The sequence below is a fragment of the Cervus canadensis genome, chromosome X, assembly GCF_019320065.1.
Source record: "Cervus canadensis isolate Bull #8, Minnesota chromosome X, ASM1932006v1, whole genome shotgun sequence".
Classification (NCBI taxonomy): Eukaryota; Metazoa; Chordata; class Mammalia; order Artiodactyla; family Cervidae; genus Cervus; species Cervus canadensis.
Window position 1 is genome coordinate 51,037,199 of NC_057419.1, and position 106,193 is coordinate 51,143,391.

The 106,193-nt window shown below is 45.8% G+C and overlaps 6 protein-coding genes, 1 long non-coding RNA gene and 1 other non-coding gene across 24 annotated transcripts in view; 6 read left to right on the plus strand and 2 right to left on the minus strand.

Annotated features, from left to right (window-relative positions):
* The window catches only part of FTSJ1 (FtsJ RNA 2'-O-methyltransferase 1), an 11,637-nt gene extending 11,554 nt beyond the window's left edge, over positions 1 to 83 (plus strand). For both annotated transcript variants that reach the window (XM_043458979.1, XM_043458980.1), the window contains exon 13: positions 1 to 83. This exon is cut by the window's left edge. The gene's annotated coding sequence lies outside the window, so the exon portion shown is untranslated.
* A 30,945-nt stretch (positions 84 to 31,028) lies between these two features.
* PORCN (porcupine O-acyltransferase) lies at positions 31,029 to 41,422 on the plus strand. Of its 4 annotated transcripts, XM_043457930.1 has the most exons (15): positions 31,029 to 31,181; positions 31,819 to 31,991; positions 33,154 to 33,346; positions 33,681 to 33,724; positions 34,126 to 34,307; positions 34,388 to 34,518; positions 34,634 to 34,651; positions 35,874 to 35,888; positions 35,986 to 36,111; positions 36,274 to 36,374; positions 37,398 to 37,474; positions 37,567 to 37,630; positions 37,756 to 37,841; positions 38,868 to 38,978; positions 40,999 to 41,422. In XM_043457930.1, exons 2-15 carry the CDS (start codon positions 31,856 to 31,858, stop codon positions 41,098 to 41,100), a joined length of 1,386 nt encoding a protein of 461 aa, XP_043313865.1. In that variant the 5' UTR covers positions 31,029 to 31,181; positions 31,819 to 31,855; the 3' UTR covers positions 41,101 to 41,422. The 4 variants fall into 4 exon arrangements, with proteins under 4 accessions (XP_043313865.1, XP_043313866.1, XP_043313867.1 ...); XM_043457931.1 differs by lacking the exon at positions 35,874 to 35,888; XM_043457932.1 differs by lacking the exon at positions 34,634 to 34,651.
* A 1,073-nt stretch (positions 41,423 to 42,495) lies between these two features.
* Positions 42,496 to 46,533, plus strand: LOC122434507 (EBP cholestenol delta-isomerase). 2 transcript variants are annotated; one of them, XM_043457935.1, is made up of 5 exons: positions 42,496 to 42,647; positions 43,664 to 43,975; positions 45,329 to 45,365; positions 45,487 to 45,617; positions 46,239 to 46,533. In XM_043457935.1, the coding sequence occupies exons 2-5, from the start codon at positions 43,675 to 43,677 to the stop codon at positions 46,460 to 46,462; spliced, it is 693 nt and encodes a 230-aa protein (XP_043313870.1). In that variant the 5' UTR covers positions 42,496 to 42,647; positions 43,664 to 43,674; the 3' UTR covers positions 46,463 to 46,533. The 2 variants fall into 2 exon arrangements, with proteins under 2 accessions (XP_043313870.1, XP_043313869.1); XM_043457934.1 differs by having other exon boundaries at positions 42,539 to 42,648; positions 43,616 to 43,975.
* Positions 46,534 to 49,007: 2,474 nt separating this feature from the next.
* TBC1D25 (TBC1 domain family member 25) lies at positions 49,008 to 62,059 on the plus strand. Its single transcript, XM_043457929.1, has 6 exons — positions 49,008 to 49,302; positions 51,153 to 51,262; positions 52,366 to 52,520; positions 59,762 to 59,889; positions 60,030 to 60,218; positions 60,461 to 62,059. The coding sequence occupies exons 1-6, from the start codon at positions 49,183 to 49,185 to the stop codon at positions 61,820 to 61,822; spliced, it is 2,064 nt and encodes a 687-aa protein (XP_043313864.1). The 5' UTR covers positions 49,008 to 49,182; the 3' UTR covers positions 61,823 to 62,059.
* A 760-nt stretch (positions 62,060 to 62,819) lies between these two features.
* On the minus strand, positions 62,820 to 71,590 carry LOC122434509. Its single transcript, XR_006267388.1, has 3 exons — positions 71,470 to 71,590; positions 70,879 to 71,047; positions 62,820 to 62,956 (listed from the first exon to the last, which is right to left on the minus strand). It is a non-coding gene; the product is annotated as an uncharacterized LOC122434509 (long non-coding RNA).
* Positions 71,548 to 75,083, plus strand: RBM3 (RNA binding motif protein 3). Of its 4 annotated transcripts, none has more exons than XM_043457939.1 (7): positions 71,548 to 71,702; positions 72,320 to 72,439; positions 72,676 to 72,782; positions 73,424 to 73,529; positions 73,632 to 73,737; positions 74,363 to 74,429; positions 74,912 to 75,083. In XM_043457939.1, the coding sequence occupies exons 2-6, from the start codon at positions 72,337 to 72,339 to the stop codon at positions 74,421 to 74,423; spliced, it is 483 nt and encodes a 160-aa protein (XP_043313874.1). In that variant the 5' UTR covers positions 71,548 to 71,702; positions 72,320 to 72,336; the 3' UTR covers positions 74,424 to 74,429; positions 74,912 to 75,083. The 4 variants fall into 4 exon arrangements, with proteins under 4 accessions (XP_043313874.1, XP_043313875.1, XP_043313872.1 ...); XM_043457940.1 differs by having other exon boundaries at positions 71,568 to 71,702; positions 72,290 to 72,439; XM_043457937.1 differs by having other exon boundaries at positions 71,573 to 71,702; positions 72,265 to 72,439; positions 74,366 to 74,429.
* Positions 75,084 to 87,620: 12,537 nt separating this feature from the next.
* WDR13 (WD repeat domain 13) lies at positions 87,621 to 94,444 on the plus strand. Of its 9 annotated transcripts, none has more exons than XM_043459007.1 (10): positions 87,621 to 87,738; positions 88,180 to 88,259; positions 88,872 to 89,168; positions 89,928 to 90,037; positions 90,156 to 90,286; positions 90,877 to 91,184; positions 91,858 to 92,038; positions 92,362 to 92,503; positions 93,630 to 93,748; positions 94,171 to 94,444. In XM_043459007.1, the coding sequence occupies exons 1-10, from the start codon at positions 87,636 to 87,638 to the stop codon at positions 94,353 to 94,355; spliced, it is 1,656 nt and encodes a 551-aa protein (XP_043314942.1). In that variant the 5' UTR covers positions 87,621 to 87,635; the 3' UTR covers positions 94,356 to 94,444. The 9 variants fall into 9 exon arrangements, with proteins under 9 accessions (XP_043314942.1, XP_043314944.1, XP_043314948.1 ...); XM_043459009.1 differs by having other exon boundaries at positions 88,962 to 89,168; XM_043459011.1 differs by having other exon boundaries at positions 87,645 to 87,738; positions 88,928 to 89,168.
* Positions 94,445 to 104,237: 9,793 nt separating this feature from the next.
* Positions 104,238 to 104,344, minus strand: LOC122436036. The gene has a single exon (XR_006267809.1). It is a non-coding gene; the product is annotated as a U6 spliceosomal RNA (small nuclear RNA).
* Between the last annotated feature and the right edge of the window lie 1,849 nt (positions 104,345 to 106,193).

The window sequence follows — 106,193 nt, forward strand, 5'->3', positions numbered from 1 at the left end:
AGTCTGCCTTTGGACAGATGTCTGCTACCCTCCCCCCCCCACCTCATTTGTTGGCATCTGAAATAAAACATACTTTCCACCAACCTGTCCTGTTCACTGACTATTGAGCGGCGAGCAGCCAGATCCCCGCACACACACTCTCAGTAACACCAATGTGTGTCCTGAGGGAAGCACACCCCTAGTCTGCATTACAGCAATGTTCACACCCCAGGTCTGTCACTGTTGACTTTTCACCTGCCAGTCAGTATCCCCTTGCTGGTGTTCAGTCAGTTGCGTCCGACTCTGCGACCCCATGGATTGCAGCATGCCAAGCCTCCCTGTCCTTCACTATGTCCTGGAGTTTGCTCAGATTCATATCCATCAAGTCAGTGATGCTATCTATAACCATCTCATCCTCTGTTGTCCCCTTCTGCCTTCAATCTTTCCCAGCATCAGGGTCTTTTCCAAGGAGTCAGCTCTTCCCATCAGGTGGCCAAAATATTGGTGCTTCAGCTTCAGTATCAGTCCTTCCAATGAATGGTCAGGACTGATTTCCTTTAGGGTTGATTGGTTTGATCTCCTTGCTATCCAAGGGACTCCCAGGAATCTTCTCCAGCACCAGAGCTCAAAGGCATCAATTCTTCAGCACTAAGCCTTCTTTATGGTCCAACTCTCACATCCATACATGACTACTTCAAAAACCATATTTCTGACTAGAAGGACCTTTGTCAGCAAAGTGATGTCTCTGCTTTTTAATACACTGTCTAGGTTTGTCGTAGCTTTTCTTCCAAGGAGCAAGCTGTCGTTTAATTACAGGACTGCAGTCACTGTCTGCAGTGATTTCGGAGCCCAAGAAAATAAAATCTGTCACTGCTGCTACTTTTTCCCCTTCTGTTTGCCATGAAATGATGGGACCAGGTGCCATGGTCTTAGCTTTTTTGAATGTTGAGTTTTAAGCCAGCTTTTTCATTCCTCTTTCAACTTCTTCAAGAGGCTCTTTAGTTTCTCTTTGCTTTCTGCCATAAGGGTGGTGTCATCTGCATATCTGAGGTTATTGGTATTTCTCCCAGCAATCTTGATTCCAGCTTGAACTTCATCCAGCCTGGCATTTCATATAGTGTGCTCTGAATATAAATTAGATTAAAAGGGTGGCAATATACAACATTGTCTTACCCTTTTCCCAATTTTGAACCAGTCAGCTGTTCCATGTATGGTTCTAACTGTTGAAAACCCCATGAGCAGTATGAAAAAGCACTGTTCCCTAGGAGTAATGACACCACCCTTATGGCAGAAAGTGAGGAAGAACTAAAGAGCCTCTTGATGAAAGTGAAAGAGGAGAGTGAAAAAGTTGGCTTAAAGCTCAACATTCAGAAAACTAAGATCATGGCAACCGGTCCCATCACTTCATGGCAGACAGATGGGGAAACAGTGGAAACAGGGGCTGACTTTATTTTTCTGGGCTCCAAAATCACTGCAGATGGTGATTGTAGCAATGAAATTTAAAGACACTTACTCCTTGGAAGGAAAGTTATGACCAACCTAGACAGCATATTTTAAAAAGTAGAGACATTACTTTGCCTACAAAGGTCCGTCTAATCAAGGCTATGGTTTTTCCAGTGGTCATGTATGGATGTGAGAGTTGGACTATAAAGAAAGCTGAGCACCAAATAACTGATGCTTTTGAACTGTGGTGTTGGAGAAGACTCTTGAGAGTCCCTTGGACTGCAAGGAGATCCAACCAGTCCATCCTAAAGATCAGTCCTGGGTGTTCATTAGAAGGACTGATGTTGAAGCTGCAACTCCAATACTTTGGCCACCTGATGCAAAGAGCTGACTCATTTGAAAAGACCCTGATTCTGGGAAAGATTGAGGGCAGGAGGAGAAGGGGACGACAGAGGATGAGATGGTTGGATGGCATCGCCGACTCAAAGGACATGGCTTTGGGTGGACCCCGGGAGTTGGTGATGGACAGGGAGGCCTGGCGTGCTGCGGTTCATGGGGTCGCAAAGAGTCGGACACGACTGAGCGACTAAACTGAACTAGGAGTGATCATTCCTCAGACTGAAACGCCAGGAGTATCTACACCCCAGGGTATGTAACCCCAGGAGGACCCACAGTCAGCCTGTGTTTCTCCAAAATTGTACACATAATAATATGCATGACCCCAAGATGATCAACTTTGTGTGACCACAAGAGTGGCCACCACCCAGTCTGCATGTCTCCAGGATGGTACGCACTTGACTGTGTGATCAACAAAGTCTCCGTGCCCCAGGATCTGTGACCACTGCGGTGTCATTCCAAAGCCTGCAATTCCAGAACTTTCCACCCAATGTGGGAACAAGGAGTGTCTCCACCTCAATTTCTCTTGCCCCAAGCTCATTCACTACATCGTCCATGTCACCCTAGGAGTAGCTGAACTCCAGTCTGCATGATGCCATGTGTGCCCACATCCCAAACAATGTGAGCAAAGGGGTGTCCACATGCTAGTCTGTGTGACCACAAAAACATCCTCCCATTGTCTGTGGCCCTACATGGAGCCAGTGGGTTTTACCATGGCTGTGTCATCATCCCAATGTTTGACTACAGAAACATCCACAGCCAAGCCTTTGTGACCTCCAGCAGTGTTCACCCCACAGTCAAGAGTCCAGAAGTGGCAATAGCTTAGTCTGTGTGATCTTGGAAGTTTTTGCAGTGCAGTCTGAGTGGCACCATAAGTGTGCTCATCTCAAACTCTGTGATCACAGAGGTGTCCACACCCCAGCCTCCATGGCCCAGGAGTGTCCACACCTGGTTTTGTGGCAGAGGCAGCCAGTCTTGAGTGTATGTGACCCTAGTGTTGTTCAAACCCCCCAGTCTCTCTGTCTGTGGCCTCAATAGAATTTGCTCCTGTCAGTGTAACTACAGGAGTATGAACCTCTCGTGCCTGTGACTGCTGGCCGGTCTCCACTCAGGTCTGGGTGACCCAGGGGGAGATAACCCCCCATCTGTGTGACAAAGGTGTCTACATGCTCCAGTGTCTGTGACTACAGGGGCACTGGTCCCCCATTCAGTGTGATTAGAGGAATGTGTGTTTGTGCTGTGCTTAGTCACTCAGTTGTGTCCGACTCTCTGTGACCCCATGGACTGTAGCTTGCCAGGCTCCTCTGGCCATGGGGATTCTCTGGGCAAAAACACTGGAGTGAGTTGTCATGCCCTCCTCCAGGGGATCTTCCCAACCCAGGGATTGAACCCAGGTCTCCCACATTGCAGGCAGATTCTTTACCAGAATGAGCCACCAGGGAAGCCCAAGTAGAGGAATGACCACACCAAAATTGGTGTGACCACACCTGTGTCCACCCCTGTCTGTCTGTCCTGAGAGGCATCCCTGCTTTAGTTGCTGTGATCCCAGCACAGGCTACACTGCAAGCAGCGTGACTACAGAGGTGTTGCCAGCAGAGTAAATGATATTCCAGTAGTGGCCATACCACAAGCATTTGACCACAGTGCCCCCCCCAGTGAATGTGTCCTCACTCAAGTCCTTGTCCCAGTCTGTGTGACCCCAGTAGTGTCCAGATCCCGGAGGGTGACTCCGAGGGTGTCCAAAGTTGAGCCTGGGTGAAACCAGGAGGTACCTGATCATAGTCCATGTGATTCCAGAAGTGTCCACACACCAATCTTGAAAGACTCTAGGAGAACATATCCCAGCCCAGGAACTTCAGAAGTGGTCACGCCCCATCCTGCATGACCTCAATCATGTTCACATTGCAGGCAGTGTGACCACCTAGAGCCCTCACACCCAAGTATGTGACCCCAGGAGGTCCACATCCCAATCAGTGTGACCCCAGGATTGCTGGCACCCAAATCTAGCGACCACATGAATGTGTCTATACCCTCATCTGTTTGATCCCAAGAGCATCCACACTCCAGGCTATGCAATCCTGGGAGGGTCCATACACAAGTCAGTGTGACCCCAGGAAGGGTTACACGTACAGGAAAAGTGAACCAGACAAAAGGGGAAAGCCTGTGCAAAGGCCCTGAGGCAGGAGCATACCTGGCATATTTGATATACAGTGAGGAGACCAGTAGAGCCGGAGTAGAGTGAGCAAGGGGGTGAGTGACAGGAGGTGAGGTCCAAGAGGTGATGGAGCCTGGTCCTGTAGGGCCTCCTTGACTACAGGGAGGACTTTGGCTTTTTCTCTGAGAGAAGTGGAGCAGAGGTCTGAGCAGAGGAGGGCCGTGGGCTGCCTTTGGTTGTAATAGAATCCTCTGGCTACTGTGAGGACAGGCTGAAGTCCTTAAGTCAGATCAGAGATCAGGCTGGGCCATGGAAGGTGGGGGCCCAAGGGGCCAGGACCATGGCCACTTGACAGGCCTCCCCAGGAGGCTCTACATTCTCTCTGGGGCATATGGCAGCCCTCCTCCTGTGCACCAGAAACACAGGATATACTGAGGAGAAGCAATGGGGATTGAGTGGAAATGACCTCACTGTGAGACCTCAGGCCAGCCCCTCCCCTTTCCCTGGGCCCTGGGTTCCCACCTTTGGCAGATGAGTATAATAATTCTTGTCCTGCCAATCTCTCCAGCGTCCCTACTCACCTCTTCTCTCCATCAACATCAGCCTCCTTGATAGTTCCTCAAACACACCAAAGCATTATTCCCACTTCAGGGCCTTTGGTGCCTGCTGTTTCCCCTCTGCTTGAACTCTCTTCCCAAGACATGTGCATCGCTCACAGTTATATGGCTGCCCCTTCGCTTTCTTCTTATCTCTGCTTAAAGATCTCCTCAGGAAACCTTCCCTGGCTATCCAAAATAGTGCCCCTGTATCCGTGCATCCTTCTTAGTTTTTCTTCATAGAACTTCCTAGTACATTACATATTTACTTGTTGAGTCAGCCAGAGCCCTGCAGTGTGGGTGAGGACAAACAAAGCATGCACAGGTGGAATTTTGAAGAGACCTAAATGAGAAGACCATTACAGAGGTGCAGAGAGGGTTCAGTAAACCCATAAGGTTGCCAGCTTATCCAAGGACTGGCATCAGAGGGGTTCCGCCACCATTCCTAGGCCTGAATGGGCAGGAAAGGGAACCCCGAAACCCAGAAAGGAAGAGCTGGAACTCAGCCCCAGCCAATGAACACCCAGCTTTCTCTGTCCTTGCATTCTCCAGTCACCTATCAGGGTCTCTCATTGGCCAACCCAACTAGAAGCCAGAAGGGGCAGGGCATGGCTGATGAAGTCACAGGGACACAGGGAAGGTAGGAGAATGGATTGGGGGCAGGGGACAAATAGAATACCAAACATGTTAATATAGTATTTTTCATTACCTATTGAATAATACTGAGCATGGGAGGTTGCTAAAGACAGGTGTTTATGCTTGCTGGGTTTCCTGTGTTTTTGGTATCTAGAGCAGTGTGTGGCACATTTAATAAATATTTGTTGAAAGTATAAATGAAAGAACGGACTGATGCTGAAGCTGAAGTTCCAATACTTTGACCACTTGATGTGAAGAGCTGACTCAGAAAAGACCCTGTGCTGGGAAAGATTGAGGGCAGGAGGAGAAGGGGGCAGTAGAGGATGAGATGGTTAGATAGCATCACTGACTCAGTCGACATGGGTTTGAGCAAACTCCAGGAGATAGTGAAAGACAGGGAAACCTGGCATGCTGCTGTCCATGGGGTCACAAATAGACACAACTTAGTGATTGAACAACAACAACAAATAAATGAAACAAAGTAATAGGTATAAAATAATGCAAAAGTGAAAGCATGACTTCAATAAGTGGTGCTGGGAAAACTGGGCAGCTACATGTAAAAGAATGAAATTATAACACTCCCTAATAGCATACACAAGGAAAACCTCAAAATGAGTTAGAGACCTAAATATAAGACTGGACATTATATGATAACCCTATATGCAAAACAGAAAAAAAGAGACACAGATGTACAGAACAGACTTCTGGACTCTGTGGGAGAAGGCGAGGGTGGGATGTTTTGAGAGAACAGCATCAAAACATGTATATTATCTAGGGTGAAACAGATCACCAGCCCAGGTTGGATGCATGAGACAAGTGCTCGGGCCTGGTGCACTGGGAAGACCCAGAGGGATCGGGTAGAGAGGGAGGTGGGAGGGGGGATCGGGATGGGGAATACATGTAAAGCCATGGCTAATTCATGTCAATGTATGACAAAAACCACTACAATATTGTAAAGTAATTAGCCTCCAACTAATAAAAATAAATGGAAAAAAAGATAAAAAAAAAGACTGGACATTATAAAACTCTTGGAGTAAAACATACACAGAACACTCTTTGACATAAATCATAGCAAGATCTTTTTTGATCCACGTCATAGAGTAATGAAAATAGAAACAAAATAAACAAGTGGGATCTAATTAAACTTAAAAGCTTTTACACAGCAAAGGAAACTATAAACAAAACCAAAGACTACCCTCAGAATAGGATAAAATATTTGCAAGGGATTAACCTCCAAAATATACAAACAGCTCATGCAGCTCAATATAAAAACAAAACCCAATCAAAAAAATGTGCAGAAGATCTAAATAGACATTTCTCCAAAGAAGATACACAGATGGCCAAAAAGCACATGAAAAGATGCTCAGTATCACTAATTATTAGAGAAATGCAAATCAAAACTACAATGAGGTATCACCTCACACCGGTCAGAATGGCCAGCCTCAAAAAATCTACAGGACTTCCCTGGTGGTCCAGTGGGTAAGAATCTACCTGCCAATGCAGGGGACACAGGTTTGATCCCTGTTCCAGGAAGATTCCATGTGCAGCAGGGCAGCTAAGCCCATGCAGCACATCTATGAAGGCCATGTGACCTAGAGCCCATGCTCTGCAAGAAGGAAAGCCACCCAATGAGAAGCCCATGCACTGCAACTAAAGAGCAGCCCCTGCTTGCTGTAACTAGAGAAAGCCCATACAAAGACCCAGGGCAGCCAAAAATAAATAAAATTTTTTTTTAAGTTTTAAAAAAATCTGCAAACAATAAATGCTGGCTAGAGTGTGGGGAAAAGAAAACTCTCCTACACTGTTGGGGGAATGTAAATTGATATAGCAACTATGGAGAACAGTATGTAGGTTCCTTTAAAAACGAAAAATAGAACTACCATATGACCCAGCAATCCCACCCCTGGGCATATACCTAGAGAAAATCATAATTCAAAAAGATATATTCACCCCAATTTTAATTGCAGCACTATTTACAATAGCCAGGACATGGAAGCAACCTAAATGTCCACCAACAGAGAAATGGATAAAGAAGACGTGGTACATATATACAATGGAATGTTAGTTAGCAATTAAAAAGAACAAAATAATGCCATTTGCAGCAACGTGGATGGACCTAAATATTATCATACTGAGTGAATTAAGTCAGACACAGAAGGACAAATACCATATGATATCATTTATATGTGGAATCTAAAAAAGAAGAGAGGGTACAAACGAACTTATTTACAAAACAGAAGTAGAGTCATGGCTATAGAAAACAAACTTATGATTACCAGGAGATAAGTGAAGTGAAAGTTGCTCAGTCGTGTCCGACTCTTTGAGATGCCATGGACTGTAGCCTGCAAGGCTCCTCTGTCCATGGAATTCTCCAGGCCAGAATACTGCAGTGGGTAGCCTTTCCCTTCTCCAGGGGATCTTCCCAACCCAGGGATCAAACCCAGGTCTCCCACATTGCAGGTGAATTCTTTACTATCCAAGCCACCAGGGAAGCCCAAGAATACTAGAATGGGTAGCCTATCTCTTCTCCATCAGATCTTTCCAGCACAGGACTCTAACCGGGGTCTCCTGCATTGCAAGCGGATTCTTTACCAGCTGAGTTATGAGGAAATGGGGTGGGGGGATAAACTGGGACATTGGGAATGACATATGCACATACTACATGTAAAATCACTTCTCAGGTGATGCTAGTGGTAAAGAATCTGCCTGCCAATGCAGGAGATGCAAGAGACACGTGTTTGATTCCTGAATTGGGAAGATTCCCTGGAGTAGGAAATAGCAGCTCACTCCAGTATTCTTGCCTGGAGAATTCCATGGACAGAGGAGCCTTGTGGGCTACAGTCCACAGAGCCACAAAGAGTTGAACATAAATGAGCAACTGAACACACACATATATAAAATAGATAACTTATTTATACCTCTATATAGCACAGAGATGGAGAAGGCAATGTCAACCCACTCCAGTACTCTTGCCTGGAAAATCCCATGGGCAGAGGAGCCTGGTGGGCTGCAGTCCATGGGATTGCAAAGAGTCGGATACAACTGAGCGACTTCACTTTCACTTTTCATTTTCATGCATTGGAGAAGGAAATGGCATCCCACTCCAGTGTTCTTGCCTGGAGAATCCCAGGGACTGGGGAGCCTGGTGGGCAGCCGTCTATGGGGTCGCACAGAGTCAGACACGACTGAAGCGATTTAGCAGCAGCAGCAGCAGCATAGCACAGAGAACTCTGCTCAATATTTTGTAATGGCCTATATGGAAAAAGAATCTAAAAAAGAGTGGATATAGAGATTTCTCTGGTGGTCCAGTAGCTAAGTCTCCAACGTTTTAATGCAGGGGACCTGGGTTTGACCCTCATCAGAGAACTAGATACCACATGCCGAAACCAAGAGTTCACATGCTGCAACTAAAGATCTGCATGCTGCAATGAAGATCAAGAGATCCCCCGGGCATCCCTGGTGGCTCAGTGGTAAAGAATCTGCCTGCCAATTCAGGAGACATGGGTTTGTTCCCTGGTCTGCGAAAATCCCGCATGCCATGGAGCAACTAAGCCCATGCATCTCAACTACTGAGCCTGTGCTCTAGAGCCCAGGCACCACAACTACTGAAGCCCATGCACGCCCTAGAGCACATGCTCCATAAGAAAAGCCACCACAGTAAGAAGCCGGTGAACCACAACTAGAGGATAGACCACCCAGCAATGAAGATACAGCACAGCCAAAAATAAATACATAAAATTATTTTAAGATCAGAGATGCCATGTGCCACAGCAATGATCCAGTCCAGCCAAATAAATATTTTTTTAAAAGAGTGGATATATGTATATGTATAATAGATCCACTTTGCTGTACACCTGAAACTAACATGACATCATAAATCAACAACACTCCAATGAATTATAATTCTTTTTTAAAGTAAAAGGATGAGCCATAGACTTGGAGAAAATATTTTCAAAATGAGTTATCTGACAAAGGAGCAGTATGCAGAATATAAAAAGAATTTCCACAATTCAATAATAAGAAAACCAGCAACCCAATTTCAAAATGGGCAAAAGACTTGAACAGACACTGCACCAAAGAGGATATACAGATGGCAAATAAACATGTGAAACAACACTCAACATCATTAATCACTAGAAAAATGCAAATTAAAACCACAGTGAGATATTATACACACTTAATAGAAAGGCAAAACTTAAAAAGACTGACTATACTAAGTGTCGGTGAGACTGAAACTCTCCCATGGTGCTAGTGGGAATGTTAAATGGTTAAGTCACTTTGGAAAGCAGTTTGGCAGTTTCTTATAAAGTGAAATATACACCTACCACACAACCCAGCAATCCCACTCATAGGTATTTATCTAAGAAAAATGAAAAGTTATGTTTATACACACACAAAAAAATGAAAACTAATGTTTATACAAAAACCTATATGCAAATATCCATAACAACTTTATTCGCAATCACCCCAACCTGGAAACAACCCAAATGTCTTTCAACTGCTGGCAAATAAAGAAGCTAATACATCCTTACTTACTACTCAGCAATGAATAGCAAACTACTGATGTATCCAACATAGATGACCCTCAAATGCACTAGACTGAGTGAAAGAAGCCTGAATAACAAGACTACATAATGTCCAATTCTGCCTATATGGCATTCTGGAAAAAGCACAATTATAGGGCTTCCCTGGTTGGCTCAGTGGTAAAGAATCTGCCTGCAATGCAGGACATGTGGGTTTAATCCCTGAGATATGAAGATCCCCTGCAAGAGGAAATGGCAACCCACTCCAGTATTCTTGCCTGGAAAATTCCATGGACAGAAGAGCCCGACAGGCAACAGTCCACAGGGTCACAAAGAGTCAGACACGACTGAGCACGCGCAAAGTGGAATGCCTAGGAATAGCAGACAGATCAGTGGTCACCAGCGGGTGGTTAGGAGTGGAGGGAGAGGCTGACTTCAGCATGGCCACACAAAGAACTATTTAGAGTGAGAGAATTTCTTTCCTACTAGTGGCAGTTAACCAATTAGCTTTTGTTTATCAAGTCTCAGAGAACTGGTATGGTACAAAGGAGACATTTTACTGTATGTAAATAAATATACCTCAGTAAATGTGACTTTTTTTAAGTGCACTACTTCACAAGCAATAAAGAATTCTCTGTCTACAAAAAGGGCTGTGATCATGCCTGTTGGTACTCCTCCTCTCCTTCTGGTTTCTGCACAGACACATCTCAGGAATGCATCAGAGGAAAAGGAGGAGCTGTAGCCATCCTGCTGCACTTCAAAGTAGCACTTTGTTGACTGTTAGGACCTGAATTGTGTCGTCCCACAAATTCATAGGGCTTCCCTGGTGGCTCAGCTGGTAAAGAATCTGCCTGCAGTGCGAGAGACCTGGGTTCCATCCCTGGGTCAGGAAGATCCCCTGGAGAAGGGAATGGCAACCTATTCCAGTATTCTTACCTGGAGAACTCCATGTACAGAGGAGCCTGGTGGGCTACAGTCCATGAGGTCGCAAAGAGTTGGACACAACTGAGCAACTAACAGACACACAAATTCATATGTTGAAGCCCTCATCCCTCGTGTGACTATTTCTGAAGATAGGTTAAAGAAAGTCATTTTAAAATGAGGTCATAAGGGTTGATCTTAATCCAATAGGACTGGGGGCCTTATAAGAACAGAAAGAGACACCAGCGAGTTCTTTCCATGTGCATGTGCACAGAGGAAGGACCATGTGAGGACACGGTGAGGGGGTGGCCATCTACAAATCAGAAAGAGATGCCTCACAAGAAACCAACTCAGATGGCACCCTGATCTTGGACTTCCAGCCTCTAGAACTTTGAGGAAATAGTGTCTATTGTTTAAGCCACCCTGTCTGTGGTATTTTGTTATGGCAGAGCAAACTAATATATTGCCTCTCGGTTTCAGATTTGACTCCAGGAGACTCATTTTGGCCATTGAGGAGGGCGGCAGGCATTTCAAATGAAAGAAGGGAAATTTGGCCCATCTTCCTTGTCTAGTTGAAGGGAACTCTGAAGCTCAGAGAAGAGAGGGGTAGCCCAGAGAAACGCAGGCTGAAATCTGCAGCACTCCCATGGATCAGATTCTGGGGGCTGTATCCACAAGACTATGAGGGCTACTCCATTTCTTCTAAGGGATTCTTGCCCACAGTAGTAGATATATGGTCATCTGAATTAAATTAACCAATTCCAGCCCATTTTAGTTTACTAATTCCTAAAATGTCAATGTTCACTCTTGCCATCTCCTGTTTGACCACTTCCAATTTACCTTGATTCATGGACCTAACATTCCAGGTTCCTATGCAATATTGCTCTTTATAGCATTGAACTTTACTTCCATCACTAGTCACATCCACAACTGGGCATTGTTTTTGCTTTGGCTCTGTCTCTTTATTCTTTCTGGAGTTATTTCTCCACTCTTCTCCAGTAGCATATTGGGCACCTACCAACCTGGGGAATTCATCTCTCAGTGTCATGTCTTTTTGCCTTTTCATACTGTTCATGGGGTTCTCAAGGCAAGAATACTGAAGTGGTTTGCCATTTCCTTCTCGAGAGGACAACATTTTGTCAGAACTCTCCACCATGACCTGTCCGTCTTGGGTGGCCCTACATGGCATGGCTCATAGTTTCATTGAGTTAGACAAGGCTGTGGTCCATGTGATCAGTTTGATTAGTTTTCTGTCACTGTGGTTTTCATTCTGTCTTCCCTCTGAGAGATAAGGATAAGAGGCTTATGGAAGCTTCCTTAACCAGAGGTATTCTAAGAAGAGATGACAAGAATACACAGAAGAACAGAAGAACTATACAAAAAAGATCTTCATGACCCACATAACCACGATGACGTGATCACTCACCTAGAGCCAGACATTCTGGAATGCGAAGTCAAGTGGGCCTTAGGAAGCATCACAACCAGAAAAGCTAGTGGAGGTGATGAAATTCCAGTTGAGCTAATTCAAATCCTAAAAGATGATGCTGTGAAAGTGCTGTGCTCAATATGCCAGCAAATTTGGAAAACTCAGCAGTGGCCACGGGACTGGAAAAGGTCAGTTTTCAATCCAATCACAAAAGAAAGGCACTGCCAAAGAATGTTCAAACTACCACACAATTGCACTCATCTCACATGCTAGCAAAGTAATACTCAAGATTCTCCAAGCCAGATTTCAACAGTACATGAACTGTGAACTTCCAGATGTTCAAGCTGGATTTAGAAAATGCAGAGGAATCATAGATCAAATTGCCAACATCCATTGGATCATCGAAAAAGCAAGAGAGTTCCAGAAAAACAACTACTTTTGCTTTATTGATTATGCCAAAGGCTTTGACTGTGTAGATCACAATAAACTCTGGAAAATTCTTCAAGAGATGGAAATACCAGACCACCTTACCTGCCTCCTGAGAAATCTGTATGCAGGTCAAGAAGCAACAGTTAGAACCGGACATAGGACAACAGACTGGTTCCCAATTGGGAAAGGAGTATGTCAAGGCTGTATATTGTCACCCTGGTTATTTAACTCCCATGCATAGTACATTATACGAAATGCTGGACTGGATAAAGCACAAGCTGGAATCAAGATTTCCAGGAGAAATATCAATAACCTTAGAAATGCAGATGACACCAACTTTATGGCAGAAAGCAAAGAATTAAAGAGCCTCTTGATGAAAGTGAAAGAGGAGAGTGAAAAAGCTGGCTTAAAACTCAACTTTCAGAAAACTAAGATCATGGCATCTGGTCCCATTACTTCATGGGAAATAGATGGGGAAACAATGGAAACAGTGGCTGATTTTATTTTTTTGGGCCCCAAAAATCACTGCAGGTGGTGACTGCAGCCATGAAATTAAAAGACACTTGCTCCTTGGAAGGAAAGTTATGACCAACCTAGACAGCATATTAAAAAGCAGAGACATTACTTTGCCAACAAAGGTCCGTCTAGTCAAAGCTATGGTTTTTCCAGTAGTCATGTATGGATGTGAGAGTTGGACTATAAAGAAAGCTGAGCACTGAGAAATTGATGCTTTTGAACTGTGGTGTTGGAGAAAACTCTTGAGAGTCCCTTGGGCTGCAAGGAGATCAAACCATTCAATCCTAAAGGAAATCAGTCCTGAATATTCATTGGAAGGACTGATGCTGAAGCCGAAACTCCAGTACTTTGGCCGCCTGATGCGAAAAACTGATTCCTTGGAAAAGACCCTGATGCTGGGAGGGATTGGGGGCAGGAGGAAAAGGGGATGACAGAGGATGAGATGGTTGGATGGCATCACCGATTCAATGGGCATGAGTCTGAGCGAGCTCCGGGAGTTGGTGATGGACAGAGAAGCCTGGTGTGCTGCAGTCCATGGGGTCACAAAGAGTCGGACACAACTGAGCAACTGAACTGAACTGAATCCACAAGACACCCACAGCCACACTGCAAGATGGGTAAGAATTATTTGGGGAGGTTTTAGAACTGCTGTACGTTTCCTTCTAAAGCCCCACCCACACCTGGTTCATTCCAGGCTGTTCTCCCAGGGAATACATATGCAGTTTAGAGCCACTGGTGCTGTGGTTTGGGGGAGTAGCTGTAATGGTGTTATCTCAGGCTGGGTGGCAGCCTGAGGTTAAGGACAAATGTCTGAATCCCTCTAGAAGGCAGGAGCTGATGAAAGCTGAGGTGGATCATCAGTCATAGCCCTCATCTCATGAGAAAGTTCTGCCAGACCCAGGAGCTGAAAGTAATTACCTGCCAGACAGGAGGTGGTGAATGAAAGCTTCTGTGGGTAATTGGGTGCATGTGCCTTCATGTATGTGTGTGTGCACACGTGTGCATTCCAGCATATATAAAGTTATATGCAAATGTGCCGGGTGTGCCTATGCCTTGAAGTGCACATTTATAGTGCTCACACAGGCACACATACGTGGTATGCAGTGCACTCAGGATTTGCTGGTTTGGGTGTCGGTGTGCATGTGCATTACACAGGTGCAAGTGTGCATTTTCATGGAGGTGCTAGGGTACTGATGAGCCCAGTAGGGACACAGGGGCCTGTACCCTGCCCAGGATGCTTGTGAAAAGCAATTGTGTACATGGATGAGGATGTGCTTATGACTGAGAGTCTGAGTTCAAACCCCTACTGCCACAGGTGCAAGCCTGAGTGTTTCTATGTCTGTGTGTAAGTGTATACCCCAGGGTGCACACGCGTGGCTGTGTGTAAGTATACAGGTGCAGGGGACCCCGTTGGCCCAGGCTTGTGTGTCCAGCATCTGTGTTTATATACCCCAGGTGCTTGGTATTTGCCAGTGTGATTGACCAAGTGCACACATGGGGCTGATCCTGGGTGTCAGGACACACGTATCCCTGGGAGCCTGAGCTGGGCATGTCTGTGGGCATGGATGCAGGTATTTCCATCAACCTGGGCATGGCTGGCTGTACTTATGTCCTCTGGGGGACTCATGAATGCACATGTGGGTGTGGATGGATGCACAAGTGCACAGGAGCCTGGACTGTGGTGTCTGTGCACATGGACCTCCGGGCACCCATGAATGTGTGTGTGCATGGAGGCATATTGGTCCACAGGCCCTGTATGAATGTGCTTGTGTGTGTGTGTGTGGCTACAGGTGTGCCCATGGTCCTGGGCCTCATTATCTGTGCCTGTGCAACTCTGGGGGCCCATGCACATGTGTGTGCATGGTTTCATGTGTGGATGTGGGCCTGGGTCAGGGAATGTCTGTACGTGTACCCCTAGGGGCCCAGGCACAGCATATACTCAAGTGTTCAGATATGCTCCTGAGCTTGGATCTTGGTGTTCGTGCACATGTCTCTTTGGGGGCACACATATGTCATCTGTGTGGGGGATGGACACGCTGCTTCCCTTCCCCTCCACTTGGCTGGGGATTATAAGAGAAACCAAGAAAGGTGCTTCCTCTATGAATCCAGGTTTTGGCAGAGCTGGGCGAGCGGAATTCATGACCATCTTGCTATTCTCCACCCTTGTTACCTGGGACAAAGCTGAAGCTGGGAAATCGCCCCTTCCTTCATTCAGCTGAGCAGGCTGTGCCCTAACTGGGGACACCTGGCCAAGGAGGAAAGCGGGGCCAGAAATGCCCTAGGTGAGCTAGTGGCACCCCTCAGCATCCAGATCTTGAAAGCAAACAAGTGAAGGGATAGATGAGTCAGAAAGCAGATATAACCCCAGGGGCTGGAGTTGCCTCAACCCAGGAATGCTTCTGAGCTGGAAAAAGTCTCAGCCAATGTCTAGTTCAGCCCTATACATTTTCAGGAAAAATTGTGAAAGGCTTTTAAAGGGGCAGAACTATTCTTAGGTGTTGTTTCCATGGAACACTGGTGTGTCTAGGGGGCCTTTATGGCTTATCTGATCCATAGGGGCAGCACCCTTGTCCCTGACAGCACCATTTTGAAACTCTATAGAGACAGGAGTTAACATGCACAGACCTGCAGAGTTCCATTATTAAACATGCAAGTGAGTTTTGTCGTGTTGAGATACAACTGATTTCTGCCCTGTAGAAAGTATGATTCCAAATATCCTAGCACATCGATTGGCAAATTTATCTATATATGTCTATTCTGCAGATTCTCCTTTGAGCTGATTGTAACATCTTACCCATTCTCTCATTAATAAAAGTCCTAAGTAAAATCTTTGACATGTGTTCACTCTTTATGTGTATGAGTCATGATATTACCATTATGGAAATTTCCCTTAAACTGCATCTACCAGCTCATAGTACAGATGAGGTCACCGAGGTGGGAGGGGAAGGGACTCATGTGAAATGAGTGTCAAGGGCTGAAGTGTGGAAACAGAGTTGAATCCAGGCCATCCTGGGTTCTGCCCTGCTCCTGGAGGGAGGGGCTATACTTCACACAGGGTGTGGAATAGTGGGGGTGGGGGTTGCTGTGATACTCCCCCACCCTGAGGATGTGGAATGACCCTCTGGGGTGAGGGACCCGCCTCCATTGATACCACCTTCAGTGCTGTGCTCTGATTCAGATCTAAGACACAGCAAGCTTCCCATTCCCATCTCGGACAGTGGCTATCGAGGTGGGCTTATTCAGGACATGAAGATGTTTGGCAGCCTGTTGCCATCCTGGGCCACTGGGCTGTTGACACCAGTAGGAATGGCTTTATTCTTAGGCAGATTATTTCAACTACTGAGCCTCAGCTGCCTTATCAATGAAACCCAGGTAATATGGTTCCTGCCTTACAGTGGTTTGGAGCAGATTAACCAAGATAATGGATAAGAAGCTCTCTAAATAGTCCAGCACAGAGCAAGCACTCAATAAATGTCAGCTACCAGTCATTAGGTCTGTCTGCTTGGCAGAATTTACAATGGCAGACATCTTACAAAGGATGCTTGGGCCCCCTTCCTAGCAGGACCCAGCTGCTCCATCCCGGGCTAAGACACCCAGTAAGTGCTCCCTGCATGATGGATCGGTGAGTCAGATCCTTGTCCTATGAAGACGTGTCTGGCTTGCAGTCTCTGGCACTCCCCTGGCTGCCACCAGGGGATCCTGGGGCCCAGAGGACAAAGGGGAAAGGAGCACAAAGAAAGATGAATTTCCATCAGGTGACTGTGGGGCACCCTGGGAGAAGTTACCACTTAGGGCCTTGGTTTCTCCATCTGCACAATGGGCATTTTGGAGCTGAGAATTGCTGAGGACCTTTGTAGCCACCTTTTAGAGAAGAATAGATGGTCTCTGAGATCATAACATCCAGGAGCTGAAGCTCTCCCTCACCCCAGGCCCTGCTTTCAGAGATAAAGCACTGCAGACCAGAGGGGGTAAGGCACATCCCTCCACAACAAAGAAGTTGCCCAACAGGATAAGAGACAGAACTGGCCAAGAGCCCAGGTGCCCAGATGCTCAAGTCTCATATGGAGGAGATTTTGGTCCAGGTCACTCCCGAGGCCTGCCTGGGGAACTTGTAGGGCTGAGGGGATGGACTCAGTGGCCAGTTCTTGGACCTGAATCCTGGCTGTGGCATGCTCTGACCTCAAGCATCCATCCTGAAAATGAGCAGAGAATCTCACTGGGGCAGGCGAGTGCAGAAAGGTGGGTGTATTCTTCAGAGATCTGTGGGTTGTAAGTGACAGAAAGCCAAGTCAAAGCAGCTGAAGGAAAAGGGACTTACTTGGGTAACTGAAGAGACCTGGCTTGGGCAGAGCTAGTGTTGGGCCTGTACCCCACATCTGAGGACTCCTCCTCTCACCAGGAGTGGGCTCTGCTTCTTCTTTGACAGCTTTACTCTCAGTTGGCCACTCCTGGGGTCACCACCTCACCTCCACCTGAATAGGTAGGGGCCCCAAGGGGGAAAGAGAAGTCTTTTCCCCTGTAGTCACAGCTTTAGGTCATGTTGCCTAGCTTGGGTCACATGCTCATTCCTAACCCTGTCGTCAGGATGACAGATTGCTCTGAACAGCCAGGCTCGTCACAGGTCCACTTTTGGAGCTCTGGGCAGGGTTGGGAGTTATTAGCCCCATTAGAACTAAACATGCTGTGGTGGAGTGAGGTGTCTTGTCAAAAAGAAAATGGAGGGTAGTGTTTAATAGAAGAGGGGAAGGCTGCTGAGTTGACAAAAGGAATGCCTGCCTACTACAATTGGCCATGACTGAATTCTTAAATAAAATCACTGGCAGACTTAGTCCCCTCTCTGCCCACTGTTTGGAGGGCCTCAGGCTTACACAGTAAACTTACCTCGTCCCTCTCAGCCATCAGAAATTCTGCCTCTTGTGACAGAATAAAAGGTTGTTATTTGTTGTTTTAGCTGTTCAGTCTTGTCTGACACTCTTGTGATCCTATAGACCACAGCCCACCAGGCTCCTCTGTCCATGGGATTTCCCAGGCAAGAATACTGCTCTGAGTTGCCATTTCTTTCTCTGATTAAAAGGTATTTTATACTAAAATATCAATGTGCGGACTTCCCTGGCAGTCCAGTGGTTAGGACTCCATGCTTTCACCACAAAGGACCTGGGTTTGATCCCCGGGGAACTAAGTTGGGGAACTAAGATCCCACAACCCACATAAGTGTGGCCAAAAAATAATATTAAAAAAATAAAATGTCAATGTCTTCAAGAAGCAGCGAGAATGTTTATGGCAGAGGCAAAGCTTCATTGGAAATGACTTGATCCAGTGGTGGAATTTAGGGCAGTGTGGCAATAGGAAGGGGAGATCTCTGGGGAGACTTCCAAGTACACAGTGGATCTAGAAGCCCCAAGGCAGTGCAAGAGGAAAAAGAAATTTCTTTCCTATCTTAGGTCTCCATGCAAGGCAGATGGCCCTCCCAGGCACTTCTCTTCCCTTCCTCTGAGGGCTCTGTCTGCCCAGCTGTCAACCTGTCACTTCAGTTCTGCTCCAAAGTTATTAGGTTGATGTGTATTCATCAAGCACTAATTTCTAATGCTGAGGAAGTGAAAGTCTCTGAGTCATGACCAGCTCTTTGTGACCCCATGGACTAGGCAGTCCATGGAACTCTCCAGGCCAGAATACTGGAGTGCGTAGCCTTTCCCTTCTCCAGGGGATCTTCCCAACCCAGGGATCAAACCCAGGTCTCCCTCATTGCGGGCGGATTTTTTACCAGCTGAGCCATTAAGGAAGCCCAAGAATACCGGAGTGGGTAGCCTATCCCTTCTCCAGCAGATCTTCCCAACCCAGGAATTGAACCAGGATCTCCTGCATTGCGGGCGGATTCTTTACCAGCTGAGCCACAAGGGAAGCCCTAGTTAGCATAAGCCCACAGCTTTAACAGATCGACATGAGATCAGTGCATTCAGATCTTGGGGCACCAGGGGGCCCTGGGGTAGGGGACAGTGTGCTAGGAGGCCCTGGGGTGCCAGGAGCTATGGAGAAGCCCACATGGACTCTGGAAGGAACAGAGGCAGCAGCCAGCAGGTGGAGTGGAGCAGGAAGCTGAGGGCAACAGGACTGGACAGGGAGCCTCAGTACCCCCATAAATCCAGAAGGTCCTCTTGGCAGCCCTATCCCAAGCACATTCTGGGCAGACAGAGGCCGCAGCACCTCCCTCCTTCACCCACACTAGTTGGCTGCTCGATAGAGTCCTGTAGTCAGTCCTTGCTGGGCACCCCCTGGAAGCCCAGAGCAGCCCAGCACAGGCACCGGGGGCCCCAGACAGAACAGATGTGCAGGCCCTGCCTAGTGGGGAGACAGGCACTCCTGTATGATAAGGCTTATGAAGGGAGTGTCTGCCCAGGGTGTGGGAGTGCCAAAAGCAGGAGGTGGGAACGATTACCCCCACACCTCACAGGTGATAGCAAGCTGGATCTTGAAGGGAAATCAGGAGAGCTCAAGGATGACAAGTAGAGGAACAGCATTCCAGGCAGAGGGCATGGCATGGGCAAAGGCAGGGAGGTATGAGAAGGGAAACAGATGGGAATAAGGTATGCTTCGGTGACTGTGAGGGACCAGGCTCTGCGACTCAGAGCAGCTGGACCAGGGAAGATGAAACCCTTTGGGCTGATACCTCACAGCCTGAAATTCCTCGAGGGCAGTCCAGGGGTGGGGGTTCCTTTATCCCTCGCCTCAACCTTGAATCTTACTGTTCCAATATGCAGAGAGAAAGCTGGGTCAGGGAGGGCAAGAAGCCATCCTTCAGACACAATCACACGGGAGTGCTGCTGGGAGTTCGGTGGCCTGTGCTGGGGGCAGGGGGCGCTGTTGACCTCCTCTTGGGGCCTGGCTGGGCCGGAATGGGCCTGGGGACAGGTCCCATATCTACTGGACATATATCTCTTCCTGGGCCCAGCCACCATGGTTTCCAGTTGCCACCCAGCTACCAGCTCAGAGGAGTACTTGGGGAAGTCCGTTCATCTGTCTAGACCTCACTTTCTTCAACTATTTAATGACATGACCAATACTGTAGCCACAAGGCCATTTAATTAAGAGTCCATGGACTAGAGGTTCCAAAGAGTCCTTGAATTTGCTGTGAAATCTCTAAGTGCAGTCAAAGCCCTCCAGTCAAAGGACCCCACACCTGTGCTTGAACAAGTTGAGTGCTCCTTGCAACAAGGGACAGCTCACACTGTGGGGTGTCTAAGTAAAAGGGTACTAGAGAGGATTTCCTGTAGGATTTGGGCTGCTGTTAGGTGACTTGGAGGAGGGTTTAAGGAAGCAGGGTTTTGCTTTGGATTAGAGGTGGAGTTATTCTATGATTGGGTGTCAGTAAATCTTATCTTGAAAGAGGGAAGACTAAAATGAGTTGTAATTGGTAAAGAACAGCATATTAGCCAGGTTAGGGGATCACTTGGTCATTTTTACGACTTGGACAATGCACATGCTCTGTGTTCAGATGTGATTATGACATGGTCTTGTTTGTGTCCCGATCTAGGGCGGCTGCAGAGTGGCCTTGTCTAAGGCAGATATGCTACAAAACTGATCACATTCAACAGGAGAACACCAGGTTCTGGTTGTGAGTTTGAGGCCAGGCCAGCTCCTGGGTGTGGGGGGCTGCTTTTCTCTTTCTCAGTGTGTTCCTAAGGAGAGGGCTTTAATTAGATTTTCTAGAAGATCTTGGATCTCACAAAGAAACAAATACTTAATCTCTAAAACCACCTAGAGGTCTTCCCTGGAGGTCCAGTGGTTGAGACTCCGCCTTCCAAAGTATGGGGGCACAGGTTCGATCCCTGGTCAAAGAACTAAGAGTCCACATGCTGCATGGTGTAACCAATAAGCAAATAAATAATTTTTTTTTAATCACCTAGAGCCCAGACAGGTTTTAAATCACCTTTCAAGATGGCCCTGCATATGACTTGTCATGTGTGACCTCAGTTGCTGCCTCTGGAAAATGAAATTGACATGAAAGTGAAAGTAGCTCAGTCGTGTCCGACTTTGCAACGCCATCGACTATATAGTCCATGGAATTCTCCAGGCCAGAATAGTGGAGTGGGTAGCCTTTCCCTTCTCCAGGGAATCTTCCCGACCTGGGGATCGAACCCAGATCTCCCACACTGCAGGCAGATTCTTTACCAGCTGAGCCACAAGGGAAGCCCAAAGTGAAAGTGTTAGTCACTTAGTCATGTCCGACTCTTTGCAACTCCGTGGACCTTAGCCCACCAGGTTCTTCTGACCACGGAATTCTCCTGATAAGAATACTGGAGTGGGTAACCATTCCCTTCTTCAGGGGATCTTCTTTACCCAGGGATCAAACCCGGGTCTCCTGCATTACGGGCAGATTCTTTACCATCTGAGTCACCAGGGAAAGAAGCTTCTATAGCAGCATCAGGTTGTGTGGGGGAGGGTGCACCCACCTGCAGAGGCCCTGACAATATCAGCGAAATTCAATGACTGTTAAAACCAGTCTTTGGGTAATTAAATCCCTCAAATCTTAAAACCAATATGGACTATTGAATGGCTGCAAGAAAGATGATTTGGTTTCTTTTGTGAATAGCAGCTTTTCTTCTTTGTGCTTTTTAAACAACCTTTTTACAACCCCAGTGCAGGGGAACATGACATCTAACAAAAATGCACTCGTTTCTCTTTCACCCTAGCAATCCCACTTCCAGCATTTGGCCCTAAAGATACACCTCCAACAGTGTGAAAATACATATGCACAAGGTTATTCCCTGCAGCATGATTGATAATTGCAAAATCTTGGCAACAGTATGATTTTCTATACGTAGACTGGTTGAACAAACTGTGGTATAGTCATATAATGGAGTCCTAGGTAGCTGCAAAAAGATAGAGAAAGAAAGTTATGGATGGATGAGGAATGATTTCTAGGACATACCATTAAGTGGAAAAAAAGCAAAGTACCCAAAAGGATCTATAGCATGCAACCCTTTGTGTAATAAGAAGATGATATACGAAAACACATGTAAACTTGCTTACCTTTACCAAAAAGAAACACACGGAGGCTAAACCATCAAGCATTGAAACTGGTTGCCTAGAGGGGTGGGTGGGTGCCAGCTGGAAGGAATGGGACAGAGAAATGACATTTCTTGTTGTCACAACACACTTGTTGATATAGTTCTGACTTTTGAAACCATGTTAATATTTCACATACTTTAAAAAATAAATGGAAGTTAACCAGGGTGGGGGAAAATCCTAAAACAGACAGAAACAAATGAACCTTAATCACATTTCAAACACAGCTTCACTGAAGGGGACCAGGAAGAACAAACCCAAGTAATTTTTTTTTAACATCTTAGTTCCCCAAAGTGAAAGTGAAAAATGTTAGTCACTCAGTCATGTCTGACTCTTTTCGACCCCGTGGACTGTAGCCCACCAGGCTCCTCTGTCCATGGAATTCTCTGGGCAAGAATACTGGAGTGGGTTGCCATTTCCTTCTCCAGGGGATCTCCCATGCCTTCTGCAGTGACAGTGCCGAGTCCTAATCACTGGACCACCAGGGAAGTCCCAAACCCAAGCAACTTTTAAACAGGTATCCATCAGGCTACAGAAAAAAAGGACTATTTAAAAAATACTGACCTCTAGTTGGTAGACTTCTCTTCCACAGTGAATCAGGTTAGTAAATCTGAAACTACTGAATGTGTATTTTAGGGCTGAGCAAATAAGTAAAATTCTTGTGGCTAATGAGAATCAGGTTTCTTACTATTGGAGAAGGGAGTTACAAACAGAAAAGGGAAAGGCTCGGATAAACACTCTGGTGTGTTGGATTGGTATTGTAGATGTCAGTAGGAACTCAAGGATTTGAATACATAAGGAGAAAGATAGATGTGTGTATGGATTTACAAACATATGTATATATGTATTCATAACTCACACGTGTCTATATTTATATCCTAATTCTGTCCACTGAGAGGGCCTAGAGTCAGCAAACTTAAAGAAGAAATGAGCACTTTTAGTACCCAGATCTTGGTGTCATAAGTGCCATTATCCACTAAAAAGAAATGAAGCTTCTTGGGAGAAATGACTGACTCCAGAGCCAGGACTTGGAAAGTACAAGATGAGCCTGAAACCTTTTGATGTGATCTAAAGAAAAGATGTGCTAAAAAAATGATGGAGATGTGTCAAAAGGACACAGGCGCCAGCTTGAAGAGAACCCCACTGGCCAAAACTAGAAAAATCTGAGCATTAAAATAAAAAATAATAATTGTTTTAAACAAATGATGTTGGGAAAACTGGATATCCACATGCAAAAGAATGAAGTTGGATCATATTGTATAAAAAAATTAACTCACAATGGATCAAACATATAAATGTATGGCCTAAAACTATAAAACTCTTGCAAGGAAACAGAGGAGAAAGCTTCATGGCATTGGATTTGGTAATGATTTCTTGGATATGACACCAAAACCACAGGCAACAAAAGAAAAAATAGGTAAATTGGTTATGTCAAAATTAAGAGCTGTGCATCAAAGAACACAATCAACAGAATGAAAAGGCAATCCATGGAATGGGAAAGAATATCTATGAATCATATATCTCTGATAAGGGGCTAGTATCCAGAACATACAAAGAACCCTTACAACTCAACAACAACAACCATTTCAAAATGAGCAAAGGGCTTGAATAGACATTTCACCAAAGAATATATATAAATGGGGTCAATAATCACATGAAAAGATTATAAACATCACTAATCAGTAGGGAACTACAAGGCAAAACCACAGTGAGATACTACCTCATACTCATTAGGGTGACTACTATAACAATAAATAAATAAAATAGCAAAAAATGACAAGGGTTGGTGAGGATAACCTTGTTGGAACTCCTGTGCACTGTTGGTGGAAATATAAAATGATACAGTTACTGTGGGAAACAATATGATGGTTCTTCAGAAAACTAAAAATAGAATTACCAAATGATACAGCAATTCCATGTCTGGACATACAATATGAAAAGAATTGAAAGCAGGGACTTGGAGAGGTGTTTATACACCTGTGTGTGTTCATAGCAGCCAAAATTTGGTGGACGCAACTCAAGCATTCACTGATGGATGAATGGATAAACAAAATGTGGCATATATATACAACAGAATATTATTCAGTCTGAAGAAGGAAGGAGATTCTGACACATGCTACAATATGGATGAATCTTGAGGACATTATACTAAGTGAAATAAGCCAGTCACAAAAGGGCAAATACTGCATGATTCCATTTACATGAGGTACTTAGAGTAACCAAATTCATAGAAAGAGAAAGTAAAATGGTGGTTGCCAGGGGTTGGGGGAAGAAGGAAGGAGGAGTTGGTGTTTAATAGGTATAGAGATTAAGTTTGGAAAGATGAAAAAAGTTCTGGAGATGGATAGTGGTGTTGACATTGTACAACAATGTGAATATATTTGATCACTGAACTGTACACTTAAAATGGTTAAGATGCTAAATTCTATGTTATGTGTATTTTATCACAGTTTTCAAAATTATGCTCAGTGAAAGAAACAAGACACAAAAGATTTGTGATTGTATGACTTCATTTATGTGAAATGTCCAGAATAAGCAAATCTAGAAAGAGATTAGTGGTTGCCTAGGGCTCAGGGACAGAAGGAGTGAATGCTAACAGTCATAAGGTTTCTTTTGGGGTGATCACCATGTCCTAAAATTAGATTTTGGTGATTTTTGCTTAAACCTATATAAATATACTAATTACCACTGCATTGTACAACTAACTTGGGTGAATTTTATGGTATGCAAATTTTACCTCAAGCTACTTTTATAACTACATAATAATAATAACTTTTAACTATTTTAAAATTTTCACCTGTAAATTATGAGTCCTATACTGAAACAAATAAACAAACAAATAAATACATGGAGAAGAAGACAAAGCTCTTTTTCCCAGTAAAATTCCAGCTTGTTCAGTCACTAAGTTGTGTCCAACTCTTTATGACCCCATGAACTGCAGCATGCCAGGCTTCCATGTCCTTCACTTTCTCCTGGAGTTTGCTCAAACTCATGTCCACTGAGTCAGTGATGGCATCCAACTATCTCATCCTCTGTTGCCCCTTTCTCCTCTTACTCTCAATCTTTCCCAGCATCAGAGTTTTTTTCCATTGAGTCAGCTCTTTGCATCAGGTAGCCAAAGTATTGGAGCTTCAGCTTCAGCATGAGTCCTTCCAATGAATATTCAGGGTTGATTTCCTTTAGGATTGACTGGTTTGATCCCCCTGCTGTCCAAGGAACTCTCAAGAGTCTTCTCCATAAGTCTATTCTTTACATCTGTGTCTCCTTTGGTGCCCTGCATGTAGGATCATCAGTACCATCTTTTTAAATTCCATATATATGCATTAATATGCAGCATTTGTCTTTCTCTTTCTGACTTATTTCACTCTGTATAATAGGCTCCAGCTTCATCCACCTCATTAGAACTGACTCAAATGCATTCTTTTTTATAGCTTAGTAATGTTCCATTGTGTATATATACCACAACTTCCTTATCCATTCATTTAATGATGGACATCTAGGTGGCTTCCACGTCCTAGCTATCATAAATAGTGCTGCAATGATCATTGGAGTACATGTGTCTCTTTCCATTCTGGTTTCCTCGGGGTGTATGCCCAGCAGTGGGATTGCTGAAAAGAACAGACTTTTGGACTCAGTGGGAGAAGGTGAGCGTAGGGTGATTTGAGAGAATAGCATTGAAACATGTATATTATCATATGTAAAACAGATGACCAATGAAAGTTCGATGCATGAAGCAGGGCACCCAAAGCTGGTACTCTTGGACAACCCAAAGGAATAGGGTGGGGAGGGAGGTGGGAGGGGGGGGACATGTAGCTGATTCATGTTGATGTATGGCAAAAAACCATCACAATATTGTAAAGTAATTATCCTCCAATTAAAATAAATTAATTGAAAAAAAAAAGAAAATGCAAAGGAAAAAAAAAAGTCTTCTCAAGTACCACAGTTCAAAAGCCTCAATTCTTCAGCTCTCAGCCTTCTTTATGGTCCAACTCTCACATCCATACATGACTACTGGAAAAACCATAGCTTTGACTATATGGACCTTTGTCAGCAAAGTGATGTCTCTGCTTTTTAATACACTGTCTAGGTTTGTCATAGCTTTGTCTAGGTTGGTCATTGACCCATCTTTCAAGGGGCAAGCGTCTTTTAATTTCATCGCTGCAGTCACCGTCTGCAGTGATTTTGGAGCCCAAGAAAATAAAATCTGCCACCATTTCTACTTTTTCCCCATCTATTTGCCATGAAGAGATGGGATCGGATGACATGATCTTAGTTTTTTTTTTTAATGCTGAGTTTCAAGCCAGCTTTTTCACTCTCCCCTTTCACCCTCATCAAGAGGCTCTTTAGTTCCTCTTCACTTTCTGCCATTAGAGTGGTATCATCTGCATATCTGAGGTTGTTTATATTTCTCCCAGAAATCTTGATTCTGTGAACCATGAACTTCAGATGTTCAAGCTGGTTTTAGAAAAGGCAGAGGAACCAGAGATCAAATTGCCAACATCCGTTGAATCATTGAAAAAGCAAGAGAGTTCCAGAAAAACATCTATTTCTGCTTTATTGACTATGCCAAAGCCTTTGACTGTGTGGATCACAATAAACTGTGGAAAATTCTGAAAGAGATGGGAATACCAGACCACCTGACCTGCCTCTTGAGAAATCTGTATGCAGGTCAGGAAGCAACAGTTAGAACTGGACACGGAAAAACAGACTGATTCCAAATAGGAAAAGGAGTATGTCAAGGCTGTATATTGTCACCCTGTTTATTTAACTTATATGCAGAGTACATTATGAGAAATGCTGGGCTGGAGGAGGCACAAGCTGGAATCAAGATTGTCGGGAGAAATATCAATAACCTCAGATATGCAGATGACACCACCCTTATGGCAGAAAGTGAAGAAGAACTAAAGAGCCTCTTGATGAAAGTGAAAGAGGATAGTGAAAAAGTTGGCTTAAAGCTCAACATTCAGAAAACTGAGATCATGGCATCCGGTCCCATTACTTCATGGCAGACAGATGGGGAAACAGTGGAAACAGGGGCTGACTTTATTTTTCTGGGCTCCAAAATCACTGCAGATGGTGATTGTAGCAATGAAATTTAAAGACGCTTACTCCTTGGAAGGAAAGTTATGACCAACCTAGACAGCATATTAAAAAGCAGAGACATTAGTTTGCCAACAAAGGTCCATCTAATCAAGGCTATGGTTTTTCCAGTGGTCATGAATGGATGTGAGAGTTGGACTTTAAAGAAAGCTGAGTGCCGAATAACTGATGCTTTTGAACTGTGGTGTTGGAGAAGACTCTTGAGAGTCCCTTGGACTGCAAGGAGATCCAACCAGTCCATCCTAAAGGAAATCAGTCCTGGGTGTTCATTGGAAGGACTAATGTTGAAGCTGAAACTCCAATACGTTGACCACCTTATTCGAAGAGTTGACTCATTGGAAAAGACCCTGATGCTGGAAGGGATTGGGGGCAGGAGGAGAAGGGGACGACAGAGGATGGATGGCATCATCGACTCGATGGACATGGGTTTGGGTGGACTCTGGGAGGTGGTGATGGACAGGGAAGCCTGGCGTGCTGCGGTTCATTGGTTTGCAAAGAGTCGGATACAACTCAGCAACTGGACTGAACTGAACTGTGATTCATTAGCCTGGCATTTGCATGATGTACTCTGCATATAAGTTAAATAAGCAGGGTGAAAATACACAGCCTTGACATACTCCTTTGCCAATTTTGAACCAGTCTGCTGTTCTGTGTCTGGTTCTAACTGCTGCTTCTTGACCTGCACACAGGTTTCTCAGTAGACAGGTAAGGTGGTCTGGTACTCCCATCTCATTAAGAATTTTCGACAGTTTGTTGTGATCTACACAATCAAAGGTTTTAGCATAGTCAATGAAGCAGAAGTAGATGTTTTTCTGGAATTCCCTTGCTTTTGCTATGATCCAGTGAATATTGGCAATTTGATCTCTGGTTCCTCTGCCTTTTCTAAATCCAACTTTTACATCTGGGAGTTTTCGGTTCACGTACTGTTGAAGCCTAGCCTGAAGGATTTTGAGCATTACCTTGCTGGTATGTGAAATGAGCACAATTGTGCAGTAGTTTGAACATTCTTTGGCATTGCCTTTCTTTGGGACTGGCTATACATGTATTAATAAAAGAAAATCATCATATAGTCACCATCATAATACTAATTGCTTCAGGCAAGAATCACCAATGGATGCTAAATTGGTGAGTGGAAGTTCGGAGGAAAAATAGGAGAGATACATAATCTCAAAGTATGTCCCTACAAGATACTTCTTAATGTTATTTACAAAGGAGAAAGGGCACATTTTGGTGGAGAAACCTGGAAGACAGCACCTTAATTGAATGATCAAAACTAATACCAACATGTCTGAGTTGGTATTAATTAAATGAGTTAACAAATACTTTGTGATTCTGGAGACACTGAGGAGAACACAACGTCACTGCTGTGGAATTCCTGCCAAAAATGCAAAATCCAAATCTAATCTTGAAATAACAGCAGATAAACCCAAATTTAAGGACATTCTTCCAAAGCAGTGACCTATGCTCTTCAAAAACATCAAGATCATGTCAGTTAATGGAAGAGCGAGATGTTGTTCCAGATTGGAAGAAATCCAAAAGACCTGATAAAGGAAGGTAGCTCGTGACCCAGGATTTCCTTTTCCTATAAAACAACAGTATCAGCACACCCACTAGGATGGCTAGACCCAAAAGAGTCAGATAACACAGTGCTTGAGAAGATGTGGAGAAATCGAAACCCTCATGCTCTGCTGGTAAGAATGTAAGAAAATGTCCTTGTTTTTAGAAAATTCATACTGAATTTAATTGAAGGGGCATCACATCTGCAACTATGATCAAATACTTTAGAAAAAATTATATAGATAGATACAGAGAGAAAAAGAGAAGGAGAGAGAGAGAAAAAAATGGTATTATTCTGAGGCTTGGCAATTTTTTTGCTTTTGCCAATCTAATAAGCTAAGGTTATGAGAACTGGACTGCAAAGAAGACGGAGCATTGAAGAATTGATGCCTTTGGACGCCTTCCCCCCGCCCAAAGAGGTGACTGGCTTGAGAGGACAATTAATTAAAAGAAAAAATTACCCACTTACGGACCTTTATAGTCAAAGCTATGGTTTTTCTAGTAGTTATGTACAGATGTGAGAGTTGGACCATAAAGAAGACTGAGCACCGAAGAATTGATACTTTTGAACTGTGGTGCTGGAGAAGACTCCTAAGAGCCCCTTAGACAGCAAGGAGATCAAACCAGTCAATCTCAAGGGAAATCAACCCTGAATACTCATTGGAAGGACTGATGCTGAAGTTGAAACTCCAGTATTTTGGTCATCTGATGTGAACATCTGACTCATTGGAAAAGTCCATGCTGCTGGGGCAGAAGGAGAAGAGGGCGTCAGAGGATGAGACGAATGGCTGGATTGCATCAAGAATGCAATGGACATGAACTTGGGCAAACTTCGAGAGATGGTGAGGGACAGAAAGGCCTGGCGTGCTGCAGTCCATGGGGTCACAAAGAGTCAGATATGACTGGTTGACTAACAACAACAATAATAAATACTTTATTAAATATTATTATGTATAGTATTATTTTAAATACTTTTTATTTGTAATATATGTTGTGTGTTTAACCTCTATTTAACTTTATGTTAACATTTTTTAAAGAGAGGAGACCTACTTTTTTTTTCAATTGCCATTGGTATTTCCCACTATTTTGTGCTAATCCCACTATTTTGTTTAACAGAAAGGGACATTGAAGCCTGGGGAATGGGTATGGCTTGCCCAGCTCCATACAGGCAAGCATTAATCTGATTAGAACCTGTTTGATTTAGCTCCTCAGGCCAGGGTGGGGTCCAGCTTGACTTTAGCTTTCTTCTTTCTTCCACTTGATAGCTAAATTTGCAATCCATGCCCAGTAAATGCTCCTTTGGAAAAAGTCCCTTCATCAGCCTAGGGGAAAGGAGAGGCAAATACCAAGTGCTGCGTAAATCCTCAGAGTTGGTGCAGATAAAGCCCAAATTCAAACCATTGTTGGCATTGTTGGGGACACTAAGTTAGTCACCAAGTCATGTCTGACTCTTTAGGAGCCCATGGACTGTAGCCCGCCAGGCTCGTCTGTCCATGGGATTCTCCAGGCAAGAACACTGGAGTGGGTTGCCATTTCCTTCTCCAGGTGATCTTCCCCACTCAGGGATTGAACGCACGTCTCTTCTGTCTCCTGCATTGCAGGCGGATTCTTTACCGCTGAGCCACCGGGAAATTGGTGCTCTGCACTGGCCTCCTGGTTCATAGGAAACACTCAGTAGTTGCTGGGGTCACCCTCAATGCAGGAGTGAGTCTGGTGGGGAAGTCAACCTGCAAATCAGTTCTCAATGATAAGCTAAGTGCTCACCGGGAGTCCCTAGGGGGACGCCTAGGCGCCTAATTCGTGCTCCCAGGTGACAGTCTGTACTTGTGTTTCTGGCTGGTCTTTGATGGTGGGGATGGTTGGAAATTCCCATAGTTCCCTCAAAGGATGGGTAAGGAGAGACCTCGGTTTATTTTCCCATCTGTGAAACTGGGGCATAACAGTGTCACGAAGACGTGCGCGGGTGGGCAGTTTCAGGGCGAGGCGGATGAGTGGAGGAGCGGGCTTTCTCTCCTCCCTCCCCCATCTTTCCCATCTTGGCTTCCACGGTTTAGGAATTTGGTGATTGGACGGTTTGTTCTTGGATGGTCAGAAGACCTCCCGACACGACCCTTCAGGGACTGGCACACTAAAAGGTCGGAAAGTTGCGGGAGCCAATGTTCCGCGAGCCGACGTCCTCCGCGCCCGGCTCCACTCAACCTCCAGCTCCTTCCCTCAATCCTCCCGCTCCCCTCCTCCTTCGTCCCCGCCCCGCTCCCGTTCTCTTATTGGCCGACAGGACCGGCCTGGGATTTAAAGGGCCCGCTCACCGCGCCGCCCTGAGAGCTGCAGCTGGTCCCGGCCTTGTGGCCTGCGGGGGAGGCTGCCGGGAGGAGGCAGCGACGACGGCGGCGGCGGCGGCACTTCCCCAGCCCCTTGGACCGCAGCTTCCTTACTGCCAGGTAGGTCGCCGGTGGTGCACGCTCGGCTCTCCCGCTTGCATCCTGAGCCGGCCTCCCCTTGTGGGTCTGCAGTGCGTGTGCTAGGGCCCCCTCTCCATCACCTTTCCAACTCCCCCTTCTGCCGTGTCCCTTACCGCCATCTCCACCTCCCTGCAGCCCCCGGGCCTGGGAAGGGCTTTGTTGGCGGCCGGGTGGGGGTGGGATGGGGCACGCGGGGGATACAGGACACCCCCAACCTCCGTTCAAGGAGAGATGCACACGGTCCCCGAGTGTCACAGGATCTCCCTCTCTGCCCTCCACGCAGCGTGACTCTACCTTGCAAACCAGGGAGCCCCTCAATTTGATATACAGGCCTAGAATGTACACCATTCAATCACTGTCGGACCCGGACTGTTCCCAGTGTACAAGAACACAGATCCTTCATTCACCTCAGGTCACAGGCTGTGTATGGGCACCCGGGACACCCCCCCACACACACACATACACACACAGGGGCGGCTCAGTCTGATGTACCTGACACTCGCACCCTCCCCCCGCCATACCCTAAGCTGAAATCTGGGTGCTCAAATCCATCCCTTGAGCATCATCTGCCCCATGGACATCCCAGCTAGCCTCCTCTGTGTCCCTCCTTTGGCAGGTCTATCCATCTGTCCATCCATCCGTGGGGGTCCGCAATGGCTACCTTCAGCCGCCAGGAATTTTTCCAGCAGCTGCTACAGGGCTGTCTCCTGCCTACTGCCCAGCAGGGCCTTGACCAGATCTGGTTGCTCCTTGCCATCTGCCTCGCCTGCCGCCTCCTCTGGAGGCTTGGTAAGTTCCTGCCCCACCATGGGCCACCATGCCAAGCCATATCACACCTGCCACATTTATCCATACCAAGGCCCACTTTATTCTGCCACATCTTGCCAAGCCAGGCTCCTATATGTCCAGCCTACCACATCCCACCAGGCTAAGCCCCACTCTACCACCCCACATCCTACTAACCTGGCCACCCCAGCACCAAGTCTCATCCTGCCATGCCAAACCATGCCTTTCAGTATCCCTGGGTTCTGGGACTCTTGAAAGCTAAGGTTCTTGAATCTTGGGATCTTGAAAGGCCTACATCCCAAGGTTATAAAATTCTGAAATGCACATGCCACAGGGCTATGAAAAGTACCATGTATCCCAAAGTACCATGTTACAGGGTTTGGGGATTCTGACACATTGAAATTCTCACACACTATGTTTCCAAAATGCTGGCATTCTGGATTTTTAGAATCATAATACGATTTCTGGATTCTAAGATTCTGAAATGTTTCCACAAACCAGGGCATGCCTTTATCTAAAAGATAAGATTCCAAGTCCCCAAGGTTCCTATAGGATGCTGAGAATTTTGGAAATCTGAGACTTAGAAGTTCTACACTTTCTTTTTTCTTGTTCTTTTATCTTAAATGGATGTTTTATTTTTCCCCAGGTTTATCATTTTGAAAAATTTCAAAGTTACTGCAAAGCTAAGTTGAAAGAATAGTACAATGAACACTCATATACGCATCACCTGATTCTCCAACTGTCAACATCCTGCCACATTAGCTCGCTCTGTTGATTGCTCGATCATCTTCCTGAATCACTTGAATAACCTGCTGCACTTCACCCCAAATCCTCTTGCACGTGTCCCCCAAGAATAAGGACATCTTTCCCCCACAGCCATAGCCTCAGCCATCACCCCTCAGGAAATTTAATCTCAACGCTATAGTGTTATCCAATATAAGTTATTCAGATTTCCTCCAGGGGTCCCAAAATAACCTTTATAGATGTCTCTTTTCTTTAAACCCAAGCCGCCTCCCCAGCTCCCCAAAACCTGCTTTGTGTCACCTGCAATCCCACCACATTCCAACCTCTAAGCCTTTGCCTGAGCTGTGAACTCTGCCCAGGTTGCCCTTCTACCAACCCTCCTCTAATTCCCTATCATGTTCTCTCTTTCTTTCACCCAAAGGGTTGCCATCCTACCTGAAGCATGCAAGCACCGTGGCAGGCGGCTTCTTCAGCCTCTACCACTTCTTCCAGCTGCACATGGTTTGGGTCGTGCTGCTCAGCCTCCTGTGCTACCTCGTCCTGTTCCTCTGCCGACATTCTTCCCATCGGGGTGTCTTCCTCTCCGTCACCATCCTCATCTACCTGCTTATGGGGTATGGGCGTGAGTCCTCATCCCTGTACCATCAGCAGAAGAGTGGGTGGGGGTGGGTGGGTCCCCAGGCCACCCCTCATGAGACTGTCCAGGACAGAGAGGGCATAGGATGTTTCTGGAGGCGGTGGAAATCTGGGAGACTTGTTCTTTCCAAAGGGCTACACTGGACAGGTGGGACTTGAGCTCCCCCTGGAGGAGGCAGCCCTGGAGAACTCTTCCTCCATGAGGTTGTGCAGGGCAGGGAAAATATGCCCTCTCTGCACCTCGGTTTCCCCCCTTTGCCGTGTCTGAGGCCAGGGGAGTCATAGGGCCAAGATCACCACCTTTTTCCTCAGTGAAATGCACATGGTGGATACCGTGACATGGCACAAGATGCGAGGTAGGCAGCCCTGGCTCTGTCCCCTGCCCCAGCCCTCCAGCCCCCCTCCACCTCTCCTAAATCCCCCCGCCCTGTCTCTTTCCTTCCCCATGCTTCTCCCTCATCTGCCTAGCTCACTGGCCACACAGCCCTCAGACTCCCCTCACGTCTGTGTTTCTCTCTACCATGCCTCTTCCCCCACCCCATCTGTCTGTCCCATCTCATGTCCGTGCCTGACTCTCTATAGAGTCAGAACGTCTGCCGGTCCTGGGCCCACCTGCTCCATTGCCTGTCTGACCCTGTGCCCACCTCTCCACCCTTGCACTCTTCTTTCCTACCGCCTTTCACCTGGTGATCCCCACATCCCCCCTCATGGCTACCTGCTCTCTTCTCATCCACTTGACCATGGGCACCACATGTAGGGGCCCAGATGATCGTGGCCATGAAGGCGGTGTCTCTGGGCTTCGACCTGGACAGGGGCGAGGTGGGCGCAGTGCCCTCGCCTGTGGAGTTCATGGGCTACCTCTACTTCGTGGGCACCATCGTGTTCGGGCCCTGGATATCCTTCCACAGCTACCTACAGGCCGTCCAAGGTCGCCCGCTGGTGAGGCCCCGGGTGGACAGGTGGGCAGGGACCGTGGGAGCCACCCTGAGGCAGTATTCACGGAGCCTTGATCCCCACAGAGCCGCCGATGGCTGCAGAAGGCGGCGCGGAGCCTGGCGCTGGCCCTGCTGTGCCTTGTGCTGTCCACCTGTGTGGGGCCCTACCTCTTCCCGTACTTTATTCCCCTCGATGGTGACCGCCTCCTTCGCAAGTGAGCACAGCCTTCGAGGCCTCTGCCCGGCAGTGAGGGGGTTGGGGAGGGACCTGGGGTCTCCCCAGCTCTGAGCTTGTCTCTTAATGCTTTTGTCTGTCTTCTGTTACTACAGCAAGAAACGCAAAGTCAGGTAAATGAGGGCAGGTGCTGAGGGCGCGTGGGGCTGACTGGGGCGTGGGGGCATAGTCTGTAACTGACTGGTTCTGTAAGTCTGATACTGTCCGACCATCTACCCAGTGAGTGAGTGTTTGTCTGAGGCTCTGGTTTGACCATGACTGGCCCTATAACTCCATGTACAGTAGATCCTCCATTACATACTGTGTCTGTCTGTCCATCTGTTCTGCTATTCCACCATTAGAAGCAAGTTATATGAGTGCAATAGACAGCAACAGATACGTGTTGGTTAGCGATGCTGACCTGTCTGTGACACTAGCTAGAAGTGTGTGTGGGTTTTTGCCTTCAGCCAGGGACTCCTTGTGTGGGACTGGAGTTCTGGCTGGCTGGCTGGCTGTACGGTTGTCTGTGATGGGAGCATGTGGCTGTCACTAGATAGGATAAACCTGGCTTGTCTCTAACTGTGGCTGGGAATGGATCTGTGGCATGTTATGTGTGTGTCTGTGATGATTCTGCCAATGGATCTGCCTTCTCTGGCTCCTCAGTATTGTCCAATGGAGGGGCAGGACTGACCATCCACCCCTGGTGTGACTAGGATTTCATCCAGCTCTTTGATTACATGAACTTCTCCCCTCCTCACTGGCCGCTGATTGTGTCTGATGCTGAATGAGGCTCTGAAAGGTGGAATGACTTGCCCACTGTCACCCAACTACAGCCAGACGTTAATCCCAGGCCTGAATCCAGAACCTACACTTTTTCCAGTGGAAGATGTTGCCTGTCTTTGACCATGTCTGATTATACAACTGACAGGATGACTGTCTTAAGTGTAGAATTGTGTATGTGTACATAACTGGGTGCTTGATGATCTCTGAGCCTAACTAAAGGACTTCCATGTGTCTTATGGTCACTGAATCTGGTCAGAGAGCTGGGAGTCTGATAGTATGTGTGTCTGCCCATGTAGCTGTGAGGTCAGCCTCTAATAGTGGCTGGGTCTGGATGTCTGGCCAGGTGAGGCTGTGGGACCATGTCATATCATTGAGCAGCTCACACATCAATTTGAGCCACCTGAAACTGACCAACAGGGCATGGAAGGATGGATGTGTGTGACTATCGTAGCATGACTCTCACCTCTTTTGCCGCCACGTTTCTGTTTGTATTGTTGATGAACAACTCAGCCCAGCTTCCAGGGCCTCTCTGACTCTCTTTCCTTTCTTCTCTGCTGCCTTCCTGACCCCTAGGGGCACCATGGTAAGGTGAGTCTACGGAGTGGGGCCAGGGATGCTGGCAACTGGGGTGTGTCACACCTGGACCTGAGCACGATGCCTCTCTCTCTGGCTCGTTTTCCCCCAGGTGGCTGCGAGCCTACGAGAGTGCTGTCTCCTTCCACTTCAGCAACTACTTTGTGGGCTTTCTGTCCGAAGCCACGGCCACGTTGGCAGGGGCTGGCTTCACCGAGGAGAAGGATCACCTGGAATGGTGGGGAGGGCTGGGGGGGGCTCCATCTCCCACAGGGTGCTGCCTAGAGGAGCGTCAGGGAGGAGGGGGGATGCTCCCAGGGGAGGGAACAGCTAAGAACAAAAGTGTGACTCTCAGGTGGGTTAAATCCCAAATGAGTTTGTGTGTCTCTTTTTCCCACAGGGACCTGACAGTCTCTAAGCCACTGAATGTGGAGCTGCCCCGGTCCATGGTGGAAGTTGTCACAAGCTGGAACCTGCCCATGTCTTATTGGCTAAATAACTGTGAGTCACAAAGTCATCACTCCAAGAGGGCTGGCAGTCATCAACCCACACCCCTTCTCACATTCATACAAGTTGAAGATAGTAGGAACCAAAAAACCTCCCAAACAACTCCTGTCCTTGTAGAGTTGACATTTTTGTTGGGGGAGCAGTATAATTTTAAAAAATACACAGTACAGCAGTTCAGGTGGTGATATGTGCTGTGGTAAGAAAAATAAAGAGAGAAGGTGAGGATGATCTGGGAGTGTTAGGAATGTGTGGGTGGGAGTGGATGCAATTTTAAATAAATCAACCAGAGAAGGTCTCACTGAGGAGCTAGTCTGAGCAAAGACTTAGAGGTGAGAAAGCAATCAATGCAAATATATATGGGAGAAATGTAACAGATGGCAGGAACAGCAGTGCACAGGCCCTGAGGCAGGTGTATACCTGGCACATTTGAGGTACAGTGAGGAGACCAGTAGAGACGATGCAGAGTGCGCAAGGGGATGAGTGGCAGGAGGTGAAGTCCAAGAGGTGACAGAGCCTGGTCCTATAGGGTCTCTCTGGCCATGGGGAGGACTTTGGCTTTTTCTCTGAGAGAGACAGAGCAGGGGTATGAGCAGAGGAGAGCCACAGGCTGCCTTGGGTTGTAACAGGATCCTCTGGCTATTGTGAGGAAAGACAGGGTGTTGGGGAGGGCAGCAGTGATAAACTCCAAAGCTGAAACTGGCAGGATATGCTAGGAGTTTGGTTATAGGAGTCAGGGGAGGAGCAGATCAAAGGTGATAGTGAGGCTTTTGGTCCTGATGAATTGGAAGGGTTTAGTTGACATTGGTTACACTTGGAAAGACTACAGGAGGAACAGGTTGGGAGGGACAATCAGGAGCTAAGTTTAGATAATGCGAAATTGGAGGCCATTATAGAGAGACTTCATCCTGGGGGCCCTGAGAGGTTGCGGGTATCCTCACCCTGCCCTAATGGCCCCCTAGGAAGGGCAGGGGAAAAGCTCAGGAGACTGTTGCCCCACCTCTCCCCCCCTCCCCATAGATGTTTTCAAGAATGCTCTCCACCTGGGGACCTTCTCAGCCGTGCTAGTCACCTATGCAGCCAGCGCCCTCCTGCACGTGAGCAGAGCAGAGTGGGATCAGGATGGTAGCTGGGTGGGGGTGGCGGGGCCTCCTGCTCACTCACCTCACTGCCCGCAACCCCACCCCAGGGCTTCAGCTTCCACCTGGCTGCAGTACTGCTGTCCCTGGCATTTATCACTTACGTGGAGCATGGTGAGTGCAGAACCCAACCCAGCAGATGGGACGGGTGGCTGGTGTTGGCTGGTAGTGGGCTGGAACCACTGTTACCTGAGGCTAACCTGACAGTCTTACCTTCCCCTCCCCCTCATCTGTCCTAGTTCTGCGAAAGCGCCTGGCTCGGATTCTCAGTGCCTGTGTCTTATCAAAACGGTGCCCACCAGACTGTTCACACCAGCATCGCTTGGTGAGGATTCAGCCTAGGTAGCCGTGTGGTCAACTCCCCCCCCCCTCAAAAAAAATTACTTCTCTTTCCATCTTATATCTGTCTCAGGGTGCCCAGCTTTCTCTTCCAGTCCTAAACCATGTTCATAACCTCACCTCTATTCACTGGCGTCCATCTCTCTAATAAGAATGTATCAAGCAACTGCTGTATACCCACCTAGCGTTTATTTTCCCAATGAACATGTGTTGAGCACCTCCTGGCACCAGGCACTGTTCTAGGTGCTGGAGACACAGTGATGAACAAAATAAACCAAAATCTCAGCCCTCTGGGACAAACATTTTAACAGGGAAGACAGTAAATAAAAAATAAGTCAGTAAAGTATAGTAGCTTGTTAGGTTGTGATGAGTGCCAAGGAAAAAATACATAAGGGAAGGGGAGAGGGAAGTATCAGGGGTGAGTTGTTTCAAGTTTAAGTGAGGAAGTGACTTTTGAGTTCTTTAACTGAAGGAGGTAAGGAAGGGGAGCATTTCAGGCAAAGGGAACAACCAGAGTAAAGACCCTGAGATGGGAGAGTGCTTGAAATATTTGAGGAATAGTGAGGAGGCCAGGATGGCTTGAGCAGTGAGTCAGAGGGGGAGAGGTGGGCCATGTAGGTCATAGTAGTGATTTCCTTTGGTTTGTGTCTTTTTTTCTCATTCTTTTGGCAACAAGAAGTACGGAGAATTTCAGATTTGCCTCTAACCAGACAGCCAATGTTTATTACCATAAACCCCCAACTCAAAGCCCCACCCACCATTCTTCTTCCTCTGCCTGAACGCTTGAATCTCCCCCAATTTGGACGTTCTCAAGCTAACAGTATCCTCATCCTTGGATACCCCTTGAGCTCCCACAGGAGGATCAGAACCATCTCTTTCGTACTCTGGTGGGGACTGCCCTGGACATCCTTATTCCTGTGCCTAGAGTGTTACCCTGGGAGCACCTGCCCAGATGGGATTGGAGGACAGTGATTAGGTCCAGCTGCCAGGCTTATCCATCTGTCTTCCACAGGGCCTGGGGGTACGAGCCTTAAACCTGTTCTTTGGGGCCCTGGCCATCTTTCACCTAGCCTACCTGGGCTCCCTGTTTGATGTTGATGTGGATGACACCACAGAGGAACAGGTAAGGTGGGGGGGGGGCCTGGGCTGGGGGTCACCCAGGGATGTGCTACCTGCTCATCGGAACCATAAGAACAAAGGTGTGGAGGACAAGACATGGGGACCTTGTATCTAGTGTCTCCAGCTTGTCCTTCTTTGTCCTTCTCTCCCATTGTCCCTCTGGTTGATTGATACTGTTGGGTCTTTTACTTGGATGAAGTGTGCAAAATATGTTTATTTTATTTATAAAATTTATTTTCTCTAGATAGAATACAAAATCTGAGTTTTCCTTTGTTAAAAGTTAATTATTTCATCATATTGTTACTTAGGTAGAACTCGCAAGTTTTGTTTATTTAATTTGTTAAAAATAGTTTTACTTATATTGATTGTACAAATCCTGGATTCTACTTTAAAAGTGTATGTTAAAATGTATATACTATTTTTATTCAGGTAGAGTGTGCACATTCCAGGTTTTACTCCTCTTTAAATGAAAAACAATTTGAAAGTAATGTTTATTCATATGGCACTAACAGGATCCAGCTTTTGCTTCTCTCTCTTTTTTTTTTTTTTTGGCCATGCCAGGCATCTTGTGGGATCTTAGTTCCCTGACCAGGAATTGAACCTGGGCCACCACAGTGAAAGCACCTAGTCCTAACCACTGGACCACCAGGAATTCCCTTAGTTCAATTTTTAATTGAAAATAAAACTTTTATATTTTGTCATTAAAAACAATTTTTGATTTTTCATTCAGGTTGAATATATAAAATCTGGGTTTTGCTTCTTTTTAAATAAAATTTTTGGTTTTTTATTAAAACTTTAAAAAACAGTTAATGCAGGAAATTCCCTGGCAGTCCAGTGGTTAGCACATGCACTTTCACTGTTGGGGTCCAGGTTCAATCCCTGGTCAGGGTACTAAGGTCCTGCAATCCTCGAGGCACAGCAAAAAAAAAAAAAAATAGTTAATGCATATTGCATGGTTCAAACACCAAACAGTGTACAAGATATTCAGAGGAAAGTCTTATTCCTACCATCTTACTTCCGTCCTCTTATGGGTACCCACTCTTGTTCATTTTATTGAACTATTATTCTAAAATATAAGCATAATAAGCAGATATAAAAATATTTTTAATTCCATCCCCCTGGTTTTTACCCTAAAGGTAACACATGAATGACACTGTGCTGCATGTTGCTTTTTTTCCACATAATTCCTGAAAACTTCCCACATTAAGACATAGAGTAGGGACTTCCTTGGTGGTCCAGTGGCTAAGACCCTGTGCTTCCAATGCAGGGGGCCTCGGTTTGATCCCCAGTCAGGGAACTAGATAATGCATACTCCTACTAACACCTGGCACAGCCAAATAAATAATTTTTTAAAAAAAGACACAGAGTATCCTCATTCATTTTTTCCATTGTGACATAATATAGTTTGTCCCTTATCAGTGGACACCCAGGTGATTTTCCACTCCTTTTCTATTGTAAGTAATGCTACAGCACGTAATAATATCACATCTATGGATTCACAGACAGAACTATAGGATCTAGTCTTGATAGCAATGGAGAAGTTACCTTTTCACCCTTCCACCAGCAGTGTGTGATCCTGTTTGTCACAACAATAACAGAGTGCCTCTCAGACTTCACAGATACATTTGTCAGTTTGAGTGGAGGGAGGTGATACATGAGGCTGAGTATCTTTTGATATGTTTAAGAGTAATTTCATTTTTTTTCCTTTTCTGAAAATGGCCTACTCACCTCCTTTGCTAATGTTTGTCTTTTTAAAAACTCAATTTCTAGGAACTCTTTATATATAAGGGAGAGTACAGGTCAGAAAGTGGGATTTCCTTGCCTCGTATTTAAATTTTTTAAAGAGGAGAAAACACAAAAGAAAAAAGACTAAGTCTGCTTACCTTTCATATATACTCAATCTCTTCTCTGGGGCCTCACTCAGGGTTGCAGTGGAGTCACAGAAACATCCTTGAGCAAAGGATGGGTTTTCCTGAGATCTTTATTCTTGCTGAGTGGGACCAACCGTCACCTCTTTCCCACAGGGCTACGGCATGGCATACACTGTCCACAAATGGTCAGAGCTCAGCTGGGCCAGTCACTGGGTCACTTTTGGATGCTGGATCTTCTACCGTCTCATAGGCTGAGACACATCTGTGGACCATCAAAAGCTCCCTCAAGACCCCTCCTCAGGGTGCCAGCTCTGATGGGTGATGAGGGAAGGCCCTCTAATTCTTGACCCTCTCTCCATCCTTGACCCCCCTCAACACCCATACACAAACACACACACACACCATTTCCATGCCTGTCAATCCCCACCCCACCACAAGGCGGGGAGGGAGTGGTCCCTCCTGGGGCCTAGGGGTGGGGGATGCTTGGGGAAGCAGAGAGGGGGAGATCCAGGGCCTCCCCGCCTTCCTTTTCCCTTTTTATACAGTTTGTTATTATCAAATAAAAGTAGGAAATATACAAAAGCCTCTTTCTTCACTGCTCAGTGGGGAATAGAAATTAATTAGGAAGGGGACACAGCATGGATAAAGGTTTGGAAGCTAGAAACCATGAAGAGGGAGGTTGTGATTGGTTTGTAGTTCATTTATTACCATTCATGATTGAATGATGAGCCTGAGGATAGCACTGCTAGGTCTGAGTGGGACCAGGACAGATTGGATACCTGGATGTGGGGGAGGTCTGATTCTAATTGTTCTAATTGGCTGAAAAACAGGAATTCCCATTCTAACTGGTTGCCCTGACAGGGACAGTGGAGGAAAAGCAAGACTGATGAAGAGTTGATGCCTATTGGTCCTTAGGACTGAGGGGTGTGGATTCTAATTGGATAGAAGGCCTGGGTTGGGTCTGGAGACTGACTGAATAGTCTGGGTGCCCACTGGGTTAGGGTTATAGAGTTTCAATTCACTCTTAAGTGTTGGCACAGGGGGTTTGAGGGCCTCCGTGTCAGTTGGTCAGCAACGCTGAGGGGCTTGGGTTTTGATTGGTTCTTTTAACTTGAAGTCAGGATGGCGATGGCCTGAGGGAGAGGCGGAGGCAGCAGTAAGATTTGATCTGTCTGTTAGTCGTGTCCAACTCTCTGCAACCCCATGGACCGCAGGTTCCTCTGTCCATGGGATTTCCCAGGCAAGAATACTGGAGTGGATTGTCATTCCCTTCTCCAGGGGATCTTCCCGACCCAGGGATCAAACCCGCGTCTCCTGCATTGCAGGTGGATGCTTTACTGCTGAGCCACCAGGACTTATTTGTATTGTTTCCTTGCCCATTTGGGGGGTTAGGATTGAAGGTTGATCTGGGGAAAGTTTTGGTTGCTCTGCTTTTACAAATGAGGGCAACGCAATGCTGATTCAACAGCAGGTAAACACCCGATTTCTGATGGGATGGATAAGGGGTTAGGGAAACTGAAGCCAAGTCTTGCCACAGATTGGCTTCTGGCTGAAAACGCCCACCAACCGTGGCTTCTCCGCAGCAAAAATGGTACCACGCGTGAGGGCGGGGTCGGCGGCACACAGACAATAACTATTGGTTGAGAGCAGCACTGGCCTCCTTTCCAGCTCCTCCATTGGCCAGTTCCATAAGGCGGAACCTGTGAGGGGTTGGATTTGAAGTATTGATATTTCGGAGCCGGCGACCGATCTTAGTGAGACCCGGGAACCTGTGGGAGAGGCCGCTGCAAACGCGCTGTTGAGTGAGTGCCCTCCGCCTGAACTGCCTTTCCATCCCTTAGCTCGCAATTGCTAAATGGCCAGCCCTTGGCGCGCCTGCGCGAGACCCTTCCCCCGCCCCCACTTCTCCCGCCGCTTTGCCACCCTCACCACCCCCACGCGCCTGCGCAGGGCGGTCGGCTACTGCGCGGTTGTCGGGACTGCAAAAGATCTGCCTTCTCGTCGGGCAGCTGAACCAGAGGGTTCTAGTTCGGATTGGTGGTCTCTGTATTTGTCCCTCCTCTTTAGCTCCCTTTAGCTCTTTAGCTCCTCTTTAGCTCCCGGCGCAAGGCCCCTGCCCTCCACTTTCCTCTTTCTTGCGGGTTGGCTGCAGGGTGAGCAATTTCGGGAGGGGTCGGATAATCCCATACACTGAACCTGAAGGTGTAGTTCTGATTAGTCATCTTTTTTGTCTGTCCTGCAGTTTCCAGGACTACGGGGAGGGTAATAGCTTTACGTTGCAGGATGCAAGACAGTGACTCCTGCAAATCTCCCCTAGCAGACCTGTGAGGCACGGCACCGGGCCTGGCTCCTGTGTCTCCCCCAGCGGACTGTAACCCCTGAGGGCAGGGATCAGGCCTGGTTACTGTGTCTCCTTCACCAGAGCATGACCAATGAGGGCTGGGACCTAGTCTGATTCTTGTGTCTGACCACCAGACTGTGACCAATGAGAGCAGAGACTAGGCCTGGTTCCTGTCTTACCCAATGAGATCAATGAGAGCTGGGACCTGTTCTGGTTCCTGTGTCTACCTTATATGGCTCCCAGAGGGCAGGAACAAGCTTTCAGTTTTTCTGTGGCCTTATGTTCATGTTTTTAAAATAGTATATAATTAGATTTTTTTAGTTGAGTCAGTCTTAATCGGTTAATTGAGCCCACTTACATTTCTTGTCATAATAAACTATTTGGATATGATTTTATGATCTCATTCTATGCCTTTGTATTTGTTCAGGTTTTTTTTTTTTAATTCTCTTTTCTACATATCCACACACCCACCATCAGCCTACAAAGACATGACCACCAACGCCAGCCCCACGCACCCCTACTGGCCTCAGCACCTGAGACTAGACAACTTTGTGCCTAATGACTGCCCCACCTGGCATATCCTGGCTGGCCTCTTCTCCATCTCTGGAGTCTTAGTTGTGACCACATGGCTATTGTCAGGGCGTGCTGCGGTCGTCCCACTTGGGACTTGGCGGAGACTGTCCCTGTGCTGGTTTGCAGTATGTGGGTTCATTCACTTGGTGATTGAGGGCTGGTTCAGCCTCTACCACGCGGACCTTCTCGGAGACCAAGCCATCTTATCTCAACTCTGTGAGTCCTGGGTTCTTCAATATGCTGTGGAAGGGAATTTCCTGGGCAGGGATTGGCTTAGATGTTTACCTACCCACCAACTCTTATTCCATTTGTTTAAAATAAATTTTTAAAATTTATTTAACTTTTGTTGCATGTATATTCACATGGGTCCAAAATGAAGCCATTTAGAGGTATGCAGTAAAAATCTACCTTCTATCCTCCAAGTTTCCCCAAATAATTGCTTATGTTTCTTTTCAGGGTTTTACACATAAATTACACACATAAGCCTCAGTTTGCTCAACTGTAGAAGAGGGATAATAGTCATACCCAAATACATGTAAGACACTTAGAACAATGTTTGGCAGACAATACATGCCATATAACTTTATTATCATCATCATCATCATTTTAATGTTTCCTTTTGTATAAATGGTAGCATGCTTTTTTTAAAATGAACTTTGCTTCTGAACTTTGCTTTTTTTTGATGAGGACACTCATCATAAGTTTATGAAGAGTTTGAAAGCATAAATGTTACAGAATTATTTGACTTTTCCAGTATTAATAGGTATTTCCCCTAATCTTTTGCTGTTACGAACAGTATTCCTTTTTGGCCTCATGAATAAATCTGCTAGAACATTCTTCTGCAAGTCTCTGTGTGGAGATGTGCTTTCATTTCTCTTGGGTAGATGTGGAGGAGTAGAATATCTGGGTCCTGTGGTAGATGTGTGTTTAATGTTATGAAAAACTGCCAAACTTTTCAAGAATGGCTGCACCATTTTATATTCCCACCAGCAGTATATTAGAGTTAGTTTTTCCACATCCTCATCAATACTTGATATGACCGGGTGTTTATTAAATTTTAGTCCTTCGAGTGGATGTGAGTGATATCTCATTATGGTTTTAATTTGCTTTCCCTTAGTGATTAATAAGTACCTTTCATGTGTTTATTGACCATTTAGAATCCTGTTTTGTGAAAAACCTATTTCAGTCTCCTGTCTATTTTTATATTGGGTAATCTATCTTTTCCTTAGTGATCTCTGCTTACTCTTTCATTTACTTATCTGTTCACCTTCGAGCTCTCTCTCTTTCTCTCATTGGCTACTTTCCTCACTCCATCATTTACACCTGCCTGGTTTTATTCCACAAACATTTATTGAATACAAGACAATCACAGCAACACTTAATGTTCTGTGTCAGGTTTGCACACATTATCTTGTATACATATAAAAACAGCTGCCCCATTTCACAGATGAGGAAACTGAGGCATGGGGAGGTTATAAAGCCTGCCTTCTTACATGAGCCCTCGGCTCTCACAAGTCTGACTTCCTTTTCCTGCTGATGTTCTTCATATAAGTTTCTTGTCTTCTTCAGGGAAAGAGTATGCCAAGGGAGACAGCCGATACATCCTGTAAGTGTTTGTCAAGGGAGACCTGCATTGTTTTGGGGGGAGGTAAGTCAGGGAGCATTAAGGGGTGCCTTGTAGGTAGAGCACAGTTATGCCAGTGCCCCCTCCATCCTTTCTCTTGCAGGGATGATAACTTCATGATATGCATGGAGACCATCACGGCTTACCTGTGGGGACCACTCAGCCTGTGGGTGGTGATCGCTTTTCTCCGCCAGCAACCCCTCCGCTTTGTCCTACAGCTTGTGGTCTCTGTGGGTGAGGAAAAGGCCCACAATGGGTGCTTGAGGGCTTGATGGGGGATCTACAGACATGGGGGGCATTCCTGCGGGTGGGACTTCTCAATTGTGCCCATCCAGGGCTGAGTCAGACTGAATGACAAACTCCCTGAGGTTTTGGAACAGCCATGCCCCTCCAGGCCTGTGTTCTCAATCCAGGAGAGTTCATTTCTCCTCCCACTCCATCACAAAGTCTCTCATGAGGGTTACAGTTACATGAGGTGGCCCATGATGGTGGGAAACCCCTGCATTCTTCTGAATCAAGATTCTGAGATTCCTTCATCTGAAATTCAGTCCTGTTATGTTCTTATGTTGTTAGCTTTCTGGAAATGTGAGTTCTCTTTAGTCCTAGAATCCTGAGCTGTCTTGAATGAAAGGATTTTGAGCTTAAATTCTGGAGACATGAACTCTCTTGAGTTCAGAAAGTCTCAGCTTCTGATTTCTGGAATTCTCACATTTCTGATTTCTCAAATCTTCAGTCATGTGATTTCAGAACTTTTATGTCTCTGAATTTGGGAATTCTGAGCTCTAATAACTTGGAAAATGGCTTGGAATTGTTCCTCCTCCTTACAGAGTTTCCTTCTCCTTCTACCTCCCACAGGTCAGGTATATGGAGATGTGCTCTATTTCCTGACAGAGTACCGTGATGGATTCCAGCACGGAGAGCTGGGCCACCCGCTCTACTTCTGGTTTTACTTTGTCTTCTTGAACGCCCTGTGGCTGGTGCTGCCCGGACTCCTCATACTGGATTCTATAAAGCAACTTGCTCATGCCCAGAGCATACTGGATGCCAAAGCCCCAAAAGCCAAGAGCAAGCAGAACTAAAGAGTGATGAACTAGGCTTAAACACCGGCTATTGAGGAACTCTTAATCAGGAAATAAAGATCTTGACCCTATACTGAGAGATCTTTAATTATTAACCCCAGAGATGCCCCATGACTGACACTATAGATCCTTCCAGCACTCATTCCACAGACCACCATCCTTTCAGCCATAGACCAGCATCATCATCCCATAGACCTCGAACCTATGACCTCACAACTTTCCATCACTAACCCTACAGATTCCCCTGATGGTTAATTAGATCCATGAATCACATCTGTAAAGTCTTTTAAGGCATGATCGTCCATCCACACCCTTGGCATTCTCTCCAGAATATACCCTTTCTTGTTTTGAAATATGGTCAGGCTGAGAATTTTCCAAATCCAAGTTCTTCGGTTTACTCAGCCTCTTATCTCCTGATCAGGTATCCCACAAATACCCCATTACTAACTCCATATATCCCCTATTACTCACTCCAAAGAACCCCATCACTACCTTAAAGATTCCCATCGCTCACACCAGAGACCCCCACAAAAGTCACTCCACTACCCCACATACTCCATCATTAACTCCTAAGATACCCATCACTCTCCCCACAAACAGCCTTTCATTTGCTCCATTGACGGAGAGAATCATTCACTTCACAGACCTCCATCACACCACAGACCCCATCACTTGCCCCAAGAGACCTTCCATCACGTACAACTCTATGACTCATTCATAGATCCCCCATCATGTGTTGCACAGACCTTATCACTCTTCTACAAAATGCCCTATCATTTACCCCATAGGTCTCTTATCACTCACCATAGATCCCTCAATCACTCACTCTGTAAACTCCCCATAATGATTTTGAAGAATCTTATTTACCTTACATTCCCCATCACTCACCCTATAGATCCCCAATTACCCCACAGATCTTTCATCACTTACACCATATCCTATCACTCATCCCACAGACATCCCTTCACTCACCCCACAGACCACTTATCATGTATCCACAGATACCCCTCACCCTACAGACCCCTATTGCTTATCCAGCAGTCTCTGTCTTTAACCTCAAAGACCTTCAGTCATAAAACAAATCGGTACTTGAGGAATTTTGTGGAGGTGGCCATATTAAACTGCAGATACCTGTAGATGGGCTCCAGGTGACCTGTGCAGGGCAGGACTTCAGTTTAAATCTTGGTTCTGCTTGAGCCTACAGTGTCACTTTTTGAGAAGTGCCTCACTGTTAACCCAAAGCCCTGCATTAATTTCTCACCTCAGATCCATCACTTACCTCATTGTTTACTTAAGGCTCTCCCTCAAGCACAGCAGGCACCACCCCACCTTCTGTCCATTGCACTCTCTTCTCTCTGTCCTATTTACTATCTCTTTGATCTTGAGCATGTTTTCCCATGGCCTTCATTCAGTGCTTTCATATGTAAAATGCTGATAATGATAGTACCTACCTCAGGATTTTTATGCAGATTAGGTGAATTAATATATTTACACTATCTGGTATACACTTTGTTGAATGGAAGAATGAACAAATGAAAGAGAAAATTCTCCCCTGCACTATGGCAAGGACCTCTTTTTTGCTCTTCTTGCTTCCAGTATATTTCCTTCCAGAGGTTTCGCCACAACCAAGACAGGGGCATCTGAACACATCATAAGCCTGTGCTCCAGGGCCCTCAGGATAAATTCCAAGTTCTAGGCTAATGTTTTGCTCATTCCACTCTGTGATAATTTTAATGAAAAGCAACTTTCAAACTCCTTGTTTCCATCAGAAAACCTGGCAGTGCCACAAGAAGTGTTTTAGAAAAGGAGACTTCTCTTAAAAGGTAACATTAAAGGTACATCCTACAATACTGCAACAACAGCTGAAGTCCAGGTACCTTACAGGACTCCTTGGTTACAAATTACATTTTTAAGAGCAGCATGTATTTTGTCCAAACCATAGAGACGTTGTACAGTAAAATGAGAATGGCTTTTTGCATTTTGTGGTACATAAACTTTCTCAAAGGAGTCTAAAATATGTCCAGTATGGGCACACACTGTTTAATAACAGGACTGACTTCAACGTGTTGTAAAGATTCAATAAAAACAGAGGCAAACTTGTCCACAGAGCATACAAACGGCTTTTATGGGTAAATTATTTATTAAAGTATAACATGCAGGCAGAAACAGCAAAAGTCTAAATGTACAGGTCCGTGAATTTTCATAACGTGTAAGCTATTTTTTAAGATTGTGGGAAAAGGATTATTCTTCCATTCAGTAGATTCGTTTGAAATGATTTTAAATAGATGACGTCATCTCTAAGCAGAGACACAAGGCGACTTGGGGCAGACGTGGGGCGTTGACGTTATCGCGCAGCAGCTTCCTTTCCCCGCCCACTTTTCTCGCCCCAATAGGTCGCCGCGTTAACACACACCTAGGTGAATCCGGAAGCAAAGTGACCAAATCAAGGACGAGGGAGGCGGGGCCTCAGTAAGCGCCTGCACACTGGCTAAAGTGACGCAAAATGCTCGGCTTTGGGGGGCGGGGCTCTTGGCAACAGCACACTGCGCAAGCGCAGAGGTGACCGCCTCCCTGTGCCAAGCGGGGGGTGGGTAGGGTCGCGTGGCGCCCTCTGCGCCTGCGCCAGGGCACAAGGTGGGGCCGCGGGCTCCCGCATTCTGGCGTGCGCACAAGGGTAGGGGGCAACGGTCAACTGTCACCCCTAGGTGGGTGGCGGCAGGATGGCGACGGCCTCTGGGTCCTCGGACTTGGCTGGCTCCGGAGCGCCCCCGCCTGGTGGGGGAGCCCAGGCGGCGGCAGCTGAGGAGGAGGAGCGAGAGGTGGTGCGGGTCCGAGTCAAGGTGAGGCTGGTGGCCGGTCGTTCAGCCCGCCCAGAGCTCTCGGGAGAGGGGAAGGTGGTGGCTGTCCTAGGATGGAGGGCGGGACTTGAGAATTGGGGTGTTACGTGAGGGGAGAGGCTTGAGGGCAGAATATTGGTGGTTTGGGTGGGGGCTAGGGGAAGGCTGGACCTGGGAATGCGGGGGCAGAGGGTGGGGCTTGGGGATTGCAAATTGAAGGGTAGGGCCCTCTGGAATAGATAGGAGGAGATTGTGGGTAGAGAGGAGGGGCTATAGGGTTGGAGGAGGGAACTTAATGGAGTGGAGCCCTGAGAAATGAGGGAGGTTGTTGCTGTCTGAAAAGGAGGCGCTGACATCGGTTTAACATTGTGTTGAGAGTGCACTTTTGTGTAAATCCCCACACTGGATGAGCAGACACACTCGTCGGGGAGAGAAACAGCTAAATAAAGGAAATGCTTCAGACACTGGTGAATGTCATGGGGAGATAACGAAAAAGATTCCGAACTAGGGAGTTGCTTTAGCCAAGGTCGTGCAGGGAAATATCCAGAAAGGTATTGAGGGAACAGAGACTCAAATAAAAAGGAGTCACCAGTGTGCATATCATGGGGGGAAGAGTGTTTTAGACCGAGAGAACAGCAAGGGCAAAAGCTGGGAGGTGGGGATGAGCTTGGCATGTTCCCTTAGGTTTCCATATTGCTGGAGCCCAGAGAGTGAGGAGAATAGTGGTAGGGGGTGGATGGGAGAGGTCAGAGAGGGGCAGATTGTGAAGGGCCTTTGACATGTATTCTATTCTTGAGTAAGAAAGCTGTTGCAGTAGTTCCAGCAAGTGGTTACTGGCTCAGACTAGGGTGGTGGCACTGGTGGTGATAAGAGGTTAGATTCTCGAGAGAAGTAAACAGATCACTTCAGTGTAATAGAGCAAACTCAAAGGTAGACGTTTGGGTGTTCAAAGAAAAGATGCTTAAGTTGTGAGTGAGCCAGTTAAAGAGTGGCAAGGACCTTCCAGACTGGGGGATGTCCACAAGCACAGGCCTGGAGCCCGAATGTGTTCAGAGTAACTTCTGGGAGTTTGGTAGTACCAGAGTGTAAAGTTCAAAAAAGCTCCCTTTGGGAATCCTGGGGTTCCTTTTGAAGAGATTTAAGCAAGAGAGTGTTGTAGATAGACATGCTAGATTTGGTTGCAGCGTGGAAGACCGGTTTAATAAGGGCCAGGCTGGACATGTCTTTTTGCCTTTTCATACTGTTCATGGGGTTCTCAAGGCTCATTGGGAAAGACCCTGATGCTGGGGGAGATTGAGGGCAGGAGAAGAAGGGGGCATCCAAGGATGAGGTGGTTGGATGGCGTCACGAACTCAATGGACGTGAGTTTGAGCAAACTCCGGGAGATAGTGAAGGACAGGGAAGCCTGGCATGCTGCAGTCCATGGGGTCACAAAGAGTCGAACACAACTGAGCGACTGAACAACAAAAGATTGCTCATGGTGGTCTTGGCAACCATCCTTGAGGGGATGTAGAAGAAGGATTGGGTACCTGGACTATTGCAGTAGCCTCCTCCTCACTGGACCACTGCTTTCTCCTTTGTCCCCCACAGACTGTTCATAGAGCAGCCAGAAGGGTCCTGTTAAATCCTGAATCAAACCACATCCCTCCTCTACTCGAACCCTCCCAAGCCTCCCCCCTCACTCAGAGAAATTTTATGGGCTGGAGATTTTATGGGTCCCAGTTCTCTCCATGGCCCAGAACCCCTGCCTTGATCTGGCCCCTGCCACATCTCTACCCTTACCTTCTGCCATATCATCCATGTCAGTGTGTGATGTGACCCCTGATGGCCTACCCCATGTCTTCTCTCCACAGAAATGTGAGAGCTTCTTGCCACTTGAGTTTCGCTCTTTTGCTGTGGACCCCCAAATCACTTCGCTCGATGTGTTACAACACATCCTCATCCGAGCCTTTGACTTGAATGGGTGAGTAATGGGGTGTGGGGCAAAACCAGTGGGCCACCCACCTTGACAGCAGTTGTTTGGCATTTTTATTGTTGTTGTTTTGTAGGGAGGGTTGTTTGTTTTGTTATTATTAGTATAAATAGTCCCACAGTAAACAAATAGCCACGTACATATCTGGGAAATGTTTTGGAAAATCTAGTCATAGGATAAATTCCTAGCAGTGATATTGCTGAATTAAAGGGTGTATACTTTTTAAAGTTTCAACAGATGTTTCCAAAATGTTCTCCAGGTAGGTGTTACCAATTTACCATCTCAGCAGCAGCCCATAAAATTTCTGTTTTCCTCACACCCTCACAAACACTAGTTACTAAAAAACATTAGAAAATTTGCCAACCTGATAGATGAAAAATAGTGTCTCCTGGGGGCAAATGTGATGGTTATTTTGGTATCATTGTTATTTTGGAGGAATATATGCACATGGTAACAAACTCAAAGGGTACAAAAATGATGGGTATTTGGGGGGGTTTCCATGGTGACAGTTGGTTCTGGCAATGGCTCAGCAGGTAAAGAATCCACCTGCAATGCAGGGGACACGGGAAATGAGGATTTGATTCCTGGGTTGGAAAGATTCCCCTGGAGAAGGAAATGGCAACCCACTCCAGTATTCTTACCTGGAAAATTATATGGACAGAGGAGCCTGTCAGACTATAGTCCCTGGGGTCACAAAGAGTTGAACACAACTGAGTGACTAAACACGTTCATGGTGACAGTAGTTATCACACAACATGCTTTGCATAGAGTTGCACTGGTGTACCTAAGGAACAAGTTGTTAGTTGTTATTTGACTTTTTTACATAAACATTTTCTGTTGTGGAAAATAACAACCATACAGCTTGCTTTATTTTTTATGCACAAGGCTACTTTCTTCCCACTTCCATCCCTCAACTACTCGGTTACCCTCCCTAGAGGAGACCCCAGTACCAGTTTAGTGTGTTCTCCAGATACAAGCAGATGTGCATCTGTTTCTGCGTTTGTGAAACAAACTTCCCAGGCTTCTTTTGGAAATGGTCCCTGAGGCTTCCCAGGCACAGGGGCCCTGAAAGCTGCCGTGTTTCCTCTGTCCAGGAAGAAGAACTTTGGTATCAGCTACCTGGGCCGAGATCGGCTGGGGCAGGAAGCTTACCTCTCACTCTTGTCTGACTGGGACCTCAGCACAGCCTTCGCCACTGCCTCCAAACCTTACCTGCACCTTCGTGTAGATATCCGGCCCACTGAGGACAGTGAGTACCCGGTGCTCTGGGGGCACTGCCCTGTGATACCCCCCTTTCCCCATAGGATTACTCCACTCCTCACAACACATTCCTTCACAGTGAGCTAAGGAGCAAGGAATCCTAGGTCCAAATCCTGGCTTGGCCACTGGCCCTCAATTTCTTTATCAATAAAGTAGAGATATGGTATCTTAGGGCCATCATGAAGATTAAACAGGGAAATTCATGTAAAAATGCCTGAAAAGGTACATGGCTGCCTAGTGAATGCTCAAAAAGTATTAGCTCTAATGACAATAATTATCATATTTATTATAGCATATAATCTAGTGATAATTACAGAATGCAGTATAACAATAGAGCTATAGTATTATATGTTTCAGTTATAATATCATAAATATAATAATGCTGATTATAGTCATGGTAATTGTATTTATTCATTCACTCATCCTGTACTCATTTTCATTGATTTGTTCCTTTGATCTCTCAGCCACTTTCAGTCTTCTCATATTTGTTCCCCTGTAGTCATATTTGTTTTGACTGTACTGGTCCCAGGGAGCCCACAGATAAATTAAGACATGGTCCTGAAAATTTGATTATGAAGCATACATTAGATAATAATAGTGTCAGTGTAAAATTTCCAGGGTATGGTTATGGTATCATGGTTATTGAAGGAAAATATCCTTGTTCTTGGGAAAAACACAAGTATTAAGGGGTAAGGTGTTATGATATCTGCAAATAACTTGGCAAAATAATAAATGTATGTATATATATATATATATATATATATGGAGATAATGAGATGAAGCAAATGCAGCAAAAAATGTGAACAGTTAGGGGAGTAGATGAAAGATGTATGGATGGTCAATGTATTCATCTTTTTAACTTTGTCATAGATTTGAAATTTTTTTTTAAAGTAAAAAGTTGTAGAGTAGAAGATATGGTTTCCAGTCTCAGGAAATTCACAGTGCCTATTTGAGATGCCTGAATAGGCATTTTACTGATGTCATAATAACATAAAATAACTAACATGTGTCAAACACTTGAGGCCATTGTACACACATAGTATTTATTCACTGAATTGTCAAAACAATCCTACAGAGTAGGGATGACCGTTATCCCCATGTTACAGATGAGGAAACTGAGGCTCAGAGAGGGGACAGGACCTGTCCCTGTCACAGAGACAGTCAGTGAAGGAGTGTGATTTGAAAGCAGGTGGTGGCTGAACTGGCTTCAAGAGTCCTTGCTCTTAAACATTTGACTATAAAATATGGGGCTTATTTAAAAAAAGAGATTAGAGAAAAAGAGAATCAGAGAGAGAGAGAGACAAACAAGAGTCAGAGGGAAAGACAGTGACTGAGACAGGCAGAGAGACAAATGGAAAAAGACTGGTAGCCAGAGACACAGGAACCTCTGCACAAGCAGCCCAGTGTGCTACTCTGTGTCAGTCACTTAGCTAATTCCCCAAGCCTCCATTTCCTTACCTATAAAATAGACACAGGAGCACTATTTCAGTAAAAAAAATAAAATCTGCTCTGCCAATAAGCATGTGAAGAAAACCCCAACTACACACAAACTGAGAGGAATGCAAATTACACCGAGATAGACACCCAGTAGTTTGGCAAAAGGACATTTAAAAGTTACCTTTATAAATAGAATCAACTTTCCCGTTATTTCCATTCTATTTGTACCATTGTCTTATTTGCAAAACTCCTGCAAATACACGAGTTTGTTTTCGAATTCCTAATTCTCTTACATTGATCTCTTTGTTAAATCCTAAGCCAGTTCCATGTTGTTTTAATCACATAGTTTTGATATATGTTTTCCTTTTTAAAATTATTCCTGAATATTCCTGTGCACTTACTGTTCTTTTCATTTAATAGAATTAGCTTATCATTTCATTAAGATACTGATGGGAATTTGACTGGAGTTGTTTTTTTTTCCATACCACAGTTTGCAGGATCTTAGTTCCCTGACCAGGGATTGAACCCAGGCCTTAGCAGTGAAATCTTGGAGTCCTAACCACTGGACTGCCAGGGAAATTCCTTAATGAAACTAATCTTTAATTATCCAGTAAATACATTGTCCATATTAGAAATAATGATGAAGTCTCTCTCTTGGAATCACTGTGCCTAATCTTGATCCCCTTCCTTAGGCTTCACAGGTGGCCCTAGTGGTAAAGAACCCTCCTGCCAATGCAGGAGACATAAGAGGCATGAGTTCGATCCCTGGGTTGGGAAGATCCCCTGGAGGAGGGCATGGCAACCCACTCCAGTATTCCTGCCTGGAGATTCCCATGGATAGAGGAGCCTGGTGGGCTATGGTCCATCAGGTCACAAAGACATGACTGAAGTAACTCAGCATGCAATACAGACCTATCTTTTTGCCCTGCCGGAACTACTTTGATCAGTTTGATGTGTAATCTTACAGGTCCTTTATTCACACACACACACACACACATTAATCCACATATAGACAGATGTAAGTATATTTGTATTTGTATATGTACACAAATGGTATGTGTTTAACATAAATCATACTATACATTAATAGGTAAGTGTCCAATTGATGGAACTGTTATAAATATTAATGGAATTCTTGGGATTGTGTTCATGAATGTGAAAGCAACAGGCATGTTGTGATCACTTAGATGGCCCAGTCCTTCTTTCTGGGAAGAACTCAGTTTCTGTCACCTCTTCAGTTGGAAAATTCCCAAGCCTAGACGGAATCAATCTGTGCATTCGTGATATGAATTCCCTTTCTGTCATATGTATTGCAGATTTTTTTCCTCAAGCTTATCTTTTTGTTTTATGGCCTTGTTTGTGGTGCTGTTTTGGTCCTATCAAAAACTGTTTGCATGCAGTCTTGTACATATATCTTTTTCTGTATGATTTCTGAATTTCTCCTCTTTAGACCATCTTCCCCATCCACATGCTTATATTCTTCTATTTTATACAAATATTCTCCTATATTTTCTTCTAACACACTTATTATTTTCTTTTACATATAAATGTCTACTCAGTCAACATTGTGATTAGTGGACCTAGTTTTTTTTTTATTTATTTTTATTTATTTGGCTGCATCAGGTCTTGGTTGCATCATAGAGGATCTTTTGTTGTGGTGCCCAGACTCAGTAGTTGTGGCCCACAGGCTTAGTTGCCCTGTGACATGTGGAATCTTCCCAGACCAGAGTACATGTACTTGGATTTATTTCTGGGCTTTCTATATTATATTCTACCAAGACAAGCATTGCATTCCTCCCACAATTTGGGGGGGGGGGACTCTTCTTTTTCTTAACTATTCTTAAATGTGAATCCTTTCATAGAAACATTAAAATAATTTTACCCGGTTTCAGAAAAAAACCTATTACATTGCTGATTGGCAGAATATATAACTTAGCATTTGGGAGATTTGACAATTTTATCATAAGGAGGTGTAGTACCTGTAGCACATATTGTGTAATACTGCAAGCAGGGCCTGAGACAGCACCCTACAATGAAACTTGAATGTTTCTTCAGGGAAATGTGTGTATATTCATACTTACTGGGTTACATAAAGACTAGATATAGTCTGATATCAGTTCAGATCCAGTTTTGCCACTAGATGAATTTGTGCTTGTGGAAATCCTTTGCCCATTTTATTAATGGGTTCTTTCTTTTTAAAAAATCAACATGGAATGTCTCTCTTTCTTGTCATGTTTTGGTCTTGAGCAGTGCTTTTCCTGACATTCACATAGCTGCTCTTGCTCTCTGTGTTTGCCAGGTATACCTTCAGATTTCTTCAATTTTTAACCTTTCTTTGTCACCTAGTTTTACTGTGTCTCTCACAAAAACTCCATAGCTGGATTTATGCTGTTTTACACAATTGACAGTGAAATCTTTTGACCACTTTTCCCCTCCAGTCTCCCCCACCCCCACTCACCCTAGCCCTTGAAACAGAAGCTTTGGAACACTTTTCATTCTCATTCTTCTGGTCCCTAACCCTTAACTTCTGGGCTTTGCTTAGGCAATATTGTTTTTTTCTTTTTCAATTCTAGGTTGTCATTATCTTTTCTTTAGAGTTAGTCGCTTATGTTTCAGGAATTCTAATGTAACAATATTACACTCCCAATGACAGTCTGTCATTTTATGTCTAACTATATATTAATATTAAAAACTTGTGGCTTGGCACCATGTACCTTCCCTTTTGCCTTCCTCCACCCACTTTGAGCCCTTGTAGTCATTCATAGTCATTTCTTAGACAACTTCTTTGTTCCCTTCCGGTAAGGTGCATGGGTGGTTGTTGTTCGGTTGCTCAATCGTGTCCGACTCTTTGCGACCCCATGGACTGCAGCATGCCAGGCTTCCCTGACCTTCACTATCTCCTGGAGTTTGCTCAGACTCAGTCCATTGAGTCAATGATGTGATCCAGCCATCTCATCCTCTGTCGCCCCCTTCTCTTCCTGCCCTCAATCAGGCTCTTTTCAAGTGAGTCAGCTCTTTGCATCAGGTGGCCAAAGTATTAGAGCTTCAGCTTCAGTGTCAGTCCTTCCACTGAATATTCAGGGTTGATTTCCTTTAGGATTGACTGGTTTGATCTCCTTGTTGTCCGAGGGACTCGCGAGTCTTCTCCAGCACCAGAGACAAAGCAGCAATTCTTTGGCACTCAGCCTTCTTTATGGTTCAACTCTCACATCTGTACATGACTACTGGGAAAACCATAGCTTTGATTATACAGCAGACCTTTGTCAACAAAGTGATGTCTCTGCTTTTTAATACACTGTCTAGGTTTATCATAACTTTTCTTCCAAGGAGCAAGCATCTTTTAATTTTGTGGCTGCAGTCACCATCTGTAGTGATTTTGGACCCCAAGAAAATAGTCTGTCACTGTTTCAATTGTTTCCCCATCTATTTGTCATGAAGTGATGGGACCAGATGCCATGATCTTAGTTTTTTGAATGTTGAATTTTAAGCCAGCTTTTTCACTCTCCTCTTTCACCTTCATCTAGAGGCTCTTTAATTCCTCTTTAGTGCTTGGGTAACATATATGCTAATAATCAGAAACTTCTTTCTTTGGTTGTGGTGGATATGTACTGACGTGGCTGGATGGGGGCCCTTGGATCTCAGGCCTGTCATGTCAGTGCTCTGTGGATACTGAAAGTCGCCATCTTGCTTTCAGAGTTGTGGAACAGAAGCCCTTTGGCAGTCTGACCTTCTTCCAGTTGTAAGCAGCCTGTTCTTTATCTTTGGAAGCTGGCAAGAGTTTGTCTTCATTCTTAGAATGTGGGCATTTTGCTAGCAGATTAATAAGAGTTGGGAGAGGCCCATGGTCTATGCTATTCATTGATTGATCCTATCTGAGACTTGCCAATCCACTTCTTCATCTCAGGGACACTTTCCTTCATATCTTGGTAATTCTGTCTCTGCCTGACCTCTTTTCTCCTCCTGCATTTCCTACTTTTTGCCTCTCAGGTCTCCTGGACTCACCCTTCAGGTCTCTCTGCTTTCCTCTCATCATTAAGCTTTAGCTCTGTGCCTTGAAAAGGGTTTTTCTCTTTGGTCTTTCAGACTACTGGTGTGACCTTCTTCATTTTACCTGTTGAGTAGTGTGATCTTCTTCATTTTAAGTGTTTTCATGTTTTAGAAATACCATTCTGGCATCTGTTGGGAGAGAGTGGAGAAGGAGGGGCAAAGGGGAAGCAAGGACTGGTTGGATGAGAGGCGTGGTATGAGCTGAGAGAAGAAGTGGAATTGAAGTATGTTCTGCATGCAGAAGCCATGGGTCTTGGCAACAGTTAGGCCCTGGGAGTTGAGAGATGTTTGTTCAGGTTTGGGGCTTAAGCAATTGAAGAGACAGAGACACTGTTCAGACTTGAGGAGCAGGTCATGTCTTGAATGGATCTTGGGCTCCCCTTGTGGACCCATTAGGTTTGCAGTGCCCAGTGGGACATCCAGGGAGAGGCAGTAACTTGTGGCTCAGGGTTTGCTTCCCCCTCAGCTCTGTGGGAGAAAGTACAGTGGACTTCATGGAAATGTTGCTTAGGGATGGCATTTGCCTGCAAATGACAGTGGCTTGAACAAATCCCAGTTGATTTGTTTCATATAATAGAGTTGGAAAGCCACTGCTCTTTGCTGTTGTCAGCTTAGCAGTTCTGTGGTGCCAGGGTGGACATCTCTTGAGTCTCTCAAACTTACTCAAGTGGCCATTGATGCTTCAAGCCACATGACATTTGAGGTGGGCAGAAAAGATGCAAGGGGGAGTAAAGAAGAGAGAGAAGGGAGAGAACAAGGACCAGAATTGGATAAAATTAAGCATTAAGTCTCTTCTGTGTAACATGCATGACGTACCTGCTCCACAGATACTTTTGCTAAAATTTACCCAGGCCCTGGAGTAAGGTGAATGAGATAAAGATCCTAGCCCTACCATGTCCTTGGCCACTTACTAATTTTTCCAACCTTTTTGTCATGGTCTGTAAGGTGAGAGTAATGGTAGTCTATACCAATTGTGGAAGGAGGACTAGTGGGAAGGTAAGATTCAGGGTTTGGGTTCTTGAGCTTTGGGCCTGACTTTCAAATTTCAGTTCTTTCACCCACTCGCTATGGGACCTTAGGCAACTATTAATACTAATCCTGTCTGTGCCTGTTTCCTCTTAGAAAGATTGGTGATAATAATAGTGCTCAATTTAGAGAGTGCATGTGTGTATGTACTTCATACACAGTTGTTTCAGTTGTGTCCATCTCTGCAATCCCATGGACTGTAGTCTACCTGGCTCCTCTGTCCATGGAATTCTTTCTCCAGGAAGAATACTGGAGTGGGTTGCCATTTTCTTCTCCAGGGAATCTTCCCCACCCAAGGGTCCAACCCACTTTTCTTGCATCTCTTGCACTGGCAGGCAGATGTTTTTACCTGTATGAATAGTAAATGAGTTAACATTTGCAAAGAGCTCACAACACTTCCTGTCACTCAGCCCTATGGAAGTGTTGTCTAGTGTTCTTGTTGTTTATATTGATGTTAAGCCCTGGCACGGTGCCTGGCACATAGTGCTCTCAATAAACATTGCTTTATATTGTTAAAATATTACTATTAGAGTCTACCAGCCATTCTGTGAGACTGTTTCCACCAGAAGATTATTCATGGTTTTATTTTTTGTGTGATTAGGATGACATAGGAAGGGCGAGTGAAGTGGCTCATTACCTTGTGGGTGGCCTGGCTTCAGAGGGAGAGGAACCTGGTCCTGAGCTCTGGGGTTCTCATACCATGTCATTCTGTGTGCCCAGGCCCGCTGCTGGAAGACTGGGACATAATCAGCCCCAAGGATGTCATTGGCTCCGATGTGCTATTGGCTGAGAAGCGGTCATCTCTGACGACAGCTGCCCTGCCCTTCACACAGTCCATCATCTCTCAGGTGCTTTCAGGGAGCCCCAGGGCCCAGCTGTTATTGGAGGGCAGTGCCTCCCTGGCACCCCCAATTCCGAGCCTACCGGTTGGCACTTGCCCCTGGCCTACCCAGCTAAACGGTGCCCCCCTCCACCCCTCCTTTCACAGGTGGGCCGCACCTTGTCTAAGGTCCAGCAGGTGCTGAGCTGGTCATATGGGGAAGATGTCAAGCCCTTCAAGCCACCCCTGAGCGATGCAGAGTTTCATACCTACCTGAACCATGAGGGCCAGCTTTCCCGCCCCGAGGAATTGCGCCTGCGGATCTATCATGGTGGTGTTGAGCCCTCCCTGCGAAAGGTGAGCCTTCTCCATCACTCATTAGGTCCAGCACGCCCGCACACAAGAATAGCTCAAGAGATGCATGCTCTGGGCCACACTCTCGGGATGGTATGGAAGTGTTCCAGTGCATGCAGCTGTAGGAAGGCAGGCTTTTCCAAAGGAGAGCAGAGGCCTAGGGTGGCTGGGTGTTGATAGGTACACACAAGGGCATGGCAGCTCATCTGTAGACCCGCCGCCTCATCCCTTTCATCCCTGGCCAGGTGGTGTGGCGGTACCTGCTGAATGTATACCCAGACGGGCTGACAGGCCGAGAGCGGATGGACTACATGAAACGCAAGAGCCGGGAGTATGAGCAGCTCAAGAGCGAGTGGGCCCAGCGAGCAAGCCCTGAGGACCTGGAGTTCATCCGCAGCACAGTCCTCAAGGATGTGCTGCGTACTGACCGGGCCCACCCCTATTACGCAGGGCCCGAGGACGGCCCACACTTGCGGGCTCTGCACGACCTGCTCACCACCTATGCCGTTACCCACCCGCAGGTGTCCTACTGCCAGGGCATGAGTGACCTGGCCTCGCCCATCCTTGCTGTCATGGACCACGAGGGCCACGCCTTCGTCTGCTTTTGTGGCATCATGAAGCGCCTGGCTGCGAACTTCCACCCTGATGGTCGTGCCATGGCCACCAAATTTGCTCACCTCAAGCTGCTGCTGCGACACGCGGACCCTGACTTCTACCAGTACCTGCAGGAAGCCGGTGCTGATGACCTCTTTTTCTGTTACCGCTGGCTGCTGCTTGAGCTCAAGCGCGAGTTTGCCTTTGACGATGCTCTGCGCATGCTGGAGGTCACCTGGAGCTCACTACCCCCCGACCCTCCTGAGCACGAGGTAGAGCTCGTGGGCCCCCCCAGCCTAGTGGTGGACATGGGCTTCGGGGGCCACCGGGGACGGCCCATGCGGCAGAGACACATGCTGAGGCCCGCCGGTGGAGGAGGCGGTACCTTTGAAGATGCTGTTGACCACTTGACCACCAGCAGCCAGGGGCCTGGTGGCGGGGGGCGTCTTCTGAGGCAAGCCAGTCTGGATGACCTCCAGCAACTCAGGGGTAGAATGGGCCCCAAGAGGGACCCCCTGATCCAGCTGCCCTACCCAGCTGCCCTCATTGGTTCCAAGTCTCTCTCTGAGCCCTTGCTGAACTCCTCAGACCCACTGCTTTCCCCCTCTTCCCACCCTGATTCCCCATCCTCCTCATCTCCACCATCTACCCAGGATGCCTCTCCTGCTGGTGACGTGGCTGCTGGATCCCCCTTGATGCCAGAGGTGGGCTCCCCACAAGACCCTGGGAAGTCCTTGCCACCCCCACCCCCATTGGGCCTGCCCCCACCCCAGGAGTTTGGCCGAGGGAACCCATTCATGCTCTTCCTGTGCCTCGCCATCCTGCTGGAGCACCGTGACCACATCATGCGCAATGGGCTGGATTACAATGAGCTGGCCATGCACTTTGACCGCCTCGTGCGAAAACACCACCTGGGGCGCGTCCTACGCCGGGCCAAGGCTCTCTTCGCTGACTACCTGCAGTCAGAGATGTGGGACTCAGAGGAGGGAGCCGAGGCCACAGCCCCATCTTGATCAGACTCCCTTCAGCCCTCCATCAGCCCCATCAGATCTCCATTCTTTGCCAAGAGGGCCTACACATGAGACCCCACATCCCCGCCTGCCAGCCCTAGACCTGTGGGAGCATAGTACCCTCTCTCCCCAGGTCCGAGAGTATGGGGCTTTGCTTTGACAGTGCCCCATGGAGGCCACGGCCTCCTTTCTCCATTTTTCTTGTTTTGATTTTAACAACTGTACTTTGCACACACAAAAGTCACTGTGGTCTGTGTATTTCTCTGCCTTCTCCCTGGTTTTTGTTGTAAATGGAACCCCCAGGGCCTCTTTACCTGCTGGAGCTGAAACACTGCCCATTTCAAGTGAAGGGTGGCTCCCACTTCCCTGGTGACAGGAGAATGGGTACTGATAAATCAATTCTAGAAGGTGAGCCCAGGTCAAACACCACTTGAGGCGGCCTGAAGGTATTTTGTGGTACATCTGTCTGCCTGTGAGGGTCTGGATGATGTCTGTAAATATACGTTTTTAGGACAGTCCCCTGAATGAGGGATGGGGGAGAGAGTTCCTGACTCAGAAAGGGCAAGATTCGTTACAAAGACTGGGAAGTATGGGCTACTTAGAAACATTGGATGAACTACCTCTAGCATTGCACATGTCACCATTTCTAAGATCCAGACCCTTCCCTGTAAGTCTTATGCATGAATGCTAGTGGTCCTGGGCAGGGGTCTAAGGTTCCTATTCTTGTCACATGCTTTGGGGACAGCCTTGCCATGCCTAGGGCTCTAAGCACTAAACTGGGTTTCCAGCTCATGGATACCTTAACCATTTCAGCAATGGAAACCATATATTTGTCTTCTCTATCCCATTACTGTGGACAAAAACATCAAGCTCTAATAAAGCTGAGGCCCTAAAAGAAGTCACCTACATATGTGGAGGATAATGATCCAAAAAAGGGCCTTTTTTCCCCACTTACCTTCTCAGAAGGCTGAGTGCCGTCCCTCCACAGAGGACATGGCAAGTGAAATAACTGGGGTCCTTCAAGTTGTAGCCTCACTGTGCCAGATTCTGGCCAGAAGTTGCTGTGCTAGGCAATGCAGGCAGGTGGGCATCAGGGCAGCCATCCTCTCATCTCTCTCACAACAATGCCATATAAAGCTAGGGATAATTTAAAAGGCTCCTGTCACCCCCCTGCCCCCAGTATTGGAGAGTAAGCTAACCACCCTTCTCAGATGAGAGCTCAGTCACTGGAGGCACAGGGTCAAAACCATTCTGTGCCTAGGGTCTCCAAGACTGTAGATCTAACAAGTGAAAATAAGGGGCTCAGGCACCCTGGCCCCAGGGGCCATCCAAGATATGGGGGAATCTGGCCTTCTTTGTCAGTAACTGGCTGACACCCTCTGGGTGTATTCCATGATCAATGAGCTTAGCTATTTGAAAGGTCAACCAAGTCAATTCTGTATATGGCAGCTTGGGACCTCTGAAGACCAGAGGAGTCCTTTCTGTGAACATGAGGCTCAGATACCCTAAAGGACAGAAATCTCTATTAGTTTCCAAAGTTATTTGGGACTCCTGATTCCTGCCAAGGTGGCAGACAGCACAAGACACTGATCCCCTTGCCCAGAAACTTCTCTGAAGAAACTACAGAGAGAAATATGAGTTCCAGAAAACTAGCACAGTGATGAAGACCCATGGGGAGTTGGAAGATGGTCGTTAACTGGCCTGAGTTTTGAGTGGTGGATGGCTGGAGGCAGCAAATACAGGAGAGGTTGGAGATTTAAGTTCTGGCTGTTACCTCTCCCCCATGTTGCCTTGTCTGCCCCCTCACTGCAGAAATCATCCAAACCACTGGTCCAGGTGTTTGGGGGGAGGGCTAGTATCAGGGTGTCAAGAACCCTGCTGAGGAGAGGAAATGAGCAGCCAGAGGAGTGATTGCTCCTCCACTGTCCCCCTCCAGACAAAGGCGGATGGTACCACTTGGGAAATGACCCCCCTCTTAGAGTTTAAAGATGAAACTCTACCAGCAGAATTGTCAGGTAATGTGATCATAGATGCAAGTGAGAGCATGGTGCTGGGACTGTCCACCATCTGGCCCATCTCCCTGCACATCCTTTTATCCCTTGGACTCCAGGTGATTAACCAGAGTCAAGTCTGGCTTTCAGCATTCCATGAATACAGTTACCAGCCAGAACAGCTGCCACGTCAGGGTAATGTATACACCAGAGCAGTATAACTACCTCCAGTGAAAAATAAACTGGATGTATTAGTTATCTATGGGCTTCCCAGGTGGTGCAGTGGTAAAGAATCTGCCTGCCAATGCAGTAGATGAGGGTTTGATTCCTGGGTCAGGAAGATCCCCTGGAGAAGGAAATGGCAACCCAGTCCAGTATTCTTGTCTGGAAAATTCTATGGGCAGGAGAGCCTAGTGGACTACAATCCATAGGGTCACAAAGAGTCAAATGTGACTGAGAATACTCGCACATTCATTACCTATTGCTGTATAACAAATCACTGCCAAACTTCGCTTAAAACAACAAATGTTTATTTTCTCAGTTTCCGAGGGTCAGGGATCTGGGAACAGCTTAGCCACGTAGTTTTGGCTAAGGGTCTTTTCTGAGGTTTCAGTCATGTTCAGCCAGGATTGAAGTTGGCTAAAGGGATGACTTGGCTGAAGGACCCACTTCTAATGTGGCCCACACAGAGCTGTTAGTGGGAGGCTTCCCCACATAAGCCTCTCCAATCAGGTTTCTCGGGACATGTGGTCACAGCAGACAGGCAAGAGATTGTGACCATGACAGAACTGCAATGTCTACTATAACTTAAGCTCTGAAATGGCATACAATTTGTGTTGTATTTTCTTGGTCACATAGGTCAACCCTAGTACAACATAGAGGAGAACCACACAGGATGTGAGTACCAGGAGGCAGAGATCACTGGGGGCTATGTCAGAAACTGGCTACCACACAGGGTGATACACAGTATCTGAAGCAGAAGTACTGGGACAGACGGATGAAGACTATTTTAAATAACTAAAATAAGAAAAAATAGAAAACAGGAACAAGAAATATAAAAAGGACTCAAAATATTAGGTATGAGTATGATAGAAAAGAAATAGAAAAATACTATAAATGGAGAAGATGAAATAAGCTATCAGAAGTTTTAACATAACAGTACAAAAAATATTTAGAACACAGGGACCCTCAATGGATTTTTTTTAAAGGTTCAACAGTATACACAAAGTTTAGGGATGCTGATGAGAATGAAAGTATGAAGAAAAAGAATAATAAAAGCTCAAAGAAAGCTGGGATAGACATCCTAAAGCTAACAAAATTTTAGATCATGAAAGACAGAGAAGGATATATACTCATTGGCAAAGAATATATGTCTACCATAAACACATTCTTGTAAGGAGACCTGAACAATACATTTTTAAGCTTGGCATATAATTTCAAGTATATGACACACATTCCTATATAACCTTTCACTTAACAAATGGAGAAGACTCCTTTTATGCTTACAATTAATTACAAAAATGGACCATGTGAGGGCACAATGAAAGCCTCAATGAATTCAAAAGTACCAATATTAACCATGTTCTCTGAACACAATGCAATAAAATTAGCAGTGTACTAAGGTGCTTCAGTCATGTCCGGCTCTGTGCAACCCTATGGACCATAGCTTGCCAGGCTCCTCTTTCCATAGGATTCTCCCAGCAAGAATACTGGAATGGGTTGCCATGCCCTCCTCCAGGAGATCCTCCCGACCCAGGGATCTAACCCCAGTCTCCTGTGTCCCCTGCATTGGCAAGCAGCTGCTTTATCACTAGTGCTATCTAGGAAGCCCTAAAATTAGCAATAATGAAAAGCTATTTCTTGCACACACACAAAAAAGGCTCGAGGAGTTCTCTGGTAACCTAGTGGTTAAGATTCTGGGCTTTCACTACCATGGACCAGGTTCAGTCCCTGGTAGAGGAACTGACATCCCACATGGATGGCCAAAAAAAAAAAAGACCCCCATTTTTGAAAACTATCATTACTAAATAACCCCTGGGTGAAATAAGAAATCATAAGGGAGTTTTAGGAATATTTAGAACTTAATAAAAACACTACATGCAAAATCTCTGGGACACAGCAAAATCAGTTATTAAAAGAAAATATACAGCTTTAAGTACATTCATCAGGAGAGAAGAAAGTTTGAAAAATAAATAGATGATTCAAAGCATTCAAATAAAAAAGGTGGAGAAAGAGCAAAGGAACAAACCCCATGACTCCATGACTCATGAAGGAAATACTGTAAGGAAGGAAATAAATGCCAAAGGTAGTTTTTAAAGTAATGATAAAGAATAGCAAAATGAAAAACTGGTTCTTTGAAAATATTGATAGGCTTCTGCCAAGACTGCTTTAAAAGAATGCAAAATACAGAACAAAAAAGGGAAACTAGACACAAAAAGGCTAAGTATGGTAGGTTAATACATTGTAAAACCTAGATGGAAGGCTTAAGTTTCTGGAAAAATTAAAATGTGCTCAAATTGATACAAAAAGAAATTGAAAACTTGTAACAAGTTTTAAGAAAAATTGAAATGATAAAGATACTCTATCTCCTTCTAACAAAAGCTTCAAGCACAGACCCAGATGGTTTTACAGATACAGTTTATCAAACTTTCAAGGAACTGTTAATTCCCAAATATACAAATTGGTCCAGAAAATAGGAAAAAAGCAAAAGCTGTCCAGCTCATTTTTTGAGGCTAGTATAGTCTTCATTCTAAAACCAGATAAAGAAGATACAACACAATACAGACCTATTTCATTTATGAATATAGATGTAAAAATTATAGTAAAATATTAGCTACTTGAGTTCGACAGTGTATGTTTTTTAAAAAAGTCATAACTAGGGCTTATCCAGGCAGCTTCCCTGGTGGCTCAGATAGTAAAGAATCTGCCTGCAATGCAGGAGACCTGGGTTTGATTCCTGGGTCAGAACGATCCCCTGGAGAAGGGAATGGCTACCCACTCCAGTATTCTTGCTTGGAGAATAGAATGGGAAAGACTAGAAATCTCTTCAAGAACAAAGGAACATTTCATGCCAAGCTGGGCACAATAAAGACATTTCATGCTCTTTGCTGGGAAGATTTTATGATGTGTCAGTTATGTATTGGTATCAAATTACTCCCAAACTTAAAACAATAAACATTATCTAAGTTTCAGTGGGTAAGAATTCTGGAAGTGGCTTAGCTGTGTTATGGCCTTGAATATCTCATGAGGTTGCAGTCAGAATGTGGAAGGCGGCTGCAGTTATCTGAAGGCTTGACTCCACTTCTAAGAAGGCCCGCTCACATAGCTGTTAGCAGGAGGCCTCAGTTCTTCCATAGGGCTGCTGCCTGATCTACCGGCTACCATCCCACAGAGAAAGCAGTCTGTGTGAGAGCAGGAAGCCTAAGTGCCTTTTATGACCTAGTCTTGGAAGTGACAGGCTCATTCTGTGCAGTACAAGTGACTCACTAAGTCCAGCCCACCCTCAAGGGCAAGGGAACTAGGCTCCAATTCCTGATGGGGGCACTATCATAGAGTTTATGAACATACCTTAAAACCTCCACAGGTAATATATTATTTTGCCCCAAATCTATTACTACAGTTATTCCCAACAAAACTTCCAGTTGTTTTTGTTTGTTTTTGGCTGTGTGGTGCAACTTGTGTGATCTTAGTTCTCCGACCAGGGATCGAACCTGGGCCCCATGAATGAAAGCATAGAGTCTTAACCAATGGACTGCCAGGGAATTCTCACAGATGGATCTTAAAAACATAATGCTGGTTGAAAAAGAAAGTTTTAAAAAATAACACTACCATTTACTTTAATCAAAAATATACACAAAATACCGATTTTATATGAAATCACACCAAGAGATACACATAAAACTCAATAACATAGTTAACTGTGGGAAGGAAAGAATGATAGTTGGGTGCAGGAATAAAATAAGTAAAACAAGAGACTGCATAGAACGACTATAATGATGTGTCACAAGCTGTAGAATGTGATCAGAGCTCAGACACTTTGAGAGGTAAATAAGTACCTCTCTTTTTGCATGGAGGCTCAGATTCTCAGAGGGCTAAAACTAGTACATGTGTGGACAATGTGAAATCTCTTCATGTCTATCCTAGGTGTAGGAAGTCTGGATATGGTAAAAGTCAGACAAGTCCATTTTGTGGATGCAGGGGCTTCCCTAGTGGTTCAGACAGGAAAGAGTCTGCCTACGATGTGGGAGACCCCAGGTTTGATCCCTGGGTCAGGAAGATCCCCTGGAAAATGGAATGGCAGGGCAGTGGGGCTGATCTCAAAAATATATCTAGAATTTTTGGGGTCAGTTTCTGTCTTGGCAATAGGTCATCTTCATCAACATTATAGATCCACTATGAGACAGTAGAGCCCAGATGCCAGTCATTGACTCATCTGTGATTTCCTATGGAAGTTTGTCTTGGTGCAATCTCCTCAAGAAACAGGAATTATAGTGGGCACGATCTACTGCAGAAAACCTCTGAGTCCTTTGGCTGTGGTTTTTCAATGGATCTGAAGTAGGCATGATAGACTTTAGATGGACTGAGCCATAAGACACTTCAGCTCTTCTCATTCTTTTGCAACAAGCTTCACATCCCCTCCTGCTCCTTGCTCAACCAATCAGTGAAAGCTGTAGCTATGTGCCTGTTTCTGCCCATACTGGTCATGAGTTTTTCTCCTCCTGCCCTGTGTATGGATGCTCATCTCTGAAACTATTGTCTGAGGAAATGTTGTGAACCACCTCTGCCCTCCCCAACTCTTAATACAGGCACCTCTCATTTTAATTGTGCTTTGCTTTATTGTGCTTTACAGATGTCGTGAGTCTTTTTCTTTTTTTAATTCTTTTCCAGTATAGTTTATTGTGCTTAGTCACTCAGTCATGTCTGACTCTTTGCAACCCCATGGACTGGGGCCCACCAGGTTCTTCTGTCCATGGCGACTCTCCAGGGAAGAATACTAGAGTGGGTTGACATGCCCTCGTCCAGGGTGTCTTCCCAACCCAGGGATTGAATCCAGGTCTCATGCATTGTAGACAGATTCTTTACCATCTGAACCACCAGGGAAGCCCCAAATTACTGAAGTGGGTAGCTTATCCCTTCTCCAGGGGATCTTCTCAACCAAGGAATTGAACCGGCATCTCCTGCTTTGCAGGTGGATTCTTTACCAGTCCAGTTACCAGGGAAGTGTTGCAAACCACTTCTGACTTCCCCCCAACTCTTAGTACAGGCATCCCTCATTTTAATTGTGCTTTACTTTATTGTGCTTTACAGATATTGTGAGTTTTTTTCTTTATTCAATTCATTTCCATTATAGTTTATTACAAAATATTGAATATAGTTCCTTGTGCTATATAGTAGGTCATTGTTGTTTATCTATTTTATGTGTGGTAATGTGCATCTGTTAATCCCATATTCCCAAATAACCCCTCCTACTTTGGTAGGCATTAAGTTTGTTTTCTGTGTTTTCTGTATCATGGGTTTTGTTTTTTCTTTTTAACAAATTGAAGGTTTGTGGGCAACCCAGCATTCAGCAAGTCTGTTAACACCATTTTTGCAATAGCATTTGCTCACTGCCTATTTCTGTGTCACATTACAGTAATTTTTGCAATATTTCAAACTTTTTCATTATTATTGTATTTGTTATGATGATCTATGATCAATGATCTTTGATGTTACCAATAATCTGTGACTCTAGGATGGCAAGCTTAAATGACAAATGTGTGTTCAAACTGCCCTACTTTCTGTCCCTCTCCCTTTCCTCAGACCTCTCTTTCCCTGAGACATAATAATATTGAAATCATGCCACTTGATAAACCTACAATTGCCTCAAAGTGTTTAAGTGACAGGAAGAGTCTCTCACTTCAAATCAAAATCTAGAAATGATTACACTTAGTTAGGAAGGCACATCAGAAGTTGAGGCAGGCTGAAATCTAGACCTCTTGTAACCAGTTACTGAAGTTGTGAGTGCAAAGGGAAAGTTCTTGGAAAAAAATCAAAAGTGATGCTCCAGTGAACACATAAATGATAAGAGAAACAACCTGACTGCTGATATGGAGAAGGTTTTAGTGGTTTGGAAAGAGGATCAAACCACCCACAACATTCCCTTAAGCCAGAGCAAGGCTGTAACTCTCTTCAGTCCTGTGAAGCCTAAGAGAGGTGAAGGAAGCTGCAGAAGAAAAGTCTGAATCTAGCAGAGGTTGGATCATGAGTGTTAACAAACACTGTCTCCAGAACATAAAAGTGCAAGTTGAAGTAACAAGTGCTAATGTAGAAGCGGCAGCAACTTATCCAGATCTAGTTAAAATAACTAATAAATGTGGCTACACCAAACAACAGATTTCCACTGTAGATGCAACAGCTTTATATCAAAAGAAGATGCCACCTAGTACTTTCATAGTTAAAGAGAATTCAATGACTGACTTGAAGGTTTCTAAGGACAAGCTGGCTCTCTTTTAGGGGCTGATGCAACTGGTAACTTTAAGGAAGAAGACAGTGCTCATTGAGCATTCTGAAAAATCCCAGGGCTCTTAGGAATTAGGGTAAATCTATTCTAACAGTCCTCTGTAAGGGGGCTTCCCTGGTGCCTCAGACAGTAAAGAATCTGCCTACAGTGCAAGGGACCTGGGTTCAACGCATAGGTTGAGAAGATCCCCTGGAGAAGTAATGACAACCCACTCCAGTATTCTTGACTGGAGAATCCCATGGACAGAGGAGACTGGCAGGCTAGTCCATCAGATTACAAAGAGTCAGACACAACTGAGCGACTAATAACACTTTCACTTCTTCACCATACTGTATCCCAAAAGTTAACAAATCTAGTCTGTATTTGGGGTGCTGATCCTTAACAGGCTGGACGAGTCCATTCTATGGATGACATATTTCAAGTCTCTGAGGGCAACTAACCCATTCTTCCTTGATGGGGAGCTCAGAAACTAAAAGTCTGTCAAATCCATTCATTGTAAAAGTAGCTCAGACACTCAGAAGGCCGACAAGAACAAACTGGGCAGTGGGCTCAGACACTCTGTCCCTTACCTATTGTGAAAGTCCTCTGTGTGGATCAAGGATCAGCAACTCTGAGTGACAGCAGAAATCATTCTGTTGGATCGGGATTTACTCCTTTTGAAGATTGAAGCATCCTCTTTTGTAGAAGTCACCTCAGGTGGTCTATTGATGGGGAATTCGAGAAACTGGCTTCAGGAAGCTGTCAGGTAAGGATAAGGGCTGAGATTATAAATGAGAAGAAACAATGCCAGGGGAAAGAGTCGCACGCGTAACAGGTGGCTAGATGTTGGGCACAGAGGAGGAAACGGAGGGATCAGGGTCAGGGTCTAATAAACGAAGGAATGTCTGATGTTAAGAACTGTGAATGGTGATGACGTCAGGGTCAGTGGGGAGAGAAAACTTCGGGCCCTCGAGGGGGTATGAGCTCGGAGGACTAAAAGGTTAAAGGGTATCAGAGGACTAATTACGTCCTCAGGAACCTAGAGAAAGACGTCAGAATCAATGAGGGAAGTGACATCAAGGGTGGTAAGGGTGATGTCAGAGACAGAAATGGGTGTGAGAGCGTAAGGGATGAAGACGGCTGGGCAGATGCTGATGTTAGGTTGCATCAACCTCACAAACCTCCCATCCTTTTCCCGAAGCGTGCTCAGCGCCTCGCTCCCTTGGAGCTGTTGTCCCTTCCTCCCGCCCCGCCTCACTGGCCTTAGCCAATAAGCGCGCACGGCGGCACGCGCGACGGAAGTTCCATGACGTGTCCACTCTGTGCCCTTTATCAGCGTCTTGCCGCGCGGCAGCCTCCCCAGTCTCGGCTCCTCCGTGGTGGCTCTCTCTTCGGAGTTCTTGTTAGTTTCCAGGTAAGTAGCGTATATTTTGCCGAGCGACTGTTCCTCGTCTCACTGACTTTGCTGCGCCGATTGAGAGCGAGGTGCGCGAGTGAGGAGTAACGGCCTCATAGGACACATAGGCTTGGGCTTCACTGGGTCGGGTGGGTTCCGTGCTTGGAGGTGACACTTTTTGGTTGGTGTGAGCCTGGCGCGCTATATTTGAGTGCAGGAAATGCCGGGAAGGGCTGGCGGCGTGGGTGGCAGCCGTGATCATGCGACAGCGGAGGCGGATGGATTGGGGGGGGGGGGGGCCTCTTTTTGCATGTGACCGCCGCCATCTTGTTCTGTGGGCGCAAAGGGACAGCAAGGGTGTTCTGGGCATGCGCAGGTGTACAAAATGACGGGCGTGGGGTAGGGGATATTGTGTGGACATGTGCGAAGGTGGCCTTCGGAAAGACTACCTCGCTGAGCCGGCTCCGGAGGTTTCTGTCTTTGTCTGTGCTTAGTTACCCCGTTTTTTTTGTTTTTTTGTTTTGCTTGTTTTGTCTTCTCTCTTTTCTGTTCTCTTCTTCATCCTTTCTCACTTCTCCAGCCTCTTCTTTCTCCCATCTCCACAGTTTCTCCTATTCTCCATATCCTCAACACAGGACTTGAATTTACTGCCATGTCTTCTGAAGAAGGGAAGCTCTTCGTGGGAGGGCTCAACTTCAACACTGATGAGCGGGCTCTGGAAGACCACTTCAGCAGCTTCGGACCTATTTCTGAGGGTGAGAAATGGGCCAGGTGCGTGATGGGGGGGATTGTGGAAGAAAGTCTGGGTCCCATGCATTTCAGGAAACAGGAGAGAAAGGTTAGAACCCTAGGCCTTACCGTTTTCCTCTCTTTGTTCCTAGGGCTAAGACTGAGAACCCAGTAAGTTGCCATTGAGTTTTAGTGGAAGGAGGGTCCATTCTTAACACTCTTTACCACTTGTCGTCTTAGCTCTTTCCCTTGTCTTTCCCAGTGGTGGTCGTCAAGGACCGGGAGACGCAGCGATCCCGGGGTTTTGGCTTCATCACCTTCACCAATCCGGAGCATGCCTCAAATGCCATGAGAGCCATGAATGGAGAGGTGAGGTCTCCTACCTGCATAGGGGCCCTGCTCCCATCTGTCACTTGGACCATTCTGTTTTTCCCTCTGTGTCTGCTTGGGGCAGCGCGGCCACCAAGCCCCGCGGTGCCCACTCACAGGAGCGTGACTGCCTTCTGTTCTAGGGGGTGGAGGGCAGCGGCAGACAGAGCCGGGCTGCCTGGGAGGCGACGACTGGTCCTGCATGAGGCCGAGAAGCCACCTGTGGATGGTTGACCTGCTCTGGGCTTAGGTAGTAGAGTCTGCAGACCTGCGGGCCTGGCCCGGAGAGGACCTCGTGAGTCTTCTGGGATGGACTCTGAAGCCTCAGACCAAGAGAGGTGTCTGTCTAGCCCTAATAGTCGGGCAGCTTAGAGGAGTGGGGAGGAGAATTCAACCTGAGTTCGGTCAAGATGTAAGTAGTAGCAGGGGAAACATGGTGGATTCAGGTAATTTTGTGGGATTCTGTAGCTCCCAGATAAAACCATTTGGGTCAAAGGAGCTTTTTCTGGAATATGGCACCCAGAACCTGGTGCCCAGCAGGAATTTCTGGGCTCTTTTGCCCACTTGCCCAGCCCACTCCTACCTCACCCCTGCTCTGTTTGACCACCAACCCATCCATCCTTGTGTCTCCCCACACCTAGTCTCTGGATGGTCGTCAGATCCGTGTAGACCACGCTGGCAAGTCAGCCCGGGGAACACGAGGGGGTGCCTTTGGGGGCTATGAACGTGGTCGTGGCTACCCTAGAGGTAAGTTACTTGGTAAGTTTGATCATGGGGTATAGAGGAGAGTTGCCTATTAGCATTCTATATCTAGACAATTACCATACAAATATTTCTTCCCTATTGTAGGTGGTGGGGACCAGGGCTATGGAAGTGGCAGGTATGACAATCGACCTGGAGCATATGGATTCGGATACGGATATGGATATGGAAGGACCAGAGACTATGGTGGCAGGTGGGTAACCAAGGGGTTAGGGTATGCTGGTGCTTCTTCCCTCTCCCTAAGAACTCATCTTAGGGATTTATCTGGTGGTCCGGTGGCTAAGACCCTGTACTCCCAATGCAGGGGGCCTGGGATCGACCCCTGGTCAGGGCACTAGACCCTACATGCCACAACTAAAAAAGATGCCACGTGCCACAAAGATCGAAAATGCCATGTGTAGCAACTAAGACCCAGCACAGCCAAATGAATGAATAAAATTTTTTTTTAATTTTAAAAACTCAGTTTCTTGCTCAAAAATTTAAAAAGCTCAGTTGCCTGAGCATACATACCTTGCTGTGGTGCTAATAGTGTTTTCAAATTGTAATGAAGTTATAAAGCAAGTATGAAGCAATATTTTGGGTTAAGTATAACATTGGCAAATAATTTGTTAGGTCATGTAATTGCAATGTGCAGTAGATGGTGACTTTTGTTTATTGTATTGTCTTGATTATGTATGGTGGTAATATTTAATATGCTATATTATACACCATATGACTGAGTTTTACTTTATATTCATGTTTAACTTATCATGGTGTTTAGTAATACTGCAGAGTATATAATACATTCCTGTGATACTACTATGTATGTTTTTTCCCAGAAGCCAGGGTGGTTATGACCGCTACTCAGGAGGAAATTACAGGGACAATTACGACAACTGAGATGAGGTATGTGCACCTAATGTGAGACTTCTGTGTCGCCATTTAAGAGACCTCTGTCCACCAGTCTTATCCTGTCCCTCTCATCTTTCCTCCTGTATGTGCATACCTCAACAGGCCCACCTGACAACCATTGCTAGGCCTCCCTTGCTTTCAGGTGCCTGTCAAGGCTTGTCTGCTTTGATGGAAGTAGGGGTTGGGGGGCCACCTGTCTTGTCTATAATCATCTACTCCTGTTGAGCATGTAAGAGATGGAGGGGTTTCCAGCCTTTCAGCATCCTTGTCAACCCCGGGAATTAAGCATGTTAGCATATTCCCTGGAGAAGGCAATGGCAACCCACTCCAGTACTCTTGCCTGGAAAATCCCATGGATGGAGGAACCTGGTAGGCTGCAGTCCATGGGGTCGCACAGAGTCGGACACGACTGAAGTGACTTAGCAGCAGCAGCATATTCCCAACATCACAATTCTCCCCCTTCTTACTGTTCTCAGAAACACAACGAATAATCTGATCCAGGACCAGGACCACCTCTCCAAATGACTGTATTTATAAAGACTTTTGGAGCTGCACTGAAACATCTGTTATAGTTAAACCAACCTGGTTTTTTTTTTCTTAATGAATTGAGTTCCCAAGGTACCTTATTAAAGATCTTTCAGAAAGCTCCATGTTTGTTTTGTTTTGTTTTAAAAATTTTCTCCCATTTAAAGACAAAATCTGAAGATATTTGTAGAGTATTTCTTCCTTTTTTTACCAGTTTTTTTTTTTTTAAGTTCCAGCTCTTAGGGTTATTCTGACAAGAAATGTTTGGTGAGATTCTTTCACTAATATGCGTCCAGAAACATTTTAAAAACCTGTACACATGTTGAATCCTGAATAGGAAGCAGTTTCCAACTGTAAGAAACAAAGAGCATGATAACTTATACGTGTTTTTTACTCAAGATCTCTGCCTTGATTATATAGAAGTTTCTAAGAAATACTTGTGTATGTCATTTTTTTTAAACTGGAAGAAAAAAATTCTGTTGTTTCATGTAGTGTTTAGGATGTCCTTCACTGAGTTGATTAAAAAGATGAAACCTGAAAACAAATCGATATTGAAGTGTTTTTTTCTTGCTCAAATTAAGGTATAGAGCCTTACTACAAATTAAAAATAGGGGAAGGCCAAGAGGGGGACTTTGAGAAAAGGATACAGCTAGATGGGCAGGGGCTGCCAAAAGGGTAGAGACCTTGAGTTCAAAGTTTAGTTGGGTTTGGGATTTCTTTGGGTATACATACATCAGGCCTGTGGGAAGGGTGGGGAATCAGCGAAATTCCCTTGTGGCTGGAATTGGGCTTCCTGACGTGGTCTCTTGGTCCCATTGTGATAATCTCAGTGTCAGCTTTGTGAAGTCTGCTGGAGTTTTGATCTCCCTGTCTCCTCCGAGCATCTTGGGTGCCTTCCTTAGGAGATTGTACTGAGAATGTAAGCATCTGGTGGGGTATGGGAGACTAAATCCTGTCATAAATAGTGGTGCCAGCTGCTCCTCCTGAAATAATGGGGGTGGATGCAGGTATAGTAAACTCATCTTGTGAGATAGGACAAGCCTGATTTGAAAACAGGATTCTAGGAGCACAGCCTCTGGATTCTGATTCCAGGGTTCAAACCCAGGCTCTTTCCACTAATAAGTGGAATAATTCCAATAATCGGTGGTGTTAATAAACAGCAATCCAAGCTGCCACCACATGGGTCACTGTACTGTGAAAAATTGCAGTACTGATGACCTGTGTCCTCTACCTCAGCCATGAATTTGTTTTGCCAGGTGGATGGAGACTTGGGAACTTCTGAGACCTGTCTGGACCAGATAAAGGGGGCCTTACAGCTACTCCTTACCAGTTGAGTACTAGGCATTCTGTGCTGGGCTCCAGGAAGTTAAGGCAGTGGAATCTGGTGGGAGGCCCACTGTTATTGCCTAGGGTGGGGAGCACTTCTGCACCTTATGTCTCAGGAAGTACAGTGTCTTCCCAATGTGGCCTGAGACAGGGTCTGGTAACCACAAAATTTCTACAACAAAATGATCCCCTAAGTGACAAAAACTATAAATAGCCTTTCCTGAGGTGCTGTGTAGGAATGTTGGACTTCCCAGGTGGCCCTGGGTTGGGAAGATCCCCTTAAGGAAATGGCTACCCACTCCAGTATTTCCTGGAGAATCATGGACAGAGGAGTCAGGCAGGCTACAGACCATAGGGTCTCAAAGAATCAGACACAACTGAGCATAAATTTGAGGTAATCCAGTCTTGCCCAGCCTCTGGTTTACTTGCTCTAAGGAAAGGGGCCTAGGAGACAGTTTTCTTTGACACTGCATCACTCATCAATACAGTTTATAGATGTGAGACTCAAAACCCTTATTAAAAGCTTATTAGTCTTCAGTTTGACCAGAATCTCACTACTGTGCATGTTTCCTAAGAACCCACTGAGACTTGAACTCACATTTAAAGGTGCTTTGAGAACCTGTGTCCCCAAACCTGTGAAGACCAGACCCTTGGTCTACAAGTATTTGTATTTTCAAGCCCTGGATCTTGCCTACCCTCCCCATGAATTTGACAAACATTTTCATAGACATCCCACCCCCTGCCCACTTTGAAGTCCAGAAGAAATCCCAAACCTTTCCCCCTCACCCCACATGGAAGTCACTGACCCTGCCTCCTAGCTTAGTTTTATGTGCTTCAGGTTCTATGTCTGCAAAGTGGGAATAATACTATCGACCTCACTGAGTGGTACTGGAGGTGGCATACTTAGAGAAGGGTAGGTCTGTGGTAATAACCCTACACCTTCCCTACATTCTGGTTTTGGGGGTGTAAGAAACTCAAAACACCTTTTTCAGGGACTTCCCTGGTAGTCCAGAGGCTAAGACTCACGGTGCCTGTGTTCCATCCCTGGTCAGTTCAGTTCATTCGTGTCCGACTCTGCAACCCCATGGACTGCAGAACACCAGGCTGCCCTGTCCATCACCAACTCCCAGAGTTTACTCACACTCATGTCCATTGAGTCGGTGATGCCATCCAACCATCTCATCCACTGTTATCCCCTTCTCCTGCCCTCAATCTTTCCCAGCATCAGGGTCTTTTCAGATGAGTCAGCTCTTTGCATCATGTAGCCAAAGTATTGGAGTTTCAGCTTCAACATCAGTCCTTCCAATGAACACCCAGGACTGATCGCATTTAGGATGGACTGGCTGGATCTCCTTGCAGTCCAAGGGACTCTGGAGAGTCTTCTCCAACACCACAGTTCAAAAGCATCGATTCTTCAGCACTCAGCTTTCTTTAGAGTCCAACTCTCACATCCATACATGACCACTTAAAAAACCATAGCTTTGACTAGATGGACCTTCGTTGGCAAAGTAATGTCTCTGCCTTTTAATATGCTGTCTAGGTTGGTCATAACTTTGCTTCCAAGGAGTAAGTGTATTTTAATTTCATGGCTGCAGTCACCATCTGCAGTGATTTTGGAGCGCCCCAAAATAAAAGCCTACCACTGTTTCCACTGTTTCCCCATCTATTTGCCATGAAGTAATGGGACCACATGCCATGATTTTAGTTTTCTGAATGTTGAGCTTTAAGCCAACTTTTTCACTCTCCTTTCACTTTCATCAAGAGGTTCTTTAGTTCTTCACTTTCTGCCATAAGGGTGGTGTCATCTGCATATCTGAGGTTATTGGTATTTCTCCCGGCAATCTTGATTCCAGTTTGTGCTTCATCCAGCCCAGCGTTTCTCATGATGTACTCTGCATATAAGTTAAATAAGCAGGGTGACTATATACAGCTTTGACGTACTCCTTTCCCGATTTGGAAACAGTCTGTTCTTCCATGTCCAGTTCTAACTGTTGCTTCCTGACCTGCATACAGATTTCTCAAGAGGCAGGTCAGGTGGTCTGGTATTCCCATCTCTTTCAGAATTTTCCAGTTTGTTGTGATCCACACAGTCAAAGGCTTTGGCATAGTCAATAAAGCAGAAATAGATGTTTTTCTGGAACTCTCTTGCTTTTTCAATGATCCAGCAGATGTTGGCAATTTGATCTCTGGTTCTTCTGCCTTTTCTAAATCCAGCTTGAACATCTGGAAGTTCATGGTTCACATATTGTTGAAGCCTGGCTTGGAGAATTTTTAGCATTATTAGCATGTGAGATGAGGGCAAGTGTGCGGTAGTTTGAACATTCTTCGGCATTGCCTTTCTTAGGGATTGGAATGAAAACTGAACTTTTCCAGTCCTGTGACCACTGCTGAATTTTCCAAATTTGCTGGCATATTGAGTGCAGCACTTTCACAGCATCATCTTTTAGGATTTGAAATAGCTCAACTGGATTTTCATCACCTCCACTAGCTTTATTCATAGTGATGCTTCCTAAGGCCCACTTCACTTCACATTCCAGGATGTCTGGCTTTAGGTGAGTGATCACACCAACGTGATTATCTGGGTACTAAAGATCTTTTTTGTCTGTGTATTCTTGCCACCTCTTCTTAATCTCTTCTGCTTCTGTTAGGCCCATACCATTTCTGCCCTTTATTGAGCCCATCTTTGCATGAAATGTTCCCTTGGTATCTCTAATTTTCTTGAAGAGATCTCTAGTCTTTCCCATTCTATTGTTTTACTCTATTTCTTTGCACTGATCACTGAGGAAGGCTTTCTTATCTCTCCTTGCTATTCTTTGGAACTCTGCATTCAAATGGGTATATCTCATTTGAATCCACATGCAGCAACTAAAGATTCCACATGCTGCAAGTAACACCTGGGGCAGTCAAATATTTTTTAAAAGGTTTTTAAAATAAGTTGCTGTAAATACTTAAGATATGTTAGAAAGCATATTGATTGGATAATTGGGCAATGTTCCTCCCTCCTGCTTTTAGAGACAAAACAGGCACAGTTCCTGCATATCTGCATTCCTCTTCTACCTCCTGCACGTTACCAGGCTAACAAGCCATGATCCCTTATAATCAAAGTGCACGGAGATCTGAAAAACCAGAAGCTTTTTTTTTTTCAAGATTTGTGACAATAACTGAAGTTTTTCATAATCTTTGTTTTCCCCATTCAGTGTGAATATGCATACAATATACTGCAGAAATACTAGCGTTTGGTTATGGAGAACTACACTAGAGTATATGGGATGTGGATTTTAACATATCAATGAAAGCACAAACTTAAGGCTTTTAAAATTGAAAACAGTCTGTAGCATGTTCTGCATAAACATTTCTAATATGCTGTTGTAAATTCAATTTTAAGCTTCCTTAAAGTAAAACTGAGGAAGTTTTCTTTACTCTTTCTACTTAATAGTTGTTCAAGCACACAACTTGCAGTCTCTATTTTAAACTTTGCATTTAAAAAGTACATTTTGCATTAAAAAAGTACATTTTGGAGAGGGGGGAATACAGTCCAGCCATTTGTCTTATTTAAGTCGAAGAAAGTTTTAATTAATTAAATGTGCAAAATGCCCTGATGTTTCCTAGCTTGTTGTATTTTAACAGAGACTGTTGGCTTCAAACCACTCAAATGCTTATGGAACCTTCAGTTTAGAAAATGCAGTGTGTTTAAAATTGTGGAAACTGGGTGATAGGTACGTGGAAGTACATTAAATCAATGCATTGTGAGTTTGAGATTTTCCATAATAAAAAGTTCAAAAGAAAACTGAGTGGTGTGGTTTGTAAGACCTTCACATTGGTGTGGGAAGTGGATGACTTATAGTCATCTGTTTAGTCAGCTATTTTCTGTTGGCCTGCCCTGTTCCCCAAAGCCTTCTGAATAGTTACAGTCATCTCTGTTCCAAGGGCCTCAAGAAACCCTGAAATGCTAGCTTCTGTTTCTTTACATTTGACATTAATATTTTCCAGATACCGGTCCTAGGGAGTTCCCTGGCAGTCCAGTGGTTAGGACTCTTCAGTTCCACTGCAGGGGGCACGGGTTTGATCCCTCATTGAAGAACTAAGATCCTGCATGCCATGCAGCATAGCCAAAAAACAAAAGCAAAAAACACAAGGGGTCCTAGAACCCCTTCCTGCTCCCCTTCCCCAATCCCAGCTCTCAGGACCCCTCTGGCTTCTCCAGGTAGGTGGACCATTCCTTTGCCTAGCACCACATGTTCTTCCTTCTTTCGAAACCCAGGACCTCTTAGAAACCTGTCTTCTCAGTGGTAAGATGGGGATTATCCCCAATGAATGAGTCCAGACATGGGAAACACCTACCAGTGTCTGGTAGTTAGGTATAGTCAGTAAATTTTGGCAAGTGTTTATTATGTGTGCCAGATACTAATTGTAGGAACACAGCAACAGCTATGACAAATTTCTTTGCTTAGGAATCACATATTGGGTTCTATGGATAATAAAGTAGTAAATTGGTATGTGATGTAATGTTAGAAAGTGGCAAGTGTTGAGAATAAAGCAGAGGGAATGAAGAGTGATGGGGTCTTACACAAGATGGTTTAGGGAAGGTGACTCAGAGGAAGTGACCTTACACTAGGGATGAAATTGGAGAATGGTAGGGGAATGGTTCTGCATGGCACTCTGACTGCGTAGCATGTCTCCCCATAGGCCACGTAGGCAAGCTCATCTAAGTATTGGCAGAACGCCCTGTAATCCTCGGAACACAGAGCACAAGAGGCTACAAGGCCATTTCTCACTAACCTCCCTGTCTACCAAGGAGGCTGCCATGAGACGGTTTCTCCTCTTCCAAGGTTCTGATGAGGTATGAGGCTTTCTGTTCTTTCTCTCCCCTGATTTAAGGTTATGGAACTGCTTAGCATATGCACTAACTTCTTGGCACCACAGTGTCCTACCACTCATGCTGCAGTCATCTGGCCTCTTTTTTGTTTCTGTGTTACCCTGTACAAGGGACATGAGCTGGCATCTGTGGCTCTTCTCGCTTCTGCTATCTATGTAAGTAGCAAACATTTGAATTGAATGAGGACACATTTCCTTACCAGCCAAATATCTCAGCCTTGCCTTTTCTTGGCATCTGGAAGAGGAGAATTAGAGGCAGAAGAAAAAGCAAGCACACACAAAGGCCCTGAGGTGGGAGCTTGCTTGGTGTGTGTAAGGAAGAGCAAGAAGGTCAGTGCAGCCGTAACAGAGTGAGCAAGGGGGCAAGTGGCAGGAGGTGAGTTCTGAGAGGTGTTGGAGCCTGGTCCTGTAGGGCCGCCTTGGCCACAGGGAGGACTTTGACTTTTTCTCTGAGAGAGATGGAGCATGGGTCTGAGCAGAGCAGGGCCGTGAGCTGCCTTGGATTGTAACAGGATCCTCTGACTACTGGGAGGACAGGCTTGGGCGGAAGGAGAGCAAGGGTGGAAGCAGTGAGGAGGCCACCACAGTAGTCCAAGCCAGCAATGGTGGTGGCAGCAGTGGACGTGGAGAGGAGAGGTTAGATTCTGGATATGTTTTGAAGGTAGAACTGACAGGACTTGCTGAGAGATCAAACAAAGGGGGTGGGATGGGAGAAAGAAATTGTTATGAATCCACACTGGAGGACCTCACACAAAGTCACTTGGGAATTGGTGTTAGTGTAGTGGTTAAGAGCAAGGATTGTGGAGCCAGGTGGCCTGGGTGTAAATCCAGCTCCATCGCTTACTGACTATGCTGTCTTGGGCAGGTTATTTCATTTTTTGCCTCCATTTCCTGATCTGTGATATGTGATAATAATAATACCAACTTCAGAGGGTTGTTGTATAAAATATTTTATGCAGACGGTTTTCTGCATAAAATATTTGGAACAGTGTCTGGCACAAAGTGCTTGCTATCAGTAATATTAGTGTAGGATGAGTAGAAGTGTTTGCATGCACAGAAGAGCGTGTTCTAGATCTCAGGAACAATTTGTGCAATTTTAAATTGAGAAAGCCAGTGTAACTGGAGCATAACCAGATAAGAGTAAGAGCAACACAGGATGAAGTTGGGGAGAAGGCCTAAGTGGTCAGCTTCGCACAGCAGTTGGAAGCTGTTGTAGATTTCATGGCTGATCTACCAGTGCAGAAGATCAGAAGAGAGACAGGAGTAGAAACTGATTTGGGACTTGATATGGGGGTGGGGGTAGGGGGACACAGAGAGAGGTGGAGAGGGATGGGATGCTGTTGTCAGCACTGCTGGATGGTTACCAGGGGGGTGGTGCTTTCTGGTATCCTGGATAAGAAACTTAGTCCAGTTCTACTTCCTGCCTGCTTCCAAATGCTAGCTCTAATGTTTTCTACATCTGTGGCCATGGGCAGTAAACCCACCCAAGGGTTCACTTTCCTCATCTTCAAAGTGGGGCCAAATGTTGCACCTCATTAGGGCTGTTGTGACAGTTCTATAGGATGGATGTTGTAAGAGCTTGGTAAATGCAGGCTGTCACCAAAACCAAGCAAGAATGGCTTAATATTTGAAAAGCAACCAGATGTAGGTCAGTGTATTAACAGAAAAAAAGTGGGACAAATCAATGGCTGTGCCCATGTAGCTCTATCACCTGAGATTGAGGTACCAAATCCAGGTCCTAGGCTTGCTCAGGCTGCCAGTCTGGCCCTGAATCACCACTGGGTAAAGGGAATTGAGATTGTAAGAGCAGAGTGACTCCAGTTCTAGCCCCGTAAAGTGATGTCTCCTCTGAATCAGTCACTACCTGGCCTCACTGGCTTTATCCACACATTCGTTGTCTAGAGCTTCATGTATCTGGCTGCTTTTTCATTCAGGTTCCAGCTTAACTTTTTTGGTCATTTTATTTTAAAAATTTTATTGAAATGCTGTTGATTTACAGTGTTGTGACCAGCTTAAATTTATTTCTCACTCCTTCCTCCTTCCCCCACCGCTCAGCAATGCTAACCAAAAGTGAAAAGTGAAGTTGCTCAGTCATGTCCGACTCTTTGCGACCCCATGGACTGTAGCCTACCAGGCTCCTCTGTCCATGGGATTCTCCAGGCAAGTATACTGGAGTGGGTTGCCATTTCCTTCTCTGGGAGATCTTCCTGACCCAGGGATTGAACCCAGGTCTCCAGCATTGTAGGCAGACGCTTTACCATCTGAGTCACCAGGGAACCACTAACCAAACTACTATTTTAATGATAGTAAAAACCAATTTGAAAAATGATCTTATTTATCACTTATCTTTATAGCTAGAATGGCAGCTCCACAAGAGTGGAGCCCAGTTATCTGAGTTACTGCTATCTTTCCAGTGCCTGGCACCTAGTAGGGGCTTGATAATTATTTGTTGGAAAGCTGGCTATTGCAATTTGCTGGAGGCTGCTCAAGTGGTTGGTGAGACTTTTCCCAAGTGTAGAAATCTGGTTTCTGACTCAGGCATTGGGGAGTTATCACCATTAAGCCTTTGGTGATTGTGAGAACTTTGGCTTCAGAGGCAAATATTTTCCCATCAGGAAATGGTCAAATTTAAATTATGATCTTGTGTCCCAACCCCCACTTGTCCAATTTAGGAAGAAACCTCAGGGATGAGATAAGAGAATAAGAACTCGGGGTCTACATGCCAGTTACATGTCATCTCCATGGTCTTTCTATTTCATTCTCTGGCTTTGATTCTCAGCACACTCTTCTAACCTCCCAGCCATCTAGACTTTCCCTCAAATCACGTTTCTGTTAGTTCCTGAGGATGAGGCCCAACTTCAGGTTTCATCTCAGCCTGTGTAATGAGAAGCCGGCACAACCAGTGTGGTCCAGTGCTCGCCTTTGCAGTTATAAACTCTGGGGGCCAAATAGGCAGGAGGCACATGAAGAAAGGAGTCCAAAAAATACATGGCCCCTGCTTGTTTCTGCCATTACTTAAGCTACTATTGTGATGTGGTGTTACCTTCAAGCAGCTCTGGCTTACCTGTCTTTTCTGTCCAACTGTTTTTGTTTGTTCTTTCAGCTAGGACCCTCAACTGTCACTCTGACAGTGAAATAGCCCCAGATTCTGTTAGAGTGGGTGGGACTTGTGGTCCACCCTGGACTTGAGCTTTTTTAAATGCCATGATTGTAACAAAGGTTACTCACAACCTCCAGGAGCTGCTTCTGGTGACTTGATACCCCCAGGCCCTAGATCATTCTTTTCCCACCCACTGACCTGCCTGCCATTCATGTACATAAATTCTGCCCCTTTCTCTCCAAGCTCCCAACAAACTGAAAGTGCCTTCTGTTACCAGCTTGTTCAAAACCCATTTTAAAAATTTATTTATTTATTTATGGCTGCGTTGGGTCTTCGTTGCTACACAGGTTTTCTCTAGTTGCAGCAAGTGGGGGTTACTCTCTATTTGCAGTGTGCGGGCTTCTCACTGTGGTGACTTCTCTTGTGGAGCTCAGGCTCTAGGGCATGTGGGCTCAGCAATTGTGGCACATGGGCTTATTTGCTCCACGGCACGTGGAATCTTCTCAGACCAGGGATCAAATCCATGTCCTCTGCATTGACAGGTGGATTCTTATCCACTATACCACCAGGGAAGCCCCTCAAAACCAATTTTTAATCTAGTGCATGCATGCTCAGTCACTTCAGTCGTGTCTGACTCTGCAACCCTATGGACTGTAGCCTACCAGGCTCCTCTGTCCATGGAATTTTCCAGGCAAGAATACTGGAGTGGGTTGCCATGCCCTCCTCCAGGGGATCGTCCCCACTCAGGGATTGAACTCACTCCTCCTGTGTCGCGCCCAGATTCTTTACTGCTGAGCCACCAGTGAAGCCCCTTTTTATCTAGTATTAGTGTGTAAATGTTTAAAAACAAAAATTGAAAAAATGCTGAGCAGATAATGCAAGAGGTAATCAGGGTCATTCTAATTCTTGTTATTTTTGCATCAGATTTACCTCTGGCAGATGGATCTATTTATTGGGGAAAGTTTTTTAAAACAACTAACAGTAGTCAACATTTAGTGGATATATTCTCTGTTCCAGATGCTTGTCTAAGCTTTACAAATATTAACTCATTTAGTCCTCTCACTAACTCTATGAGGCAGTTTTTATTTTCAGATAAGGAGACTGAGTCACAAAGAGGTTAAGCCCAAGACCACATAGTTGTCAGAGACTGTGGCAGTGGCCAGGTTGTAATGCCTTCTGAAAATTACTGTACTACTTCCTGGAATGACAGCAAATGTTCTCACAACAGGTGTCCTTATAGACATGTTTTACACATAAATAGCTAATTTATATTTATAAGGACCCTGCCATTAGGTTGTTTTATCTAGTATCACAAATGAAGTTCTAAAATAATTTTTGAAATTTTAACATGAATTGTAAAAAAACAAGAACAAAACAATTCTGGCAGGGAGACAGTAGATCTCCATGCTATTCCTGCCTCTCCTGTGATTTCTTCCCACAGCGTTTCTACAGAAGCTGAATGGTGGGACGAAGGTGTGGAGTTCTGTCCAGGGAGGGTCAAGGAGAATAGAAAGGCATTGGTTGTATCATTCTTTATGGCAAAAAAAAAGAACTGGCAATTACAGTTGTTCATCAGGGGTGTCTGTGGGGGATGGGTTCCAGGACCTGCCATGGATAATAAAATCCATAGATGCTCAAGTCCCATAATTGGTCCTCTGTATCCATAGTTATGCATCTATGGATTCAACCAAGCATAGATGATGTAATACTGTAATATTTCTTGAAAAAAAAAAACCCACATATAAGTGGGTCCACACAGTTCAAACCTGTGTTGTTCAAGGGCCAACTGTAAACCTGGCCACAAATAGTGGTCTGGTGCAACAAAATGTCACCCTTGGGCTTTGGGTTTCCTCGGCTGTAAAATAGGGATAGTAAAGGGACCCACAACATTCAGTTATTAGGATTAAGTGGATTAATACATATAAATCACCTTAAACAGTATCTAGCATGTTGTCCAATAAATGTTAGTGGTTACATGTTTATGCAGCAAAATAGTTTATTCTTTAGCAATCATGAAACAAAATGGTGTTCAACATCCTGAAAAGACCACCCATAGCTTAGTTACATGGACAAGGGAGGTTGTTAGAACACAAAGGGCAATACGTTTTTGGCTCTGTTTCATTTAAGGTTGCTTTAAAAAATACTGTTCAGATTATTCTATTATATAAATAGTGTGAAAATAACACTTTTTATAACAAACAATAATCTGAACAACATTTTTGAGAACTGTATCAGTTAAGATCTGTTAAGCCCTTACATATGCTTGCTCCTTGGAAGAAAAGCTATGACAAACCTAGACAGCATATTAAATAGCAGAGACATTACTTTGCATACAAAGGTCCGTCTAGTCAAAGCTATGGTTTTTTCCAGTAGTCATGTGTGGATGTGAGAGTTGGACCATAAAGAAGACTGAGCGCCAAAGAATTGGTGCTTTTGAACTGTGGTGTTGCAGAAGACTCTTGAAAGTCCCCTGGACTGCGAGGAGATCAAACCAGTCAACCCTAAAGGAAATCAACCCTGAATATTCATTGGAAGGACTGATGGGGAAGCTGAAGCTCCAGTACTTTGGCCACCTGGTGCGATGAGCCAACTCATTAGAAAAGAGGCCAATGCTGGGAGAGATTGAAGGCAGGAGGAGAAGCAGAGGACAGAGGACGAGATGGTTGGATGGCATCACTGACTCAATGGACATGAGCTTGAGCAAGCTCTAGGAGATGGCGAAGGACAGGGAAGCCTGAAGTGCTGCAGTCCATAGAGTTGCAAAGAGTTGGACACGACTGAGCGATTGAACAACAACAGGAAGCTACTAAACATTGTAGTCCAACTCCATACACTGTACAACCTGATCACATTAAGATGAATATAGATGCAACTTCCTGTTGGAGTTGAAATAAGGATGATTCAGGTGGCCTCCTGGGATCCAAACCCCAAAGCTTGTAGTACATAATCATGTCTCCCATCTCTAGAGACGCCCAGACCAAGCTTCCTGGGAGTATCCAAGCCTACCCCGCCACTCCATCACAGACACACAGAAAGTACTCTTCTTACTCTGGGCATGTCTGAAGGCCCATCAGTCACCTAAGAATTGGAGAACTTTCAGGGGCCTCTGCATGGGTGACTATTTTTTATTCTGCACTTCTAATCTTGCTTGGTGAAGATTTTACTGCTGAAAAGCAGCTTATGCCACTCTTTTCAAAAGAAAGTCTTTTTTAAAAGTAGTATTTCTGATTTTTAGTGGATAATTGGCATACTTGCCCTGCCCCGGTCCTCCCTGGACGTTGTTCTTGTGTACCTAAATGCCATTAGGGACTGGGGGTGAATAGACCTTAAAAGGGCGGAGCCTCCATCCTTGTGCCAAAAGTGCCTGTTCCTTAATGCGCCTGCGTGGTTTCTCCCACGCCCTGGGGAGGATTCCTATCGACTTGCTCCGCGCTCGGCGGCTCTTCCTGGCAGCAGGCGGCCATCTTGCTGGAGCCTGTGAGAGAGAGAGAGAGAGAGAGAGAGAGAGGAGAGAAGGGTGACACTGGTTTCAGGGCCGCCCCGGGAGCCTCAAGAGCGGGAGGCAGCCCCGGAGGTGGTCCCTGATCCCGGGTCCTGCTCTTGGACCCTGGAACGGAATGCGTGGGGTGGGAGGGGGCAAGATGGTTGGGGATTGCCGACAAGGATTACTAGGTGGGGGAGGGGCGTTGCTATGGTGACCGGGAAGGGTGGGGTCAGATCTGAATCGCCGCTATGAGTCACCCGGGCGCTGCCTGGGAAGGGCAGGACTGGGGTGGTGACCATGTTAACAGCCGGGTGGGATTTCGAGACGTCGTGGACTGGAGGGACTCTGTGTCTATGGCAACGATCGCCTGGCGGAAGGGGCGGAACTAGATCTCTTCACTTGAGACGCTGACATTCCAGGCCCTTGTCCTGCAGGCTCCCGCGGGCGGACACGCCGGAAGAGGAGGCCAGGGAATGGCCGCGGTGTGGCAGCAGGTCTTAGCAGTAGACGCGAGGTGAGGCGTGGGGTCGGAGCTCGTGGGAGCGGAAGTTACTGTGGTGCATGCGCAGTGGCAATAAATGAGGCTGGGCAGAGAACTTGCCTTTTGCGGCTGAGTGGGCTTGCCGGAGGTGAGCATGTGCAGTAGTAGCGTGCAGGGCTTGCCCGCCGAGAGAATGACTGGCCAGAGAGGGTCGTTAAAGAGCATGCTAGGAGAATGCAGTCACATGTGGGCATGCGCAGAGCGTCTGGTATTAGAGCCTTGGGAGGGGTTGATAGAGCCCAGGCTGGTGACATCCTGTTCCCACTTTTGCCTCCAGACTTCTCTTACCACCGTCATTTCCCCAGTCTGACCCAGTCGCCATCCCATACTGACCCCCACCATTGCCCACACTAACTCCTACACCATGTCAGATTGGCCTCTACCATTGTCTACACTGACTCGGTCACCCCATACCACTTCCAGCAAAATTGCAGACTGCCTCCATTGTACCCACACGGACCTTCTTGCCATGCCCATTACTATTGTGGACTCACCCTCATTTACAGCACCAGAGAGACCCCCATCACCACTTCTGACCACTTGCCATCCTGACACACACCTCATTCTTCTTCCCTATCCCTTGAGTTGATTGACTCCCTCTGTCCTGTGCCTGCTGCCCGCCTTGCCTCCTGCCATCGCAGGTACAACGCGTACCGCACACCAACGTTTCCACAGTTTCGGACGCAATATATCCGACGGCGCAGCCAGCTACTGCGAGAGAATGCCAAAGCTGGGCACCCTCCAGCATTGCGTCGGCAGTACCTGAGGCTGCGTGGGCAGCTGCTGGGCCAGCGTTACGGGCCCCTCTCTGAGCCAGGCAGTGCTCGTGCCTATAGCAACAGCATCGTCCGCAGCAGCCGCACTACCCTTGACCGCATGGAGGTGAGCTCCTCCCCATGCACCTGCTGTGTTTACTACCTGCCTCCATATTTATTCATTCAACAGACTTGTCAAGCACCTGCTATGTGCCAGGCACTGTTCTAGGCTCTTAGGATGAGCAGGAGGCAAAAAGAGATAATGTGTGATATAAATCAACAAATACAAATAAGATAAATAGGTTGATTAACAGGCAATAAATGAGATAAATAGGTCAATAAACGTAGCAAAGCAGGTAAACAAGTGAATAACTACCACGGCTTGTAGTGAGGAGTGCTAATGTGGAAAAATAAAGCAGACTTGGGGAATGAAACGGGACTGGTGTGGGGGACAGAAAAAAAGCTGTTTCTAATGGAGATGATTAGGGAAGGCCTCTCTGAGGAGGTGACAATTGAGCTGAGACTTGAATGAGGCAAGAGACTAAATCAAGTGGTTTTCTGGTGGAAAAGTATTCATTCTTTGTTCAAAGAACATTTGTTGAATATCTGCTGAGCGGGGCAAGAGCAAGGGAACTAATGCAGAGGCCACCACAGTAGTGCCAGCAGTGGTGGCTGTGGAAGGGGTGAGAAGGAATCTGGTTCTGGCATATGGGGTCTTAGTTCTCCAACCAGGGATTGAACCCACGCCCTCGCAGTGGAAGTGTGGTCTTAACCACTGGACCGCCAGGAAGTTCCCATGGTTCTGGATATATTTTGAAGATTCTAGATCTTATAGGTTCTTGAGGGCTGTTTGCAAGGTGTGCCCACTCTGACCCTCTGTTGCCAGGACTTTGAAGATGATCCTCGGGCCCTGGGGGCCCGTGGGCACCGCCGCTCTGTCAGCCGAGGCTCCTACCAACTGCAAGCACAGATGAACCGTGCTGTCTATGAGGACAGGTATGCACCAGGGGCAGCTGAAAGAAGAGGTTTGTGAGGAGGGGAGGGGCCATGGGAAAATGAAAGGCCACACGCTAGTACCTCCCTTCTCTTACTCCTCACTCCTACTGGGGCCTAGGCCCCCAGGCAGCGTGGTGCCCACCTCAGCGGCAGAAGCAAGTCGAGCCATGGCTGGGGACACATCGTTGAGCGAGAACTATGCCTTTGCGGGCATGTACCATGTTTTTGACCAGCACGTGGATGAGGCAGGTGAGCCAGTGGATGGCGGGTCCCATCACCATGCATTTGCCCAAACTGACAGCAACCCAGTGCCTCCTTTTCTGGAATGCAGAGTCTTGGGTCCACCTCTGATGGGGCAGTTCCCATACATCAAACTTTTCACAAACCTAAAAGCCCTCTGCAAAGTGATCTGCAAAGCCTTGGTTACTTTATCTACCATAAAAGAACTGAGCAGCTTAAAAGAGCACTTGGCTTCTGGCGTCGTGAGTCACTTGAAGGAGCTTAAAGCTTCTGCTGCAGAGAAATCCCCTTGCAAAGGGCAGAGTGGGTTGCAAACTGCCAAGACCTTGGTAATTAGAAAGTGCTAACTGAGATGTGGAAGCCATTTCACACTACAGAAGTCATTTACAGTCCATAAGGTACCTGCCAAGATTTAGGGAGTTTTTGGCAGAGGGCCTTCCAGGTTCCAGCTCTCTTTCTCAGCCAAGGAAAGCCCTTTGCTGAGGCCACTGTGCCTGGTGGAGTGGATCCTGGCCCCCAGCTCACAGGTCAGAAGCTTCCATAAATGAAAGCACTCGGTGAGCATGCTGACTCTCCCAAATGGCTCCTTGGCCTTGCAGTCCCCAGGGTGCGCTTCGCCAATGATGACCGGCACCGCCTGGCCTGTTGCTCACTTGATGGCAGCATCTCACTGTGCCAGCTGGTACCTGCCCCGCCCACCGTGCTCCGAGTGCTGCGGGGCCACACCCGCGGGGTCTCCGACTTTGCCTGGTCTCTCTCCAATGACATCCTTGTGTCCACCTCCCTTGATGCCACCATGCGCATCTGGGCCTCTGAGGATGGCCGCTGCATCCGGGAGATCCCTGACCCTGACGGCGCTGAACTGCTCTGCTGCACCTTCCAGCCGGTCAACAACAACCTTACCGTGGTCAGGCTCCAGGGCGCCCCCTCGCCAAGGGAGGGATGCCAAGCCGGGAGGGCGTGTCTCAGGGAATGGGGATAAGGAGTCCCCTCTAGTCCATCACCTCCATCCTCCTTTGGCCAGATTCAGAGGGAAACAAGGCAGGACTGGGGTCTCAGTTCTTGGACTGGAGTGGGCTCACTGTGGGGATGGGGCAGTCTGTGGGTAGGGTCATGGCCCCATCAGCAGTAGTCCTACCATTTGCCAGCTGCAGGGGTTGCTGGCTGGGGAGCAAGGTTACTGGTTGGAAACCTTGTCCCAGTGGCAGCTCTTTGGTGGTCTGACCTGGATGGAGAGTCAGAGGGCAGGGGAAGGAAATGAAAAGTCTGGCCAGCCCTGAGCAGGGAGTAGGGGGAGTTGGCCCCGTGAGCCTGTGCTCTGGGATCTTCTGTCCTAGACTAGTCGAAAACTCCAAGAAAGACCAGACAGTTCCCTTTAGTTCTGGGAGCAGCTGTCTGTTTTGGTCAAATTGCAAGAGGGACCAGCTGGGGAGGATTACCAGCCTGGGTCACTTTGCAGTCTATCGACCCACCCTCCTATAATGAGAGCGCATAAGGGATCAGCCAGTTCCATCAACTGCAGCCTCAAGGAAGGAGGACTAGCTGGGAGCAGGGTGATGGTATGTGGGTTTCACCCACAGGTGGGGAATGCCAAGCACAATGTGCACGTCATGAACATCTCCACGGGCAAGAAAGTGAAGGGTGGTTCCAGCAAGCTGACGGGCCGCGTCCTCGCTCTGTCCTTTGATGCCCCTGGCCGACTTCTCTGGGCGGGTGATGACCGCGGCAGTGTTTTCTCCTTCCTCTTTGACATGGCCACAGGTAGGCAGGCACCCGGGCTTTCCTGGTGGCTCAGTGGTAAAGAATCCTACAATGCAGGAGCTGCAGGAAACACAGGTTCCATCCCTGGGTTGGGAAGAGCCCCTGGAGGAGGGCATGGCAACCCACTCTAGTATTCTTGCTTGGAGAATCCCATGGACAGAGGAGCCTGGCAGGATCAGCCCATAGGGTCGCAAAGAGTTGGACACAGCTGAAGCAACTTAGCACACACAGGCAGGCCCCTGACCTGCATCTGGGTGCTTGTACTCCCACCCTCCTGGTGCACAGCCCTAGCACTCACCTCTGCCTCCTCTCTGCTGCCACAGGGAAGCTGACCAAAGCCAAGCGTCTGGTGGTGCACGAGGGCAGCCCCGTGACCAGCATCTCTGCCCGCTCCTGGGTCAGCCGTGAGGCCCGGGACCCCTCACTACTCATCAATGCTTGCCTCAACAAGCTGCTGCTCTACAGGTGGGTCTCCTTTCTGTGCCACCTGGAGGTGGGGAGCCTGGCCCCTCTGTCAGACTGGCATGAGAGCCTTCTCTTCCCAGCAGACTGAGCTGTGGAGGGTGGAGATTAACTTCCTTGAGGGTGGAGATCTGGTCTCCTAATAATATGATAATAGCAACGTCAATAGGAGCTGTAATGCAATAGGAGAAGTAATAGTAATAGTAGTAGCTAGCATGTTCATAGCAATTACTGGGGCCAGGCTGTGTTCAAAGCACATTACACATATCACCTCATTTAATCCTCACAAAAACCCTATGAGGTGGGTGCTATTATCATATCTATTTTATAGATGAGCAAACTGAGCCATAAAATGGATTAGAGCCCCCTTAGAGCTTCCCAGGTGATGCTAGTGGTAAAGAACCCACCTGCCAGTACAGGAGATGTAAGAAACGTTGGTTCGATCCCTGGGTTGGGAAGACCCCCCCTGGAGGAGGGCCTGGCAACCCACTCTAGTATTCTTGCCTGGAGAATCCCATGGACAGAGGAGCCTGGCAGGCTACCATTCATGGGGTCACAAAGAGTTGGACACGACTGAAGTGACTTAGCATGCCCTTAGAGCAGTGGCATGCTTTCTTTCCTTCCTTTTTTTTTTTTTTCTTTTTGAAGCAGGGAGTTTTACTATCTCCACACAGTTATGTCACCTAAATGCAGTTCTCAGCCTGGGCTGTATGCCAGAAAGCTTTCCTTACCAAACTGCTGTGGAAATGCCCCAGACTTCCTGGAGTAGTTCGGGTTCATTCCTTTGAATGGCCATATGGTGTTCCACAGTGCAGGGGTCCTGTAGTTTGGTCAGCCATTTCCTCTCTTTGTGCGTGTCCTAATTCCAGGATCTCTTAGGGATCCTTAGAGAAAGGAACTAGTGAGTTAAACAGAAGAGGTTCCCCACATATATCAACAGATACAGCTTCCAAACGGTCACTACTGCACTCTAGCCCATGCTTTATACGTTTATGCAGTGGTCTCAAAACTGGATTTCATGAACCTTGAAAGGAGTTTGGGTGTGGGGGTTGGGGACACAGGCTAGCCCACCATTTGTCTCCCCCGGTGCTGATGCTGCCCCCCTGACCCACTCTTCTCCTCCTCTCAGAGTGGTGGACAATGAGGGGACCCTGCAGCTGAAGAGAAGCTTCCCCATTGAGCAGAGCTCACACCCTGTGCGCAGTATCTTCTGCCCTCTCATGTCCTTCCGCCAGGGGGCCTGTGTGGGTGAGTCCCATGGGATTGGGGTGTCTGGGTGGCCAGGGAGGATTGGGGACCAGGGGTGGTGCTGTTCTGGCTCAAATATCAGGATACCCCAATGCCCTGACTTCCTGGGCTTCAGAAACTCCAAGCAACCTCACACTTTGAACACAGACCCCCAAACACCCCAGAAACCTCATAGCCTGAGACACAGACCCCTCCTCACCCCCACCAACAAAGAACACAGAGACCTCACACTCTGGACACAGAACCAACACAGCTAGGTGACCTCCCATCTAGGGCTGGTATACTCCAGGGCCCCTAGCCCTGGGACTTCACACCTTGGACATAAATCCATCAACACCTCAGACACCTCAGAGACTCCACATGCAGGGCACCCCACTGCCTCCTGCGACACCTCCTGATGGTCTTTCCTCTCATCTGGGCAGTGACTGGCAGTGAGGACATGTGCGTGCATTTCTTTGACGTGGAGCGGGCAGCCAAGGCCGCCGTCAACAAGCTGCAGGGCCACAGTGCGCCCGTGCTGGATGTCAGCTTTAACTGTGATGAGAGCCTGCTGGCTTCAAGCGACGCTAGTGGCATGGTTATCGTCTGGAGGCGGGAGCAGAAGTAGGAGACTTCCAGCCTTGCTACCGTTCACCTTCCCACCCACCTCCTGCCCCAGTCTTGTATTTGTAAATAAAGTTCCTGTGGTTGTGCTGATGGCTGACTTCCAGTTCTGCAAGGGGCGAGATGGGGGATAGGGCAGCTCTAGGACCCAAGATGGGGTGAGGTTCACCTCCTCATTCATGCCTTCATACATTGATTCATTCATTCATTCAACAACCATTTATGAACATCTGCCATGTCAGAGGCACTACTTCACTTGTTTTACACAGTGATGCATTGGACGGACATTATCAAGCACCTACTGTATGCCAGTAACTGTTCTAGGCACTGAGGGTACAGCTGTGACCTAAACTGACAAAAATCGTTGCCCTTGTGAGGCTTACATTCCAGTGGAGTCAGGTAGATGATAAACAAAAATATATAATGGGTCAGCTAAAGTTGAGTGTTGTGAGAAGAAAGGATAGGGGATAGAGTTGCAAGAGGGTGGGGAGGATTAGGCTCTTTTTGGTATCATGATCACAGATGTTCCTGACCATGTAAAATTTATTTTTTATGTATTTTATAAAATAATTTTATTTATTTTTGGCTATGCTGGGTCTTCGTTGCTGTGTGGGCTTTTCTCTAGTTGCGGTGAGCAGGAGCTACTCTTCATTGCAGTGTGCAGACTTCTCATTGATGTGGTTTCTCTTGTGGCACAGTCTTCAGTATTTGTAGCACATGGGCTCAGTAGTGGTGGCTCCCAGGCTCTAGAGCACTGGATCAATAGTTGTGGCCCATGGGCTTAGTTTCTCCATGGCATGTGGGATCTTCCTGGACCAGGGATCGAACCAGTGTCTCCTACATTGACAGGCAGAATCTTGACCCCTGAGCCACCAGGGAAACCCTTATTTATTTTTTTAGATTTTATATTATATTGGAGTATGGTTGATGTACAATGTTGTGTTAGTTTTAGGTGTACAGCAGAGTGATTCAATTATATATATACATGTATCTATTCTTTTTCAGATTCTTTTTCCATAAGGTTGTGACAGAATGTTGAACCAAGTTCCCTGTGCTGTACAGTAGGTCTTTGTTGGTTATCTGTTTTATGTATAGAAGTATATGTATGTTAATTCCAAACTCCTAATTTATTAATATTCCTTCTTCCCACCTTTTCTTTTGGTAACCATAAGTTTCTTTTCCAAGTCTATGAGTCTGTTTCTATTTTGTTAATAAATTCATTTGTGTTCTTTTTAGATCCTGCAAATAAGAGATATCATATGATATTTATCTTTCTCTGTCTGACTTCACCTAGTGTGATAATCTCTAGCTCTATCCATGTTGCTGTAGATGGCATTATTTCATTCTTTTTTATGGTTGAGTAATATTGCATTGTATATATGTACCACATCTTTTTTTTAAAGATTTACTTTATTTTTTGGCTATGGGGGTCTTCATTGCTGCAGACTGGCTTTCTTTAGTTGGAGCAAGCGGGGGTTACTCTTTGTTGTGGTGTGCAGGCTTCTCATTGTGGTGGCTTCTGTCTTGTTGCAGAGCATGGGCTCTAGGTACCTGGGCTTCTGTAGTTGCAGCATGTGAGCTCAGTAATTGTGGCTCATGGGCTCTAGAGTGTGGGCTTGGTAGTTGTGGCATAAGGGCTCAGTTACTCTGTGGCATGTGGGATCTTCCCTGAGCAGGGATTGAACTGGTGTCTCTGCATTGCAGGGTGAACTGTTAACCACTGGACCACCAGGGAAACTCTGTGTATCACATCTTTACCCATTCCTCTGTTGATGGACATTTAGATTGCTTCCATGTCTTGGCTATTGTACATAGTGCTACAATGAACACTGGCGTGCATGTATCTTTTCAAATTATGTTTTTCTCAGGACATATGCCCAGGAGTGGGATTGCTGGACCATATGGTAGCTCTATTTTTAGTTTTTTAAGGAACCTCCATACTGTTCTCCATAGTGGTTGTACCAAATTACATTCCCACCAACAGTGTAGGGGGGTTTCTCTTTTTGCCACATCCTCTCCACCATTTATTGTTTGTAGAATTTTGATAATAGCCATTCTGACCAGTGAGCGATACCTCATTGTAGTTTTGAATTGCATTTCACTAATAATTAGTGATGTTCAGCATCTTTTCTTGTGCTTTTTTGGCCATCTGTATGTCTTTTTTGGGGAAATGTCTATTTAGATCACCTGCTCATTTTTGCCTGTTTGTTTTTTGTTTGGCGGCACCACACAGTATGCTAGATCTTAGTTCTTTAACCAGGGATTGAACCCATGCCCCCTGCAAGAGAAGTGTGGAACCACTGGACCCCCAGGGAGATCCCAAGGGTTGTTTGTTGTTTTAATATTGAGCCACATGAACTGTTTGTATATTTTGGAGATGAATCCTTTGTTGGTCACATCATTTGCAAATATTTTCTCCCATTCTGTGGGAGAAAATTGTCTTTTTTGGTTTGTTTATGGTTTTCTTTGCTGTGCAAAAAGCCTTTAAGTTTAATTAGGTCCCATTTGTTTATTTTTATTTTCATTACTCTAGGAGGTGAATCCAAAAAGATATTGCTGCAATTCATGTCAAAGAGTGTTTTGCCTATGTTTTCCTTTAAGAGTTTTATAGTATCTGGTCTTACATTTAGGTTTATAATCCATTTTTAATTTATTTTTGTATATGGTTTCAGGGGATGTTCTAATTTCATCCTTTTACATGTAGCTGACCAGTTTTCCCAGCAGCACTTACTGAAGAGACTGTCTTTTCTCCATTGTCTATTCTTGCCTCCTTTGTCATGGATTAATTGACCATAGGCATGTAAGTTTATTTCTAGACATTCTGTCCTGTTCCATTGATCTATAGTTCTGTTTTTTTGTGCCAGTACCATAATGTTTTGATTACTGTAGCTTTGTAGTGTAGTTTGAAGTCAGGAGCCTAATTCAGCTCCATTTTTCTTTCTTAAGATTGCTTTGGCTATCTGGGGTCTCTGTGCATGCTCAGTTGCTTCAGTTGTGTCCAACTCTTTGCAACCCTATGGACTGTAGTCCTCCAGGCTCTTCTGTCCGTGGGATTCTCCAGGCAAGAATACTGGAGTTGGCTGCCATGCCTTCCTCCAGGGGATCTTACCGATCCAGGGATTGAACCCTCATCTCCTGCGTCTCCTGTATTGCAGGTGGATTCTTTACCCACTGAGCCGCCTGGGAAGCCTGGAGTCTCTGACAGTGTGAAATTTATACAAATACCTGAATGAAGTGAGAGAGCCACTGTGTGTGAGGGAGAAGAATATTATAGGTTTAGAAAAGGCAGTGCAAATGTGCCAAGGCTGGAGTGTGCCAGAAGGACCATCATAGAGGCCAGTATAGCTGGATCAAGGTTTGGTAGGAGATAAGGTTGGACAGGTCCAATGCTGGAGGGCTTTAGGAGCCACTGTGAAGACTTGAACTTTTTTGTTGAGTGAGGGGTGAGTTCCCAGAAGATTTTGAGCACAGTAGGGGAATGGTCTGACTTCATTATGAGAGGATCCCCCTGGGCACTGTGGAGAAAACAGACTGAAGGAGGGGAGCAGGAGCAGGGGGGCCAGTCAGGAGACCCTGCATTAGTTGAGGCAAGCAGTGATGGGGTGGCAGCAGCAGAGGGGCTAAGGTAGGGAATGTTGGCTTCTACCACAGAGGTTTCATCCTATTAGTCTGCAGGACTCCGCCTGCTCCTCAGAGAGGCTGAGGTTCCTAGGCTCCCCCCACCTTTGGGGCAGCCACTCCGTGAGCCCCATACCTGTTGTTGCATTGGTTGTTTTCTGCAAGTAGGGAGCAGAGGTGTTGAGAGCGCCAAGGCAGTGCAGAGCAACCATGGACCCCAAGGCTGAGGTGATGGCTCCTGTTGTGGGAGGAAGGGGATGAGTAATCTCTCTTCACCTCAGAGAAACCCCAAGCCACCCCCACCTCCTCCCAAGCCCACCCAGGGCCCAAATTCAGGACCTGGAATAGCTCAGAGACCACAGAGTAATGTTCAGTATTTGAGAGGAGCCCTGAGTGTATTCTTGCCTGGAAAATTCCATGGACAGAGGAGTTTGGCAGGCAGGCTACGGTCCATATGGTCACAAAGAGTTGGACATGACTGAGCTACTGAGCACTGAATGAGGAGAGAAACTTTGGGGTATAGGCAGGGAGACAGATAACCCAAATCCCTTGTCAATGACCTGAGTCACCCGGAAAATGTCAAAGTTCCGTAATATCAAGGAGGCTCTTGCTCCACTTGCTCCCTTCCCACTAGCTTCATAGGCTGCTGGCTCCAGATGCATCGATGGGAAGTGTAGCTACCACCTTGAGACCTCAGGCTCAGTCCACAGAGTCACAGAGACCCCAGCCTGGCCCAACATAGTTGAGCTGCTGAACTAACACCAGCAGTCCTGTTGATGGAGGAAAGTAACCTCTTGTTCATCCAAGCCACTGTTACCGGACAGTGTGGTTACTTGCAGCCAGAAGCATTTGTACCTGCTAGTTCCATCTGACAGACCTTAAGGTAAATGATGATGAGATAGTGGTGATAGTCCAGAGAGCTGGACTGTTCACAGAATCAGTGATTTGCTAGAAGGATTCTCAGTCTTAGCATATGGTTGTATGCACGGCTATGATTTTTACAGCAAAAAGATACAGAGCACAATCAGCAAAGGGAAATGGCACACAGGGGTCAAATCCAGAGGAGACGAGGCACAAGCCTCCAAGGTGTCTTTCAGCAAAGCCTCACAGGACACCCTTAATTCCCTCAGGTGTGATAGCACATGTGAAACATTGTCAACCAGGGAAGCATCCATGGTTTCTACTGGGGGCTGGTCACATAGGTACCCTCTTGCCTAGCACATACCCAACTTCCAGACTCCCTGAAAGAATACCTATTTAGCATAAACCGCAGTGCTTGGGTGAACAGTTCAGGCACATCAAGTCACTCTTATCAGTTAAGAGAGTGGTGGAAATTTCCCAGAAGTTTCCAGATGCCAGCCAAGGACCCCTATTGAAGCAGGCTTTTCCAGGCCTGCTGCTAACTCTTTCCTGCATAGTACGGAGCACCAATAATATGCTCAGATTCAACTAAGATTAGTCAACCTCAACATCATTTGGGGGAACCTCATTTTCCTCCAACACCTTCATTTCTTCACATTTTTCATGTTCTTTATTACATCTGGATTCAAGATGACTGATCATAGATATTATACATGACTTGGGGGGTTTTCTCCTTGTGAAATTCTGAAGTAACAGAGTTGACATTCTGTTTTAAATTCATCTTCATGATTTTCTTGACTTACAATCTAAGGGGAAATTAAAGAACAAATAATAAAAAATAAACTTAGTCAAACCTGGGCCTCTGTTAACTTGTCCATCATCACTGTGCCTCTGATTTGACATAAGATCTGGAACTCTTAACCACGCCATCATCAGTAGCCCTCTGGTCTTAATTTGGAAATGAAATTCTGCCGACTGTTCTTTGGTTCAAACTTGAATGTAGCCCTCTAGTTAATATCCCACCATCCCTTGCTTTCTGCTCTGACTGGGCCTTTTTGAACTCTAGAATTATCAAGGCATTTCTGGTATGACCTCAAATTCAGACTTTGCTGGCTCTCATGGCATCAAGACCATTTTTGATACCACATGAGAATTTCTTAACTAATCCTACATGATAGGCTTCACATCCAACCAAAACCCAGAGCTTTTGTTATTCTACTGCTACCCTGACCTCTATAAACTATTCGACCATCATCAGCCCTCTGGTCTGACTGTGAGTGGAGAATTCTGTTAACTATTCCAACATGAATTCCTCTGATCTAATTTTGTACTGTTTTCAGATGCCAGCCTCTCTGATTTGACCTCCTCTATTAACAGTTCCACCATCAGTGCCCTTCTGGTCCACCTTAACAAAGTGTCTGTTAAGTATCCTGCCATCACTGCTCCTCTGACATGACCTGAACCTAGGCCTTTATATTCTAACTGAAAGGTCCTTCTGGTATCAAATCAAATCCAGATGTCTTATTCAATCTTCATCTAAGACTCCTACCTTGGTTGTACCTGGACTTCTTTTGAACTATTCAACCTTCAACCTCTCTGATCTGACTTTGAACCCAGGCCATTTTAACATGAGTCACAGTGCTCCATTAGTCTGACCTTAGACATGGTCCACTATTAACTTCTGTGACAGTATCCTGGTCTGTTCTCAAAACAGGGCCTGTTTTATTGTCATCCCATCTTCAGTGTCATCCTGCTTCCTAATCAAAGCTTTTCTACTATCCTTGCTCTCCCACCTGTCTAATGTTTACTCTTCCAGATTCAATGATCTACTGTCTAACTATCCAACACAGCCATTTAAATCCCTCCATACCAGGCCTATCCTCAAACCTCTGTTACATGTGCCACCATTTAACTCCCCTCTGACTTGACCTCAAACCTGATCTTCTGATGACTGCCCTGTGAGTCTGTCATTGAACTGGTACAGTTATTTCTTCCAATATCAGTGTTCCTGGAATCTGAATTCAAACCCCAGGCTCTGTGAACTATTTTAGAATTCCCCTCTTGACTGACCTCAAACCCAGATATTTATTCAGTTGTCTCCATCTCTGTTTCTCTAGACTGACCCTAAACCAGGGCCTCTGTTAACTGTTAATGCCTGTCTAGTCTGAATTCAAGCATTTGCTAACTATTCTAACATCAGCACCGCTCTGTCTATATAATCAAACAGAATGATTGTTAGCTAAATAAAAAAATAGCTTCTCTTATCTGACCCTAAATCTGGGTCTCTTTATTCCACCATCAGTGGTTTTTCTGATCTATTATTATTGAACCCTGTGTGTTAACTCTTCTACCATCAATGCTCCTCTTATCTGACTTTGAACCACAGTCCCTGTTAATTCTTCCACTGTCAATTCCCCTCTGGTGGTGTTGCCTTCCACTGGGGCCTCTGATAAGGAAACTACTGTTATTGACCCTCTGGCCTGACTTTAAACACAGTTAATCATTTTACCATCAACACTCTTGTTTTAGAGCACAGACCCTGGCATGTAATTAGTCTATCATCCATGCCCTGTTTTCTGACCTTGAACCTGGATCATTGTTAGGTCTTTCATCATCTGTGCCCCTTTAGTAAAACTTCAAACCAGGACTTATGGTAAATACTCTAGCATTAGTGGCCTTCTTGTCTGAATTCAAATATTGGAGATAAAAACTACTGAACTTGTAAGGACTTCAAAGTGGTTACTACTGGTGAAATACAGGCTACAATAAGATATAATGGGGTGGGAGATTGCAATGTGGACCAAACCATTCACAGAGCTAAATGTAGATTCTAGTGAAGTCACAGGCTGGAATATGGACACTCCCATCATGCATACCTGACTGTGTGTGAGCCAAGGAGTCTCCATAGCACAGTCTTAATGAACACAAGTGTCCAAACTCCAGTCTGTAGACCCCCAAAGTGTCAACACCCCAGTCTGTGACTGCAGGAGGTCCCTACCTCAGGATATATGTACCCAGGAGTGTCCACACCTAGCCTTTTTGACCTGAGCATATCAATACCCTAGTCTGTATGACTCCAGAAGTGTTCATACCACAGTCTGGGTTATACAGGAATGTCTACACTCAGTCTGTCTGACCTGTTTCTAAATTACTCTGTGTGTGACTCATGGGACTCTGCATCCCAGCTGTTACCCCAGCTGTGCCTGTACCCAATCTGTGTGACTCGGAGCATTCAAACGCATGTCTGTATGACCATAGGAGCGTTCACACTCCATTCACAGAGGAGACAAGAAATGGATAGATATCCTTCATTTCTGTTGTGGATAATTAGATAAAGGTAGATTCAACAAAGTATTTTTTTAAAAAGACTTAGAGATAATCATAAGTTGAATTAAAAACAGGAGAGAGAAATTTACCATCACTTGAAAAACAGAAATGATTCTGTAACAAAAGGTAGACCAAGAAGGAAATACCAAGGAGGCATAAAAAATACTGAAAACATAAAACAACACAGAATTAAAATTCTGAGGATAAATATTAATGAATTAAATTCCATACATTAAGTGACAAGGGCATCATGCAGATTGGGCACACAGATTGAGTAAAAATTCAAAAATCAAATAATGTCTATATCAAAATAATTCAGAAAGATTTTTTTAACTAAGCAAAAATGTATGAGAAAAGTAAAGACAGAGAAAATAGTAGTTGCAATATAAATTCAAGTTAAATTGACAGCATTAAGCAGTCAAAAAGGACCCTTTTTATTGATCCAGAGCATGATCAAGATTGAAAATATAGTAGTCACGAGTTTTTATAGTCCATATAACAGACCAGACTATCAGCTAAAGAACTAGAAGATAGCCAGTTGAATCCTTGCCAACTTTTCCATATGGCTGGATTAAGTTGAACAGTCTTCACGCTAGACATTTAAAAATGAAATAGGCCTGCAGTTAGGTTTAGTGGAAAATGCAGCAAAATAAAGGAAGTGGTCTATCTGTTTTCCTCACCTCTGGACTCAAAGAAGGGTACTCTCATGGCTTTGGGTGTTCTCTCTTGCAGTGAATATGAGTGGCCACAGGTATAATGTCTAACATTCGTATTAGTTCTTGACTACTCTAGGCCCATTTTTTAAAAAAAGAATACGTATTTATTATTCATTTGGTTGTGTCAGTCTTAGTTGTGGCACAGGGGAATTTTTGTTATGTCATGTGGGATCTTTCATTGTGGCTTAGTTGCCCCATGGCATATGGGATCTTAGTTTTCCAAACAGGAGTTGAACCCAAGTCCTGGGTACTGCAAGGCAGATTCTCAACCACTGGACCACCAGGGAAGTCCTATGTTTTTTAAAATTTTAATTGAGGTATACTTGACATACTATATTATATTAGTTTCAGATGTAAATATAATAAAACATTAAGATTTGATACTTGTATATATTGTGAAGTGATCACATAAGTCTAGTAAACATCCATCACCATATATAGTTACAATTTTTCTTTTGTGATGAGAACTTTTAAGAGTACTTTCAAATATGCAACAGTATTATTAACAGTATTATTATATTACAGTATTATAGTTACCATGTGATACATTATATCCCCTTACTTGTTTTATAACTGGAAGTTTGTACCTTTTGACTCCCTTCACCCATTTCACACTGCCCCCACCCCACCTCTGGCAACCACCAATCTGCTCTCTGTATCTATGAACATCCCCCACTCCAGGTCCATTTTCAGGTTTTATTCAAAATGAGAAGTCACTCGTGGTCAAATTCTACCTCAAAACCTCGTCTGAATAAAAAAGATGTGCACTACTCTATTACTGAACCACAAGAAGCCCTCAAGTTATTTTAAAAAATAACTTTCAATGACCATACTCTCAGACCATGATGCAATAGTGATTAGAAATTAGCACTCAGTTCTAAAAATGAAGACATCAGGGTCCTCCTACCACCCTAAATGAGGTTTGGGCTGAATTCTCTGAGGCTGTTTCCTCCACCTGTCCCGGGTGATGCTCTAGTTTCCTGACAGGATTGATCTTGTCTTATTCATTCTTGCATCAGAGAGATTATTCAAGCATCAAGTATCATTGCTTTCTACTTCTCATTGTTGAGTGTGTCTTAAGCTAAAATAACCTGTTTGACACGATTCTTGAGCTACACAGCATGTTACATGTTTCAGGAGCTCTTGGAAGACTGATTTCCCAGATCAGAAAAGTGCAGTCCATCTGCTGTTCCCTTGGGCTTTTAGGTTTTTTTCAATTCCGTCAGAACCACATGGAGATGTGTTCTGAATAAAAGCCATCCCTGTGTTTTCACGCTCCATCCCACCTGCCTGCTTGTGTTGGACTGAGTTTATTTATTTATTTAAGACAAAGGTCTCTTTTAATGAAGTCAGAATAGTTTCATAAAAATATGGAACGCTTCACGAATTTGTGTGTCATCCTTGCGCAGGGGCCATGCTAATCTTCTCTGTATCGTTCCAATTTTAGTATATGTGCTGCCAAAGCGAGCACTGGACTGAGTTTAATACAACTCAGCACCAGTGAAATACACACCGTCATTTCCTGCACCTTTTGTTTTGCATCATGTGCCTCCAGTATTCTCAGGTGAACTTTAAATACATTGACTTTTTCAACTAGTTAGACATCTCCATTTAGTTGATAAACGAGGTAGCTATTGTATTCACCTGCTTCCCCCAAACTGGTGTAGAACTGGAGGCAGTGTTAAGGCCCCTGGGATCACTGGGACATTTTACTGGGCCCTTGGAGAATAGTCCGTGTCAGAAGGGAGGTTCTCTGAAAGCAGAATTTGAGTTGGAGTTTGGGGTATAACATGTTTATTAAGGAGTTGGTTCCTGTGCAGGGAAGCAGGAGGAAGTGGGATTGGGGGAAGGGCCAGTTGATCTATGATGAGGGCCCCACAGAGTCTGGGTGGTCCCAAAGAGGAGCTCTGGAGCCAGGGCTGCCCATCAGAGTGACCCCTGTCAGGAGGAAACCATGGGGGTTTATGTCTCGGCCTTGGTGGGTCGTCAGATGTGGGCTGGCACGGATTGACCTCGGGAGGTGGCTTTCATCACCTGAGGCCCACCCTGCAGAGCTGACAACTGCAGCCAGGGCTTCCTTGAAAGGGGGTCTAGGAGGTACAGGGAGAGGGCTGGGAAAGAAACAGGTAGCCGCTGGGTGAGTGAGTGGGGCCCCAGGTTTTTAATCCATGGTCCTGAGCCAGTCACCTCTCCACTCTGTGGGTCAGTTTCCTCTGGACCCAGCTGAGGGTTAGGGAGTCAGTTCATTCATTCTTTTTTTGTGTGTGTTTAAAGAGAACTTTATTATGACAGTGAGTTTTGACTTGAAAATCATTCCGTCAAGTGGAAGTGAAAGTGGCTCAGACGTGTCTGATTCTTTAAGACCCCCTTGGACTGTAGCCTTCCAGGCTCCTCTGCCCATGGGATTCTCCAGGCAAGAATAATGGAGTGGGTTGCCATTTCCTTCTCCCATTCATTCTTTTGACATGTACTACCTGAGCCTTTACACCGTGCAAGGCACTGCAGCAGGATTTAACAAGAAACAAAACAGATACAACCTCTGCCCTCAGGAAAACAGCCTTCCCAGTGACCCCTAAAACCCATGCAGCGATGCAGACTCAGAGCAGAGGCCACCCCTGGCCTTGCTTTTGATGATTGTGATGCCTGGTGAGCGCTGCGGCCTCAATGCATATTTGGACAGATGGCTGGCTGGCACAGAAGAGGAGGAAATGATCAGCTGAATCCATGTGATTACAGGAAGGAGGGAGCCACTGTGGGTTCTTGAGAAGGAAAACACAGAGATAAGTGTGGCATTATAGAAAGGCTATTCCAGCGGCAGTCAATAACAATAGTGCAGGAAAAAGAAAGTTTTACCGCATATCACCCTGCTCCTTGCAGGGATGAAAAGAAAAATAGACAGTCAAGGCCAGGCCAAACTGCCTGCCCTGCTGGCTGTTAAATGTTTGTTTTGGGCTTATTGTAACCAAGTTATTGCCCATCGGTGGCAGCAATGATTGGGTATTTGCCTTTATGATCTGACAATTTGGGGGCCTCTGTGAATGAATGAATGGAGGTTGGGCAAGAGACCACACAGTGTATCTGGTGTGTTAGTTTGTACCTCTTGCAGCTAGCCCCTCCAAGGCCTCTCTCCTACACATTGCCTTCATGGGATAGCCTGTACTTCTTTATATAATTGGCTGGGCTCCAGTTGAGGGAGGGAAAAGGCAATGGGTGGCAGCAGGGACAGTGGAAACCAGCAGGAGAGAGTGTACCTAACAGAAGCTGCAGTCTTTTTATAAACTAACCTCAGAGATGCTACCTCATCATTTCGCCTAGTTCTA

Excerpts from the sequence above, each read along its gene's own strand:
- PORCN (XM_043457930.1), top strand. The coding sequence starts at position 31,856 with ATGGCTACCTTCAGCCGCCAGGAATTTTTCCAGCAGCTGCTACAGGGC. Across the intron at positions 37,842-38,867 it reads GTTCACACCAGCATCGCTTG|GGCCTGGGGGTACGAGCCTT; the intron begins GTGAGGATTCAG and ends TGTCTTCCACAG. Across the intron at positions 38,979-40,998 it reads ATGACACCACAGAGGAACAG|GGCTACGGCATGGCATACAC; the intron begins GTAAGGTGGGGG and ends TCTTTCCCACAG.
- LOC122434507 (XM_043457935.1), top strand. The coding sequence starts at position 43,675 with ATGACCACCAACGCCAGCCCCACGCACCCCTACTGGCCTCAGCACCTG. Across the intron at positions 43,976-45,328 it reads AGCCATCTTATCTCAACTCT|GGAAAGAGTATGCCAAGGGA; the intron begins GTGAGTCCTGGG and ends TGTCTTCTTCAG. Across the intron at positions 45,366-45,486 it reads GGAGACAGCCGATACATCCT|GGATGATAACTTCATGATAT; the intron begins GTAAGTGTTTGT and ends TTTCTCTTGCAG.
- TBC1D25 (XM_043457929.1), top strand. The coding sequence starts at position 49,183 with ATGGCGACGGCCTCTGGGTCCTCGGACTTGGCTGGCTCCGGAGCGCCC. Across the intron at positions 49,303-51,152 it reads TGGTGCGGGTCCGAGTCAAG|AAATGTGAGAGCTTCTTGCC; the intron begins GTGAGGCTGGTG and ends TTCTCTCCACAG. Across the intron at positions 52,521-59,761 it reads TATCCGGCCCACTGAGGACA|GCCCGCTGCTGGAAGACTGG; the intron begins GTGAGTACCCGG and ends CTGTGTGCCCAG.
- RBM3 (XM_043457936.1), top strand. The coding sequence starts at position 71,595 with ATGACGTGTCCACTCTGTGCCCTTTATCAGCGTCTTGCCGCGCGGCAG. Across the intron at positions 71,703-72,264 it reads GAGTTCTTGTTAGTTTCCAG|CCTCTTCTTTCTCCCATCTC; the intron begins GTAAGTAGCGTA and ends TCACTTCTCCAG. Across the intron at positions 73,530-73,631 it reads TGGTCGTGGCTACCCTAGAG|GTGGTGGGGACCAGGGCTAT; the intron begins GTAAGTTACTTG and ends TCCCTATTGTAG.
- WDR13 (XM_043459007.1), top strand. The coding sequence starts at position 87,636 with ATGCGCCTGCGTGGTTTCTCCCACGCCCTGGGGAGGATTCCTATCGAC. Across the intron at positions 88,260-88,871 it reads GTCTTAGCAGTAGACGCGAG|TTGATTGACTCCCTCTGTCC; the intron begins GTGAGGCGTGGG and ends CTATCCCTTGAG. Across the intron at positions 93,749-94,170 it reads CCGCCAGGGGGCCTGTGTGG|TGACTGGCAGTGAGGACATG; the intron begins GTGAGTCCCATG and ends TCATCTGGGCAG.